At 40.4% G+C, this 144,179-nt stretch overlaps 9 protein-coding genes and 1 long non-coding RNA gene across 17 annotated transcripts; 5 read left to right on the forward strand and 5 right to left on the reverse strand.

The window, feature by feature from the left end:
* Positions 1-535: 535 nt before the first annotated feature.
* On the reverse strand, positions 536-15,971 carry LOC147855085 (putative aspartyl aminopeptidase). The gene is made up of 10 exons (XM_087330658.1): positions 15,689-15,971; positions 15,241-15,337; positions 10,925-11,060; positions 10,205-10,477; positions 7,516-7,645; positions 7,204-7,443; positions 6,825-6,957; positions 6,114-6,295; positions 813-925; positions 536-719 (listed from the first exon to the last, which is right to left on the reverse strand). The coding sequence occupies exons 1-10, from the start codon at positions 15,965-15,967 to the stop codon at positions 611-613; spliced, it is 1,692 nt and encodes a 563-aa protein (XP_087186784.1). The 5' UTR covers positions 15,968-15,971; the 3' UTR covers positions 536-610.
* Positions 15,972-18,273: 2,302 nt separating this feature from the next.
* Positions 18,274-26,377, reverse strand: LOC147855086 (uncharacterized). 2 transcript variants are annotated; one of them, XM_087329948.1, is made up of 16 exons: positions 26,300-26,377; positions 26,029-26,161; positions 25,840-25,883; positions 24,507-24,585; positions 24,337-24,417; positions 22,461-22,532; positions 21,573-21,635; positions 21,368-21,447; positions 21,053-21,101; positions 20,851-20,958; positions 20,486-20,541; positions 20,302-20,400; positions 19,800-19,922; positions 19,548-19,628; positions 19,152-19,172; positions 18,274-18,711 (listed from the first exon to the last, which is right to left on the reverse strand). In XM_087329948.1, the coding sequence occupies exons 1-16, from the start codon at positions 26,315-26,317 to the stop codon at positions 18,517-18,519; spliced, it is 1,302 nt and encodes a 433-aa protein (XP_087186074.1). In that variant the 5' UTR covers positions 26,318-26,377; the 3' UTR covers positions 18,274-18,516. The 2 variants fall into 2 exon arrangements, with proteins under 2 accessions (XP_087186074.1, XP_087186073.1); XM_087329947.1 differs by having other exon boundaries at positions 19,110-19,172.
* Positions 26,378-33,792: 7,415 nt separating this feature from the next.
* Positions 33,793-38,482, reverse strand: LOC147855087 (protein STICHEL-like). Of its 2 annotated transcripts, none has more exons than XM_087330383.1 (6): positions 36,467-38,482; positions 36,060-36,258; positions 35,389-35,970; positions 34,627-35,116; positions 34,320-34,392; positions 33,793-34,238 (listed from the first exon to the last, which is right to left on the reverse strand). In XM_087330383.1, the coding sequence occupies exons 1-6, from the start codon at positions 38,393-38,395 to the stop codon at positions 34,140-34,142; spliced, it is 3,372 nt and encodes a 1,123-aa protein (XP_087186509.1). In that variant the 5' UTR covers positions 38,396-38,482; the 3' UTR covers positions 33,793-34,139. The 2 variants fall into 2 exon arrangements, with proteins under 2 accessions (XP_087186509.1, XP_087186510.1); XM_087330384.1 differs by having other exon boundaries at positions 35,389-35,967; positions 36,467-38,481.
* A 9,071-nt stretch (positions 38,483-47,553) lies between these two features.
* On the forward strand, positions 47,554-49,445 carry LOC147855088 (uncharacterized). The gene is made up of 2 exons (XR_015530824.1): positions 47,554-47,909; positions 49,113-49,445. It is a non-coding gene; the product is annotated as an uncharacterized LOC147855088 (long non-coding RNA).
* Positions 49,446-57,858: 8,413 nt separating this feature from the next.
* Positions 57,859-60,794, forward strand: LOC147855089 (uncharacterized). 3 transcript variants are annotated; one of them, XM_087329955.1, is made up of 4 exons: positions 57,859-57,991; positions 59,018-59,085; positions 60,139-60,233; positions 60,346-60,794. In XM_087329955.1, the coding sequence occupies exons 2-4, from the start codon at positions 59,029-59,031 to the stop codon at positions 60,638-60,640; spliced, it is 447 nt and encodes a 148-aa protein (XP_087186081.1). In that variant the 5' UTR covers positions 57,859-57,991; positions 59,018-59,028; the 3' UTR covers positions 60,641-60,794. The 3 variants fall into 3 exon arrangements, with proteins under 3 accessions (XP_087186081.1, XP_087186079.1, XP_087186080.1); XM_087329953.1 differs by lacking the exon at positions 57,859-57,991 and adding an exon at positions 58,374-58,935 and having other exon boundaries at positions 59,023-59,085; XM_087329954.1 differs by lacking the exon at positions 57,859-57,991 and adding an exon at positions 58,375-58,935.
* Positions 60,795-62,160: 1,366 nt separating this feature from the next.
* LOC147855090 (bet1-like protein At4g14600) lies at positions 62,161-65,758 on the forward strand. Of its 3 annotated transcripts, XM_087329938.1 has the most exons (6): positions 62,177-62,247; positions 62,701-62,750; positions 64,426-64,476; positions 64,566-64,689; positions 65,225-65,281; positions 65,434-65,758. In XM_087329938.1, exons 3-6 carry the CDS (start codon positions 64,460-64,462, stop codon positions 65,590-65,592), a joined length of 357 nt encoding a protein of 118 aa, XP_087186064.1. In that variant the 5' UTR covers positions 62,177-62,247; positions 62,701-62,750; positions 64,426-64,459; the 3' UTR covers positions 65,593-65,758. The 3 variants fall into 3 exon arrangements, with proteins under 3 accessions (XP_087186066.1, XP_087186064.1, XP_087186065.1); XM_087329940.1 differs by lacking the exon at positions 62,701-62,750 and having other exon boundaries at positions 62,161-62,247; XM_087329939.1 differs by lacking the exons at positions 62,177-62,247; positions 62,701-62,750 and adding an exon at positions 63,269-63,373.
* Positions 65,759-68,130: 2,372 nt separating this feature from the next.
* On the reverse strand, positions 68,131-70,764 carry LOC147855091 (YbaK/aminoacyl-tRNA synthetase-associated domain-containing protein). Its single transcript, XM_087329980.1, has 5 exons — positions 70,407-70,764; positions 69,756-69,833; positions 69,590-69,674; positions 68,762-68,850; positions 68,131-68,479 (listed from the first exon to the last, which is right to left on the reverse strand). Exons 1-5 carry the CDS (start codon positions 70,716-70,718, stop codon positions 68,342-68,344), a joined length of 702 nt encoding a protein of 233 aa, XP_087186106.1. The 5' UTR covers positions 70,719-70,764; the 3' UTR covers positions 68,131-68,341.
* A 3,912-nt stretch (positions 70,765-74,676) lies between these two features.
* On the reverse strand, positions 74,677-75,797 carry LOC147855092 (uncharacterized). Its single transcript, XM_087330448.1, has one exon. The coding sequence runs from the start codon at positions 75,740-75,742 to the stop codon at positions 74,792-74,794; it is 951 nt and encodes a 316-aa protein (XP_087186574.1). The 5' UTR covers positions 75,743-75,797; the 3' UTR covers positions 74,677-74,791.
* Positions 75,798-78,040: 2,243 nt separating this feature from the next.
* Positions 78,041-81,381, forward strand: AAE3 (AMP-dependent synthetase and ligase family protein). 2 transcript variants are annotated; one of them, XR_015530802.1, is made up of 6 exons: positions 78,041-78,308; positions 78,912-79,971; positions 80,059-80,162; positions 80,340-80,552; positions 80,933-81,162; positions 81,231-81,381. XR_015530802.1 is itself a non-coding variant. In XM_087330261.1 (5 exons), the coding sequence occupies exons 1-4, from the start codon at positions 78,102-78,104 to the stop codon at positions 80,541-80,543; spliced, it is 1,575 nt and encodes a 524-aa protein (XP_087186387.1). In that variant the 5' UTR covers positions 78,041-78,101; the 3' UTR covers positions 80,544-80,552; positions 80,933-81,381. The 2 variants fall into 2 exon arrangements, 1 of the variants encoding a protein (XP_087186387.1); XM_087330261.1 differs by having other exon boundaries at positions 80,933-81,381.
* A 6,239-nt stretch (positions 81,382-87,620) lies between these two features.
* On the forward strand, positions 87,621-89,662 carry LOC147855094 (F-box protein At5g51370-like). The gene is made up of 2 exons (XM_087330662.1): positions 87,621-89,120; positions 89,220-89,662. The coding sequence occupies exons 1-2, from the start codon at positions 87,814-87,816 to the stop codon at positions 89,488-89,490; spliced, it is 1,578 nt and encodes a 525-aa protein (XP_087186788.1). The 5' UTR covers positions 87,621-87,813; the 3' UTR covers positions 89,491-89,662.
* The last annotated feature ends 54,517 nt before the right edge of the window (positions 89,663-144,179 follow it).

Below are 144,179 nucleotides of genomic sequence, written 5' to 3' on the forward strand. Positions count from 1 at the left end.
ATGTTTGCTATTTCTAGTTCTTACTTTGACCACAAAACCCTAATAATTCAGGATGAACAATTTACTCATGGTTCCACAATTTATGTTTGCTATTTCTAGTTCTTACTTTGACTACAAAACCCTAATAATTCAGGATGAACCATAGTGGATGGCATGAAAACACATAGAACTCTACATGTGAATGAAATCACTTGCACAAAGGCGTTTTAATGTTGGTAGTAAATAAAACATATACAACTTCTGTATGTGAATGCATAAATTAACAACATTAAAAACGCCTTTGTAAATAATTGTGAAAGTAGGGAATATTGTATAGAAAATCTCTTCCAATTACATCCATGACAAGGTGAAACTTCAATTAGTTACTGTGACCCAAAAGTAGCATTTCAGACTAATGTAGCGTTCATCAATAAAATCTCCACATATTTAATAAATATGGACAAGAATGTAATGATACATGATATTCTAGATCAAAAGAATTACTTCTTAGCAAATAAGCTCCATACATTTATGTATGGACACGATACTCTACCAAAAGAATTTGCATTCACAGGAGCAATCCAGTGTTTAATTTTGAGGGTTTCCTACATGATCAATCATATATCCAATGCTAGTGGTCAATTTTAACCTGTCTATCTATAGTAGAAAACAACTCGTAGAAGGCTTTGAAATGCTGGTAGCCAATATCCACATCTTCTGCTCCACAGATTTCCCTCACACTGCATGAACATAGTGATGCATCTCTTTCATTATGTGGAGTTATATTTAGTGCTTTATTCTTTTACTTCTAAAATAGTCCATGATTGCAAAACCTGTGCATAGAGAGTTGTGGAATGCCGCAATCCACTGTCCGAATACCAATTCCAGATGCAAGGATTGGCCCAATAGTTGATCCACATCCCATATCATTCCTCACTACAAAGCTCTGTACAGAATGGTACAAAAGAATGCTTAGGAAAACGTTACAGTGTGACAGTCCAATATAACTGTGATTCATTTTTAACATAGGAATAACATCATGAATCTCATTTAACAGGTGGAATCCTCACGCCCAGCTGTTATAGGCACTCCCTAGTAAAGGCTTGAAAGGAATCTAAAGAAATATGAGAAAGCACATCTGTTCTGTAATATACATTCGTTGGAGGGAGAAAATACAGAGATCTCTTATATTTACATGAGGAGAAGTCCCTCTTTATAAAGGCCAAGATCTGGCCGTTGGGCTAACTAGCTGTTGGAACTAACTAGCCGTTGGGCTAGCCGTTACAACTTTTAAACATTCTCAACACTCCCCCTCAAGATGGGTGAAAAATATCCACTAAGCCCATCTTGTCACACAATCTAGTAAGACTTACTGGCCCAAGTCCCTTTGTAAGACAATCTGCTACTTGATGTTCAGTAGAAACATGACTCAATTTTAATATTCCATTATCAAGCTTTTCTTTGATAAAGAACCTTTCGATTTCGATGTGTTTGGTCCTATCGTGCTGTACCGGATTGTTGGCAATGCTGATTGCTGACTTATTGTCACACCACAACATCATCTGATTTTCTTGATTCACCTTTAGTTCTACTAGGAGAGTTCGCAGCCATAACATCTCCGCAACTCCTATAGCAATAGCTCTATACTCTGCTTCAGCTGTTGACCTTGCTACTACTGACTGTTTCTTACTCTTCCAAGAGACTAGATTGCCTCCAACAAACATGCAGTATCCTGATGTGGATTTTCTGTCATCAGCACAACTGGCCCAATCAGAATCACAATAGCCCTCAATGTTAAAATGACCATGTTTTCTGAAGATTAATCCCTTCCCTGGGGCACCTTTGAGATATCTCAGAATATGGTACACTGCATCCATATGATCTTTCCTCGGATCATGCATGTAGCGACTTACCACACTTACTGCAAATGAGATATCTGGACGGGTGTGGGTCAAATAAATCAGCCGACCTACCAATCTTTGATACCTTTCACGATCAACTTTCTCTCCCGCAAGTTCAGTTAGCTTGATCTTTTGGTCGATTGGAGAAGCTACAGGCCTACAACCCAACATTCCAGTTTCTTTGAGAAGATCAAGTACATATTTTCGCTGAGATAGAACAACTCCTTCTGCTCCACGAGCTACCTCAATTCCAAGAAAGTAGCGTAGCAATCCTAGATCCTTCACCTCAAACTCTTTACCCAATTGCATCTTCAGTTGGGCAATTTCTCCTTCATCGTTACCTGTGATAATTATATCATCCACATACACAGCAAGCAATGTAGTATGGTCCTTGTGTTGTCGAAAGAACACTGTATGGTCTGCATTCGTCTGTTGGTATCCCATACCCACCATAGCCCTTCTTAACCTGTCAAACCAGGCTCGAGGAGATTGCTTTAGTCCATAAAGCGACTTCCTAAGTTTGCAAACCTTACCTACTGTTTGAATTGTACCGAAACCTGGGGGAACATCCATGTACACTTCCTCCATCAACTCTCCATGAAGGAATGCATTTTTTACATCTAATTGATGTAATTTCCAATCCTTATTCACTGCTAAGGAAATAAGTGTTCTAACAGTGCTCATCTTCGCCACAGGTGCAAAAGTCTCATCATAGTCAATGCCATATGTCTGACTATATCCTTTAGCCACCAATCGTGCCTTGTATCGATCTATTTTTCCCTCTGGGGTCTGTTTTATTGTAAACACCCATTTGCACCCAACCGCCTTCTTTCCCGGTGGTAGTGACACAATCTCCCAAGTTTTGTTCTTCTCAAGAGCTCCGAGTTCTTCTTGCATGGCTGCTTTCCATTTTGGATCTTCTTTAGCAACCTGCCAACACTTGGGTAAAGTGACAGAGTCTAATGATGCAATGAATGCTCTATGTGTAGCTGATATGTTAGAATAAGAGATAAACTGAGCAATATCATGAGGAAAACCATAACGATCAGGAGGGACCCCTGCATTACTGCGAGAGGTCCTCCTAATCTCGATAGGAGAAGGAGAGGAAATCATATCACCTGTGATTTCTAGGTTCGGGAGTTCTGTAGGTATTTCAGAAGTCGAGGCAGGTCGGGACATGGAACTTGATGGCACATGTGGTGTTGAAGACGTGTTCACATTTCCGTCTTTCTGCCTCCTCTTCCTTGTATACACCTTTAGCTCCCCCTCAACTTGAGTCCCAACACATATAGGCTCCTCGTCTTCGTTTCCTTCTTCTTCCGTACCTCCTACGCTCACTTCTTTCTCAGCTGATGTAGGGGTCAGCAAAGGAATTGATCCTATTTTTAGCAACCTCTCACAATTATCTCCTTCCCTCATATTTTCAGTCTGAATTAAGTCATCAAAGGGTGAAGTTACCCCTTGTTTATAATATGGCTCTGACTCTCTGAAATGCACATCCATGCTCACAAATAATCTCTTCTCTACTGGACTCCAGCAAACATAGCCTTTTTGTGTGGCAGAGTATCCCACAAATACACATTTTACAGCTTTAGGATCAAGTTTTCCTACTGATGGTCTACTGTCCTTTACAAAACACACACATCCAAACACCTTCAAAGGAAGGATTCCAGAGTTATTGCCTTGCAACAACTCACATGGAGACTTCCACTCCAATACTCTAGAGGGCATTCTATTGATCAATGTGGCAGCCGTCAAAACTGCCTGTCCCCACAACTGCTTTGGGACATTCATAGAAATCATCATGCTTCTCGTTACCTCTAGAAGATGTCTATTCTTCCTCTCTGCTACTCCATTTTGTTCTGGTGTATATGGGCATGTAGTTTGATGTTGTATTCCTTGATCTGAGAGGTATGCCCTAAATGTCATGTTAGCATACTCTGTTCCATTATCAGACCTCAACACTTTTACTACTGCACCATATTGAGTTTGAACTGCTCTATGAAAATCTTTAAAACAAGCAAATACTTCATTCTTTTTCCTCATCAAATATAACCAAGTCACACGAGAGAAGCAGTCAATGAAAGAGACAAAATATCGATATCCATTAATAGAACTTGTGGGACATGGTCCCCAAACATCGGAGTGTATTACATCAAATGCATGGGAACTCCTATGACCCGAACTAGCATATGAACTTTTAGTAAGCTTACCAAATTCACATGCATCACAAACAAGTTTTGTTTTATCCGCCTTTTCAAAAAGGTGTGGATACACCCGACTCAAAATGCCATAAGAGGCATGTCCCATGCGTTGGTGATGAAGTATTAACAAGTCCTCATAACTCATTCTAGATCCCCTTACATCTATTCCCTCTACCATAGATGCTAATGCTGAATCCAGCCCTTCACGATCCAAATACCATAGTCCACTATGCCATGTGCCAGTCCCAAGTCTCCAACCTGTCCCTTTCTCCTGGAATATCACCTTGGGAATATCAAAAGAAACAACACATTTTAGTTGGTGTATGATAGAACTTATAGATAATAAGTTTACTGGGAAAGAAGGAGCATGCAACACATTAGACAATGTCACAGAGTCGGTACATTTTACTGTACCTATACCCACTACAGGTTGTATAGTACCGTCAGCAATTTGAATGCTTTCTGGCATTGATAAGTGAGTATATGAGGAGAATTCACTAGCATTGCCCGTCACATGCCTAGATGCACCAGAATCAATTATCCATTCTGGTGTAGAGGCAAGAGTGTTTGTGTTGCTAGTACTTGTGGCCGAATAAGCATAGGTGGCAGTGTTACCTCTTGACATGAATGAAGTATCATCTGCGGCTCTTTGCTTCCTCCTAAGTATTTCTAAGAGAGCTTGATCCTCTTCGGTGAACACCACCTTAGTTCCTTCCTCTTCTTTTGCTACCATCAAGTTTGCTTGGTAACCTCCTCGTGCACCTCTTCGGCCCCCTCGACCACGACCTCTAGTTTGTCCACGTCCTCCATATTCTCTCTCCTTAGATGGTTTAGGGCAAGCATTCTTGAAATGACCAGCTTCACCACAATTGTAGCATTTTCGATTTTCACTTCCGCTTGTATTGGACACCATTAGTGCCGATCGTACCCCTGGAAGTCCGGTAGTGTCAGAGAGCAGCTTCATTCTACTCTCCTCTTGTATCATAGTCGCGATTGCCTCATCAAGTGTAGGAATTTCTGCCTTAGCTAGAAGAACTGCCCTTCTTTGATCAAATGACGGGTTGAGATGTTTCAAAAATTGCATAGTTCTTCTTTGAGCAGAAATTTCCTTGCTCTTACACTGAGGATCATTGCACACTGTCACAGGCGAGAAATGATCGTATTCTGCCCATAGACGCTCCAACTCTATGGCATATTCCTGGACCATCCTATCTCCCTGGCAAACAGCATCAATCTCCTGCTCGATTTGAAATACTCTCATGTTGTTTCCCCTCCCTGCATACGTCTTTTGCAATTTCTCCCATATCTCCTTTACACTTAAAATTCCATCAACTGTTGTGGCGATTGATGGAATCATGGAGTTTAGGAGCCACGTGTACAATGACATGTGGGTAGCTCTCCATGCTTTCCATTCATTGCTCGTTTTGATAGGAGGCTCTTTCTCTTCTCCCGTAAGGTAGCCGTCAAGGCTTCTTCCTGCCAAGGCACCTATAATCCGACGCGACCAGCTCAAGTATGTGGCTGGTCCATCGAGTTTGAACTCAACTGGGAGGAGTTCAAGTCGGGGTGGTGGTTGCATTCCTGTCACACCTCCAGATGCTACTATCTCAGCCTGTTTCATGTATTTCACCAATGTTTTCACCTCATCTTCATTCAATTTTGAGAACACATCATCCATCTTGTCAACTTGGCCTATCTCTGCTTTCCTCTCTTGAATGCTAGGACAGTGCTGTTCCAATCACTGTCATTTCAGCAGAAGGGTAGATCTAGGGTTCTGCAGAGGACAGATCTAGGGTTTTGCAGAGGGGCGGATCTATGCTCTGATACCATAAAGAAATATGAGAAAGCACATCTGTTCTGTAATATACATTCGTTGGAGGGAGAAAATACAGAGATCTCTTATATTTACATGAGGAGAAGTCCCTCTTTATAAAGGCCAAGATCTGGCCGTTGGGCTAACTAGCTGTTGGAACTAACTAGCCGTTGGGCTAGCCGTTACAACTTTTAAACATTCTCAACAGAATCTCACCTGGGTTGGAATCCCCTTGGCTTTGGCAACTTCTTTGAACAGGAAAGCTGTAACAGCATTTGTTGCATATCTCTGGCTCGCATTGTGTTTGATGACAAGCCCCTCGTGTAATTTTGGCTGATGATGATCCTCATGTCTTTCAGAATAATTAGGGTGCAATGCATGGGCCATATCAGCAGATACTGCAAACGATAAATAATCTCAGAGATGTCAATTTAAAACATAATACAATCTGGGTTAAGTCAAGGATTTGACTGCATGCACATTCCATTTGTAACCTTGATTGGTAACTAATTTTATAGACATGGTAAATCCTCATTTTTAATTAATCCATAATCTTGCCCATCTCCATAATTTCAACAATGAAACTATTCGAGGATATGTTCAGCAGTGCATTACCCATGTTCCTAGGCAAGAACCTACAATTGAGGTTATTAAAACCTGACACTGAAGCAATTAAACCTTATATACAAGTTAGAACCTCATTTTCATACTCTTACCCATATCATGTTATTTTGAGAGAAGCAATTTGAGGATATGTTTAATAGTGAATCTTCCATGCTGATTGACAGTTCTTAGGTGGTAATAAACCAGATAATGCTTTTCTCAATGCAGATACAGGCATAACTTTCTAAAATTTGGGCAATCTGACTTCAAAATAAAAGGGGTAGCTCACTGTTTGAAGTATTGACAGCTGTCATAATTGCTTACCAAGAAATGACCGTCTAATAGCTCTCTCCGTAAGACCTTCATGCTGGGAAGAAGCACCAAGTATCTTCGAAATTCTACTCATTGCTTCAAACAATGCTGGTGATCCAGCTCCTTGAGCAGAGTCTGATCCAACCTGCAAAATATATAACAGGCACATTTCAAACATGATTTACATCCACACAAATCTTTTCCTTTGGTGCTTTGCTCCATTGTAGCTCTGAAAACGCTCCAATTTTATTTCATAATTTCTTTTGTTCTGCAATGATATCTTTTTCATACATTTAACTGATCAACACATACCATTTTTAAGTGTGTTATTAATAACACTTAATCCTATTAACTGGTTCAGTTCGAATCAATGATAATTATTACACCTCACCTCTTCATTGTCGAATAATGCAACCATCCTTATTGCACTCTCATCCTCAAGACTAACAGCATCTTGGCTACTATCCAGCAATGCCCGAAGTGCACAATAAGATGAAGCAAGATTATCCAATCTTCCCGAGAAAATAAACTCATGATGAGCACCTCCAAGACAACTGGGTTGTGTATCACACACATCAAGCTCCAAATCTGCAATCTCTTCTACCTGACAGCCCAGCTCTTCAGCTAGTATCTACACATAAAAATTTAACACATTCAGCTCCAGATAGTGCTGCATAACAGGACTTTTCGAGAAAACTATTACCTCCAAAAGTATTGGATGATGTGGCTTTACAGGAGAGTCCTTATTAATAACCCCAGACTTTAATTGAGTAGCCAATATTGGAACTAAGTGGCTTTCAAGATTTGGTTTAAACCCATCTGTATTCACAGTTCTAGAGGCAACACAAAACATCTCTCTCTCTCTCTCTCTCTCTCTCTCTCTCTCTCTCTCTCTCTCTGATCTCGTTGCGCCGAGCATATGCAAATGGCTAATTAAATGCCTTCACCACATTTTACATGGCTAATTAAATGCTTTTACCATATTTTACAAGTCCTAAACAGTACTGCACAGGGCTGCATGCCTTTGCTTATCTTTTTTCCTAGGTTGCTAGAGTTTCTTGCAGAACTCACTCTCACACTTGGCAAATCCGATGCCTAATTACAATTGCCTTCAGTAAATCTACTAACAAACGGATTACTGGTTGAGATTGATTGGCAGGAAAAAGGATTTGGGACTTCCTCAAGACCTCCAATTAGGGATTATGGCACTATCCAAAGTAGGACCACAGACTCTAGGGGGACTTTCAGAGTTCTCTCATTCCACTATTAGGATCATAGAATGAACCATACGTATCATACGTGCATTTGCATTAGAGAATGATTCAATCAAACGTGTATGGTAAATCATCTCAAAGTTGGATTGGATTGACTATGGTCTATATTATATATTGATTCACTCTCAATCCCAATAAGTGGACTCTAATCCATTGTGAACCACCAACATAAGTATAATGTATGGTTGCAATATTTGCATTGTATCACATGCATACTTTTGGGATGTTTCTTAAGAATCAAGACATCTCTATCATCCTCACTTCAGAGATTGAATCAAAATATGTCATTATAAATTATAATCAAACGTTCAAAAACTCATAAAACGTATATTCAAGAATATGAAGAAAACATGACATAGGCAGTAGTATTATAACACTAACATAAAATTTTGCTATAAAAATGGTACTAATGAGAGAGAGAGAAAGATGTGAAAATTGGGAATCGAACCCAAGACATAGATAGCAATAGCATGACTCCTTACCACTAGGGTGAGCTGAATTGTAATGAAAAAAAAAGAAAAAAAAGAAAAAAAAAGGATCACGTATTTTTCCCATTTCAAACGTGTTCGTTTCCAAACGTTTGAATGCTTGCACGAACACGAATATTACGTTCTATGATTAGGATGGGATAGCTGTATTCAGTTGGCAAGTACTTGGATACCTATTCTATTATATGTTGAATAGATAGTGTGCTTATAACCCCTTAAGAAGGCTTATGGAGAGACATTTTAGATAGCCTACATTCTTCTTCCTTGTTATCCCTTCAATGTTGTTACCTGAGAGTTTCCTACCTCATAAGGCTCGAACAACTACATTTCTGGTTGGCTCACTAGCAAACTATCTCCCTGGATGAGGAAAGATAGTAAACCAATTTCCGATTCATCGAAGAGTCGGACTAGATTATTAAATATTTAATGCGCGAAGATGTGCTCACAATCTTATTTATTTGATACCCTTGTTACCTCTACAATTCTTTTATAGAGTGCAGATTTTGGGGTCTATCATTGCATAAGGCAGCAGCATAGGCTTGACTTACTAGGTAGTAGAGGGTATGCAGTAGTAGCACTAGAGAGGATATCTCACTAACTTCCAAAATCTTAGTAAATTGCTTGATACTCTTGATACCGTTATAATTCTTTATGTAGCTCAGATTTGGGGGCCTAGTTTGGAGGTTTCTCTAATTGGTGGAGATCAATGGAGAAACCTATTGTTCCATGATCTCCAAAATTATTTGAAGTAAATCACATGTACGCCATGAGACAATCAGGGATGAGATAACTGCACCACTGATGGCTGTAGAGGCTCTAGTCAATGTTGTTTTCTTCAGAGTACATGGAACTTCCTCAATATAGAAACGCCAGGTTGCCTTTGTAGACCTCTTGACCGTCGACGATTATGGGCAATGCTTCATGTTGGTATGGGCAAAGGGCATCGTCATTTGAATTCCATCCATGATTTCAGCATAGGAAGACAACCTCCCTTCAAGTGCTCCTTGGATTCATCATCTCCCACACTAACTCACTCAGAAATTAGCTGATTCAGATCTTATTTCTGCTAGAGACTTTAAGGACATGGATAAAGCCCATGGAGGAGTTTGGTAATACTATGGCATTTGCAATGTTTAGAAAGTGTGTTGTCAAAGAGTTGGGAAACACATTGTTCTGAAGCCACCATTACAGTGGCAATATTGTAGGAAGAAAGATGTTTTAGAATATTGGAGTTGCGTCTTCAACTGTAAAAGTTTTTGGACCAGCTCTAAGATCAATAGGTGACTCAGGTATCAGAAACAATCAGCCTATTCTGGACAAAAAGTACAGTGCGTGACATGGAGATTATTCTTGCTGACCCTGTATGTATTCTTGTCCACGTAAATATCGATCACACTGCCACCTTCTACATTAGTGCTTGAATTCCATCCTTCAAATCTAGATGATGACCTACCAAAAATGAACCACTGCCATGGGTTCAAGTCTTGAGAGTATTAAGCTGTACTCCATAAAAATTAAGGGACCACTAGTAATAAAAAAATTGGATGGAGCCATAAATTTACAAATACTAAACCAAGTGCTAGACCGGATCACAGATTTTTAAAATTGTTATTAAGGATGTTACAAATACCGGTCGAGATGAATAGCCAGTGTTGGAATACGAAGAATTGGCCGCTTTACTTTCACAAGTCTATGTACCACTGAGCCATTGTTTAATTTCAACAATACTCTGCCAGCTACAGAAAGATCTCTATCAAACCATGTGTGCCAAAGCCCGCCACCATATGTTTGCACGCCCACATTTAGAAACCCTGACTTTAGTGAAGCTGATACAGGTTTCAACTTAGGGCATGGACTATCTGTGTGTGCCGCAATCACATGGAAACCGTTTCCAGGTTGAAACCTACATGAATAACATTAAATACAATTGATATATGATCTTGGCACATGGTCTGAATTTTGAAGAACCATCGAAATTCCAAGAGCTACCAACAATGCAATCAAAAACACCACTTCAGGCAAGCCAGCACATAAAGAACACAAGATAACCTTATGCATATTATACCCTCACCATATGAGAACACCTATGACTGAAATTTCTATTCATAATGATGAGTTTAAACTTGAGCTCTGTATACGCTGCTCAGGAATCCAAATCTAAAAACACAAAAGTGGTGACTAAAAGATGGAAACCAATAAAAAATCCCCAAGCAGAAAGAAAGGAAAGACTATTCACCCATGAAACCCAAAAACATGCCATGTACATTCTCATCTATATAAAAGGAAAAGCTTATTGAACTGACTGTAATCTAGATAATTGGAAGACAAAGATAGAGAGTTCTTCGCACACTTTTCCCCAATGGCAAATGCTATGATAGTAGACATATTTCGTGTGAAAAAGTAGCGCCCCCCTGGCATAACTTTCCATTCATCCTCTTCTTTGAGCAATTGATACCCTGCTCCAAGCAGGAGCCGTTTAGCCTCAGCTGCAATAAAACATCCAATCATTTAGAATTATAACATATACTTCAACTATATAACATAGGGCCTTTAGTGAAAAACAGTAGGAACAGATTGCATGAGGACACGAGGGATCTTTCATTTATTCTCAAGAGTATACATATATGTTACAACAGGTGAGAGAAAATACAGAGATCACTTATCTTCCATAAGGAGGAGAAGGCTCCTCCTTATAAAGGCCAAGATATGGCCATTGGGCTAACTAGCTGTTGGGGCTGGGTAGCCGTTGGGCTACAATTTTAATCATTCTCAACACTCCCCCTCAAGATGGGCAAAAGATATCCACTAAGTCGATCTTGTCACACAGTCTAGAAAGACTTACTGGCCCAAGTCCCTTTGTGAGACAATCTGCTACTTGATCTTCAGTGTACACATGGCTCAATTTTAATATTCCACTATCAAGTTTCTCCTCATAAAGAATCTGCCGATTTCGATGTGCTTGGTCCTATCATGCTGCACCGGATTGTTGGCAATGCTGATTGCTGACTTATTGTCACACCACAGTCTCATCTGACTTTCTTGATTCATCCTTTGTTCTTTTAGGAGAGTTCTCAGTCACAACATCTCTGCAATTCCAACAGCAATAGCTCTATACTCTGCTTCTGTTGTTGACCTTGCCACTACCGAATGTTTCTTACTCTTCCAAGAGACCAGATTGCCCCCAACGAACATGCTACTCCTGATGTGGATTTCCTATCATCAGCACAACTAGCCCAATCGGAATCACAATAGTCCTCAATGTTGAAATGACCATGTTTTCTAAAGATCAATCCCTTCCCCGGTGCACCTTTGAGATATCTCAGAATCTGGTACACTGCATCCATATGATATTTCCTTGGGTCATGCATGTAGCGATTTACCACACTTACTGAAAATGAAATATCTGGACGAGTGTGAGTCAGATAATTTAGCCACCCTCCCAATCTCTGATACATTTCACGATCAACTTTCTCTCTTGCAAGTTCTGTTAATTTGATCTTTCGATCAATTGGATAAGATACAGAGGCCTACAACCTAACATTCCAGTTTCTGTGAGAATATCTAATACATACTTTCGCTGAGATAGAACTCCTTCTGCCCCACAAGCTACTTCAATTCCAAGAAAATATCGTAGCAAGCTTAGATCCTTCACCTCAAACTCTTTAACCAATTGCACCTTCAGTTGGGCAATCTCTCCTTCATCGTCACTTGTGATAACTATATCATCCACATACACATCAAGTAATGTAATATGCTCCTTGTGTTGTCAGAACACTATGTGGTCCACATTGATCTAATGGTATCCCATACCCACCATAGCCCTTCTTATTCTGTTGAACCAAGCTTGCGGAGACTGCTTCAATCCATAAAGCAACTTCCTTAGTTTGCAAACCTTGCCTACTATTTGAATTATACCAAAACCTAGAGGGATATCCATGTACACTTCCTCCATCAACTCTCCATGAAGGAATGCATTTTATACATCTAATAATGTAATTTCCAATCCTTATTAATTGCCAATGAAGTAAGTGTTCTAAAAGTGCTCATCTTCGCCACATGTGCAAAAGTTTCATCCTAATCAATGCATTATATCTGACTATATTCCTTAGCCACTAATCGTGCCTTGTAACAATCTATTTTGCCCTCTGGGTTTTTTTTACTATAAACACCCATTTGCACCCAACCGCCTTCTTTCCTGGTGTTAATGACACAATCTCCCAAGTTTTGTTCTTCTCAAGAGCTCCGAGTTCTTCTTGCATAGTGTGAAGTCAGTTTTTGTTTGCAAGGAAAGATTGTTGCAAATATGTTGGATGTTGAGATGTCTAACAATAAAGAGTGATATGAAAGGATCAAGTATTAATGGGGGGAGGAACTTGAAGGGATATAAAGTTAGAGGCGTTTTTCAAAAGTAGAAAAAGGCAAGGTATGGGTATGAGGATTTAGGTAGAGGAAAAAGCTCATAACGTCTTCATCCAAATTTCAAAAGGGAAGTTTTATAAAAAAGCTGATAATAAGGGCTTTCCAAAAAAAGTATTGCATGACAAATTTGGGATGAGAGAGGAAAAATAGTGACATAAAAAAAACGCCCCACATAAACTCAAGGATATTTAAAAAGAAAAGAAACGAAAAAAGAAAGAATAACGCAACCAAAAACCTATAAATAGGAGGGTATTCTTAGCAATTTCGGAGGGGAGGAGAAAGAATAGAAGGTCTACAAGAGGTGAGAAGAGTCTTGGTAGAAGGAGGGAAGAATGGAAGTCTATTTTGGTTTGAAGTCATAGAAAGAAAAAAAGTTCGATGTAGTTGAGTTTTTAGCTGGAGTCTAAGAAGCTTGTATTGTCCCCCAACGTTATAATATAACATTCCTTTCTCTTTCTTTTCTCCTCTCTATCTTTTCTCTATCTCTCTTCATCACATAGTTGCTTTCCACTTTGGATCTTTTTGGGTAAAGTGACAAAGTCTAATGATGCAATGGATACTCGTATGTGTAGGTGATATGCTAGAGTAAGAGATAAACTGAGTAATATCATGAGGAAAACCATAATGATTAGGAGGGACTCCTGCATTACTGCAATAGGTCCTCCCAACCGATACAGGAGAAGGAGAGGAAATCATATCACCTGTGTTTTTTGGGTTTGAGAGTTCTATGCATATTTCAAAAGTTGAGGCGAGTCGGGACATGGACTGCAAACGTGTTTGTATTCCTTTCCTTCTGCCTGTTGGAGGGTGGCAGCTCCAAACCTACACTCTCTTTCATCTTTATTATCTCTATACTACATTCTCTCTCTAGAATCTGCAACTCTTTAAATGCCTTCTCTCTCTAGAATCTGCAATGCTTTAAATGCCTTTTCTCTCTTCCACTTTTTCCAAGATATTCTCTTTCTATTCCTAGTTTATTGTACCTATTTGGTAGTACAAGAGTCTCTTAACTACCAAACAACCATTCACCCTTTGATGACTCAATTGAGATTGAAAATATGAGGGAAGAAGGAGATACCAAACAACCATTCACCCATGCAAAATCTATCGATGACTCATTGAATGGAGGTGGAAAATTTCCGCAATTAGCAACAAGCTTTCCTACACATGGACTATTGTCCTTTACAAAACACACATCCAAACAGCTTCAAAGGAAGGATCCCAGATTTATCTCCTTGCAACAGCTCATTTTAGATCCCCTTATAGATTTGGGGTATGCGGAAGCGTGTGTGAGAGTGGGTGTATGGGCAAGAGAAGGAATCCAAGAAAATAACCAGAAATAATAAAATACTCAGTAAGGGGATGACCGCTTATGCACTGATGAGAAAACTATATTAATCAACTAAAGATCATCAACTGAACACAATGGGCCAAGGGGATTTTATATACAAGTCCTCAAGGGACTGCCGCATTAAATGTGGTTTGTGGAGTCTAGTCATAGACATCCACTCAAGTACGATTCTGTCACAAGAATATCTAGTTTTTCATGTAACTAGATAGTTCACACGGATTACAATGCTCATGATTGTGCTTTTCTTCATAAGCGCGTGTTCACATGAGTTGAGCTTGATTCTCAACAATTAGCATAGTTGGAAAACATCAATTGCTGATATGAATGATAGAATGATTCTTGTTACCCTGGTTCTTCTTGAACAACCATATAGATTGCAAGAGATGCATTCGTCAAAGGGCAGATAGAGCTCATTCTTAATGAACTTCGTAAACATACTCTTGATTAAATCTTGATTGTGATTGATATTAATAATGAATCTGGTCTGCGTGTTCTATAGCCACAAGCTCATACAATTGCTTATTAGCCTTAGCCCACAGGGCATATTGTTTCTGTGATTCCTGTCTCTCTTTATTGCTGAGTAATTATTATACATATAAAAACTCTAGATTTCAGGTTCCATTGAAGTAGTTCCTCATATGTAACACAAATGCTCAAATTGATCTTACTGAGATGTTATGACTTTTAAAACCTATCCTTTGAACAACATACTAGATTGCCAATATTACAAGGATTTGAAACAGCAATTAGAGTTCAATGGGATGCATCATAATAAGTTATGTTAGTGTTTTCTATAGTCCGACATTGGAGCCAAGAGCAGTATCATACGTTTCCAAACTTTTATTTCAACTAGAACTCAAATTTCTTTATTTGAAAAGAAGAGTTATGAGAAGAACCTGTGGCATGAAAAGGAGTCCAAGACTCATTGAGAAAACGTAGTAGATCTCCCACAATAGTGGCAGACCCTTCTATCTCAATTTTCGAGGTTGATGCCTACAAACCATCCATTAAGCATCAAATACAAGCAAGAAAAGATGAAGAACCTCCACAAAAAACAAAACAAGGATTAATAAAGGCCAAGCCTCACAAAACAAATAAAGAGAGGACGAAAAAACTCCAGGATAGGAAGTTGGACCAAAAACAAGTAAGAAAATATAAAGGAAAAAACTTGAAAAACAAAAGTAAGGAAAGATGAAGGGACCCGAGTTTAGGTTGCACCAAAAGCAAAGCATGAAGTAAAAGATAAACGAAATCGCAAAACAAGGGGACAGAAAAAATGGACTAGAAAACAAATGGGAAAGAGAAACAGTCAATTATGAAGAAACTGAAGGATGGAATACTAACCTCTTCTTTTTCACTGCTATTCTCTAGTGTAGAAAATGATGCTCTAAGTCTTGGTACATAAGAAGAGGGGCGCCATGGAGGGGAGGAGGAGGAGGAGGAGGAGAAGAGGCATCCAGCGATGGTGGTTGAAGAGGAGAGATGGCAGAGCATACGAGATGGGTTCCTCTGTATACACCGCGAGAACCTCAGAGAGCGAAGAAGAAACCAGGAAGAAGAGGAGGAGGAGAGCCCACCTCTGAGGTACAGAAGAGAAGAAGAAGAAGAAGACTCCATAGCCATTTCTCTCTCTCTCTCTCTCTCTCTCTCTCTCTCTCTCTGCAGGAGAGATAGGAAAAGAGAGAGGAGCAGGGGAGGGGTATTTTCATAATTATTGATAACCCATCATTATAATTTATATGTAAAACAAAGAGTTCATAGAGTGAACCATTCATTCATTCACTAACTACTCAATTCATTCATTCATTCATTAGTTCATTCATTAGTTCGTTTGTTCCTTCATTCATTCGTGTGTTGGAGAATGATTCAATTGATAACTCGTGAAATGAAATGAAAAAAGGTTCAACAACTTACGATACATAAAACGGCGTAAAAACTCTTTTTAGAAAAACAATGGAAGAAAACGAGTATGTAAAACTATTGATCTTTAGATGATGAGAAAAACACATGCATGATTAGTGACCAATGTATGTGAGGAGAGATTTGATTGTGGTGTTCCAGACGGTTATGATTTTTTGCGGTGGGATTACTTGTGTTTCACATTGTGATGATGAGGATGATCGATGATGTCGATTTATTATCATTGGATGTGTACGGGTATGTGTTTGGAGCATTGATAGATTAATTGAGCAATGGGTGGGTCATAATTTATTATTTAGTTATCAAACCAAGTGGATAGCTATTGAATGTTACGATCGGGGATGGAAAGGAGAGTGATCGGTTGGATTCATCATGGAAGTGAATAGTCAATTAGTGAATCCATGAAGCAATTAGCACACAATTCAAGGACTAGATGGAGTGGTGAGGGTGGAAGGGATAAATTATTAGTCGTGGGACTCGGCACATCATTAGTGATTGATTAGAATTAAGGTTACGACAATTATGTCTTTCTGGGACACTATGGATTAAAATTGAGAGTTGCATAATAACATAACATATGTATTAGAACTTGGTGGCTATATATACATAATAAAATAAGCATAATATAAAATAAAAAATACACTTAAGAAAAATGGAAAAGGAAAATGAATTTTATCCATAAACATTTGAGTTTGTTTACATGCATTTACAAACGCATTTGGCATAGAACGAACATAAACTTTCCATTCTATGATTGTTTTCATACCATTCTCCTTTTCCATTGTGGTGAAACTTGATCCCTCTCTCTTAGTGTCTCTTGTCTCATTGTCATTGTGGAGAATGTGTTTGTTTTTGCTCGTTGGGCAGTATTTGTTTGTTACTCAATGGATATGTTTGTTTTTATTTAATGGGTCTTCTCTTGTTTGGCTCCTCATCCAGTAGATCTTTGTGGACAAGTTTAGGACTTACCTCATGTTGTTCTAGGGAGTCTTACATAACTAACCTATAACTAAAATATATAGGACCGAGACAAAATCTATTAATTGTTGGGACTAAGATGACACGCATAAAGTTGTTAGAGCTTATCGTTATGTAAGAAAAAGATGAGGAAATATAAGGTGGGAAAATGGAGAAAGAAGGGTGTCGATCCACTCGATCACCCCCAAGCGAAGGGATCGATACAGACTTGAGCCTCGATCGGTGTCCATACCACCGTCGTGGCTCAAAAGTTGCTCAAAAGTTTCCATCATTCTATGGATAATATTAGAACTATCTTCGCTTAACATTGAAATAAGAATTCTATGATGGTGAAAATGTGGTATATTATCAATAATATCACCATGGCTAATCAAATTGTCTCTATTTAAAGGATTTGTTCAACCATCCATCTAATCATAATGGTATTCATTTTCATTGAACCACGTCTCATTTTGTACTCATTCTCATAGGGAGTGAGAAAAAAAGAAACATATGTCTACTAGAGGCCAAAATCAACCTATGAGACAAATCACGATTACAAATATTGGTGAATTCATGTGATCCCTACTAAAACAAAAGTGAAACATTTAGATTTCATAAAGCTCAATGATCATTATTTGAATGCATGTGGTGGAATGAGTTTTGTGATGGTTTGCAAGCATGAAATGGATGGATAATATGTAGGAGAGTCATGGTGATTGGAGTACTATGAAATGACGTTATGATGAAGTTTAACAAGCGCATATTGGTGTGCAGATCAAATATGATGAGAAACGATCTCCATAATATATATATATATATATATAGAGAGAGAGAGAGAGAGAGAGAGAGAGAGAGAGAGAGAGAGGATTTGATTGATCATGATGCACTAAACAACTCTCGAATTACATTACCTTCTTTACTAGGGGTAAAATTAATATTTTTGAAGAAGTCGTTACGTTATTACTCTTAAGGTGAGGTATTTTTTATATTTCCTTCACAAGTTTGTATCAATGTCTTCATTTCTCATTGGACTTTATTTAATCAATGTATTCAAATTGAAAGCTTGTAGGAGCACTTAACATGCTCTATTATTTATGTTGTTTCCTAAATTATTACATCCATGATGTTTGATCCAAACGTTTAGTTGTTTCACTTGTACTAACAATATATGACCAAGGTTGGGCATTTCATTATGGTACTTTTGGCAAATCACAATTTATCTTTATATGAGGACTTAGGGTTTAGGGTTTAGGCTTCAGCACTCTCTTTAGAGGTATGGTAAATGATACAACTCAAATGCCACCTTCCTTTGTTATCAACATTGAGCGAAGATACGCCTTTTTTTCATCATACGAGCTGTAGGGAGGCTTGGCGACACCAGCATTGACAAAGAATAATTTGAGATATTCCTGGAAGTAGGCCTCGTTGGATATTTGAATAGGTGACTTGCAATATTTATGGCACCAATGAGCTGATCCCAACAAAAACTGCAAATGTAATCAATATATATATATATATTTCAGTGAGTCCTTGTGTTACCAATAAAGACGAGCCTTTAAATATAACCAATGAAAAAAGCTCAAAATTGTGTTTCAAGTTCATCTGCGGACCATCAATATGTAGACACAAGGAACTTGATTTCAGCGCATGCATATATGTATATGAATTATATTATAGGTTTGATAAAAGTTTTTCATTTGAAGGAGAAATAATTAAGCTTATCTGGATTTTTCGCCATCAAGCGGTGACATAATCAATTCCCATATAATATTCATTTCTTTCAATGCCATTTTTCATTAATCAATTTGGAAAAAATCCCTATTCTCGAACTCATTTCACAACAATGATGTTTCAAAAGAACGAGAAATAAGTTTCTTGATTAAACCTCCTGCAGCTCCTCAATACCAAAATCTAAATCATATGGTACCTCCATAAAATCAATTGCATCCTGCAATAAATGAACAAATAAAATATAATCATATGGTACAAGTGAAAATCTATAATAATAGGAAGATATCGGTATACAAATATATAATTATTATGATATGCAGGGTAGAACAGAACAAGTGTTATACTAAAGTATATTTCACAATAGTCAGTGGTCCACCCATCTAAATACATTTTACACAAAATAGTGTAGAATATTAGGTCAATGGCTCGAGGATACAAGAAAAGAAAAAGAGATGGAAATTTGTCAGCGCATGTGTTTTTCTGTTTTTACCATGGACATCATGCTTTGTAGCTATTGTTATTAAGAAGTGGCATTCTAAATCTGAGAGATGAAAAGAGTAGATGAATTGATAAAGAGTGGAAACAACCCTACATTATTGTAGCCGTATAATGCATGAATGACCAATAGAGCTATGACTTCCATGTTCCAGTGCTTCTCAAGGACAAGCCATTTCTGAAAATCAAACAAACAATTACCATAAAAACTGACTAACATACTTACATGTACGTGTATATATACATTTTTTATAACAAAATTAACTCTTACGGAAGGAGTAAAATTGTACAAAATCAAAATTGATGATGCCAAGGTATAAATTCCTACTCTTACAAAATATATATTTACCCTTAAAAAAGATAGTAAGCATCGGAAAGGAACTTTTAACGGTGATAATGGAGCATCTGTGTTCTTCAACTGACATGCTTTCAGACATGATTCCAGTGATCCTCTCGAGTTAGTTAGGACTTCCTATACAACAACAATAATGGAAAACGATTACATTATATCACCACTACCTTTCAATTGACTTAATGGGATAAGATGTTTCACACTTCTTATACAGGTGAAACATTGCTGGACATTTACCTTAAAATCAGGGAATACGTCTAAGTTTTACAAATATTACTAGTATACCCCTCTGTTGTCCAGCATCTACTACTATTGAGGGGTACTCTGGTAAAAACATCCAAAAAGTTGGGGGTATTTTTGGTGCTTTTGCTCTTTGAAATCATCATCCACAGAGATAAACCATGGTTCCAAATTTTTACTACAATGTTATCATATGACCATTAACAGAGAATACGTTAACCATGAAAACAAGACTTAGTTCTTGCAGATTCTCATATACCGTGCACTTAGTTCTTGGGATAGCTTGTAAATCTTGGAGATGTGCCATAATCTTCCTATTCAATGATGGAATCAGATGATCCTTGATCAGAATACCTGACTGAAAAAGAAACCCAAACATAAGATCCTATAGTGTTCCAAAGGCTGGGGACAACCTCTGCATAATGTTATACAGCATTAATAACCTTATAAAAGACATCATTGCTCCCTTTTGCGGTCTCTTGTAAAAGATTGGGCATACCTATATAGTAAAAGAAACACCAATTTTTTTCACAGAACCAAGGATGTTATAGATAGAAACAAATCACGAAATACCTTATTTTTGGATTGGCATAGAATCCAAATAAAATTTACTTTTTTGGCAGGAGAGCTTTGAAAAAGTGGGATATCCTGAGCTTACAAACTCTTCAGAGAATGCAAGACTTCAGGGTTGGGGAGGGGGGATGTAATTGAAGTGCATCCTTAAGTTTTCTACAACAAATGCAACTCCTTTTCATCTCCCTTAGCTCATGTAAGAAGATAGAATTGAATGTCAAGAATTCATCAGTACCTGAGGCGACTGAAATGATGGCTGGAAAGATGTCAAATATCGTCAACTGATATGAACCCTTCTCTTTAACCTTGAGCTGCTGCTCAAATACCCTTTCCAGGAAATCCTCTGAAAAAAAAACATAAATGGATTCATCGGTTTCCAACACACTGTCAATTATACTGACTTAATATCACAATTCTGTCATCAATATTGAACCAACCAGTGATTTCACTCCCAATAGCATCATGGAAAATTTGTAGAAACTGACCCTAAACCAAATACCAAATTCACTCAGAGTCAGAATTTAGTACTCAGCTCATTCTCCAAATACCATAGGGAACAAAAAGAACTTTTAAATTGTGTCATGCCAGTTATTGAATAAGGCAGTACATGTAAAAAGAATGCCTTGAATTTAAATAACCATGTATAGATGATTACTTCTACATTAGTTTTTTCTTCTATCACAAGAAAAGGAATTTTGAAATAGCAAACGAGATTCCCTGTCCACACAATTCGAAAATAAATATCAACTTACCAGATTAAGAACACCGAAGTCCTTGTCCTCTAGCTCATTTCCTTGACAACTATACCAAATGACTAATGCTTGTAGACTTCCTACATATCCTCCCAAAGGAAACAATCTCAGTTGGGAGAAAATAATTAAAAGTTATGGATCGATGATAAATAAATAGTTTACTAGATCCATGTACGAAGAAAGACCATAAACAGAGCATCGTCACCTGTGTATGGAGATAAGAAATCTTTTGCATTACTTGAGTAATTGATACCATGTGATGACCAATCTGAACAAGCACAAGTTTAAACTAATCAAGGTTAAGATGTTTTCCTATCTCCAGATGTAATTAACCAGATAAACAATTGTATACTCAACATTAAAGTTCCATTCTTGAATAATGAATCAAAGAAAATGCTACTAACATTGCATGATATTATAGCATCTGACTAGTTATACATCATGAAGATTTTCATGAATCTCACAATGTAATGATTTTAAAGTTGACCCCAGAAACTACTAGCTAATAAATGCATTCTTGATATGAATATGACCAATTTATTAGAATCAAACCATGTAGAGAGAGGAATAATGCCTCTCAATAAAGTAGCACATAATAGACTCCCGATCTCAAATATGTTGGATAGAGAAGGGCATCACCCACAGTTCTCAAATGTTTTAAAAATGCTGTCACATTAGATTTGTTACTGACAGACAAATTTCAGATAAAAAAATTCCAGAAACAATTGATTGGATGCCTTTGTGAATATTTTCTTTCTCCAACTATATCAATCAGAATGCTCAATAGGCATATAAATATCAAAAAGGAATAATGCCAGTTTGAAGCAGTTTTTACTTATCCCGAGAAGCAAGGAACTACATTATATTCTCATAGAAAACACTAAGACTCTCTTCCATCAACAAACAGACTTATTACTTTCATGGAATTTTTCCTTCCCATGTCTCCTGGTGGGACCTTATGGTATAATAAATTCACATTGTGAATGAAAATCAATCATTAATCATGGACAACATTTGCACCGAATACTGATCATACACTAATAATGTTATCCTTAAAATTTATATGTGCTTATTTGCAGATATAAAAAATTACCAATTAATTCCAAGATGGGAGTTGAAACATCACTTGTATCATTCACATTCCTAATAGTAGAGTTCAAATGACCTACAAAAAGGACACTTGTCACTTTGCTCACCCAAGAGAAGTTAATCAAATATATTTACAACATAAAGAAGCGATTTAAACTTCAACAAGCCTTGTTTATGCAAAAGTACAACAGTTTCTGAAGATAGAATAATAGGTCAATTTCTGCACTCATATGGAAAACTATGTCCTCATTCTATCACTATACCAATGGATCTAGTGATATAGCGTTGCAATATACTGGTAGGATATCTATCAAATTGCACAGAAGTAAAATGTAAACTAGAGTAATGCACAAGAACCTTTCCAATTAGATGTTCATTAAACCTTTTTGAGGCACATTACACAACGCGAACAGTAACCAACAGATCAGAAATGTATCTGAAAATTGTTGAGAATCAAGCTCAACTTGTGTGAACATGTGCTTATGAAGAAAAGGACGATGTGTGAAAAAGTGTGTGAGCACACTTTATTGTAATCCGTGTAGTTGTCGAGTGTTAGTGTGGTCAAAGAATATTAGATATTCTTATGACAAAATCATACTCAAGTGGATATCTTGGTTAGATTCCACCAACACATTTAATAGGGCAGTCCCTTGAGGACTTGTATATAAACTCCCCTTTGGCCATTTAGTTTAGTTGATGATCTTTAGTTAATTAATATAGCTCTCTTCAGTGCATAAGCTGTCATCCCCCTACTGTGTATTTTCTTATTATTTTCTGGTTATTCTCTCTGATTTCTTCTCTTGCTTATTCACCCACTCTCACACAAACACTCTACGCTTCTGAATACTCAACTCTACTAGAGTTAGATTCTTTACAAAAATCGATATTACTAAATAGCTGATGTTATTAGCATTGTTTTAATAGCACTCCTCATGAGATAATGTTTTTCAGCCCTTCATTTATAAGTTTTCTTTTGTTCTTCCTAATCTTTCAAGCTTCCTGCTTAACATAAAATGCAACCAACATATGAAGACGAGTAAGTGCCCATTGACCCTGTTGTACGCTTCTGAATATCTAGTGTCCATTGAATCCCTGATCTAAGCCACATCACGCAGATGGTGCATCATACACTATGGAGTTACATTAAGAGTGAAATGAATGATGGATGGCCTGCTTAACCTGCAAGACTGTAACATGAATCAAAAGATTCATCATTTGGGCATGTCTAAGTAGAAATAGGTCTACAAGAAGTTGTTTCAAGCCACTTCTCATGCATGCTTCTGCAGAGTTCTCCATGAAGAAAAAAGGCACTTCACACCATTCTAGAACATTGACCATCCAGCAAGTGCCAACACCATGTGGATGGTGGCCATACAATTTGTAGGGACAAATGTCTCATCAAACCTAATCTAATTTACATAGCATAACCTTTGGCCACAACATGCGCTTCCTTTTGCAACATATCATGATTCCTAATCAATTGTGCAATGTCATATGAAAGATGTGCTTATGAGAGGAGGTTAGTTTGCATAAAGAATCTTCTTCAAATCAGATTGTATCGCATAAGATGATGCACCTGAAACAGACACCTTACCACACCCAAACACCGCCTATGCGCCAAGAGAGTTGAGGGTGGCTAACAGAAAATGGAAGCCTGAGTGGAAGTTTGAAAAGTACGAGTTTTTCAATGTATTGTATGTTCTATTTGGTGGTTGGATATGCACATGTTTGTTTGTTAGTATATCTGTGGGCAATTGGAAACCAAAATCAGTACTGGGATCTTGTAATGTTAATCTGGCTATGTTCAGCATGTTTGAATCTTGCCTTATAAAAACAAGATGTTTTGTGACTATGGGTAAAAACATGTTGACCAGATTTACCATCTTGAAGATTTGATTCACAGGTCACAACCTCTCTTTGACTTTCCTCTGATTCATGATCAGTAAAAGCTTTTGGCCCACCTGAGACATTCAAAGGTTCATCTTCCGAGTGATTATATCACATGCGTTGTTTTAGTCAGAAAATGAATGATTAAAACGTTTTCAAGTACTTGAACACTGTACAATAACTTTAGAACCATCCTGCAGTTGATCTTTAATATTCGAGTTAATGTCTAAATTTGTTCCATCCTGAATTAGGTAGAAGGAGAGACGTTAATATATTTCATTGATTATTTATCTATTTTATTTATAGAAAGAATTCTTATATGTAAAAAACTCAAAGCACTATGTTATCAAACCAGATTATTCCCAAAAAACTAAAAAACTTGTGGGAGGGAGCTATGTTTTCAGCTCAGCTTCCAATAGTATAAACATCATAGTGAGGTGTGGCATAATTTCTTTCATGGTTGCCACATTAGCATGAAAAAAAAATCACAAAAACTGGAGAATAATTCACAATCACTTCAAAACATATCCACGCATTTGCAGATGTTTGACAAAGCTTGCATTCACAAAATTTACATAGTTACTGAGCACAGGTATGGAAATGACCTATCACTCTATGGAATTGCAAATAACATCAATACTTTTGCCCTCAAGAAATTCATTACTGATATCAATATTAAATCATAATGGAGTATATCTCTATTGAACTCATTCAAGATATACTGGTGGCATTTAAAATATATTTACGTTGTTAAACCCTCTCTCCATGCTTCATGAAGTTTTCCATTAATCCACAAGATGGATATTAATGAGGGTCAATGGTAAACTATTGATTCTAGTAACCATAGCACCAAGGGCAGTTGGTCAGTTCTTGCTTTGTGATGAATAGTTGCATGTTTCCTAATTCGGATTCAATATCCAGATCGAAGTCACATAAAGAAAGATAACAGTATGGGCATTATGATTATCAATCGACAACAATTTCCTTTGATGGACGAAAATTCTACGTAATAGAGGATATTGTGAGAATTATGTGACTAAGTCAAGCAGTTACATCAGTCCACAAATACTCATAATTCAAGGTACTATACTTTTAGGATATAACAAGTATCATAAGCGAGCAGCACATAAAAAAGTATGCATGCCCAAGAGAAAAGCAGAAATTGGGCGCAGAAAGAAATCACTACAATGACTAGTGATAAATGACATGAAAGTCCATGTTCCGTAGCCAATGTCATAAGAAGTGTGCCTCTTAATCCACATCTAGCAATGGATGTTATGAAATCTGGCCAAGGTTCAATATTATGAAAATGCACCTATTCCTTAATTAGCCATCAATAATACGAAAATGACCGTATAATGATCAACAATATGAAAATGCATATATTCCATGGTCAGTGAGTGATCTATGTCATGAGAATACATCTATTCCACGGCGATGATATGCAAATGCATGTTCATATAACAATGTTTGAGAGTACAGCTAGAAGGATTTACCAGGGTTTTCACAGCTTGAGGAACGAATTTAGATGCCACATCACCTACCATCAAACAAAAGGAGAAAGGGAGAAACACAAGTGTCAAAAGTTAGGAATGAAATAAAGAGATACTGTTTCTTTCGAATGAAATAGTAAATCCATTTTCTGAGCAAATATATATATAAACAAATAGGTCAATTAGTATTACCAGTATTGAGGGCCATACGAAGGCATGAAGCATAAGCAAGCCATCGAAGAGTGTGAGGGGCAGAGTCAGAGCAGGGCACATGTACATCCCAGCTTTTGAAATCAAAAGGGTCTATATTCTCCCTCAACTCAACCTGCACAAAGGCAAAGAAAACCATTATCATCATCATCATCTTCTTCTTCTTCTTCTTCTTCTTCTTCATCATCATCATCATCTTGATTTGTGCGTACTTAAACCCTAACAGAGCACAAAGAGAAGTAGTAGCAAATACCTGTATCATCATCCTCATGGTGATTGGGAAGGGGGGGGGAGCGGCCGGCGGTTAACTGTTTGCTCCAGAAGAGTGAGACTGTTGCTTTCTCTTTCTCATCACCACACACGGTTGGTTTCACACGAGTGAGAAGGAAGCCCATCACCATCACCATCACCATCGCCATGATCCGTGACCGTGACCATGACCATGACCATGACCATGACCCATGACCCATGACCATGACCATCATCGTTGCACCCCATCATCATATCATCATCGTGGCCATGAGGCGCTGGCCAATTCACGCTGCCAAAACCATGGGCTTGTAATTGTCCCATCCATCATATCATATCATATGTCTGTCTTGTCACCATCGTTCCCCTCGGGACACGGCAATGACCCTCGGAAATGCAATACCCTAAGGTAGGAGTTGTGTTGGACCCTTCAGAGGGACTCGTTGCCAGTTGATGGGCAAGTGGACGAGCCCTTTTTTCGTAGCATGCAAGGGCCACAACCTTGGTGATGTTGCTTGTGGGGTAAGCAGTAAGTATTTGGATTATGGCTAATGACTTAGCCATCTCTCATTTCATGCATTTTCCCTTCGATGGTGTTGTCATATAGTGTTATTGTTGTATAACTAGGGGTTAATCATTGTAATGACAATATATTACTAGTAGTTGCTACCTATCAATAATAAATAACTTATGGGTTGTGGCTAAGGACACGTATGAATCGAATCATATAGGAACTGAGCCATTGAGGCAATCGTATTATTGTGCACTGCCTTTGCCTCCACCCACTATGTGAAACATTCTATCATCAATGGATGTTACAAATGGGATGAAGGGTGTGACGAAATCCAATTCCCAATTTGAAATGGTTCATGGGGGTTGTGTATAAACTAAGGTATGTCTGGTGGATGACCCAACCATTCAGTAAGGTCATGTTACTTGTAGTAGTAATGAGTGTTGCATTGTATGGTTGGCCACCAAAGGCTAGCCTACCATATTATTTGAGCTTTGGTCGTTCCCGCATAGTGGTTGCTAACGACTCTACTACGAGCTTCGACGATGATGGTCAACTCCTCATGTGCCAAACTCCACTATGCCAAATGCCACATTCCTTTGTGGTATATACAATGTTGTCAAGGAGATCAAAATTCATGCTATGGATGGCGAGCCACTTGGCCCATCTTTAGTCATTCCCATTGACGATAGAGCATGGTCCAAGAAGAGCTCGACTCAATGAGCCATTCGTTGGGGTCACCATTGTCTCACATTGACATTTCTTCTCTGCTAATACACAAGATGTCATCATCGATAAAGTCGTCCACAACACATACATGTGCTTTGTCGGACTCTAACTATGACAAATTATCTACGATTGCATTATCGTGCTACTGTGCATTGAAACTATATGTGCATGTGTGGAACCAACTGGATTCTAGACTGGGAGATAGATGAGATGGACCAAATTCAAGGAGAATAATTTCACTAACAAGAGAAATAGATATTGAATGTTAGGACGAGGAACGTTGTCACGAAGATACATGCATGCATGTGAAACGTGAGCAAGACCATCAGAACCATCGGGGACTTGAACCAAAGAGGATGGGATTGGACGATTGGTGATGTCAAATTCCCTGGTGGTTCCCCTCATGCTTCACATGCATGTGAGTATCTTCGTGAAAACGCAACATAGGCTAGAGAGAGATTTGAACCCAATACCTTCTTCTTTTTTTTCCATAAAAAATATGCTCCATTGGTATTAAAATTAACAATGCCAAAGGCAATGTACAAATTGTACATAATAGTTTCCACTCCATAAGTATATATCGTAAAAAAAGGGACCAAATAATGATGGCATTTGTTATGGCCTCTAAAAACATCATGTTGCAGCCAACATTGGCTGAATGTGATTCCACATATACTAAAGCGCTTTAGTATACCCATATTCAACCTATAAACAAATTCCTGCGGTCCAAGTGAATACATATCTTGGTGGTAATCATGGCTAGTAGTCTAAAAACTCCATGTTTGCATTTGGTTCCGCATGTACTAAAGTTGTTCACCATCACCTGGTTGTCCAATAGTTGTTCCCGTTCCTTGGCCTTTAATTTTCCCTTGTGAATGTCCTTTTGTACCACTTAGGTAATACAAAACTGCTCTCTCCAATCAAGCCAATGAGGTAATCTGCTACTTCTTGGCCGTAGTCTTCTTCAAGCTGACTTTCCAAGCTCATAAATCTGTCCAAACTCTTGTATCTTTATCTGTCTTTTCCCATGCAAGATTGAACCTTCCTCGGCTGTTGCCGTTGAAAACACAACACCAAAACAGTCCCCACTCGTGATGATTGGCTTCGACCCTCCCCACCATCTTCACTCATCCTCACCACAAATATTTCTTCCTTTAGTCGACATCAGCCATCTCACCGATTAACCTGGTTCCAATGTCCACGCATATCCTGTATAATCAACAAAAACTTAGGTTAAAACATGTCCTCACCCACTCCTGCACATTGGCTTCGACCCTCCCCACCATCTTCACTCATCCTTAACACAATAATGCTTCATTCAGTCGACATCAGCCATCTCACCAAATACCACGGTGGCAATGTCCACGCATATCCTGTATTGATCAACACAAAATTAATGTAAACATTTCCTCACCCACTCGTTATAGTCGGCTTCACCCTCCCCACCATCTTCACTCATCCTTAACACAGAAATTCTTCATACAGTCGACATCAGCCATCTCACCAATTAACACGGTGGCAATGTCCACCTTTTGTGTATAGAAAAATTGGATAACCACAAATTTAAGCAATATTATTAAAAAAATGCATATTGTTAGTATTCAACCCTTTATATAATTACATTTCATACTAGAAAGCCTTGTTAGCTTTTCTTTCCCCCACCTTTCACCTTATAATGAGGTGCCCTTACATAGGGTTTCCCATGCACTTATGGCTAAGTAGTTGCCACAACTTAGAGCACATGATTTTGTTTGCATTGAAGTATTTATAATTAATTTATGCCTACTCAATTTAGTATATAGTTGTTGCCCTAATGGTATTAACATTGCTTCATAAATTGGAGGTACGTGTTATGAACTCATGCATGAAATGAGTCATGCTATATCTATTTTAGTCTTAAGCTTTAGTTAACAAGACTTCATGATGTAAATAGTATGCATGCATCCCATCATCTTGTGGGTCATAAACTCATGTATCTCAATCATTTTGGATGATATAGAGAAGAGCATAACCTATGAGCTCAATCTAGAGATTATATTGATATGTGATTAGTGATCTTGATTAATATCTAATCACTCTTTTATCTTGCTTAATAGTCTATTCTATAACAGTACGATTATTCTTATGCACACTCCTTTGTAGTTGGAACGTATCCCTAGTTTAGAGACAATTCACATCATGTCTACTTTCCATAAGAACAAAGTATTCAATTCCATGATGATGAAAAATTGTAAACTCAATTTCATGGAGCAATAGTGTTCAATGGGCAAGTTGGCAAACTAAAGAGGACTTACCCACTAGACACAAGATTACAAAGTAGTTTATGTGATAGGTGAATTTCCGGCATAGTAGATAGTGTTGGAACTTCGTGATGTTATGCAGTGAATGTTGTATGTATATCGAGGATATTGGCATTAAGGGGAACATAATAGAGGTAGTTATAGAGCTTTAAGGCTAATGGTTGCCCAATGTGAATGGGGAAAATCTCTTTGTAAAAGAATCATAAAGGTCTCGTTGTCGTGGCGTGGCTCACCCAAAAGCATAACGTGAAAGTGACGAAGGAATCATTGGGATTATGGATGGAAGAGACAAAAGAGTAGAGATAGAGTACAAAGATTAACGAGATACAACAAGATAAGATGTAGAATGATATTTGGGGGAATATAATAAATTTATAATTATTTGATGAAAAAGTTACAAATAGTTGCAGGTCTTGTGGAACCGTTGCACTTTGTCTCACAACGTGAGCAATCTTCTCTTTCTTGATAGTAAACCACAATCTATCTTTCGATGAGGATAGACTCCAACATCCGCCCTTTCGTTGTAAGTTGAGCACCACAACCGCCAAGCTAGTTCTTCTCTTGTCTTTAAAGATTGTATATAAATTTCACTCTCTCCTCTCTCTATTATGATATCTCTTACAATATAATTCTATTCGATTTGATTGATATCTCATGCAATATAGTTCTCTTCAATTTCGATTCCTTGAAATATCTGTGACTATACTCCTTTCTCCTTTTATAGGAAAGGAATGGTTCTACACGTGGGCCATGTGGCGCACATGTAGAAAGGCTCTTGCATGTGTTCTATATGGTGCACATGTATGTAGTATGTTACATGGTTTAGACTATACAATCTTAGTTCAAATGAAATAATACGTATGTACTTTTGTATATATTACAAGTATTGGCTAAATGTTAAGGTTTGAGTCTCATAAGGTGGAGGTTGTTGGTTTAAGTCCTTGCTTACCTATGTAATCAAATATTTTTCTCTTTATTTGCCTCTACATTATAATGTATAATATTATCATAGTGTTTTGTTCGTATGATCTTTATGTATAATACACTATCAAGATTCTTTTTATTTTAGTTATGTATTTATCTTATTGTAGACTTTTAATGTGAAAGCCTTTTCAGTTATTGTTGATCTCCCAAACTTTGAGCCAAACCCTAATCTCTCTATCTTGTATGTTTGTGGAGACCTTACTAATCGAATTATGTTTAGACTTATTACTTGTTTATATGTTTGATACTTAAGCCTACATACGGCATTGATAAACTCTTGGTGAGGTTGATCTATTTGAGAGAGGTGAAACATAGTTTGTGAGGTTAACAACTTGAGAGTGATTGACAACAACTCTAACCTAAATTTTCCATAGGATATATGGTGTTCCAAACTCTCCAACTAACAATATCGGCATGGAGACATAACTCTATCAATACAAAAGACATGTGAACATCGGAGCCAACAATGTTGTAGACGATCTAAAGTCTTATGATCCATTGTTAAGTAGTTTCACTCATGTAATACATTGAACAATACCATTTGGGCTCATATAATTGCATCAATATTTTGTTGATTCCCAAGTTAGAAGCATCAATGAAAATGTGATGTCATGTTCTAGTTTGGCAATTGGACAACTAACGATTGGAGCAACATAATCTTTAGGGCTTTGAAGGTCCAACCCTTAATGAGCAACCATGTAAATGGTGTTTGATTGGACAACGACATGGAACGGTTTCACAAAGTTTGTCAAGTAGTAGGGCACATGGTTCTGGCACCATACTTGATTGAGGAATTGGTTAACGCTTATTGCATTCTTTGGCATTGATGCATTAAGGCATTTACTTTTCTTAGATTGATGGTGATACCTTTTCTGCTAACAATGTGCATTAAGGAATTTTAGTGGAAAACCTTCTATGTTTTTTAATCCTAACCGAATTCAAAATCACCACAGCATGGCTAGAAAATAAAGAACCCCCATCTCCTCCAATATCATTAAAATAATCATCTACATACATACTATCTAGCCAAGATAGATTAACCCCTAATTGAGGCCTACCCGATCTAGAAAACTGTAATGAGCCACTAAGTTTATGAAATGAGGGGAGGTGCCAAGGATCTTGTATCCTCAACATGAAACATAATCTCTCCCACGACGTCAATTCATAGCCTGTAAGAACAACATTAGAACCACCCACTCTATCCCTTGCGACCTCGATCATATTAAAATCACCACCCATGCACCAATGATCAGCATGTGACACTTGTTGGACAATTTGTGTCTAGAAACCCTTACGAGCACCCCTACCATTTGGGGCATAAATGTTCAAAAACCCACAAACAACATCACTAATTTTAAGGAGGAGATAATGAACCCTTCCTTCCACCACTTGTTGGGAATGAAGAATAAATTGCATCCATTTATCACTAAGAATCATACATACACCACATTTATTTTCCGATGGTCCACATGCAGGAATCCAATAATACCTCCAATCGCCATGAAGCATATTGCCATAAGACTATATTTTACTTGCATCTAAATGGTGTTCTTGTAACATAATCAAATCACAACTTTGAACCTGAAATTTATGAAAGTTCCCTACGTATTCTAGCCTTGAATCTTCTTCATAGAGCACCTCCGAATCCTTGCACATTCCATGATAGCACCGAAAAATTATCCATATGTTAATAATAATTGTTTTTTAACGTTACTTTTATTCTCCCCCGAAGGTTTCTTCAGCTTGCATGCTTGTGTCGAAATTCTCAAGCCTTTATAGCAACCATCTTATTAGTGGATTTATTTACACTAGACTTATGTATGCTCAATCGAGTATGTTCTTCCTCATGATTTACACATGCACTACCACCAATGACAACCATGCTCGTAGATCTTGATCTCGTCATACAACCTTTAAATTCTGGATGCATCCTAACATTTGATTGCAAGTCTATCACCTTGGGCACCAACCAGTGAGACTCCTCTGTAGTCTCTAGGTTAGTGATCATGAGACTTTGCTTTGTTGCCTTACTGTTATCCTCACGCAACAGATCATCATGACATACAAGCGGGATTAATTGCAAATCCCTATCAATAACATCTTCGAAAAAATTTAGCAAAAGATGGACCACCACCCTCACCTTCCAGATGATTTTGTTCCATCTCCATGTTCAAAATAGAAAGCAATATAAACTTATTACCCGTAGGAAACCATTTCTTTTGCATAGAATCCACACTTGCAAAACTATGTTTACCTCTTCACACCTTTACCCAACTATCCTCTTGCATGGTTAGGCTCTTATGCTGACTAGCTTCATTTTTAACCTCACAATCTTTAGCTAAATGACCCACCGCGCCACATGAAAAGCATTGATTGGGAAGGCCCAAATATACAACCTTTTGAATCTGTTCATTGTTGTTCTTACTGAACACAAGAAGTTTAATGAAGGAAGGTAAAATCGAATCCATTGATCCCAAAACTCTAACAATCGGTAAACTCATTTGATGGGCATTAAATCTATTGAGCTCTTCCTCATCATCAAGAACCAAGACAATCATAGATGTAATGTTTTTTAAAGCAGGACGCCAATGTTTAGGTAAGGAAGGAAACACAACTGAAAAAGCAAACTTGCATGTTTTACCTAGAGATTATTTGTTTTCTCTCATGTATTGGATTATAACTTCATTTGGTTTATAACTTGCACACACAAAGGGTTTCATAACATGCTTATTCTAGCTTCTACTCAAAAAGATGTGTTAATCATATATGTGTGATTTACAGATGTTGGAATGATCGATTAGGTTTAGGGTTTAGGTTTTACATTAGCAAACGAACAAAGAGAGCTCTAGAGATAAGACTGTCCAAAGGAGATAAGGTCATGCATACAACCCCTACATTCTGGAATGGCATCTTTTTGCACCCAAATGTAGTAGTTGGTAAAACTCATGAGTTACCACTAGGGTATACTGATAGTACAAAAAAGGATGAAAAAACCAATAATCGGCCCAAAAATAAAATAACAAAAGAATACATGTACAAGCCCAATCTAAGAATGTCTTATTAGGCTGGTTACCCTAGGACACCATTGCTCTAACAATTCTTTGTTCACGATCGAACCATCAATTTTTGTCTTCACTTGCACCATTCTCCTCATAACCTTAATGTTACGATACATGATAATGATGCTTTTAAAATCTATGCAAGTTTGTGTGAGTTGGTTGCAAATGATCAGAATATTAGCATCATCATTGGCACTTCTTTTCCTGGTGGGTAGGTTTTGTTCAAAGCCTCGCACATGTTTCATAGTTCATGTTCCTCTTTTAGTTTTGTGTTCGTTTCAAATTTCTTTCTCCTTTTGAACAAGAAGGCACAAGCCCAAATAGAAACCTTCCTCTCCTCCTTGCCCTTACATGCTTACCCTGCAAATCATCAAATGATGTTAAACATGACACATTGTTTAACTTGATTTGATCCGATCTCCGCTCAATGCTTACAATTACCTTGTCGCCTCTTTGTATTGTAGTCCAACACATAATGTTGGATGCATCTCCATCTGAAGTGCCTTCTAAGCTTCTGAAATCAATAGGGGGGGATATGTTGATATGTTATTCTCAGAATAAAAAATATGCCGCTACATTTGTCGTTACAAGTGACAAACATACACATGTGATGTAACCATAACTTAATGGAGTTAATTAGGTCTAAACACAGACCTAACGTTCGAACTGGTACCTCTATATTGGGCTATGTTTGGCCTAAACATTCACTCCATTAAGGTATGGTTATGCATATGTTCACAATACTTACGAGCTATAATTGTCATGGTTAGCAACTCCATCTGCTAGCTTGCAAACACCACTTTCATCAGGTAGACCTACTCCCTTCTCACCAACAAGACTGTAACCATGGTGACGTAGATCGATTGTCATATTCCCATCTTGGGCATATTCACTTGAGCTTCTTAGTTTCTCTACTTCCTCTATCCCAAAACTTGGTCTACAAACTATGTGCTCAACACTTGGGCTACAAACCAGGTGTGAACCACCTATTGCTCTCTTGGTCTCCTCCAAGTGTTTGTTCTCTTGGACAGCATCATGCCTTTCCATATTCCTTGGTACAAATGTATCCCAATCTCTATACACAAGGCTGTTTTCAGATGGCCGCAAAGCTAAGCTAATCTCGACTTTTAATGGGCATCCCAGTACCTGGTGAAATGCATTCACAATGTTTGTTCTCACACTCTCTGCCATGTTTTTGTGTTCAGGCCGCTGAAATTCGAGTTGAGCTACTGCACCGGCTGCGTTGAAAAAACATACTTAACAATTTATGAAAAACATGTTCATGCTGCAATCAAATATGAAAAACATATTCATGCTACTCGTCAATTGTCATTGAAACATGAAAACTGAAACTTTAAAGACAAGTGCAATTTGCACCAACAGAGAGCCACTAGGCTAACCCCCCCTGCCCCAGAGTACAGTATTATTATGTATAGACAAGAGAAAGAATTGATACATATAAAGCATGCATGCAAGAAAGAATATAATAGAATCAACAAGTAGTTGATACCTTCAGTTATTGAAAGAGAGACTAGTCTGCCCTCCTTCTGCAGCAGCTGTTTGACCGCATTGGGATAACTACCCTTTACGATATCGCTCCATAGGTCCTTCATAGTGGATGGACTTGCAATACTAGATCTTCTTTGTGCAAATTTCCCAGAAACATGCTTAAGAACTAAGTTAAAAGATGGTGGAGACTGTTCACATGGGTATATCCTATTATCCACAAGGTGTCCTGCCACATTCATGTGGCTATTATCATGCTTTTCTCGCACATCGCTTTCTCTTTCATCTATAGAGAGTGAAAAGGAAGGTATATGCTTCTGAGAAGGACAAGCATTGAGCCTCTCTTCACCTCCCCATGATGTCTTTCTAGACCTAGCAGAATCACATTCAACTGTCTCTTTCTCTCTCGTATTGATGAGAGTTGCAGGGCTTTTGACAAATGACGAAGAAACTTTATTATGAGTGAACTGAAGAAAAGCAGCAGTTAGCCAAGTGGTTCGGTAATCACAAGATCGGAGCTGCTTTTCAGAGTCGGCGAGGATCTTTAGGGATTGTTTCAGTCTCTCTTCTTCCTCTTTTTTCACTGCTAAAAGATACAGTGACATTTTAGAAACTTTCAAATGTTTACATAATAAAAATATGTCCACAAAGTCGAAAACACACAAAATCTCTTACTTCTCCCAATCATGTACCCTGGAACTCTGCTCTTTCCAGCAAGTATATCAGTTATCATATCAGCTAGTTGACTTGTTAGAGCTAGAGGCTCCACCCCTGACTCTATAAGCTCTCTGATAGCTTTGATTGTGCTTGCTGTATCACCTGATAGAGCTAAATCAAGCAGCTTCGAAAGTTTTCCATCCGGGATAAGACCAACCTAAAAAACATAAAAAGAGGACATTGTTACGTCTCTCAAAACAATTCATTCTCTTCATAAATGAGGCTGAGCAGCTTTCTGGCACAAACGAGCATGTATATAGTGCAGAAGCTACTAAGCTTATCGATGTATCTATGTATGAATCCTTCAATTTACTGATCTCTGCTATATGAATTCTACTAGAAACTCACAAGTGGACAGAGCTTACCATCTCCTGAACTGTCGCTAACGTGACTTTAACACCAAGTAGGCTAAGCTGATCCAGCATGTTCTCTGCATCTCGAAATGAGCCATCTGATCTATTAGCTATGAATTGCATGGCTTCAAGTTCAATCTCGACTTTCTCTTGCACAGCGAGTGTTTGAAGCTTAAATACAATGTCTGCATCTTTGATTCGAGGGAACATCAACTTCTGACACTGAGAGACTGCAGAGCGTGGCAGAGGCTCTAAATCCTCGGTGATTAGGATGAAAACAACATAACTTGGTGGCTCCTCCATGCTTTTCAAGAGAGCATTCCACGCATCAGAAGCCAATGCATGGCATCCATCCACAATGAAAACCTTATATCGAGAGCTAGACGGGGGTAGTGTGATGTGCTTGAGGAGAAACTTCATGCTTCCTGCATCATTAATAGCCAATGCGTCAACCTCTTTGACATCGTAATTTTGGCCTTTGCTAAATGTCATGCATTGATTACACACCCCACAAGGTCTCAGCTCCTCTATCGACAAACAATTCATGGCACATGTAAAGATTTTGGCTGACGTTGTCTTCCCGGTCCCTCTGGGTCCATGAAATAAATATAAAGGAGCTATCGTGCCACGTAGGATCGCATTCCTTAATGACTCGGCAGCCATATTTTGGCCAATGAGATCCTTGAAAGTGTTTGGACGATACTTCTGGCTCAAACTCCTGTGGGTGGTACCAGCATTCTTCCTTTGCTTTCTCATTAGAAGAAGTTCATGGTTTTCCCTTTGTTTATTAGACACACCATAATTTCTTCTAATCCTGCCGACTGTTTCACACCGGTGATCGAAACGGCTCAATCTCTTCTTGTACCCTACTTCACCATCTATGTCTACTGAAGAAGAAGATGTAAACCCATCATGGAAATCATGATAGGGTTCTGGGTCTGTCATCAATGGGGCAGTTTCAGTACCAGAATCAAAAGATGAGAGCGACCTCACCGAGTTGCATTTATATCCCATCCTACTTCTTCTTACAACTCTCCTTCTTGGAACACGAAAACAACTCCCAGTAGACACCACGACAGGCCCCTCTCTGACATGATTGTTGTTAGATCGATGCCATGGCATACCACATCCAGATGATGTCTCAGTACCGTTCTCATCATTCTTGGCTCTTTCATTTGCACAATGACCTTTCACGATGCGATAGTCTTCTTCATAATCAAGCATCACAACATGATTCCTGTTTTGCGATCTTGCAGTAGATTTATGTTTGTTGTGAGACATCGAGGCAATAGAAGTGGGCCCTTGATGACTATCTTTGACAGACGAAGGGGGGCACTTGTCATCGAGGTAGGATTCCAAGTTGGTTAGTGGAAAGATGTGATCAGACGTGATTCTTTTGATGGCCTCTTTAGGTTGAACAAATACTCGAGGGTCTGTTTGTAGATCAATGGCTTGAAAGCTTCTCCTTCTGCCTCGGTTGAGCCCCAAATGAATGTTCTTCCTGGTTCTAGCCACATACAAAACCTCATTTTGTTTCAGCCTTTGAGATGCTTGAGATGCTTGAGATGCTTTCTTATCATCCATAGTAGTAGAAGGGTTTCCACTCATCCTTGAATTAGAAACACCTTTGAGCTTACATGAGATTGCAACTTCTGAATATCGAGTAGGCCGTACCTTTGCTTGCCTACTGATATCCCAAGCTTCTGCAGAAATCTCACCAAATACCTCTCCATCCTCTTTGTCTCTGTTGAAGGACCTCCTTCTAGAGCTTCCATGGAGAGGAATGGTGTGATCTTTTGGAATACTGATAGGTTCCTTTGCAATAGCATCAGAAATACAGCTTTTAGCCCTAGACCTCCTGAAGGAGGGTTGGACCGTAGGACTAGAAGTAGTAGTGACAGGTGAAGTACGTCTAGAAACCTTAGGTGTTTTTCCATGCATGAGGCTGATAACAACAGGAGCTAGATGAGGAAAGAAATCAAAGGAAGCAAATAAAACAGTGATGCTGATAAGTGGTAGGTATTCTGAGCAGAGAGAGAGAGTCAAGGCAGTAATTGAACATGGGTGTTGCTTTCTGGATCTATCCTCCTACTTTTAGTGGGCATTTATGGTTTTGTGCATATCTCAAAATGCAGCTATCCACAGCTAAATCCAGGAGGCATTGGTTGTGTGCAACAGAGGGAACAGTGCTTTTGCTTGCATACATAAATATTTCCTGTGATTCCTTTACTTTTCATAACCCCAGGAAATGAAAACCCCAAATCTGGTTTCTGTTATTGTCAAAGGACTATTTTTTTCTTACTACACTCAATGAAGAGATGATCACCAAGATCTGAATTCACTATTTCTTGCTACCCCATGAGATTTAACGGCCAAATCCACTGGCTATAAAATCACCGAAAACTGGTACAATTATCAATTGCTCTTTCTTACTACCCAAGGAGCTTGATTGCCCAAATTTAGAAAGTACTGTAATAACAAGATAACTTGCTTGGTAGCTAAATCCGGTGTTATTCTAACAACAGAGCTTTCTTGCTGGCCAATGAGATTTAAAACGTAAACCTCTGGTGCTATTCTTAATTGACAGTGTTTTCTTGCTGTACAATCAGATAAATACGCACATCTAAAGTTCTACAATCAGTAGTACTTTCTTGCTACTTGATTAATCAGATCCATATAATGAGATTTAATACCCCGAGTCCACTGCCATTATCAACAGTCCTTTCTAGTGCTATTATCCAGAATTTGATGACATATTCAGTGCTGCCAAATCTAGATTTAATCAAAACACAATTTTCTAAAGTTTCTTAGTAAACCCTATCTTGGTACTGCTAATTAAATCAATAGTACTACTACTCTCTGACTACTCACCTATATATATATATATATATATATATATATATAGTGCTTGGGTGATTCTAGTAAAAAGTATATACTTTTTTACGCATCAAAGGGACGGTAGATAAATACAAGAGGTTCAATAAGCATTTAAAAAAAGTTCTCTGGCTCTGCCTCTCCCTCTCTCTCTCTAAGCATTCAGAAAAAAAGTGTTCTCTCTCTATACATTCTTGTCTTTCTCTCTCTCTCTCTATCTCTCTCTCTATCTCTATCTATCTATCTATCTACCTATCTATCTATCTATCTCTATCTCTGTTCTCTCTAATTTCTCAAAAGAATATGAATGTGATGATGGGTACTCACTGCTTATATGATGATGATGATGATGATGATGATGACGACGACCATTAGGCTTCCTTTGTAATGAGGTAGTAGTAGACACAGTCATTGCTTTTGCAGGCCTTCTCTGAGGAGGAGGAGGAGGAGGAGGTAAGAGAGAGCGCCATGTGATAGATGGCTCGGCTCTCTCTGTCAGAGGAAAAGCAGCTCTTGGGATGGATGGATGGATGGATGTGTGTATGTCCCATATCAATGCCCCATATCATGTATGTATGTATGTATGTATGTATGTATGTATGTATGTATGTATGTATGTATGTATGTATGTATGTATGTATGTATGTATGTGTGTATGTGTGTGTGTATGTCTATGTATGTATGTATGTATGTGTGTGTGTGTGTGTGTGTATCTATCTATCTATCTATCTATGGATGGATGGATGAATTCATCTTCAGGATCATCCATCCAACCTCCCATTAGGGAATGGCTTTTCCAAAGCCCCACAATCGAAGTTAAAATCTATTTGTGGCTCTCGCAATGTATGTATGTATGTATGTATGTATGTATGTATGTATGTATGTATGTATGTATGTATGTATGTATGTATGTATGTATGTATGTATGTATGTATGTATGTGTGTGTGTGTGTGTGTGTGTGTGTGTGTGTGTGTGTGTGTATGTTTGTATGTATGGATGGATGGATTCATCTTCAAGATCATCCATCCAATCTTCCATTGAGGAACGGCTTTCCCAAATCCCCACAAATCGAAGTTAAAATCTATTTGTGGCTCTCACAATGTTCGATTGAGCCATCAAAGCCTGTCTGGTCTCGATTGACGACTTAAAAGAGTCGCCACAAATCACCCCATGTTCGAACGACTCCTTTTGGGTTATGTCACAAACTTGAGCGGTTCCTAGTCGCGCTCGGTCTAATATCTCTCGATCTGAGTTTTCTCAATCGCATTAAGCATTTGATCATGCAATCAATTGTCCATGTCCAAAATGGGGTTGGGTCATGGTCTATCTCTCATAGTTCTATTAAGCCTATACTTTAGTTACCTGACTGGCACCTTGATTATGTCCATGGTGTGATCCCAAGAACAAGTAGGGTCATATGTCTCAATGAATCGTCAAACTTGATGGCCATTAAACTACACAATCTTCCCACTTGATATAAGCCCTTGGGGCATTGTTTGATTGTCGAGGTCAAGGATCTTTACAATGAGACAATTCCCAAGAGTTTGCCAATCTATCTAATCACACTATAATATGTATGTACCTATGCATGCTTGCAAATATAATCACAATAATGTAACTTTCGTAACATGCCTTTTCCCACCATCGTGACAAATTCAAGGACAGAGATAGGAGATGATGAAAAGTGCCACATGGTTAAGCATTTCACATAGTTTTGAGGACCTTGTTAAAATGTATGACGCTTTACATCACAATGTTTGACGCTTTACATCCTATCTTGAAGTATACATTAACATTTGAAATTATGATTAGTCTCTAATTAATCATACAATATCCTTATACACATAGATGAACAAATTAGCACAAGTTCGCAAAGAACTTTGTTTTCCATACCCTTGCTCAAAACCATGTATTGTATTACCTTTATAGATGGGGGATGCATATATGACACCATGCGCAAGTGTGTGTGTGTGTGTGTGTGCGTGTGTGACGCACGCACACACATATACCTTCATAATAGGTTATATGGTTATCAACACAAAGCATGGGTTAAAGCCTTCCACAAATCTTCATTGCTTCCTATATTACATATCCAAAAGAACATGCCACATTGATGTATTGACTAACGGCCTCACAATCTCCAAATAGTCGGCCTGACTATCTCCATGTGAAAATGGTTTAAGATATTATAGAACTAGTTTACTTAGATAAATCCTTAGAGGATAAGGTGAATTTAGACCGCAATTATGAAAACCATGAAATTGAATTTCCTTTTTAGTGTGCTTACATATTGTGGTACTCCATGGGGATCATAAACCCATTTATCATGCTCCCATTGTACCGAATATCCTCTCTCTCTCTCTCTCTCTCTCTCTCTCTCTCTCTCTCTCTCTCTCTCTCTCTCTCTCTCTCTCCCATTGTTTCCTAAACATACCTAGGAAGTTTCAACCACAAACATCGGGGCACTAGACCCCAAGTTTAGTTAGAGGGATGGTCATCTCTTTTCCAATAATTGCCTAATTCTAAGGTAGGTTACTCACGTATAAGGCTAGTCTCATGGGTCATATTGACTACACACAAATGTCAACACATCATCATCATCACCTCTCTCTCTCTCTAGTCATTATGAGAGCATAAAACTCTCATTCATGTAACCGCTATCTATAGATTGACATATTAATTCATGGGAAGGTATGGAGTGACATAAAAAGTAGTATTATACTCTTCAAAATATCACTTATGGCTCAATTAGAGACAAACAAAGTGATGGAACCACATAGAACACAATTATTCATTCCAAAGTAAATGCTTTTTATGTAGTATGCAACTTCAATTTTGTGTCTTGCATTAACCTCACATTAGGTCAATATATTATGATAAGTCAAGGAATTTATATCTCATTAATTATGTACATAGATAAAAAATCACGTAATTCATCTTATATGAGTTAAGTGCCCATGTCTTCTAATCCAACGACATCAAACTTTTTAATGAAATGGAAGATAGGCTCTCGAGAAGTACTAATGCAAATACTCTAGATAGTAATTCTAGTTCTAGAAAACGATGATATAGTTTTTATCGTGTAAATTTTGTACTTTCCGAACTTGATCGAGTGTAATGAACCAGTCATCAAAGTTATTGCAAACTCATGCAAGTGGGAAATGATATCACCATGCCTTTCACCTTTTTAACAAGCAATGGTCTTAGTAACAAATGTACCTAGTGACGAAGAGTACTAAAAGTAAATGCCATAACTATCCATGTTTGTGTGTTCGAAGTATATGACTTTGAAAATAGACAGTAATGAAAGGCATGACATGCCCATCGCCATTCCTTGACCTTTTATGACAACCTCTAACACCACATGGCACAAGTGACATATAGCTCGTCTCAACGTCAAGATGCAATTGTTAAGTTACCGAAAGTTAAGAATGATGATATTGAGGACACAACTATCCATTAAATGCGACAAATCTAACTAGAACTTTATAAAAAATGCAATTGTGGGTGTTATTTGTTTTATAGTAGAGCAAATCGTCTCTGATATTCAATACAAAACGTTGTTTTGGTGTTTGTGGATCTAATGAACTTGACTGGCATTTTAAAAATAATGAATTAGGGTTGTGTTGTGCCCATCTATCCTCAACAAGGAATAGCGATTATATAAAAGCTTATGTTTTAGGGATTTTTGTGAGCTTGATTATTCCTATTCAAAGGTAAACCATAGGGGCATTTTGATGAATAACCCTCGTTTTAATTGTGGTATACCTTTGGTGATCAAATAGAAACTCATATAAATGTCTAGGTTATCAATTGTATCATGTTCAACAATCAACTTAACTTGGCATGGGATCCACAAACCTTTAGAGTGCTCAAAGACAAAAATAAAGATTTTGTGGAAGAAGTTTTGAGCTTGTTAACATAGCTAGCCTTAAGAAGTGGCCAAGTACTTGTGCGCATGAGAATGCCAATATTATTGTGAGCATTGTAAATGTTCCAACACTTCAAGTCATGACTACCTTACTCACACAATTTGTGCACTTTCAAACTGCAACAACGCTAAAAGTTCACTTGCTTTTGTGCCTTCTTCTTTAGCCAAGTTGTATGCTAATTAGCTATTTACTACTTGACTTGGTCACTTACGTTGTCTCATAAAATTTCAAGAGTGGTTCACAACAATAGATGTAAGCCTTATTGCATTCGATGGTTAAATAGTTCCACAAATTAGGATGCAATTTTTTCGATCCAATATGTAAACACTCTTCTCAAGGTTGTACATATATAATGTAAACAAATGTTTATGAGATACCTATCTATGTGCTCGAGTGATTGAGTTACATATATCAATAGTCATCCACAAAAGCTATACAATTGCTTAAGTGAGCTGGATGGTTTTTTCTTTAGCATTCCATAGATATAACTTCCTCAATAATTCCAACTATTATTTATCCCAGTAGTTAGCATTCACCACCTATGTACTAGGAGAAGCTTTATGTTATTTAAGCAAGAGTAATGTATACACTATTTGACAAAAGGTGTGCAAGGAACAATTAAAAAAAGACCATTGCTTTGAAAAACACACCGACATCGCAAATGGTTTTGAAAAAAGGATCATGTGCTCATCTACCAACAAATGTTGCCTCACACCTCCCAAACAAGCTACTATATAGGCACTACTACACGAGAGCCAACTAAATCTAAGTAGTAGGTTGATGTGCATATAGTCTTAGAAAAAGGCAAATACAAGGGTATCGTGCCTACTTGATGCATTAGGAAAAAATAAAAAAAAGCTCAAGTTTGCACAAAGGCACTACCTAGTTATGGTTTCATAAACATAATTGAGTGCATAAACCAACCAAACCAATGGAGACTATTAAGGAAGGTTAGGTTTGTGCAATCACAAAGCCGAATCAAGAGGAGAAAGCGTATCTTAATAAGTCTCAACGCTCTTCCATACTCCAAAGGCAAGTTTCTATCTTGCATATTCATGAGCATCCCATACACAAAAGAATAGTGCTTCAAGAAGCCTTATAATGAGCCTCAACGTGACATTCTCCCCTATGAAAACAAGGCTAAACATGGTGGCCAAAGAACACCTAGTAGCCCTCCACGCTAAATAAGTGTCAAATCCTTCGTTAAAGGCTGGCTCACTTACACCATCACCACAACAAGATACATACATTGATCCCCTGATATTAGATACTACAATGGTGTCAGGAAGCTATGCACGTGCAAATGAAGTTGAATGGGAACACTAGGGACTTGAACCAAGGAAGATGGTTCGTCGCTAAAGAGTCATGGGAGTTGATTGGTATGAAGGCACCACTTCAAGTTGGGATCATTGAGCCAATGCTCGGGTTCACATGGAATTGCACCACATGGGTATAGAGTGATTTTGTATAAGTGTATAAATGTGAGGATAAAAATTGATGTAGGCATGACTAGGTAATTTAATTACGTGTGAACGAATTTTGTGCATATTTGTATGAGTGTATTCGATGAAGATATGACAGTTTATGAGAGAGTGTGTATGTTTAAATTGTATGTAAATATAAGTGCAAGTGCAATACGTTTAGTTCTTAACTTCTTTCTATGATCGTGTTAAGCATATATGTGTACCTTTATGCAAATTCGTATACATATGTATATGTAAGGATTAATTGTGTGAACGCATCTTTATGTATTACGTATGTGATTGTATGCATGTTTATGTGCATGCATACATATACATGTGTGTAGAAGTATGTGTATGTTAATGGATAGGAGATTGTATGAGTTTGTATTACCTAATATGTACATGTGTATCTATATATTAATGTGTCAAAGTATGTGAATGTACATGTGTGAGTGTGTAAGTGGGTATAGGTATGTACAAAAGTCCGTGAATGTATTATGTGTATACATATTTATGCAAAAGTGTGTGGATGTATATGAATGTGTATGTGTGTTTTAAATACATGTAAAGATTGGTATAAGCATATATATAATATTCTTCTTATGTATGAAGGCCATTGGGCGTGAATTGGTGAGTCACCCCTTTTGTGTGTTGGTGTGTGTCACTCTTGTGCATTCAACTCAATGTGCACTTTTTGTACAATTAGCATTGTGCACTGTGTTGAGTTAGCCACACATGCCCATGAGTTTGGTTCCTTCATCATTGTGTTGTGTCATCTTCTGAGCGGCAATTGTTGGGTTGCATGTTTGTGCACTCTTTTCCCTACTCACACACTAGGCTTGTGGGTTCATCACCTTCATGTTCTCTTCATGAGATCGTGTGCTTCCTTTCTATGCAATACTATACTCCCCTGAATCCTTGTGTGTTGTAGCACAAAAGCCTTTGTATGTTGCAAAGACCAATAGCCCTTGGCCTTTGGTAACAACTTCACCCAAAGATCCTTAGAAACACAACCAGTGCCCGGTTGGCTGGATGCCTGATACATTGGGACGTTGTGTCACATGTTCAACTCCAACTGTCCATTGATTTTCTTTTACTTGTAATTTAAGAATAAGATTTCCAATCTGAAAAATTTGTTGCAATCATCTTCTAGGTGCAAGTAGGTAGCTCTTGCAAATTGAGCTATATTTATTTGTTGGTTTTAATCATCCTCATTTCCTTTTGACTTTCTTCAGACTCTCTAGTGACCCCAGACCTTGTTTTATGAGAAACTAGGATTTTAAGTACTTTCCTCCTGTTGCTTGTCCATCAATGGTTTAGGTGAATAGCTACACATTCGCTTATGATATTGTTACCTCTAAATACTTTCATTTGGGTGATTTCTTCTCATGGCCACCCAAGGTATATTTTCTTAGTTCCTCCACCGTCATGATGATGGCGTAGGTGTGAAAACATTTTCTTGTACATCCATTGATTTTCTTTTTGAGTACCCTTGCACACCCCTTGTGGTTTAGGTAGTTAAAGTTTTCCCTTTTTCTCATAAACTAATTTGTGCCTATCATATTCTTAGATTTCTTTCCTTTTTCCTACATCCATCTTCCTCACCCTTGTACCTAATTATGTCTCTATCCATCACTACCAGCACTAAGAAATTCCACTGTGAACATGAGAACCTCACCCTTTTCATGATTTTTTCACATGACATTTACACAAGAGCTTCTGCCTATCAACATGAACCCGAAGACCTTGCAATCACGAATGCTCATAAAGATATCGCATGACAAGGTTTTCACACGAAGGAATTTCCATAAGAGTCCACTTGACCACACGACACGATTTGTCCACATGAGCACAACAAATGAAGTGGTCATGCAAACCTGTCCCACACACTCAATACTCGATAGGATTCTATGAGCCTCATCCTTGAGGAGATGGCTTGATACGTGACTACTTTTCTTTAATGCCATCATTCGTGGATTCACATTCAAAATATTCACCCTACCACATTACATGAAACAACCACAAAGACTTGTTGCGCGAGAAATTAAATGACTAAATCATGCGAGCTCATTTGGTGAAGGAATTTCGTGTCAAAAGTACACAAAGAAATTGGAACAATCTGGTAATTGTGGGCGGTGAGTGGGATATGTAAGTATTCACTTCATTCAAAGTCATCTTCCATTCACAAAGTCAATGGTCGGCTTTAACACACATACAAGATGCATGGTTGAGCTTGTAACCTCAACACAATGGACACTTTTTGTCCCATGTCCATTATCTCTAAGTGATGGAAGAAAAAATAATTGGAGACTACCATAGGTATGGTGATGAATTCAAGATGTGATCTCAGACAAAATGGTGGGCATTTTTTTGTCCAGTGCCCATCATTCGGAGTGAGAACAGAACAACACAAGTGAGGAGACAATGTCACGATGCAAGGTCTAGAGAAATGGTGAACACTTTTGGACCAGGGTGGGCCAATCCTTCAAACTAATGTAACGGGAGCAATTTGGGTGAGAGATATGTATGTATAATGTATGTATGTATGTATGTATGTATTATGATGACATGTATGTATATGAGATATGTATATGCATGTAAGATATGCATCTATGCTATGTATTTGTGACATGTACGTATATATGTAAGATATGCATCTATGATATGTATTTGTGACATGTATGTATGTGTGATATGTATGTATATATGTAAGATATGCATCTATGCTATGTATGTATGACATGTATGTATGTATGTGTGTGTGTGTGTGTGTGTGTGTGTGTGTGTTTCAACACCATCATTCCTGATTCAATGGAGAGAGGAAGGTGGTCTTCATTGAGAAGCCATGGATTTGGGTTCCTCGGATGAAGCATCAACAGATTAAAGGCTTTTCTCCCTCGTCAGATTTTTCCTTTATTTTTTTGGTCCCCTGCTCTTTATTTTTGTTTCTTAATGTATGCTAGAGGCAGGCATCATCCTTTGCATGGGAGAGAGAGAAAATGTGGTTACAAAGATGGCTTAGATTTCTGGTTATCCATACTTAACGATGGAAAGAAGAAGAAGAAAATTTGGGTTTTCTAATGATCAATGAAGATATTTCTGTGCTTCTGATGTTATTCTACAAACGGGCAATGATTCTTAGGATGGTTTTTACACGCATGAAGAATGTGGCCTACCATATACAGGTGATTAGCGCTGGTGATTCTTAAGTTGGTTTAACAAACATGAATAATCTAATGACTAAGTTAGTGAGGAAGTTGCAAATAGAAATATAGACTCTTATCCATGAATTTAGGGTGGATATTTGGATACCTGGGTAATAGTTTGATGAATTCAATAATTCAAATCCAATTCCAAGACTTGGAACTGCAGTTTTCCTTTTGACCTTCTATATGTTTTGTGTGCTTCTGTTTATTTCACATTTGTGTCCTCTTACATCCTTTCTTTTCCTAATATTTTGTCAACTGTCTAGTTTATGCTTGTGAATCTGTATATCTATAGCCTCTTTAATCTCCAAGCATGATATCACAATTTAGTTAAATTACATTTTATTGCTTCAACTGCATTATTACATGTTGAAAAACATTTTTTCAAATGCATTATTAAATGTTATTGTTTTAAATACATTCTCTTTTCACATGTCTCTCTCTAACCATGATATGCCTTCCTCATAGAGGCCTTTAATCTTGAATGCAAAGACAATGTCTTTTTCTTTAAGAAGTCTGAAGCTTTGATGGAATATATTCTATTTGGTTTTGCAATAGGATGCTAAGAGTAGAAACAGCACTAACTCTTTTGAAAGGTAACCTGAAGAGCATTGGAATGGATACTGCAGCGAGCACCAAAGCTTTGGATGACCCTTGGATATCTTCGAAGGAAGTAGCCAAGGATGAGGAATTAATTATCACAAGTTCAGCAAGGTTTTTACCATATATGTTACAACTTCCTTCTGAACATATGAGGCATGGGATATAGATGTAGGGCATATGCATGTGCATTCATTCATCCGCCTGTCAGCTGTTTATGGTTTTCTCGGGCAGTACTTTCTTGAATCTTTATAGTGTTATAGCATATGCTTAAAATTAACTGGTTTTCTTCAAGTATTTGCGTTCATTCTCTCAGTAGATTTTCATTGTTTACCTGACAGTATTTTAATATTTGCCCTTAACACTGGTTTTCAAGTTTGTACACTCATGCACTCACTTTAGGTTCTCTCGAGGATGTTTTAGCTTACTCTTAGAAACACTTGTTTTTCAAGATGTTCATGTATGTATGTATGTATGTATGTATGTGTGCGTGTATGTATGTATATATGTGAGTTAGTTCATTGAGTGGAATTTTATCATCATCCTGGCTTTGTTTTTTTGAAACTTTCATGACTTTGACAGTGATTTAGCATCGTCAAACTCAATAAAAGTGGTTGAGGATGCGATCTCTGAGCTATCCTCTCCTAGAAGAAATAAAGCAACAACTTTCATCTGTTGTAAGTTTGTAGAAATTGCTTATAGAGGTTAAATACAAGTTTTTGTATGATTTCACGGTTTTAGGAGCAAATGCAAAGCTGCAAAGCAAGGATATCAACGTGTTAGAATATAATATAAATATCTATGGGAGATGTTACATATATTAAATTATTACATACGTTACAACTGATTTTGTAACTTACACATTTAAATATGTTTGTAATTTCTATATAAAGTGTTCTCACTAGCTTAATGAAACATAGAGTTTTTTTTACAACATTCTCCCTCCATCTCTGTGTATCTCTCTTTCTCCCTCTCTCCTTCTCGAGTGTTATTGCTTCTTTTCCCCTTACATGGTATGAGAGCTTCTCTAAGGGACAACAAGCAAAACACAATACAACACATTTGCTTGGATTGATCCGGACAATCCAAACAACATGTACTCCAAGGAAGAAATGGAAAACCTGCCTTCATCAACATCCAACAATATTTCAAGAAAGTATTCAGTAGAGAAACTCACAAATTACAACTACCGGATGTGGAAGACAAGGATGGAGCTTATCCTAAAAAGAGCAAACTTTAAAGAGCTAGTGGATGGTTCCATGAGCATTCCAAATACAAAAAATATATTGAAACAATGGAAAAGTAGAGATTTAGATGATAGAATGAAGATCATAATGCGCCTTAGTGATGAACAAGTTGATCATGTTCGTGATTTGGAGATTGCACAACAAATGTGGGAGTATCTACGAAAACTCCACCAACCCTCTGATGGAACAACAAAAATATTCTCATACAGGACTCTAACGAACCTGGAAATGTAAGAGGGAGAACAACTTGATGCATTCATTAGCAAATGGGAGAAACAATTAGATGCAACAGTCATAGTAGGCAACAACATAGACAAGACCTCAAAATGTGAGATTTTGATGGGAGCATTACCTTCATCTTGGATGACATTTGTTAGCATCTACAGTGAAGACAAAGACCTCAATCTACAAAACTTGATAGCAAAGCTGAAGCAAGACGAACTGCGAAGGAAAAGTCATTCAAAATTAGTAAGTATACCTAATGTTTATTATGTTCCAGGAATAATAAAGAACTTACTTTACGTAAGCTGATAGTGCACCTATCCATAAGTCATTCAAAATCAGTAAGTATACCTAATGTTTATTATGTTCTAGGAATAATAAAGAACTTACTTTCCGTAAGTGAAGCCACAACAAACAGAACTATTATTGAATTTCATTGCAATTGTGCAATAATTTACCACAAACTACCAACTGGTGAAACAATGAAGATCACATGCCCAAAATCAGGGCGGTTATACCTACTACAGATGGTAGACAAAACACCTATCCGGGCCCTTAGTGCAACAGGATACATCCAAGCTGATTCAACATTACTTTGGCATCATCGACTTGGGCATCTCAACCCAAAGTCAATGAAGACAAGACAAATCGACAAGTTGCTTGAAGGAATCCCCACGAGGCCCTTCAAGTATATTTCTGTGTGTGAAGGATATATATATGGCAAACAATGTCGCCAAAAATTCGCAACTAACAACAACAAAAAGACAAAAAGACCATTACAAGTCAAATCTGTGTGGACCGATGCAAACAACATCTTTAGATGGTAATAAATATGTAATCTCTTTCATTGATTGATGATTTCACTAGATTCACTATATTATATTTTCTTAAAGAAAAGTCAGGGGCCTTCAAAGCTTTCATTTCCTACAAGGCAGAGGTGGAGAATCATGGTCAACATAAAATCTCCACAATTCAGAGTGACAATGGTGGTGAATATTTTTCCAAAGACTAGATAAAGTTTTGTGAAGAGCATGGGATCAGGCATGAGCATACAGTTCCCTACAACCCACAACAAAATGGAATCGCTGAATAGAAGAATAGGACTCTACTTGATGCAAGTAGATGTATGTTACAAGTTGTGGGTCTACATAACCAATTCTGGGAAGAAGCTATTGCTACAACATGCTACCTACAAAACATATCACTACATAAAGTATTGGGACGAAACACCCCATATGCAATATGGTATGGCCACAAACCACACTTACGACATCTACGTGTGGATGAAGGAAGTTGGACCCTCATACAAGGAAATGCATCTTCACGGGCTATGGGGAAACATCAGGCGTAAAAGCATATAGATTATTTGACCTACATACAAGGAAATTTCTCTTCAACCGATCTGTCAATTTTGATGAAGCAACGTGCAAACCATGAGGTACAACATCTAAATGAGAATTCTAAAAATGAACTAACATTTCCTAGTCATTCTCAAATTGTAAACTATGGTGGCCCAATCACACGAGATCGATCTAAGCGTCTACAACAAAACCAATTTCAAGCAAAAGGAAATCTACACAATATGCAAATTAAGTCTTTTGCAAACAGAAACTGGAATAACAAAGAAATGACAAATCACCCAAACTCAAGCGACCACAACATAGCTAAATCGGAAAGTTATTATGGCAGCCATAACTTATCTAGACAAAAAAATCAGTTTGGTTATGGCATACCTCGAAGAGAAGACTAAAGAGATGACAAGATACTTGAATTGGAAAGTGATGGAGCTGAAATCTTTAGTAATTGCAGTATACCTGCCACAAATGTTGATAATTTCAGACCTGAGTCGAATGGCAGCAACATAATCAGATCTGAGACAAAAAGGGACAGCATAATCAGATCTGAAAATCAAATTATTCAACCACAAAACATAATCAGATTTGAGATAAATAACGACACAATAATCGTATCTGAAAATTAGGGTATTCATCGAAGAAGTGGAAGAGGACATCATGGTGACCATAGTAGAAGAGAAAGCCATGGCAGCCATGAAGAAATCGCAATGATTAATCAAGAAGAAGGGATTTTACCTTCCTCACCAAAGCCTCACCAACGAGCCCTAATACCTACAAATAAACCAAACAGAGGATTCACACATAGAAAGGACTCAAATGATGAAGAGTCTACACTAGAAGAAGACACCAATGTCAACACTACACACTTGAAGTTAGTGAGATACTTTCCTCGAGTATCATTTCATCCTTTTCTTCAAGTGGTGAAGAATTTGAGTATTCTTCATCATCGAGAGCTACCAAAGTGCCTCAAGAGGGTCGGTGTTGTCCATAATTTCCTTGAGGCTTCTATATTTTTGTTTCGGTTCAATGTTGACGTTGGTGTCTTCTTCTAGTGTAGACTCTTCATCATTTGAGTCCTTTCTATGTGTCAGTCCTTTGTTTATTTTATGTGCAGGGATTAGGGCTCGTTGATGAGGATTTGGTGGGGAAGACATAATCCCTTCTTCTTGATTAATCATTGCGATTTCTTCATGGCTGCAATGGCTTTCTCTTCTATTATGGTCGCCATGATGTCCTCTTCCGCTTCTTTGACAAATACCCTGATTTTCAGATACAATGCTGTCATAATTTTTGTCAGATTTGATTATGTTTTGTGGATGAATACCTTGATTTTCAGATCTGATTATGTTGTCATTGTGTGTCTCAGATCTGATTATGTTGCCACCATTCGACTTAGATCTGAAATTATCATCATTTGTAGCAGGTATATTGTGATTACTAGAAATTTCCGCTCCATCACTTTCCGATTTAGGCATGTTGTCGTCTCTTTGGTCTTCTCTTCGAGGTATTTCGTAGAACACTTGATTTTTTTTTTTCTGAATTTGTCGTGGCCGCCATAATCATTTTCCCGATTTAACTATGTTGTGGCAGCTCGAGTTTATCGAATTTGGGTGATTTATCATTTCTTCGTTATTCCAATCTCCTTGCATTAAAATGTTTTTGTTTGGCATATTGTATTGATTTCCTTTTCCATGAGATTGATTTTGTTGTAAGCGCTTAGATCAATCTTGTGTGATAGGGCCACTATATTTTACAATATGAGAATCACTAGAAAATGTTAGTTCATTTTGAGAATTCTCACTTAGATGTTGTACCTCATGGTTTGCATATTGCTTCATTAGCGCTGCTTCATCAAAAGTGACAGATCGGCCGACGAGAAATTTCCTTGTATGTAGGTCAAATAATTTGTATGCTTTTACGCCTGATGCTTCTCCATAGCCCGTGAAGATGCATTTCCTTGCTCGAGGATCCAACTTCCTTCGTTTCTCTTGAGTAATATGGCTATATGCAATGCAACCAAACACGCGTAGATGTCCTAAGTGTGGTTTGTGGCCATACCATATTGCATATGGGGTGTTCAGTGCCAATACTTTATATGGTGATCGGTTTTGTAGGTAGCATGCTGTAGCAACAGCTTCTTCCCAGAATTGGTTATGTAGACCCGCAACTTGTAACATACATCTACTTGCATCAAGTAGAGTCATGTTCTTCCGTTCAACGATTCCATTTTGTTGTGGGTTGTAGGGAACTGTATGCTCATGCCTGATCCCATGCTCTTCACAAAACTTTATCTAGTCTTTGGAAAAATATTCACCACCATTGTCACTCTGAATTGTGGAGATTTTATGTTGACCATGATTCTCCACCTCTGCCTTGTAGGAAATGAAAGCTTTGAAGGCCCCTGACTTTTCTTTAAGAAAATATAATATAGTGAATCTAGTGAAATCATCAATCAATGAAAGAGATTAAATATTTATTACCATCTAAGGATGTCGTTTGCATCGGTCCACACAGATTTGACTTGTAATGGTCTTTTTGTCTTTTTGTTGTTGTTAGTTGCGAATTTTTGGCGACATTGTTTGCCATATATATATCCTTCACACACAGAAATATATTTGAAGGGTCTAGTGGGGATACCTTCAAGCAACTTGTGGATTTGTCCTGTTTTCATTGACTTTGGGTTGAGATGTCCAAGTCGATGATGCCAAAGTAATGTTGAATCAGCATGAATTAGAATTAGAATTAGAATTTTTATCGTCCATAAAGAGGCCAATTTTGACCTATAGGACCAGAGTATACATGTTGAATGTGTCCTTTGCAGGGAGGGCCCGGATAGGTGTTTTGTCTACCATTTGTAGTGGGTATACTGCCTTGATTTTGGGCATGTGATCTTCATTGTTTCACCGGTTGGCTTGTGGATTTGTCCTGTCTTCATTGACTTTGGGTTGAGATGCCCAAGTCGATGATGCCAAAGTAATGTTGAATCAGCATGAATGTGTCCTGTTGCAGTGAGGGCCCAAATAGGTGTTTTGTCTACCATTTGTAGTAGGTATACCGCCTTGATTTTGGGCATGTGATCTTCATTGTTTCATCGGTTGGTAGTTTGTGGTAAATTATTGCACAATTGCAATGAAATTCAATAATAATTCCGTTTGCAGTGGCTTCACTTACGGAAAGTAAGTTCTTTATTATCCTTGGAACATAATAAACATTAGACATACTTACTGATTTTGAATGACTTATGGACAGGTGTACTTCTCCTTTGCCAATGGTGACTTTCATTCCATTGTCACCAAATCTCACTTCAAGCAGTTGTCAGAGAAGTCAGTAGTTGTGTAGGAGACTCTAGTTGTGTGGATATGGTAATGGCACCTGATCCACTAGGTTTAGTTTTAGGCTAAAAATTTTCGGACTTTTGCTTTGAAAAGTTTCTTGGTTGATTCCTCATTGATGCTGCCATGGCCATGTGGTTGACTTTATTTTGAGTATTTGTCCTTTTCCTTTGCAGTTTGTCTTGCTTCAGCTTTGCTATCGGGTTTTGTAGATTGAGGTCTTTGTCTTCACTGTGGATGCTAACAAATGTCATCCAAGATGATGGTAATGCTCCCATCAAAATCTCACATTTTGAGGTCTCATCTATGTTGTTGCCTGTTGTGACTGCCGCATCTAGTTGTTTCTTCCATTTGCTGATGAATGCATCATCTTGTTCTACCTCTTTCATTTCAAGGTTCATCAAAGTCCTATATGAGAATATTTTTGTTGTTCCATAAGAGGGTTGGTGGAGTTCTCGTAGATACTCCCACATTTGTTGTGCAGTCTCCAAATCGCGAACATGATCAACTTGTTCATCACGGAGGTGCATTATGATCTCCATTCTAGCATCCAAATCTCTACTCTTCCATTGTTTCAATCCATTTTCTGTATTTGGAATGCTAATGGAACCATCCACTAGCTCTTTAAGGTTTGCTCTTTTTAGGATAAGCTCCATCCTTGTCTTCCACATCCGGTAGTTGTTATTTGTGAGTTTCTCTACTGAATACTTTCTTGAAATATTGTTGGATGTTGAGGACATGAGATTCTGATTTTGTGCTTCGTTGGATGTAAATGAAGACAGGTTTTCCATTTCTTCCTCGGAGTACATGTTGTTTGGATTGTCCGGATCAATCCAAGCAAATGTGTTATATTGCGTTTTGCTTGCTGTCCCTTAGAGAAGCTCTCATACCATGGCTTTACATTTTGTGCTTAGCATTAGTACATCACTTCCACAATCTCTCAAACTTTAAGTGATTCATTTTAAACTTGGATATAATAACTTAAACCAACGTAAACAAACATTGTGATTGAAAAGTCAACTATCTTTTCTTTGTCTTGATTGTCTTGTGGCTTCGAGGCCTTTTGGTGATGGAATTACTAATTCTTCTTTTGAACCACAAAGCGATAAATCATGGGTGGTCATGTTAGACATATGAGCGCAATGTGGGCTTGTTCGTTGAAACATTATTTGTAATACTTGATAATGTGTTGTGTTTGGAGTTCTATGGATATTGTTAGTTTATCATTATTAGATATGACAGTTTTCAAATGAGAAGTTAGATGTCTCAATTTGTATAAATTGAGTGTTTGATTTGTTTATTGAATGAGTTGATAGAAGAGTTAAAGAGTTCTCATTCACACACATGTTATAAGATTAGATTATGAATTACACTAACAAAGATTGTCATAAATTTTCCACACGTGTTTGTACTTTCTACTTTGGGTTCTAGTCAACTAGAAAAACTTGATGATAAGACTAACACATAAATAAAGTAACATTAGTAGGGGGGTGATGGTTAACTATCCCCAAATGTACATGATTGACAAGCTTTACTATTGATATGTGTCTCTCTTTATCTTTAGGTATCATTTAGATGCCTTGTTATATCTTTGTGGAGCTTCACATCATTGGCATAAAAGAATAGATCATGCAAGAAAATTGCTAATAGAGTATATGCACAATCATGTGTTGGAATAGTGACATATGTAGAGAAATGGATACATATTTTCTAGACAATGAAGCTTACCAACGTTATTCGAACTATGCCACCTCAAAGGATTACACGAGACATTTGAAGCATCGAAGCAAATGGCAACGGCAAAACATATAGAAGGATCATGGTGCTCACATGGGATGAAGTGGTCGAACAAGAATGGCTTCAACATTGAGAAGATTTACACCCCTTGGTATTGTAAACCTCACCAAAATGATGAATGCAACAATGTATTACAACAAGATCTATGGAAGTCTGTACACTAGAGGACCTAGATCACATTGAGGGAGCATCTTTGAAAGATGGTCCCTTATAGGAACCATTTCATGAACTTCTCTAACATAAATATTCATAGAAATGCCAAGGTGCTTGGATGTTTACATGCTACATACCTAGTGATATTTTATATGCCATACATATGTTTTCCCTAATTTACTAGATTCAAAATAGTATGGAATGTAGGGGGTTGAATGCATGACCTTTTGGTCTCTACCAAACAACCTTATAGAGTAAGCTGCAACCATTTGTGTCACTCGCTCTCTCAATGCTCTCTCTTCTGTCATATTTGAGTAAACTTGGACCTATCCCTACATACATTTTTCTCTCAATAAAAATATGGAATTTGAATTGCAACCTTAATCAAATAAAACTCTTGAATATCGAGCTACACTCATCAATGTCTACACATAGAAAAAGTTCCGGGGCTTTATGTCTAGTCTTAGAGCTCAAATGTTTGAGGTTTGAGGTTTGAGGTTTGAGGACTCGATAAAAAGAGTCTGTCTTTTTCTAGCTCTATATATGTCTTCCCTCTTCTCTCAAAGAGAAATGTGAGATATACGAGGACATGGATCATATAGTGTCCATGATCATAAAAACTCCATGCCTCCTTGTCATTGACTCTATCTATATGTTTATCTACATTTCCCCCCTCGAAGAGTGAAATGTTGGAGGAGCCGATAATGCAATCTCTTTGTAAATGTCTATCCATATGTGTGTGTGTGTGTGTGTGTGTGAGAGAGAGAGAGAGAGAGAGAGAGAGAGAGTAGTGTAAATTGTGAAATCCATGATAACACCACCTACAAGGCTAACCTCATCTATGTATGCCAGATACACACATCGAGAGTTTGTGCTTCAGAGCACGATGAATGTCATTTCTTAGGAAGTGAGGCAACCAGTCAAGAAAACTTGTGTTGCGTTCAGGTCCCATTGACCTATCGATGGATGCTAAAAAAACTTGTTTCTCAGTTCTCGCTCTGTCCCTTCCCCAAAGAGGAATATCTGAGAACCCAATAAGGAAATCGTGTGTGTGTGTCCCTTAAGAAAGAGAGAGCCCATAAATAAAATTGTTGTGTGTTGTCCTAAACCCTAAACCCTAAACCCTAGACTTGTATGGAGGGGTAGTCCGGGGAATTTGTGAAAACTGATGGGCGATTCTTTGTTTGTTACGCAGTGTGACCCCCCTCCTCATGTGCAGGTTATTAGGGTTCCGTGATGGCATGGATTGAGTCTCTGCAGATCGGAAGATCTCCTGTTCTGTAACCTCCTGAATCCTTTTGACGGTTTCGTGTATAAAAGACAAAGACAAGTAGAGAATCAGCTGAGCAATTCTGGTAAGCAAGTTTCTCCGTTCCCGACTGACATAAAGAATTATCTGATTTCCGATATCTCAAGATTTTGTGCCAGCGTTAAAAATCAACCGCTGGATTGGTTTCTGTGTTTCCAAGATTTTCATACAGCACTGAAAAGGACACTTGAGCTTGGTGTGTCTGAGGATTTTGATACAGCATAAAATATAAAAACTACTAACTTTACTCCAGCATAGTAAATATCACCTGATTTGTGTCCCGAAGATTTTGATCCACCATTAAAAAACTGCTTTTTTTCTGTATGTTGAAGGATTTGGATCCAGCATAAAAGTTAATTGATTCAGAATGAAAAAAGAACTCTCTGATCAACCAATTTCCTCAGCATATTTTTATATTTAAATTCCATGCCTTATGTCCATTGCTAAGCACAAGTGATGCTTGTCTGTTAAGAAACGCATGATTATGGTGACCTAAATTTTGTCGACAAACTGCCCATCATAAGGCTTGAACTCGCTAAATTTAGCGAGTTTTAGTTGTCTCTAAAACTAGAAAGTTTTAGTGATTGCCACTGTTGCTCTAAAGACATTGCATTATCCTTAAACCTACTTGTAAGTAACACATGATTAGGGTTCTAAGACAATGGTAGAGGACTAGTGTCCAATTCACGATTGATATGCAACTGATGACGATGCTAATAGCAAAACCAGAGACACAAAAGTTCAAAATACAATCATCAAAAAAATGATTTCCAAACATGACCTTTATATGGCCCCAAAACTTCTAACATGCATACATTTTTATAGGTGTTCAATTGCATAGATTTACAACTAGATCTTGATGGGCGTTAAGAGATAGAAGAATAATTGTAGTTTTTGAACAGATTTTTGGCAGCTAATCAATTTTTAGGGCTTCATCTAAGTAGAGCTCACAGAATATAGATTGTCTAAGAAATGCTTCTCCTAGAGATGGTGTGTTTGAAGCAATTCAATTACAGAATCAAACCTTTTTCTTTTGATTTCTTTTTAGTGAAATGGACATGTCCATTTTCAGGTTAGTTCGGTATGTCCAATGCGAAAGCTCCAATGGAAGTGGAAGTGTCTGATAAAGCATTTAAACTGGTATGTTCCTACATTACTTACCATGCAAATTAGTTGGAACCCAACTCTCGAAAGAGTTTTTAAGAAGAGATTTAAAGGATGGGCTAGTCCTCGATTTTCAATGCATAATCAAAAGGCTCTCGTTTGAAGCCTCCAATGAATGCATATCATATGGTGGTAAACACCTATGTTTGTTCTAGAAAATCATCTGTGTTTCTGTGATGTGGCTTTTGGGCCCATGAATGCTGAACAAATCCTCCTTGGAAACTGCATTTGTCTGTAAAAAGCATGCTAGGAAGCCATAAGAACACTTCAAAGTGGAACTCTGTATGTTGAGAAAAATGAACAAGCCAGCAGTCATGATGAGAAGGAAAGAAAAGCACAGTTTGGAAGGGTTTTAAAGCCTTTCAGTGAGCATTCTTGAACTTTAATCTAATCACCATGAAAGAAAATTATAGGCGAGAGACGTTTTTTCTGTGTTTGGTTAGCATGAATTCTGGTAACTCATCATCATACCTTAGGCTATCATTTTGCCATGCACCCTCAAAGGCTCTACCTGGAGCCCCCAAAAACTCTCCCTTTTTTTGATGTTGCATGATATCATAATAGCTATAAAATAAAATTTTCTAGCCTTGTCCTCTCTTGAATCAAGATGTCCTTTGATTGAACAATGGAGAGAATATGAGTATCATTAATAAGTTAAGGTTTGAAAGTGAACACATTAATGTATATGGAGACGATCTATAGGTGTTTAAAGAAGGCCTAGTAGATAAGGAAGGGCATAAGGTTAATGTAGGAAAAGAACCATATTAATTCATGGGAATTGGCCCAGGAGTTGTATAAAAGAATCCTTATTATAAGCATGAAAATGGAACCAAAAAAGGTGAAATGGGTTTTGTCCGCTAAATTGAATTGGATAAAATTTAATAGGCAAGCGAAAGAAGGGCAGAAGAAAAGAAATCCCAGTTGTGAATTCATTTGTAGTATATTTTAGGCAACTTGTGTTATTTTCATGCCGTCCTATGGGCATTGGATACAAGTAAATTCTCTCTTAATGTTGATGGTTCTTCTAAGGCAAAAGAGTGGGTGAAGAGCATGAACAATGGATGTGATGGTGGTAATGAAGAAGTGGAAGGCCATGAACCAATATTAGATATACGACCAAGCAGGTAAAAATATATTGTTCAATGCCTACATTCCTGTAGTATATATATGTTATGGTGCTTTGTTGTACCCTAAACCCTAAACCCTAAATATGGACGGCTTTGTTTACTCTTTCAGGTTAGGTTTGGGAGCAAAGTTTGTTCCACATTCAAATATTAATGCTACTGTAACTCCTATTGAAAAGAAGCTTAGAGCAAAGCTTCAAATTTCAAAGACAAGCAAGGATGTTATTCCATGCAAAGCTCGTAAGGGCATTGATAAAAGTGGTGAAGCAAATGTTGAGCAGGATGTCTCCGAGGAAGAGGAAGATAGCAAATCCTCACTTTTTAGCAAGAAAGATACTTCGAAATCATCAAAGGCTTGTCTCGTACAAGAATTCCGGAAAGGAGGAAAGAAAAGGAAAAGAAGATGATATATAATTATTGAAATGTTAAACTTTCTTATGAAAATGTAGCCCTGTCTATATCTTGATGTGTAAGTAAAAAAAAAATTAATCTTTCCATTCCCCCGAATTAAGTGATCAGTATTTGACAAGTACCAATTGAAGCAAAGATTTCACAAAACAAGATGCTTGCGTTCATGAAAGAAACAAGGCTGGTTTATTTAAATAAAATTGGTCGATGGTCGTATTTGGTTACATCATGATTGATTGGTTCTGGCTAGTTAGATTGCATTGCATTATAATCAGGGTATGCCGTTCAATAAAGTCTTTTCTGCATATTGAAGCTAGGATTAAAAGATCTATAGCCACACTATTCCCATATAAGGATTTTAAGAGGGGAATTTGCTGTGTTCGATCGTTATTTCTGCATAAGAAAGATGAATACATGGGTTTTATTATTGTCCTCAGAGAGTTGAAGGTCAAATACGACATTAGTAACCGAAATTGGAAGTGAGTAGTGGCATTTGATGTCAAAAAATTTCACAAGATAGAATAATGCATAACATTTTCATGAACTATATGTGGAGGTGAGTAGTGACTCTCAACATTAACAATCAACAACAGTTTGTTTGGGTTCGAGTGTGTCAAAACTCAAATCGTTTATAACTGAACTATTTAAAAAATTTGAAACTTAAACCGAACCAAACCCACTAATCCACTTAAATCAGAATTGTTTAAACAAAACAGTTGCAAAAAATCCAACCTATGAAACCTTTCAAACTGGGGTTTCATGCTATGCTTTTAGTTTCGAAGATGGCTCAAAATTCAAAATTTCAAAAATTTAAAGATTTTTGTAAAATGTAAGAATTAGGCTTAAAAATGGAAAGGTTGCTCAAAAAATTATTTACGAAAATAAACAAGTGGCAACTCTAAACCATAAAACTGTTTAAACCACGGTTTCAAACCGTTCAAATTGAACTGAACAGAATTGAATCGAACCGAGTCGAGCCGTTTAAACTGTTAAAACCATTAAGCCACAGTTTTGTGGTTTGATTCAGTTCAAACTGAACCATTGCCGATGTGCTACTCAACATTGAATTTCATAAATGAATGGTTGCGATTTGAAGTTCTCGCATCGCATCGTTTAAAGATGTGTGGAGATGGTATTCCATTAGGAATGTTCGAAAACCCGACTCAATTTGGATCAAAGGATTTTAGATTCATGAAATTCTTGAAGGAAAAAAGAAAGGTATATGCATAGTCCGAGCCTTCCTCGCATCTATCCGCACCATCTCACATTGAAGAGGAATGTGAACAAAAAAAGTCAAGTCACAAAAAGGAAGAGAAATGGCGGAGGGTATATTTCCGAATTTGGAGAAACCTGAAGCAGCCCCGGCCCCCAAATGATGTGGAAGAGAGAAAGAAGAAGAGAGAGGGGTAGTTCCCGAATTAGGAAAAACCCAACTGCAGACAAAGTGAAGGGAGGAAGAAGGAGCCTTCTCATTTCTTTCTTCCTGCACGAGAAGAGCACGCACGCAGGCGACACAGGTTCACACAGAAAGAGAAAGGACAATAGAGACGGAAATCTGGTTGCTCAGAGGGAAGTAGAGCTGTCTTCCGCCGGTCCATCGCTGCAAGTAAGCGATTCTCCTGATCATCCATCTGCCATTGAGGGCTAGGGTTAGAGAATTGGGGGAGGTGGAGTGTGATGGGTTAGCTTTTGGTTATGGAATTAGGGTTAGGGTACTTGATGTGACTGAATGTTTTCCATCTGTTTGGAGTTAGGGTTAGGTTTAGAAGTAGGGTACTTGATGTGACTGGCTGATTATCAGCTGTTTAAGGAAGGTTATGGCGCTTGATGTGACTGATTGTTTTGTATTATCACTGTCTGCTCTAGCCATGCCTTAATGCATCTAAATCTTCTATCTAACCATCCAGATTACTTAAAATCCCACGGACTTTTTTATAGCTTGATCTTGATTTTTAAGTATAACCGTGGTTCTTGCCATTGTGTTACTAAGACCTGTAAAAGTTCAAGGTTTGATTTTAGGTACCCAAATGTTGACATCTGTTTTTGTTTTGGTTTTCAGCTTTTCTGATAACCTAACTTCCACACCTATGCTTCAATTCAAACATCGGGGTAAAAATATGATTAGTTAATTGGGTCGTATGAGTATGCCATACATAACTGATTAGTTTAGAGGCATTGTATACCTTTGGCGTTACACATATATATATATATATATATAGAGAGAGAGAGAGAGAGAGAGAGAGAGAGAGAGAGAGTGGATATTCCATATGTAAGTGGTTAATTTGAAGATTTTGTGTAATTTTGCCTTATACAACTGGCTAATTTTAAAAGGTTTGTATAATTGTTCCATATATAGCTGATTAATTTAGAGGATTTCTGCTTATACCTCATTATTACTGCAAGGTTGCATGACTTTGTATCACACAAAGGCTTAATTTAGAAGCATCATATGATTTTTCCATGCATAAATGTCAATTTACAGGGACTATGATTTCGCTTTATTTATAAGTCAGTGATTAATTTAGAGGAGTTGAATGATATTGCCATATGCACTTGATTAGTTTAGAGTTGTATGATTTTTCCCCATATATAGTGGATTAATTCAAGTGGTTGAATGATTTTTCCATCTGAGCTCCTCTCAGTTTAACATAAAGTATGGGCGTGCCATGTTCATAGAGCTAGGAATTTTAATGATAGGTTTCAAGCAGAATTGACGTTGCTGGATTTTAATGGTATCAATCTATTTTTTGGTCCTTAAAAGCCAAGAAGATGCTACCTCTTGTTTTCGTGGTATTTTCATCCTAAGTGGTCAGATCTCCACATATGATGAAGTGAATTGAAAACTATATTAGTTAGGATTTCACTTCTATGAGATTACATCAAATATGAGAGAAAATAAACCAGAAGAGAGTATTCAGCTTAAGAGGTTAAAGGAACTTGAATTTTGGAAATGATATGCAAGGGTGGGTTCACAGGAACAAAGGCCTATATAAGATTTCATAGGAATTAGCTGACTGACATTTAGTTTTTTTGGTGGGGCCATTAGTAAGATGTGTTAATGTACTTTGGGAAAACAAATGTTATTTTTTATATGATGATGAGATTATTTGGATTTAATCAATGGTTATTTTCCTAATGTCACACCAAACGAATGTGATGGCGAGACGATTTGGATCTAATTCATGGTTATTTTCTCTCATACTTGATTGGGTTCATTGTTTGCAAATAAAAAGTGTTAGTAAATATTTGCTCATTTCATTCATGATATATCAATATACATATTTTAAACCTTCATTATGGCAAAGTTTGGCCCATTCCTCTGACGAAAGATAGGCTGGTTCTATTTATGAGCATATATATAGTCTTGGGAACTCATGATGTGGATCAATAGACATCTTTGACAGAGGACCATCATTGACTTAGAATCAAATCCCACTAACATTTAGTAGATTAATGTTGACATTTTGATGATGTTCTCATTCTTGTTTTTCATATTTTAATAAATTTAGCAAGTTTATTCTTTGGAAAGATAATAGTCTTCAACAAACCTTGGATTTTACTGAGTATCAGATACTATAAGAACATCCAGCCAAAAAAATTCTATCCTTTTTTTAGGTGCTTAGCGAGACTTCCATTTGTGATCCATTTCTAACTGTCATACCTAATTTTGTATTATAACTTAAGTGAGACTAGAATTTAACTATATATAGTATTTTTCTTTCGCAATGTAATTAAATCTCAGTGAAGATGGTTTTTAGTAACAAAATTCTGTAATTTGTTTCAGAAACTTGACTATTCAGGATCATCAAGATATCGTCATGGCAATTAACTACAGGTCTTTGTGAGCTATTTTGGTGTAACATTATTTGGCTTAAATGTGTTAAATTTTAAAATCTCTGATACAACTAGCATTTATATATATAGGCAAGGTCTAAATAATCGTATACCAGCACCAAATGATCAGCTGCAAGTTAGAGTGGATGTCTTGCAGGGTGATGTTGATGAAGAAATTGGAGAACTTCACAGTAGAGTTAGAAAGCTGAAAGGGGTGAGTATAAAGAGAGTTTTATTGCTTGTTAAAAAAATAAAACGTTTGTGAAAGGTCTGCATCATTAATAAAAGCACATTTAACTTGCCAGTTGGAGATATATTATGAATGGGGCAAATCCAATGGAAATATTTAAATTAATTGGATTTTCTCATAATTTAGAATCATGTTTCACACTGGGAACGGATGAATGAGAATTTTTCAGAATGATAATCAATTTGCGAAAAAGTTTTCATATTGTTTGGGAAAGTGTTATCCCCGTTCCCTAAAATAGCTGTCAAAATTCCTCTAGAAAATATCTACAGGAAGAAATCTAAATTCCTTTCTTTATTTCCTCAAATGATACCTGACTTTTCATTATTTACCTAAACACAATTGGGTCAGTGACTATGTTTATTTCTTAAATAGCCGGATTTGAATTATGTGTTAAGGGAAGAAGAGTCGGATAGAAAGTATATGAATGTTCCACTAGGCTCCTAAAGAATTGTGGTATTTTCTTCTAATGTTCTATTTCACTGTATCTATTGTTTGGCAGGTTGCTTTAGCCATAGAGACAGAAGGAAAATTCCAGAATGAATTGCTTACTCAGTTGGTAAACAAAATATAGCCTTTATTGCTTAATAGAATGCAACATAAAAAGGTTCTTTATATAATAGACCATGGAGTGGTTTGTTTTTATAGAATAGATCATGAAAAATACATAAAATAGTTTACTTCATTGATCTTTTGTATGTGATGTTGTAGGAATCTACGATGATGAAGGCTCAGGCAGAGCTGAAGAATACAATGAAAAGGTTGAAAAAAAGTGTAATCCAGCAAGGATCGAACCATGTCATACACGTGATATTGTTTGCCCTTCTTTGTTTTTTTCTCGTCTACCTGTGGTCGAAAGTTTCCAAATAGGAAATGTTTTTTGAGTTTTGTTCAGATGGTATAGAAACAAGGCCGATGTGTGTACCCACTCTTGTACAGATATATTCTTGTAAAGGGGTGATCATGTGAATGAGCTGCCAGCCCTTTCCTTTCACGTGATAATATGTGTTAAATTCTGTAACCATGGAATGCAAAATATACGAATTGATTCTACCTTTTGAGTGATAACTTATAACATGCGCTAATTCTGAGACCATAAAACATACAAGGTATGCTTATTAGCTTACAAGTAATGTCATCAACCAACTATCTTCCATCTCTGGAGGTCCAAAATGCAAATTATTGAGCTGAAGATGGATGGAGTGCAATTGCACTTACATATATGTTGCAATGCATAACTAACTATAAAACCAATTTTTCTATAAACCCAAATGTCTCATTGACACCAAATCAGACATGTCTAGGCACTGAAAGACACATGAACTCATAACTTGAGTTTAAATCAAGAAGCAAAATTGAAAAGATGCTTGCATCATGATATGCAAGTGGTATCTTCCAAGTAGCACTCATGATAATGAAATAAACTATGATGTGGCCAATAATGCGCAAATATTTGGCTGAGAGACAACAATTATGTCTAGACATCTTGCTTTGAGGGATGAAATCCAACCTCAACTATGTAGATACAATGAATAAGCGCATTATGACACTTAATCCCTATTTGATATCTTCCAAGTAGCACTCATGATAATGAAATAAACTATGATGTGGCCAATAATGCGCAAATATTTGGCTGAGAGACAACAATTATGTCTAGACATCTTGCTTTGAGGGATGGAATCCAAGCCCAACCATGTAGATGCAATGAATAAGTGCATTACCACACTAAATACCTATTTGATATCAATATTAATATTATTTGTTATTTGTAGTGATTTAGCTCTAGTGCTCATAATTGTTTGACACATGGGTCAATTTGACAAGGGGCGTCGGAGAAGTCAACTTGTGTAGCTTAATTGAGCCCATCTATTGAATACATTTTTGATATTCCTAGAACCTTGGATGTTCAATGGAGAAATATAATGTGTTTTGAGTTCCTATAAAACTAGAGAATTATTTTCCGACGATGTGAGCAAAGAAGGAAGTTTGTGTTGGTATCTTTTTATGCCAAATTTTGGCAATGTTGCAATTAATAGTTTTTCTTTTGCATTTGTTCGGTAGTTAGATTCATAGTCAATCACACATATAAATAATACTCATTGTAGGTTTCACAAATAAACATGATTATTAATTCCTTTTAACCATACATAACAAAATACCTAATTCCATTATGCCTATCGAGTAGGATGTGGATTGCTAACACTTTAACCACATGAACATCACAATATTTAAGAATAAATATAGCAAGCATTTAGGCTCATGATTTCTATCACTTCTTTGGAGCCAGGATCAGAATAAGAATTAAAAACAAACCCATGATTGAATAATGTGTGTGCTCCTCTTACAGAGCAACCATTGACACTTGTTCGATCTTTTGACAAGACCAATCCATGCACATGGCCTTGCCATTTTGACATTACAATGTGAAACCATGGATCAAATCCAATATGCCCCTCAAACCCAAATCCAATAGAGAACTTCTGTCCTAAATGTAGTGTACTATTAAGGAAGGAATGATGTGTCAAAAGAAGTTTGCACTAAAATTATATGCCTCTAATGTTTAATGAGAGAAAACATCTCATTAATGACCTATGCACTTTACCACACGTGGGATTCACAACTTACCCTAGACGTTCAAGAGTTCTACTAATGACCACTTGACAATTTCGTGCATATATTGCACTAAGAATTGCGTAAGGATAGGGCAAGGTTGAAAATATGGCAGCAGCAAGACTGAATGTGGATCAAAGTCAAACATTGTAAAAGAGTCCTAAATGTAGTGTAAGGAAGGAATGATGTGTCAAAAGAAATTTGCACTAAAATTATATGCCTCTAATGTTTAATGAGAGAAAACATCTCATTAATGACCTATGCACTTTACCACGCGTGGGATTCACAACTTACCCTAGACGTTCAAGAGTTCTACTAATGACCACTTGACAATTTCGTGCATATATTGCACTAAGAATTGCGTAAGGATAGGGCAAGGTTGAAAATATGGCAGCAGCAAGACTGAATGTGGATCAAAGTCAAACATTGTAAAAGAGTATAATATTAGTACTCACAAACTTATTTCTCTCCAAGCATGCAAAGAGAAGGAGAGAAATCTAGAAAATATATACTGCTTCAAGAGAACTTCTATTATATTCTATGAGATGTATGATACAGCTACTGCTAAATTATGGTGATGATACTTAATTACTGATACCTTCTCAACACACGATTAAACTAGGAATGCCCTTCTGGAATTTGGATTTAGAATAGCACACCATAATATTCAATGACTTACAAATGTGCTATCAATAAAATATTGTTCATTTAGTGATTATCTCTACCTAGTCTTGAATTGAATGTGGTTGGCTAATGCATTTCAAGCTTTTAAACACACAGTAAAAGTCAAGCACACGATGAGATCAATCTTTTCCAGCATTAAATTATGATTATTCTTGTAAAATGGGAGTGCTCACCAACAATCTTTTGGAGAACATATTTGAGCATGCTCTACTCAACATTTTGCCATTACAATTTTAAGCCAAATGAGGTCAGTTGGTGCTCCAACACAAAAGATAATATATGCTCCAATACAAAAAATGGTAGGGTATCCAATAGAATTCAGCCCTCAAGAGCAGTCCGTAATAAAGGGCTTGAAAGAGTCGATGAACTGCTGGGTATTAATCCCTAGCTTTAAGTCAACTTCTCCACCTCCAAGCCAAAAGAATTGGGGTTCAAGCTTCACGATGGCATTGGACAAGATGATCTACACATATAACAATGATTCTATTGGCTAAATTGCAACAACAGAAATTTCATCAGCTAAAAAGAAAAAGAAAAACTCGTAATGTTATATACGGAGAGAAACACTGAAATATACCACGAGTTTTGATATTTACAAGAATGAGCCTAAGTTTTTCAAAAACTTACAAAAATAGCCATTGTTAATAGTAAATTTGATACTAACAAGAGCAGTATTCTTGGCATTTTTTCCATACATGACCTCTACAAGAACACCAGAAAACAAGGAAATGTACTTCAATCTTACAGGTAATTGGGTTTTCATTCCAACAGGGGTCACAGCATTATGAGAGAAGCCAGTTAATCGGTAAGCTTCATCCTCGGGAGCAAGCCGCACTGTAGCAACAGACAATTGTTTAGATTTCAAAACAAATGTTGTCATCAGAACAAACTTGCAAAAGCTTTACATATCAATAAATCATCCCCACACACAGACTTTTGAGAGCAAAATGTTGTTTTTTTTCCGAAGGAGAAACCACATTGAAAGATTCTCTTCTCACATATAACTGGGATGATGCTTAGTTGAAAAGCTCAGTTTAAGGAAGAAAAAGTTAAATAAATGTCCACTAAAACAACTAAAAATGCACATAGTATGTAACATACTCGAATGCATTGGCAAACTTTCTTTTTCATACGAATGCGTATGTTATCAAAACATTCTTATGTTTTTTTCACTTTTTACCTTAACTTTCTTACCTTAAAATTTTAATTTAATGAATACAAAAGCATGGTATTTACCTTACTTCGAGGGTGTTTACCAAAGCCGAATGATTGAAACATTCTCGAATGCGAATGCACGTATGGTTCATACTATGGAACACACAGTTGACCGTATCATAGAAAACTCATCCAGCATTTTTTGTGTTCCTTTTTGGTATTTTTCTCTTTTTTTTACATTTGATACAGTGGAAAGTTATTTTGTTGTGCAAATACTAGTTCTGCAAATTTCATCTATGATCAACTTAAGGGAGATTTTGTCAAGAGACTCTTGATAAATAACTATAAAAGAAGATCCTAAAAAAGTTGTTCTATTACTAAAAACTCATGAAGAGTAGAATCACTAAAGATCACTTACAATTGAATCTCTTCTTAGGAATTCTGCCATTGTTCAATGAATATACAAACTGTTTTACTTTTTCTGCATTCAAGCGTGCGGTATACTGCGAAATAACAAGCCACATTGAGCTAACAATCTAGGGCATTAGCAAAGAGAAATTATGAAGATTTGAAAGTATGACAACCTGTACGATCACCATGTAAAACTTTGAATTATGATAGTCGCTGCAGTCCTTTACGCTCTCATGTGCTTGTGTGTTTACCTGAAATAATCATTTTAAGATACGCACCTAGATTTTTCTTTCCACTTTCTTCAATTATGGAACTTAGACAAGAAATAAACAATCTGTCACTATTGGGATCTTCTTCCCCTTGATCATTGTCTTTGGGAGAGTGATCTCGATATGATGGTCAATTATCATTAGCGACTCTTACCTTATTACCAATGCTAACATTTGAGGGGGAAATAGGCCTTTTTCAGCATTTTGCAAGGTGTTACCTGTATGTGAACTTGGTTTACTTCCCCTTAACAATCCTTTTACATTTATAATGTCTCCAAGGAGATCATATCACATACATCATCTATGCCCTACACTTTGGGTGTCTCTAATCTGACTTTTTGCATGCTTCCTTTGTCGATTTTCACCTCAATTTCACTTTATTCCCACGAGTAATACAATGCTTTGCTAAAAACAAATGGTATATATGCGATTATATACAAGTATACATATGCATACACACACACATATATATGTATATATATATATATATGTTATGCATGTATAAAAAGTAGAAATGGGTATTATATGTATGAGGGGGTTCTGAGATGCCCTTACCATGACTATGCTCTTGCAGAGATGATCAATGGAGGCTGCCCCTAACAAGTCTCGCCGCTCTTCAAAACTTCTGTCGTAGTAATCCGAAGGAACCCTCTTGAACTCAAAGGAATAAACCCCAACAGATTCAAGAATCCTGCCCAATCTGTGCTCTGTGGAAGAATCTTCCGCTTCTCCATCTCTGGCGAGAGGTTGGGCATCACGCGGCGGAGCCTCCTGCGGGCGGCTTCCTTCACCCTGAAGAGAATCTTCCAGGCATTGGATACGCTCCAAGATCCGAATCTGCAAAGATTCGAGGTGAGCAGCCGCCATTTGTGGGCGATTGTGATGGTGAGCAGACAGACTCCTTCCAAAAGTGTGGCCCTGTAGAAGACTTCAGAATAAAAGCCATGGCTATGTATGTATGTATGTATGTATGTATGTATGTCATAATGTATGTATGTATGTATGTATGTCATAATGCATGCATGTATGTATGTATGTCATAATGTATGTATGTATGTATGTATGTATGTCATAATGTATGTATGTATGTATGTATGTCATAATGTATGTATGTATGTATGTATGTATGTCATAATGTATGTATGTATGTATGTATGTATGTCATAATGTATGTATGTATGTATGTATGTATGTCATAATGTATGTATGTATGTATGTATGTATGTATGTCATAATGTATGTATGTATGTATGTATGTATGTCATAATGTTTGTATGTATGTATGTATGTATGGTCACGAGGCCGGGGACCGTTTTAGGGGTGGAATGAACCTTATGAACATATATGCTTATTCTCATATACACAAACCACGCACATTTACATAACATATTGTGAAATGCTCTCAAGAATAGCCTCCTTTTCATTATGTCTCAAGTTACATTTTATAGACTCTCTCTTAGCGTGGAGGGTGTTCTCCCGCTCCAATTAGCTCTACTAATTATGGGGTTTGGTGGGGGCCTAGTTTGGGTGTGGTGCATGAGGCTTGGTAGGGGCCTAATTTGGGTGTGGTCTATGTGTGGTGCATGGGGCTTGGTAGGGGCCTAATCTAGGTGTGGTCCATGTGACCACCACAATTCCCCTTTGTAAAAAAAAAAGTTACTGTGCAGTCGAAGCGCGACGAGGCGTGGACGACGGTTCCAAACGGGGGGATGACACGGGCGTGGGCGTAGGCATGAGTGTGGGCGGGGGCGGTGGTAGTTGATGGAAGGGCTTCATGCGAGACTGGTGAGCAAAGGTAGAGCGGTTGTTGGAGGCGCGGCGGAGCAGGTATGTAGTGTCGCGTATTTGCTTTTGAACTTTGAAGGGACCGATCCATCGGTGCATGAGCGATTCGCTGAGACCGCGACGACGGATGGGGAAGTAGACGAGGACTTTGTCACCGACGTGGTATTGATGGTCGACACGGCCTATATCGTGTTGTCGTTTTTGGCGTAGTTGTGCCTGGTGCAGGTTGCTCGTGATGGCTTTGCGGAGGAGGGGCTGGAGTTGTTGTAGGTGGGACCACCAAGACACTGCGTCAGCGTGGAGTCGTGTGGTTGGTTGCGGGACTGCCACTTCTGGGGGTAAGCGCGGGTCCCTTCCGTAAAGGGCCCGAAATGGGCTAATGCGGGTAGAGGCTTGCACAGTTGTGTTGTAGGCATGCGTAACGAAGGGCAAGATTCGGTCCCAGGTTGAGTGCAGCGGATCGATGTAGGCTGAGATTTGTTGTTTTAAGGTTCGATTGAGGCGCTCCGTCAACCCATTCGTTTGCGGATGGTAGGGTGACGTGAATAACTGTTGGATTCCTATTTGTGTTGAAACGAGGCGTAGGAGCTCACCGTTGAACTGGGGTCCTCGATCGGACAAGATTTGGAGTAGGCAACCGTGGGGGAAGATGATTTTCTCCAATAGTTTGGAGGCGATGGTCATAGCCTTTGCATCTGGGATAGCGGCTGTCTCAGCCCAACGCGTCAAGTACTCGGTGATGACGAGGATGAATTTGTTCCCTCCTTGTGACTCGGGAAAGGGGCCCATAATGTCCCATCCGACGATTTCAAATGGAGCTTGAACTTGTATCGGATGTAAGAGGCCTTGAGCCACTTGAGGTGATTTGATGGCCTGACATAAGTTGCATGCTTTGATGTAGGAGGCGACCTCGTGGCGTAGCCCAGGCCAATAGAATTTGCGACGAATTTTGTCGAGCACCTTATGAAAACCCAAGTGGCCGGACAACGGGTGATCGTGGAAGAAACGAAGGTAAGACTGGCGTAGTTGCTCAGGCACGTAGACTCGGGGTTCTTTGCCTACTTGACAAAAAAGTAGGACATTATCCTGGATCATGAATTGCTTGGTGAGGGATGATGTCGGTTCAGCTCGTAGGCGGTGGCAGATATCTTGGATTTGTTTGTCGTGTTGTTGCATGTTGGCCATTTGGGACGAGGATATGGGGAAATTGATTGTGTTGGAGGTGATCTGGTTCGCCTGAAAGGATATGCGGGATAATCCATCGGCGACGATGTTTTGTGGACCATGGCGATAGCGCAGAGTGAATGTGTAATCCTGTAGCGCCAAAACCCAACGAAGTAAGCGGCCGGGTGGATGAGCCTTCTTTATGAGGGAGAGCAATGGCTGATGGTCGGTTTCGACTGATGTATTTGATCTGTGAAGGTATGGGTGGAAACGATGGAATGCCCAGACGATGGCGAGGAACTCTTTTTCAGTTGTCGAGTAATTTTGTTCGGCTTTGGTAAGTGACCGACTGATGTAGGCAATCGAGCGGAGTTGGTCGTTGTCGTCGGATTGGAGCAGGACCGCACCAAGGCCGACATTGGAGGCATCCGTCTACAGATGGAAAGGCTTCGTGAAATCAGGGTGGGCCAGGAGGTCAGAGGCTTGGAGTGTTCTCTTGAGCTGCAGGAAGCTGGATTCGCAGGCTTCGGTCCACAGGAAGGGTGCGTCTTTTTGTAGGAGCGCGCGTAGTGGGGCTGACAGGTCGGCTAGCCGTGGGATGAAACGAAGAGAGAACGTGAGGAGGCCGAGGAAGCGTTGAAGCTGCTTGACTGTGGTGGGGCGTGGGAATTTTTGGACTGCTTCTGTCTTCTCCGGGTCCATTTGTATTCCGTCGGAGGAGATGACGTACCCAAGGAAGCGGAGGCACGTACTACCCCATCGGCACTTCTTCCATTGCAGCTGCAATCGATAGCGTTGAACACAAGTTAGGACCTCCCGAAGGACTTGAAGGTGTTCTGCCCAAGTGCTTGTATGTACCAGAATATCGTCTAGATAGACAATGACGACACGGCGGGTGATGAGATCATCAAAGATGGCATTAGCCATTCGCTGGAATGTGCTCCCCGCATCAGATAGGCCAAAGGGCATCCGTGTGAACTGAAAAATGCCTTTCCTAGTGCGGAATGCAGTTTTGTGGGCATCGTGAGGATTCATCGGGATCTGCCAATATCCCGAGGCTAGATCGAGGGAGGTGAAGTACTTTGATTTGCCAAGCTGGTCGAGGAGGTCATCGATACGAGGGAGAGGGTATCAGTCATGGGTGGTGACATGGTTCAGTTGTCAGAAGTCGACACAAAAGCGGTAAGAACCATCCCCTTTCTTTACCATGTGTGGCTCCGAGATCCACTCGCTCTTGGAAGGTGTGATAATCCCTTGTTGGAGCATAGTTTTGACGGCGTTGTCGATGCGCTCGTGGTCGAGAGGCGAGCGACGTCAGGGAGCTGCGTTGATGGGGCGGGCGTTGCCTGTAGGAATCGTGTGGTGAATCGGAAAACGGACCGAGGGAGGTTTTACAGGTGGTGTAGACAACGAGGGAAAGGTGGCGAGGAGCCGTCTGATGTCGTTGATGCGCTCCGCCGGTGATATCAGGTACTGTGTGTTGCTGATGTGGGTGGTATCCCGCGGAGTAGTGAAGAGCGCGATCGGAATGTGATTTGGGAGGATGAGCTGTTGTGCGGAGAAATCGAGACAGGCTCGACTATGGAGGAACCAATCACATCCCAAGGTGATTGGGAACAACTGGCGCGGGAGGACGTAGAAACAATGGTGGATCTGGGCGGAACTAATGGTGAGCATGCACCTGACTTGCGTATGTGAGTGGTACACCCGTTGTTGGTCGCCGAAGAGGATTTTAATGGGCGGTGCGTGGCTCGTGGGAAGTTGTAATTGGGTGACTAAATCTGCGCTGATGGAAGAGATGTTGTTGCCGGAGTTGAGGAGAACTTCTTGGGTCGTGTGCTGGAGGCGGGCGATTGTGGTACAAACGGGCGAAGTTGATGAAGTGGAGGCGTGGACGTGCGGGGGCGGCTCGATCGTGGGAGAAACGGGAGAAGTTGAGGACGTGGAGACGTGGACGTGCGGGGGCGGCTCTCCCTGCGGCACCCCGCGCATTAGTTTTCCGGGAGCTCAGAGAGGGAGGCAACGTCAGCCAATTGGACGTTCTGCTTCTGTTGGTGATTCTGCCACTTTCGGCAGTGACGCCGAATGTGGCCATAGTTGTTGCAGTAGAAACATTTGGGGCGTCCCTGGCTGTCTCGTTCGGGCAATGCACGCTTGGCACGTAATTGCGCGTTCTGGATGTCGATGTCCATGGGAGTGACGACTGGTATAGTGTTTGTATGATCATGACTGAGATTACCTGGTGTGTGCATGTCGTGCGCGTCTGCAGCTTCGATGCGTTGGGCAGTGAGGATGGCTTCGTGTAGTGTCGTCGGGCCTTGATCGCGTACACGGCGGCGGAGGTCATGTCGTATACGCGGCCAGAAAAAAAACAACTTCATGTCCTCCGACATGTTGGCGTCAGCCCGGCGTAGGATCTGCACAAAACGAACCGCGAACTGGGTGATGGGTTCGCGTGGTTGTTGGGTAATTGACTCAAGTTGTTGTAGGGCCGTCTGGCGGGAGTCTTGATGAGCAAAATTCCGAATCATGGCTGCCCGTAACAGATCCCAGTCGTTGCGTGTCTCTTCGGGTTGTTGTACAAGCCATGTTGCCGCGATATTCTCGAGGAGTGTCTTCATCTCCATTGCCTTCCGAGGGTGTGGCCACTGGTGGTAACTGGCCACCATTTCGAAATGATCCAGCCAAGAGAGGACGTCTTCCGATGGTAGGCCGGAGAACGGTTTTGGGCGAACTCGAGAGTCCGGGAGATTTTGTTGTGGCTCGGATCGTGCTGAAAGAAAGGACAACATGGCTTGGTTAGTATGGTTAACTTGTAAAATGATGTTGGACAGAGCTTGAACCAGTTGGTCGATTGGCGATGTGGGCTGGTGTCCTTGATTGTGTTGTAGGAATTCCGGATTCATCGAGTTTGCGTTGCCGTCGTTGTTGTCGTGTTGCATCGTGGCGGGCGTTGTTGGGGTCGTGAGTTGGGGTGGCTTGGCCCGTCTTCTCCACCAAGATGTGAAATGCTCTCAAGAATAGCCTCCTTTTCATTATGTCTCAAGTTACATTTTATAGACTCTCTCTTAGCGTGGAGGGTGTTCTCCCGCTCCAATTAGCTCTACTAATTATGGGGCTTGGTGGGGGCCTAGTTTGGGTGTGGTGCATGAGGCTTGGTAGGGGCCTAATTTGGGTGTGGTCTATGTGTGGTGCATGGGGCTTGGTAGGGGCCTAATCTAGGTGTGGTCCATGTGACCACCACAATATTAACAAGCAAATAGACACCAAAAACATGCATATACAAGTTAAATCCTATATTTAGTCCTTGGACATATTTAAGGTGGGCATTAATCTCAATATCGGCATGTAACCTAAAGTCATCAACACAATGACTCGAAATAACCCATCCTCTATGGTTCAAGTCCCTGGTGATTATGCTCACGTTTCATACACGCACGTGTATCTTGGAGATAATGTGTCATTTATATGCCCATTAAAGATAATAATTATAGACAAGGCATTACATAGTAACACGTATGAAAGCATCGGGGGCAAGACAAATCCACGAGATCTATAGCCAAACAAACAAACAAACAAACATCCAAGGCTATTTTTGATCTACCTATAATCAACTGACGAGGATGTCATGGCCATTTGGTAGATCATGTGTTTGTCATAATTGATCATTAAAATGATCCTTCATAGGTTTGATTTTGAGATTCTACACATTGATAGCTTAGAAATCACTTTCCACAACTCATAGTTGATAAACACTAAGGGGATTCTATAATGTTATGTTCATTGTAAAACATATTTATACTTAGTCTTTGAGATTATGCAAGACATTGTCTAATTGCAATGCTTTTGTGATGAACTTGGAGATGTCTTTACAAATTTAGATTATTATATCACGAACATGAATATGACCATCAACACATCTAGAAGAAAATTAGGAACCATTTTTTTGTTGAATCAAGACTTTTTATTTTTGTCAATAAAAAATTGAACTTTCAAATGAGGTGTCTCGAAACAATAGGTTGTTGTTTAGAGAGAAAACGGTAACAAAGAAAATGGAGGCCAACAAGTTTCTTTCAAGTGGAAACACGAAGATAAATAATAATAAAACGATGGAATCACACCTTATAAAATGCAAGAGAAACGAAGAGGACGGAGGTCCACTTCTCAACCTTCTTTCAAGTGGAAGCATGAACTTCGATAATAAAAAAAAGGTTAAAGTGGAGAAAAAGTAGCCAAGTTGTTGTGATCATAAGCAAAACCCATAGGATTGAAAGGGGCACGAGGTTGATCGATCCATCATTTTTGTGTGGAGGGTCAACCACCTGCCTAGACACAATTGGTAGGGCCTTTGAATGAATAAGTCAACGAGAGGTGTTTTTTGCAAGGCCAAAGATTGATGTGATCCATTAAGTGTGTAGGTGCCCAACATAATTGTACCAAATGATGGATAGATAATATGGGATACTTCACACACACAACTCAAGGCTAGTTCTCCTTGTTGAGAGTTTGTCTCGAGCTTCTCGCATCTTTAACGAACTAGCTTTTAGGTTTGTGGAACCAAGACATTTCTTTGATCCATCACACAAATGCAAACAGGGCGAGAAGCTGATAATGAATGAATGATCTCAATCCTGGAATGGATTATAATACAAAGGACAAACTCTAGAATACCGTCGATGGTTTCTTTTATCTCCACAAATGCCATGTCCCCCCCTACTCAGCCCTAAAAACTAGGTGTGAATCCATGACACGTTTTTCTTTTATCTCAACAAATGCCCCCCCCCCCCCCCCCCCCCCCCAAAACAAAACAACTGGCTCTTGAATGAGAGAAACTGGGCATGTGAATCGAAGCTAATCGTTTCTTTTATTTCTCGGAATGCCCCTAGTGAATGCCAGAATGAGAGAAACATGGGGACAATCGAACCTAGTAGCTTTTCTCTTTATTGCCCTTGGCGAAACCCTAGAATGAGAGGAGAGACAATGCAAGATGGGCGAAAAATGGGGGTTTTCCTTATATTATTGGGAATGCCCCTTTCGGTCAGTCAATCATTCGGAACGGAGAGAAACAGAATCCGGGGATGAATCGGAGGAGATTGTAATCTGCTTTTCGGGGCCGGGGATCGATCGCGACGAGTGTCGGCTTTCGGTATATTCCCCCTTGTCATTGTCAATCCTTCTCTCTCTCTATCTCTCTCTCTCTCTCTCTTTCTCTCCATATAAGAAAGAATCCACCCAAATACATTGAATCTTGTCACAAACACACCAACACTCACACACACACAATTCATTCTGGTTGTGGTAATGGCTGAAGAGATCATCTCTCTGACAGAGCTCCTTGCTCGCTCAGCCCAAACCCATGGTGATAACCCATCTCTCATCTCATCAGGAGGACCCAAGCTCACTCATGCCGGGCTTCAGGCCGCTGTCGATGCTGCCGCGGCTCAGCTCATCCGCGCGGGCGTGAAACCTGGGGATGTCGTGGCTCTCACCTTCCCCAATTCCATCCAGGTAAAATGTCTCCATAGATCCTCAGATAATTGTCATCTACTCATAGATCTATATACCTTCTTTTGTATATGGTTTTTTCATGTTCTGAACATGATGTACCGATGTTGGTTGCCTTAATTCATGATGGAATTTCCGATAATACGATTTACTCAGGATTTTTTCATGAGAATTTTTCAATACGCTTAGATGTTAGGGACACATGACCCATATACTTAAAATATTTGCATAGATCAGAGGGGGAGATGGTTTTTCAGTATATGAATTTCATGACATAAATCTCAGTTCATAAATAAGGGGTACATGTGACCAATGTGCTAAAGCAGTCTTTCGGTATATATATATATATATATTCGTTTTTGTCCGGCTATTAAAGACGAAGAAGAAGAAGAAGAAGAAGATGGAGTGTGGGGATGGTGCATGATGATGACGGTGGTGCATAATGCATACTGATGATGATCCATGATGCATGGTGCATCATACACAAACAATGATTTTGCATATGTTGGTGATGATGGTGCATGATGATGACAATGTTTGTGCACATTGATTGCATCATGAATGATTTTATCATGCATGGTGATGCCGCTTCATGGCTTATTGCAGTTTATTGTGGCATTCCTAGCCGCCATACGAGCTCGTGCGGTAGCTGCACCATTAAATGCCGCATACACAGAGGAGGAATTTCTCTTCTATTTGGAAGATTCGAGTGCAGTGCTGGTAATTGTGCCGGCGAATGAAGGCAATCAAGCAGCCGAAGGTGCAGCCCAAAAGCTCAATCTCCCCATCATAGAAGCAAAATGGAAAGACTCCGATGATGGTGTGGATCTCTCATCAAAGTTCAAGGCGGAGTTCTCTTCGGAACCATGTGACATATCACAGGTCTTGAATCACATAGAAGATGAAGCTTTATTCCTTCACACATCAGGAACCACTAGCCGTCCCAAAGGGGTACCGTTGACCCAGATAAACTTATCAGCATCTGTACAACACATAGTAGAGGCATATGAACTGGGGCCATCAGATAAGACTGTGATAATACTACCCCTCTTTCATGTTCATGGATTAATGGCCGCCTTACTCTCATCCTTAGTGGCTGGAGGAACAGTGGTTCTACCCAGTGCTGGACGTTTCTCGGCCACTAAATTTTGGGACGACATGAAAACATATGGTTCGACTTGGTACACGGCAGTGCCTACTGTTCATCAGATCTTGCTAGAAAGACATAAGGCCAAACCAGAGCCTAACTATCCGAGCCTCCGATTCATCCGCAGTTGCAGTGCTTCTCTGGCACCAGCTGTGCTCGAACAATTGGAGGAAGCTTTCAGCGCTCCTGTGCTAGAGGCCTATGCAATGACAGAAGCTAGTCATCAAATGACATCTAATCCTTTGCCAAAATATGGTCCTCGCAAACCAGGATCGGTTGGCAAACCGACAGGAATTGAATTGGGGATCTTAGATGATAATGGCACATTGTTGCCCCCTACACAAGTAGGAGAGGTCTGCATCCGAGGTTTGAATGTTACGAAGGGTTATAAGAACAATCCCGATGCAAACAAGGCGGCTTTCTTGTTTGGGTGGTTTCACACTGGAGACCGGGGATATTTGGACGAAGAAGGGTACTTATGCTTAACGGGCCGTATCAAAGAGTTGATCAATCGTGGAGGTTTGTATGTGAAATATTTTGTATATAGTTCTCCATGTTTATGAAGGAGAATTTATTTATTTTATTCATGGTTTTTGTTGGGTTCAGGTGAAAAGATCTCTCCTTTAGAAATTGATGCTGTCCTCTTAGCTCATCCTGCTGTATCTCAAGCTGTTGCATTTTCTGCACCAGATGCAAAATATGGAGAAGAGGTGATTCTCCGATATTTTGTGGGTTGAGAAATCTTCTGTATTTTCTAGGGTCAGGCTTTAAGATTCTTCGATATATTTTAGGGTTCCTGGTTTAAGATACTTCGGCATTTCTAGGGTTTAGACTTTAAGATTAATAATTACACATTTTGAGAGGAAAAGTGTGGTTGACCATGGAAGGTGAATGCGGCCATCGTGCTGCATGAGGGAGCTTCCGCAACTGAGGATGATATCAAAGAATTCTGTAAGAAGAATCTGGCTGCATTCAAAATCCCGAAGAAGATATTTTTCTCAAAGGATGTCCCAAGGACGCCGACGGGAAAGATTCAGCGACGGATTGTTGCCGAGCATTTCCTATCTGGTTCAAAGGCATCGGAAAAATAGTTCTCCAAGGTATATATACATATTATGATGGGTGTTTTGGTGTCCTCAATAACAAGAGAAGACAATAGTATAGCATCCATTCAGTAGGGTATTTAGAGGTCATGAAAAATTAACTGATTGGTAGTTTTGGTTTAAGAAGCCCAACATTAGAAACCAATAGTTTTTGGGTTGTTAGCTAGCAAAGTCATGTTGTACGACCACATCTCAATGGGTGCCTGGTACATACAGTGTCTATCTGGCCTACAGTTTGCTTGTTTGAACCAACCATGTGAACATGCCCCTTGGTTGGAGGGAGCTTATGGAAGGGTAGTAGTATTGGTGCCATAGCTATGTGCACCCCTATGATAGATTGTTTTTTCAAATTGGCTTATTTAATAAAGTGTATGCAGGCTGAGATCGAGATCATTGGGAGGTGATGTATAAGAAACTGGGGAATAATACAGACAACAGAAAGCCATCTTGGATGTCTGGTGGTTAATAATTATTTGCACACTTGTAGCTTTTTCAAAAACAATTTTTTACTTCCTAGTAAGGATTTTGTCCGACTTTTCCACTATATCCAGTATTGTTGACAAAAAAAAAGCAGTGAATGTTTGGAAAACAGGGTAACTCCTAATGGGTATTAGTTTTGATCCAGCAATGGTTTTAATGGTGTCCATCTTGGATTGTCTATATAACCCAAAATAGTTGATCCTTTCCCTCCAGCAATGGTTTTAACGGTGTCCGTCTTGGATTGTTTATATAACCCAAAATAATTGATCCTCTTCATATTGGATCCTGCTTGATGTACCAAGATCATTGCATATTTGTGTATTAAATCAATTGATATTTTATTGAACAGCAGTGTCATTGCTTTTGTTCAATTGGGTGACCTCATGACGTGAAATGCTAATTCCCTTCATGTGGGTTTTGTTTTTGCCAAGTGATCTTTCTGGGCCAAATTTTCAATTTGTTATCGCTATTCACTTTAGGACTTAGAAATTGCCATCGAAAGCCCAAGGCTGTAGAATCGATGATTATGTATCAGGAGTACTTTTATCATACAAGTCTTCAGCTTTTGGTAAGATGTGAATTATATTGACATAAATTTCAGGATATTGGTTCTAATCATAATTGTGACAGGAGTTTTTTTTTTTGTTAACCTCTCAAATCAAAGTTTGTTCTTTACTTTTGTTGAACCTATTGGGCTTGGGTACTGTGTTTTACTTGCTTCAATGTGGTGCGAATTGAATTGAGCGCTAGCAGATCATGTTTTACAAGGAAAAGGAATAGTTTTGGTCACTTATTAATTTGTTTTGTCAATCATAACATATCGTAATCAATGATTGAGGTTCTAAGTGCACAAATGACTAATCAGTGTTCTTAGACAACCAAATGAAAGGGAGTGTTTTAGATATTTGCATTCATGTGATCGACATGTATTGTTTGTGTGTGAACTTGGATTTACCGGTTCATCTATAGCTTTATAATCATTAACTTCGAATAAACTCCATAAGGTTTAAATGATGTTGCATACATGGATTTATGGAATGATTCTTATTTCCATCAAAATTAGGTGGGATGATTTGTCATGTAGAAAAATCTTTTGTTTGTTTGTGTGTCTCTATCGAAAGTTCCAAGCAAACCATTTATGGTTTGATTCCAAAAGGTGTTATGGAAATTGTCTCCGAAGTGTGCCAACCTTCGATTCTCCAATCAAGTATTGGTAAAAAAGTTGATAAATAGACACATCAATGTATTTGACCACTTTGCACTTTAAACATTTCAATGCTATGTGTGCGTGTTTGTGTGTATATATATATTTGTTGTTGCATGCTAGTTATTTTGTCTATTGGTTGGGCCCTGCCTTTATTTTGCTAAAAAAATTTATTTTGATTCTTTCTCATGAAAAGCTTGCAAAGGAGGTCTCTTGCATGCAACACCATTTAGAACTATTTGGAAGAAGATATCGTCTTAAAAGATTACGATCGATATTTCTCAAAGGTTTTGACGATTGAGTGTATGAATCAAGTCTTAGTTTGATTGCTGCTCTCATTATGTTCAAAGGGAAAATGTGAAAAATAGAAACTTCCAATAAAGTTATGAGAAGTTAATAATATTATATTTTATATGGGTAGTATTTTTTTTTCCTTATATCATTATTTGATAACAAGACATGCCATTGAATACGGGAATTTGGAAACATTGTACATCATTTCTTAAAGAAAAGTGGGATAAAAATTCTCTCATATTCATCAAACCTAAAAAGCAATGAGAATGTTTAAAAAGGAAATGAAATTGTGTAATGGAGGATTTATTGGACAAGAAACACTTGGATATGTGAATAATTGGAAACTCTAACCATGTCCTGATGGTACAACATTAGAAATAATCTCCATCGACTTAGCTACCAAATGGAAAAGAACAAAGATCAACTATTTGAGATATTTTGAGATGAACCAAGGTTGTCCCTACCCTTTTGGTTGTCTAGAAAGTCATACAAATCACCCTCTTTGACACAACCTGTTTGGGACAACCAATCCGATCTTTGTTGTGCCTCTTATACATATCATCAATTGATATTTATGCTATAGTCTAAAAAGTAACATGTAAATATAGTGATCTTTCACACTTCTACCTAATCAATCCTAATCCTTATGATAGTGACATATTATTTTACCCTAAACCCCATATAGGAGTTTTTGGTCTCTCAGGGATGTTGTTATCGGCCTCTTTGGGTCAATCTCATGAGTTTTAGCTAGTTCATGTCAACCTTCTATCAGTGGCTCTTCTTATCCATATGCACATAAAAGACAATGACTACATGATTCCCTTGTTAGTCTACCTAGAGGACCTCCCTTTCCACGACATGACAAGGGGGGTTATCGGGGCTTCATGAGGGAAGTCCTTCTCAACTATCATGCTCATATTTCTTACTTATGCCACACAATGTGTAAACTACGCTTCACCAATAGACTTAACCTTCAGATCCCTCTGCCTTGGGAGGTTAGGGTCCAATTACAAAATATCAATGCATAATGCAATTTTAACCTAACAACATAGGTAGATTAAAGATGTTAATTGTATACACAGACAATCAAACAACATACCACTTAGCTTTCACTCATCACTTAATTAAAGAGATTTAGGTACACAAAAACAAAATCAAATGCTACTCAATAATGATAGAAAAAATATGCTACAAGAGAAATCACATTAAGATTACATTTTCTTTGTTCCATTGAGCAATATTTATATATGGTTGGTAAGTCACCATTCCATCATTCATTATAATGTTCCAAACTTTGTTTAATAGAACAACAATTACTTTCAACCCCAAAAAGGGTACTCTCCTTATTTAAGGAATACAACTTATTTTCTATTTTACATTTATTCTATAGTTTATTATACACACCATGGTCTTCCTATCATGCAAGACACTTGTCGGTGACCCACATGGCATGCTCATGGGAAAAGGAGTTCAACAATCAAACCTATGTTAGGTGGGGGTGATGGGTTCAAGCGGGTGGGGAGGGCTCGTTAATCACGAAAATGATCTCATCAATGGCTAGTTGTCTATCATTAGGAAAGATGTCAACAAGTTTGATGGTTTGGGGCAAAGCTAATGAGCATGTTAATAATATGAGGGCAACAATTGATATTTTTCTGCACACATGCGAAAGGAGAGTGGAATTTGTGGGTGGTGTTATCTTGTTCTCACCATAACACAACAAAAAAAACCTCCACTTGTCATGTCCATCACCAAGTCCAACTAAGATTGCATGATATCCTTTTTTATTTACATGATTGTCTCCATCTCTAGGAAGTACATTTCCATGCCTTGTTTGCTAGCCCCTTCTTGTCAAAGCACTTCCACTGGTACCTATAACTATTGTACCTTCTATTTTCGAGAATTATGAGCTATTGGGGATCTAGTAGTCGTCTTTTTTTGGGAAATATGTTGCAAACCAATTGTTTTCTACAAGACAAGACACCGCAACCACATTTATAACAATCCATGCACTTTTTGCCGCCCTTGCTTCTCCGTGGCCATTCCATGATTTATGTTTTGTAGTAGTTATCATGAGCATATATACAAACTACCATAATCATGATAAAGATTTGAACCCATGAGTTCTTGGAAAAATACACATAACCTTAACATATTTAACTTTTCATAGATAATCTATACATAGTATACATGTAATATTTGCCATATCGCGTAGGCTAATATTGCAATACCATAGCATTGGAGGTGAGATGTTCGGAGGATGTGCAACATGTTCTATCTCCAAATGCATGCCATAGTATCACCTTCTCATAGATGCGAGAAATTGTAAGCATATATTTATAGGAGAGAGAAAGAGAGATTTATTATCATCTTGGAGAGGCTAATAATATGACGTATGGCACCAATATGTCACATGGTTAACGTATCCATATTGTTGTTATTCAATATTTAACGTCATTTAGTGTTTACGTATAACATACATTCCCATCAACCACATTTTAATTCTTCTATTTATCTTATTATGCATGGGTTTCATGCATTTAGTGTCATGCGAATAGAAAAAGAAAAGATGTCGCAAGAATGATAAAATAGTTGAATAAAATAACCTCATGACAACCAAAGTGTCTTTTATTTATGGAGGATATGAAATATGAAGAGAATACTTCACATGATCGAGCATGGAGGATATGTAGAATGGTGGAAGGTTGTGTGTGGATAGATCTAAATAGATCATGGAGACATCATGTGCACTCTTCTCAAACTTTGTTCATGAGCATATGACTAAAGAAATTTTGAAAAGTGACGAAACTGCAAAAAACTATTTCCAATATAAATATTTGTGTGATGCTTTCTTTTTTAGTAGTTTATAACGAAATTGTATTAACTTAGACTACTTTTATATAACATGCTCATTCCATTTCTTTGTCTATTCTCGATGTAGATACTTTGTGTGATGCTTTATGTCTAAGTAGTTGTGAAGTAAATAACATTAATGATATCAAAAAATGATCCATGATTTTGTTGCAGTTTTACGTGTCTGGTTAAGTTTAAGAGAGAATGTGGAACTCTAGAAAAATCATGTGATTAGAAAAACAAATACATGCATAAAAAGCATGTGTTGCAAAAAGTAATTTGTGAAACCAAAGAGTTTACCTTAGATTGACGGAATTGGTAGTTTGCAATAGATGGGCAAATGTGTGCATGCATTGATTGGATTCTCATATACTATAAAGGATGCTATATGCAATGTTGTGTAGGGAAAGTTAAATGAGGGTTTGATAGTATTGTGGACTAAGAGATGGCAGCGGACCATGATGTGGTCAAATAGGAAAAAGTCTATGTCATGGGAAGAGTTCTCTTTTCTCATAGACAAGGTCTAGTGGAGGTTGGACACATCTCAAAAATGTTGATTGTGCCTCACCAATGAATGGAATATATTGAGGGTTTGAACCTTGACCCCGCCAAGATAAGATGATGGAATAACATTATAATACAAACACCGACACATCCAGACAAACTAAAAGCACACGTATACTTCCAATTAATACGAAACTAAAAAGGGATGCAGATTCTTTGTATCCATTTTGGGGCAAAGGCAATGAGGGACCTAGTTTGTTAACCAGATGAAACCAAGTTCTCTTAATGAAAAAGTTGCTACACTCTCTTTTGGTAAATGTAGTATATATGTTAAAAATTGTATGATGGTATAAAATGGCTTCGCCATCATCACATTACAATTGTGAGAATCTTTATGGAAAGATAAAACCTCATAGTAGCAAAGGTGCTGGTAGAGCTCAGGCTAAACCAAATTTCCTATTAGTCCATGTAGACCATCAAGCAAGAATCCATTTCTAGTAACCGGATACATATGGTAATCAAACACTACTTTCTATGATGGGGAGGGTAAAGCTCTAGCTCCTTTTGCAAAGACCACAGAAGGGAATTGCATATTAAACCCGAACCCATGCTTGAGTTAGGCAGAGTTATTTCTGCGAGATGTACACTCTCTAAAAATGCCAACCCTTTGCGAAATACTTTGAGGATGCTCCAAAGATCTATGTCAAATTTTCGTTTCTCTCCGCCATTCCAGTTGCGCGAATATCTCCCCCCATACTAATCCCCAAACATGTGATGCAACAACCCTGAATGCCGTTAGCAATTGGGCATGCAAGCAGGGGAGAATATGTGGTCGAACATAGTAACCCTTGTACAAGAAATGGGGCGTTCGATCTGGAACGGGGTTGTCAGACGGACAAATGTGTGCATGCCAGGCCCCTTGGAGACAAATGTCCTTTTTGGGGGCCAGGAAGATGAGGTCTTGGTGGGTCCCGATTGGCCTGATAAATTGCCGTGTTACTACTCTCTGCGTCCCGGACAACAACACCTTGGGAGTACACACAAACTCCTTTCACATTCCTAAGATCCTAACATTAACAAGTGAGAAGGCTCTTGTGTGTGAGCCCTGAGTGTTTCCAAAGGGAGAAGAAAGGCAAAGGCAAAGGCAACTCAAGATGTGTGTCTGTGGTGACACTACCTAAAATGCAAACAAATCTTGAAATGTGACAGATGGATGGGTTTTCACCTAATTCCTCTCTCTGTTGATGTTGATGGTGATGGTGATGGTGATGGTGATGGTGATGACACCTGAATTAGGTTAAAAAGCAGGGCTCATCCAATGGCTGAAGAGGAGGAGGAGGAGGAGCAGCAATTGGGTCACTCACTCTCCTTGATACACATGCCATTTCCTGCATTTCTTCCTTTGAATGGCTGAGAAATTCTCTGCTTCTGTTCTTCTGGACCCATGGAAGTCTATATGACTCCTGCTTTCCTTCCTTCCTTTTGTTTGACCTCTTCTTGGTCTATACTTTGAAGGTATTTTAGGGTTCCTTTCCTCTTTTTGACCTCTTCTTGGTCTATTATTTGTTTGAATGTATTTTGAGGGTTGGGGTGATTGAGTGCTCTATTCCCTCTAATATGCATTAGGTTTCTTCTGTTCATACTCAATTGACTCTTTTCTCTGTTGGGTTTCTTCTGTTTAGGAAGATTATGAAGTGCTCTCTGTTGTGGAGGAAGCTGAAGCTTTAAGGGAAGCTCTATTCCCTTCACCCTGCTTTGTTTGTTTTGGAAGATTTAAAAGTAGCTCTGTTCAAATATACCACCTTGTGTTGTATTGAGATTTCTGAGGCTTTAAAGGAAGAGGCCATATGGAAGGGCACATTTCTATGCATTGATCAGGAGAGAAGTCTGAAATAATCTCAGGTCTCGCCCCCACCCATTGGAATGGGTGTGCGCGGGAAAGGCCTTGGCAACAAGATCGACCCAACTAAAGGCTCTATGTCGCCTTCCTTTTTAAGCATCACCAATGATAGAACCATAGCACTAAGTGATGAAATCATGCTTCGGATCCTTGGTTTCATTGTTGGCGACGAAGAAGAAGACCCAAGCCCTTGCTTCTTGGTATGTAAAAGATGGTCTCGCCTCCGAGGTTTGCTCAAAACAAGCATTAGGGTTAAAGAGTGGAGCTTCTTAGAGAGTGGCCACATGGTACGTAGATTCCCGAACCTCACTGACGTGGATTTGTCGGGAGCATGGCTCTTATCTTCACCCCTGACCGCCAAGAAACAATCAAACAAGATTATATTCACACACCATTTCATCACGGTTCATCTTGAACCAAATGCATATGATCCCATCTCTATTGAGAAATTCATCGAAGGACAACAAATACTGCCACAATCTCTTGATAAGGGTTTGAGGGTATTGGCTGATGGGTGTCCATGCCTTCAACGGCTTTGTTTGATTGATGTTCGGAGATCCAGTTACAACTCATTGTCTATCAATGCCAATGAGGCATTACTCGTGAGTCATGAAAAGACTTTGCCTTTGATTGAGCAGAGAAGCAATGACCTCAGCCTCGATAAGGATGTAAAGAAGTCACCATTGCTGAGCAATGGTGCTGGTGAGGATACAAAACCAATTAACAATAGTTTCAATGAGGACTCATTCTCTAAAGGAGGGCTCGCCTATCTAGCCATGAAATGTCCCACTCTTCAAGAGTTGGTGTTGAACCAATGCACTGACGAGTCCTTGTATGCCATATCATCGTGCCAAAACTTGCAGATACTGCGGCTTGTCGGCTCGGTTTGCGGATTCTACCATTGCACTTTCACGGACATCGGGTTAACAATCCTAGCCAAGGGATGCCGTCGCCTTGTGAAGCTCGAATTGAGTGGTTGCGAAGCGAGTTATGATGGTATCGCTGCCATTGGTCAATGTTGCTTCATGTTGGAAGAGCTAACCCTATCCAACCAAGGATTCTATGAAGGATGGATGGCTGCTCTATCCTATTGTAGTTGCTTAAAGACATTGCGGTTAGAAGGTTGTAAGCAACTCGATCCCGTCCCAGGGCCTGCCGAGCATCTGTATTCATGTCCGGCTCTTCAAAGGCTCGAACTCGTTAGATGTAACCTCAGGGATACAGCTGGTTTTGCTGCCTTGATGGCCATCGCGGTCACGGTAAGAGAGCTCCTTTTCCAAGATTGCTGGGGCCTCGATGATGACACCTTCAGATTAGCCGACATGTGCAGGTACTGACCTACCTATGGTTGGCAATGCCCCTCTTGCACAGGGGTATTCGGGTAAATTTCTGAAAACTTGACATGGTTGCCATTTTTCTGTCTTGGTAGGCGAGTGCGGTTTCTGTCGCTCGAGGGCTGTGCTCTTTTGACAACAGCTGGTATCGAGGCGGTCGTGGTGACATGGAAGGACCTTAACACACTTCAAGTCTCGAGTTGTGGTAGTGTGAAAGATTCGGAGATCAGCCCTGCCCTAGCCACCGTGTTCTCAATACTTAAAGTGTTGAAATGGAGGCCAGATACAAAGTCTCTTCTTACCGAGAGCTTAGCGGGCACCGGTGTGGGTCAAATCGGTGGGAAGTTCTTCAAAAGGGGCCAATAATGGGTTGTAATTCTTCAGGGTGTGTGTGCATTGGTTAGATTCAATATTTTAGTATCTCCTATTTGCTTATTCATTTATTTTTGACATTTGTACTTAAAACTGTAGCAAATGTAAAGTCATTTTTCGCATAACCGAAACTAACGAAAACTTTGTTCCCTCTTTGAAAGCAAAATATAGTTCATTTGAATGGTAACGTGTCTCAGTGAGGTTTCTTCAACGCTGTAAAGCAAACACCCGAATAAACACTTATTGAGGGCTATGGTTTCTTTTATGTTTTACCAAGTATAGCAAAACAATGTTGTAGTTGTCAAATATTCCTGAAGATTAGGTATTTTGAATCAGATTCGATTCACCCTTGAGGAATGAAATTTCTTCGTTATTTGCGTTGATCCTCTTGACAAAGATTGAGAACACTAGAAGGGGTTTGGCAATGAGAAGTCATATATCAGCCTTTTAGACTGAATTGGGTTTGGGTTCTTGCCCATGTTACCCTCTTGGCTTATTGAATAGCCCTATGCATTTGGAGTGTTGTCTAATTATTAGGTCATTTGTGATGAAACTGTTTGACGTTTATAGCATCTGGTTTGAAAATAATTAAGGCTCTAAATCTCTATCTCTTTACAGTGAGCACTTCATAATAAATGCACATCTCTTATTCATTTCAACTAATCAAAGACTTGGGCAATGGTCATTTGTGATAAATTTATAGAAGGCTAATGCTTTCAAAATTTGAAGTTTATCTCAGTTATTCATAAGAATATTATATTGCGTCTCTTTCAATTTTTTGTTTTCTTGTCTTTGTATGGTAATCCCCTAACAAAATAAACCTCAAAGATGGTAGGTGATGTTGCTAGATCAACACACATCTAATTTGATCTTGGGCATAACATGTGTTGGTGCTCAAAATGTCGCCCGAGTGACTATCACATCACAACTTGACAAATCGCCTCTAAGTTCTCATTACAGGTGAGAAGTAAATCCTTTATTTCGTTGCTTAGTCCATGATGGGATTCATCCTTTTTCTGATGTGTGTGTTGACATTCTTACATATAAGAAGATTTGAAAAATGTTGGTTGTGGGAGATTCGAATGTTGGAGTTGGAACTTATCAAAATGTCGCCCGAGTAAGTGATTATCACATCACACAACTTCACAAATAGCCTCAAAGTTCTCATTACAGGTGAGAATTAAATCCTTTATTTCGTTGCATGGTCCATGATTTCTTCCTTTTTTTGATGTGTGTTGACATTCTTACATATAAGAAGATTTGAATTTTTTTGGTTGTGGGAGATTTGAATGTTGGAGTTGGAACATTCCAAAATGTCGCCCGAGTAAGTGATTATCACATCACACAACTTGACAAATCGCGTCTAAGTTCTCATTAAAGATGAGAAGTAAATTCTTTATTTCGTTGCTTAGTCCATGATGGGATTCATCCTTATTCTGATGTGTGTTGACATTCTTACATATAAGAAGATTTGAAATTTTTTGGTTGTGGGAAATTTGAATGTTGGAGTTGGAACTTACCAAAATGTCGCCCAAGTAAGTGATTATTACATCACACAACTTGACAAATCGCGTCTAAGTTCTCATTAAAGATGAGAAGTAAATCCTTTATTTTGTTGCTTAGTCCATGATGGGATTCATCCTTTTTCTGATGTGTGTGGTGACTTTCTTACATGTATGAAGATTTGAAAAATGTTGGTTGTGGGAGACTTGAATGTTGGAGTTGGAACTTACCAAAATGTCGCCCAAGTAAGTGATTATCACATCACACAACTTGACAAATCGTGTCTAAGTTCTCATTAAAGATGAGAAGTAAATCCTTTATTTTGTTGCTTAGTCCATGATGGGATTCATCCTTTTTCTGATGTGTGTGGTGACTTTCTTACATGTATGAAGATTTGAAAAATGTTGGTTGTGGGAGACTTGAATGTTGGAGTTGGAACTTCTCAAAATGTCAAAATTGATGAGAATGTAATGGTGTCACATTTGCCACATGATTGAGAAGGTTGTATAATGTCAAATTATGGTAGGCTTCTCATAAACATGCTTAGTTGTACAAACTTCAAGATTCTCAAATGTGCTATATGATAAATGTTTTGACATGTCTCCTAGCTTTGGGAGGAGGTTGTAGTTGACTATGTATTGGTGAAAGATTGTTGATGCATCCATGTTGAATACGTTTAGAAGTGGTGCATTGTAACTAGACTTAGACTACAAACCCTTACACTTGCATATCACAACTGAAAGCCCTAACATTTTGTCAATATTAAAGAATGATGAGAAGAAAGAAGATATAATATTATCAAATGGAAAGAAAGGAAGAGAATATGAACACGTTTAAACTCTAACCAAACTAGCAATAGAGACAACTCAAGGGAAAAGTAGAATATAATGGGTGAATTCATTGAAGAGGTGGAACAATACATCCACAAAATGCATGTGTGATGGGATAATATCCATGACATTGAGAATGAAAACACCATATAATACATATGTGTATTCAAGATGTTAATAGAGGTGCAAAAAACTATCTAATGGCAAAGCAAGGGAAGCAACTTTAAATGAGAAGCATGCTCATGAAATGGACAATACCACAAACTTTCCAAATGGATATGTAGACTTGACTTCCTCCTCTTCCACCACTTGCCTAGATTTTGGTTCTATTGAGGATTTATTTTGGCTTTGACCTACCCCTTTAAGCTCTTGTAAGCCTTCCTTATGTAGTCTTCCAAATAAAGTACCATCGTACTTTTTCGCGTTGAGCTCCCTTAGGTCGTGGGTTGACCCTTCTCGACCTCCTTCGACCATCAATAGTGGGTTCCATTGTTGTCGATGAGATTCTTGTCTCCCTTCTACTATGTTGTTGGTATACTCTTCCCACTTTGGCCCAATCTTTAGTGAGTCCATTTGCACCGTCGTCGTCGTCTAGGTGGAGTCCGATGGACTTCACGAACATTAGGACCTTTTCCATCCCCCACTAGTCTTTGATCTCGTTTTGACAATTGAGCAAAACGACATTCAAAATTAGGAATGTGTGCATTGCACTTTGGTGTGTCTTCGATGATGTCACCCATTGGTCAAACACGCCCTTGCCTTGTCCTTTCGACTCTTCGTAGTCATACTTCTCGAGTAATGCTTTCTTGATGAATCCCCATGAGTCATGAGATTCTTGAAGCTTTTTGACCTCCTCATACATACGCATCGTCACCACCCAACAAAAACATTTGAGCCACTCTATGTCGTTCACATCTCTCTAATTCATTTCATCATTGTAGACTTTTGAAAAGTGTGTGTGTGTGAGAGAGAGAGGGAGATATAGTCGACAAGAATAGATAGCAAAACAATAAAACTGTATTCACAAGAAAATAATGACCAAAAGTTACAAAGAGAGAGGAGAAGGTGCTTATATACTGACCTTCCCTCTACACTCTCTTACTACCTCTTGGGAAAGAGGTGGGGACTTAACTACTCTACCTACTAACTATGTGTCATAGAAGTTAAGTTCCATGACACATTAGTTATGATACAAGGTGGTGGGATGTTCACACACTAGGCTATTACTAAGGTGTGTCCCTTCACTAGGGAAGTTGAGTTTGATTCTCAACACGCCCCTTCAAACACAACTTCAGGTCACTGGATAGTCGGTTTGATCTTGATTGTTGTCCGGGTTCGTGTCTGGCTTTGAGAGCTGGCTCACTTTGCTTGCTTTGTTCATTTGGCTCCGTCTGATTCCATATCGGGCGGTTCACTCCCCCTCAAGCTCGGCTGGGTGGCAGTCTAGTGTCCTAGGTTCGTCGTGAACTCCCGCAGCTTGTCGGCTCCCATGGTCTTCGTGAAGATGTCGACTGTCTGAAGGTTAATGCTAATATGTTGAAGGTTGAAATCTCCCGCCATGGCACGTTCTCGGATGAAATGATAATGCACCTCGGTGTGATTAGTCTGAGCTTGGAAAACTGGGTTCAGATCCAGGTCAATATTGCTCATGTTGTTGCAGTATAGGAGGATTGGATCTTTGATGGAGGCGTCTAGATCCTTCAAAATCCTCTTGTCGGCCTCTGTACTCAACAATATGACTATCAACTACTTTTTACTGCTCCAGGATATGGCTCTGTTGTAGAGGGAGAGACAAATCCAGAGGTTGATCATTTGTTGGCTTTGTAGCCAGCCCAGGTGACATCGGTGTACCCTTTGAGTTGGATTACCATTGCCGACTTGTATAGGATGCCATAATCCATAGTACCACTTACATACCTTAGCACTCGCTTGGCAAAATCTAGATGAATGTCGTGAGGTATTTGCATGAATTGGCTAAGGAGGTTGAATGGATAATTGAGGTCAGGTTGTGTAATGGTAAGGTAGATGAGGCTTCCAACATGTTCCAATATCGTGTCAGCTTGCATTCGGTGGTGCCAAAGTCAGCATCAAGCTTTAGGTTCCGATAGAGAAGAGTTGCCACAGAATTGCACTCAGTCATCTTGAACTTATACAATAAGTTGAGGATGTAGTGCCGTGGGGAGATCATAATGCCTTTCGAGGTTCAAATTACTTCTATAATAACCAAGGAAGTAATGGAGCTCCTTTATATCTTTCATTTCGAATCGGTCGGAGAGAAGCTTCTTGATGTTATTAATATCGGTAATGTGCTCTCCTCCAATGAGCAAGTCATCTACATATATTATGAGGAATAATTTTCCTCTAGAATCGCCCTAGATGAATAGGGAATTGTTAGACTTGGACATTTTGAAGCTGATTTGATGAATATATCGAGTTAGTTATCTTCGAGTGACATGCTCTCGGTGCTATCTTGAGGCCATATAGAGGCTTTTGAGTCGGCAAACAACAATAGGATGCGTACTTGTCTTAAAGCCAGGCGGTTGTACCATGTACACCTCATCTAATTCACCTTGAAGAACTTAGGCATTCTTTACGTCCATTTAATGAAGGTGCCATCCTTTGGTTGTTGCAAATGCGATTATGGTCTGAATTGTCATCATCTTTGCCACCACAGAAAAGATCTCTTTGTAATCGACTCCATGTTTCTGCGCGTAGACTTTTGCAAGAATTCTGGCCTTATATCAATTGACAGTGCCATCAACATTGTGCTTGACCTTGTATATGCACCGACAACCAATTGCTTTCCTGTGGGGTGAAGAGGGAACAAGATCCCAAGTGTTATTCTTATCGAGGGCTTGCATTTCTTCGTTCATCACTTCGACCCATTGTGGCTCTTGAGCGGCTTTGGCAAGGCTTTCCAGTTCCCGAACTGTCACCACCTTCATCATAAAGGCATAGTGGTATGCCATATCATTGTTGTAGCCAAATTGGCTGACTACGTTCTTTTCTCGGATGGAGCGACATAGTTTTTCATTTGCCGTTTTGAGAGCTTTCTTTGCTCCGGTTGTCCTCATGATAGGCACATAAACTCTAGCATGCTCATTGTTGAGTGAGTGCTCCGATTCATTTCCGTTGGGATGATCGTCTTCATATTCTGACATTTTGGCCTTCCCATTGTCCGATTTTGGACTTGGTTGTGACATGCTTTGATCACTTGGAAGCTTTTGAGGTCCACTCAACATGGTTGAGATTGGACTTTCTTGTGATGTAGGCCTCAACTGATCATCATCCTCTGAGTTGATGTTAAAGTAGACCAAAGTTGGTTCGGGTGGAGTGTTAGGAATTCGGTCCCTCCGGATGGGATCTGGATGAGAACCGGAGGAGTTGGATCGAATGATTCGGATGAAGGAATCGGATCTGGAAACCGGATCAAGTGAATCTGAATGGATTCGGTGCAAACCGGATTGAAGGACATGTGTAAATATGTTTCATGGTTAGCCTATTGAGGTTATATTTGTAAATAGCCCAAAAGTCATATAAGTATAAATATGACTTAGGGCAATCACTTTATGTGAATATGGTGTAGTAATGGTTGTATCATCGTCGTACATAGAGTGTGAGAAAGCGAGAGAGAGAGATACAGAATTAGTTTCAGTTGTAACCGCCGGTTGGCGAAGACATAGAGCTCGAGGTCGTTGCCTCTGAGTCTCACATTGTATTCCTCCCCTCATAGTGATAGTTGGAGTCTGTGGGCTCCCGTGCTTTTTCCCATTTAGGGTTTTCCACGTTAACATTCTGTGTCATCTTATTTTCAGTTTGCTCTCTTCCATTCACTGTTTTAAGACTCGGTTGTGGCCGAGTGTCATTTCCATGTCAATCTGGTATCAGAGCGAACAAGAAAATGGAAGAGTCATTCAGAAGCATGTTCAAGCTCATTGGCTCCAACTACCCAGTGTGGAAGTCGAAGATGAGGGACATGCTCGTGGTCAAAGATCTTTGGCTGCCGGTACAGTTCGGGGACAAGAAACTGGATAAGATCGATTCTGTGACATGGGAGGTGATGCACATGAAGACGACGTCATACATATGTTACTGATTAGGAACACTGTCTACACTCAGTCCTTCGAGGTACACTTCAAGGTGATTGTGTTTACAAGGAAGGAGTTCGTGTTGGGTGTGAGTTGTAACAGGGTACTAAGCAAACGTATCGTCTGGGTGTGAAGGGGAGACCGCACTTTCACTACGCTTACAACTCATAGTTACGAATCAAAATGCAGCGCCAAGATAGTAGACTACTTACACAAACAGACAAGGAGATCAGAGAAGATAGGATTCTATTTCAAAAGCTTCACTCCCAAAAATTACACACACCCCTTTACAGAGGATTTCTACCCTTTATATACACAGGGCTTTTAGTTGGTCATGCTCCTCCTGTGAACTGTTACATACATTTCCTAACGCTTCTAATATATTTTTTATTTTATATTTTACGCGCCATGTTCGACGGTTACAATACCGGCGGACAACACTTGGCATGCCTGTGGGACAGAGCCATGGCTCGTCAGACCCATCCTTCTATTTATCATTCAAAATGTCTAGGATATTTGGCTCCATCCGTAAGCCTTGATCTAGAGACAACATGACATCCGTAAGCACTTCGTTATTTTGCTTGACCGGTTTATGTAACTCCGCATTTCCTTCTTCGCCGTGCTCAGTAGGTGTGCGAGTCCCCGTGTTGTCATATTCTCTTTGTGTGATCAGGACTGGCTCAGTTGGTTCGCAATTCGGCTCATTCCTCATTGGTTCGAGAGTTGGTTCTTCCGTTTGTGTACGGGGTCCTTCCTTATCCGTAACTTCCATAGCGTTGATAGGTGTCGTGGTCACCTCCGGTGGTTCATTCGAATTAAGATGAGGTTCATCTTGTTCGGCGGAATCGCTGTCCGGTATCGCAATTGGCTCCACCCCCTGCTGTATGTTGCTGATCTCCATTATTCGGTGAAAAATATCTTCCTGACTTTCCCCGAAATCTTCCAATAGCTGCGTGAGTTCCTTAGAGTGCTGGTCTGCTAGCGTGCGATAATCCTGTGCGAGGTCCTCTCGTACTGCCGCGATGCTTTCCTCATTGAGCTTGTAGAAGCCTCGACCTTCTTTTCGTCGGTTCTCCCAGTCCGCCCGGTAGGTATGCAATTCCGCTACTTGCGTTGCCCACACCGTCCAACCTTTGTCCAACGCCGTTTTTCATTGCGCCGTGAACCGCTCGTGATTTGTTTGGAGAAGCATGCGTACATTGTCGACTATCGTTTGGGAGCGGTTTTGGGCTTCATCCAGAGCTTTCTTGAGGTTTTTGATTTTACGCTTGTTGGCCGTAACCACTTCCTCATAACGGCTCTTCACCTTCGCCCATATCTGGGATTCCTTCAGGTGAAGTTCTTCTAGCCAGCCCATTTCATTATTCAGGCGGACTTCTACTTGATGCGTCAGTTCCCGTTCCCGTATGAGCTGTTCGTCGTACCATGCTTTCTTCTTTTCCAATAACTCCCGGAGTCTTGTGACCATTGCTTCCGTCTTTTGGGCTTCCTCCCGCAGCTTCTTGTTTTCCTCTTTAGTGCTGTTGTGTGCTGCTGCCTCTGCCTCAAACTTGTCCTCTAGTGCTTTCACCGCCCTTTGTCCTTTTGCTCGAATATCCGTTTCTCTGTCTGATGATTGGCGGAGTTCCACGCGGAGGTGGTCAATCTCGGACTCCACTAGCTGTGTAGCTCTTTTTGCTTTTGCGGCGATGGCGGTCTGTGCTTCGACCTTTTCCCGCAAGGACTTTGACGCATCATCATTGGACGTTGGTCCGGGGTTTTGCTGCGCTGTAGCTGTGCCACGTTCTAACTCAGTGATCCGCTCTTCAGCCTTTTGTAGTTGGGCTTGGGTCCACTTGACTGTTTTCTAGACATTTTTATTTTTGATCGCCATGTCCTTGGCGCCCATACTGACTTAAGCCAATTCCCTATGCGTTTCGACAAGGGCCGTATTCAATGGGGGGTAATTCAATGCCCATGAAGTCCTTTTAATAGTCGTGCCCATTGTCTCTATTATTATTATTATTATTATTATTATTATTTTTAACGGTTAAGTACAATATTACTGTTACATTATTTTACAAGAGGGCCCCAGTTATTAATTAGTGTATGGGCCCCTCTGCCGTGTCAGTGACGGCGTGAAACGGGTTTGCAGGTGTAGGTCCTAGATAAGGTTTTAATTGGAACCCATTCACTTTCTGTCGAAGTAACTCCCCGACGAGAGTTCCTAATTGAAAAGTGCCGTTCTCCGCTCCAACTATCCAGTACGGCCCCGTCCATCGGAACCGTAATTTTCCTGGCATTTGACCCATGCGTGTTTGAAAGACTAATACGGCCTTTCCCACTGCAAAGTCCTCTCTCGTGCGCCCCGATGCCGGTCCACGAATGCCTTATGCCGTACCTACTCTTGCTCAAGTATGGCCATACTGTGGATACGCGCCTCGCCCAGTTTGAGAAGTTGGTGTAGCCGTATTTGCTCGGACTTGACTTCTAATAGCCAGTCTCGTACTTGAATCTGTGGATTGGGTACCTAAAATTCGATGGGCATTACGGCCTCCAGCCCAAATGCTAGTTGGAAAGGCGTGGATTGTGTTGAGCAAGCAAGCTCGACCGGATCCGGATTGGTTGAATAAGCCTGAGCCAGATCGACATCCGGAAGGATGAGCCGGATCGGTATCCGGATGGTATCCGGAAACAACCGGCCGTATCGGGGAGCTGGATTCGAGCGGGAACCGGAAGCCTAGTAGTAGCCTAGACTACTAGGTAATCATTGTCTTGTAGTTAGTGTCAGTCGCACGTGTGAGCTTTGAAGTACTTTTTAGTACTTTTGTCAGTCCTTTATGGACTTGTATAAATAGTGCTGTTTAAGCACGTTGTATGTACAGAGTTTTAGAGTTATTTTTGAATATAGTCTATGTTCTGCTCTCTCTGTCTCTCCCGCATATACTCTCTGTCTTTTAAGCTTTTCCATTAAACCTTCATCTCATTTTCTGTTGCTATCTGGCTGAGCCGGTTTTGTCTGACGCTTCCGCACATTAACATTCATAGACTGTATGTTGGTTTTGTAGCTCGTCCGATACGCCCACAAGGCACTGTGTAGTTTGGTATCCCAGTCTGTTCTATTCTCATTCACAATCTTTTTCAATATGGTCTGTAAGGTTTTGTTCGTGGATTCTGCTAGCCCATTTGTCTGCGGGTAATACGGTTTGCTCTTCTTATGAACCACGACGTAATGGTGTGTCAGCTCCTGGATGACTGAATTCAGAAAGTGGCTCCCTTGGTCACTAATGAGTTTGGTGGGGCAGCCAAAACGACACCAGTTGTATTCGTAAAGAAATTTTGCCGTGGATGCTGTCGTATCGTCTCGTAATACTTTTGCTTCTACCCACTTGGTGCAGTAATCCGTGGCCACCAAAATATATCTGTTGCCGATCCGTGCTGTAGCCGGCGTAAAGGGACCAACAAAATCAAGACCCCATTTCTGGAATGGATCCAACGGGAGAATTGGTTGATGTGGCATCCTTGCGACCTCCGTGGGTTGTCCCAATCGTTGACATAAATCGCACTGTCGACAGTATAGATAAGCATCTTTTTGCGTAGTTGGCCACCATAAGCCTGCTTGCCATATTTTTTTGGCCATAACATTGCCCGCATAGTGTCCCCCTGCCGTTTCGCAGTGGGCTTCGCGCAAAACAACCTCCTCATCCTGGCGTATCCCGCGTCGTCAGTTTCCATTGTTGCCCTTGTGATAAAGGACTCCATCAACCAGGCAAAAGTTACGACTAAGGACAACCAATTACTTCTTTTCGTCCGTCCTTAGTTGTGGCGGTGGCAATCCCGTGGTCAGAAAGTACGTCATCTCCATCAGCCAGTGATCCAGAAAATTTTTCTCCTCCCGTGACGCTAACGTCGCGACCCGTAGAATGTCAGCTTGGGGAAAGTCATCGTCATTCTCCCTCCAGCATATTTATGTCTTCTGCATATAATGGCGTTATCCCCTTCAATTGTGCTACCATTTCTTGAGTGGGTACACGAACTTTGCTGCGTCCCCATTTGAAACTGATACAATTATGCTGCTAGTTTTGTTTGACGTTCGCCGAACGTAGCCATGGTCTGCCGAGCAATATTGGGTACGCTCCCGGAGCGTCTAGTGCAAGCACTACTGCAGAGATGTCGAAACGATGGCCGCCAACGATAATGCCTAACTTTCAGATAAACCCTAAGGGCCTGACAGAACGGGTGTCTGCCATGCGCAGCTAGAAAGGGCAAGCTTCCCAATCTGAAATTCCCAATCGTGCGCACGTCTTTGTACGAATGACATTGACGCCGGATCCTCCATCGACTATACATCCCGAGATTTCCTGTCCTTGTAGTACCAACTGAATGGCTGGATTATGGTGATCCACTACCGATGGACCAACACTAGTCTCCGCAAAATTTGCTGAGACATCTAATCCGGGTGTGCCCTTGATGCGATTCTCCACGACCTGCCAGAATCGTGGAACTAGTCGGAGGAGCTTCTCCATGGTCATTGTTATTTCACAGTCTGCTAGTGCTTGCCATATGGGATTTGGTGATAATGTGTCCTCCTCCATCGACAAACTGTTGTTTGCATTATGGTGATCCACTACTGATGGACCAACACTAGTCTCCGCAAAATTTGCTGAGACATCTAATCCGGGTGTGCCCTTGATGTGATTCTCCATGACCTGCCGGAATCATGGAACCAGTCGGAGGAGCTTCTCCATGGTCATTGTTATTTCACAGTCTGCCAGTGCTTGCCATATGGGATCCAGTGATAATGTGTTCTCCTCCATCGGCAAATTGTTGTTTGCGGACTCCTGCCTCATACGCTCTGTATTTGCCGCATTTGATTTTTCTACCCACGCTTGGGCTGCTTTGCGTATCTCATCTTGCATAGCCCAATCCGCGTTCTTTGCTTGTTGCCGTGTTGTGACCTATTGGACTTCCGCCGTGATCGTATTTACAGCGGGTTCCTTGCCTTTGCGATGTGGGCACTATGTTGCATAATGTCCGGGTTGCTGGCATACGAAACAATGGACACTGGTCTCACCTCTCTCTCCTCCTGGCGGTGTTGCCGCGACTGCCTCCGCGGGTATGGCTTGCTCCTCCTGATTTTGCTGAAGTCTCCTGTTATGCCGCTGTGGTTGTCGGTGTTCCCGGTGTGGCTCTTGACGCCGCTCATCTTCCGAACTCTTGTCATAGCGACGTTGGTCCCTATATTGTCTATATTGTGCATTTGGTCACGGTCCATTGAATCCTCCGTGATTAATGGACGAACATTGATTGCCATAACGACGCCCTCCTTTATTATATCGGTAGGTATTCCGATAGTCTTCGTCCTCCTGTTCTTCCTCATTGGAATAGAGATTGTTGTTACGGCGATTACGGTATTTTCGCTCTTCGCGTTTATTCCGTTCCGCATATCTGAACCGTTCCTCTTGTCGCCCTTGATCATTCTTGCGAGGTTGCCGCTGCGGTTCTATGCGTCACACAACGGGTGTAGGTCTGTTAAGCATGTTGTATTCGCATTGCTCCACCGTGTGTGCCCTTGAGTGACATATCGGACAATGAATTCTCATATTGCACTCTATTGCGGAATGCCCTGAATTTATATAGATTGTGCACTGTATAGCCTAGCGGAATCGATGTTCCTCGTCCTAAGGCAACGCTTGTCGTAACGATGACATGGACATGCCCTCATCTTCTTCCTCTAATTCGAGCTATAATGCTCGCTCAATAACCATATCCGTTGTTTCCCCTTTCACACTATGCGTGTTAAGAGTCCTCAGGATAGGTCGTCGTAAAGCTGCCAAAAACGTCTCTTTAGCCTCTTTGTCTGTCGGGGCTCGTGTAAGTTGCCGCTATAGGATCTGGAAACGTAGGCTGAAATCCGCTACAGATTCTGTTGGCAATTGCTTAATGGTGTAGAATTGCCCGACGATCTCACATTGCGGTACACTCTGATGAAGAAACCGCAAAAATGTTGATTGTAGTTGATCAAAGGTTGTCATTGCTGCCAGGTCCATCTGAGAATGCCAGCACGCCGCTCTACCATCCAGAGTTAGCTTGAACTCTGTGATCTTCAATTCGTGCGCTTTTGCTGCTAAAAACCGTTGCGCCATATTATTAGCATTCTAAACATTCAAGAATAACCGGATGTGGCTTGTAGCGTCTGTTTCTCCGTTAAAGCGTGGGTAGGAGAAAGCCATTCCGGACACTATGGTGGCTATCGGCAGGGGAATACCACAGTTTTCGTGTGGTGACAGGGCTTCTTGCTTGACGTCACGGTGTTCGGTGAGTGTGGGGTTGATCGTGAACTCCTGAAAGGAAATGTCGTGGTCGCTGAGATGAGGTTTTCATTTAGCGCGCTGTTCTGTCTGGCGAGTGATAGACCTCGTCAGTGGTCGATCTTGTTGGGTTGGTTCTCTGGGTCGTCTATGGCTAGACATCCATTCCTTGCTACTCGTCTGCGAGGAATCACAGATCACCAAGCGTGCCAAAAGTGTTACCGATTAGGAACACTATCTACGCTCAGTCCTTCGAGGTAGACTTCAAGGTGATTGTGTTTACAAGGAACAGGTTCGTGTTGGGCGTGAGTTGTAACATGGTACTAAGTAAACGTATCGTCTGGGTGTGAAGGGGAGAACACACTTTCACTACACTTACAACTCACAGTTACGAATCAAAATGCAGCGCCAAGATAGTAGACTACTTACATAGACAGACATGACGGTTAGAGAAGATAGGATTCTATTTCAAAAGCTTCACTCCCAAAAATTACACACACCCCCTTACAGAGGATTTCTGCCCTTTATATACACAAGGCTTTTAGTCGGTCACGCTCCTCGCGTGAACCGTTACATACATTTCCTAATGCTTCTAATATATTTTATATTTTATATTTTACGCACCATGTCCGGAGGTTACAATTCCGGCGGACAACAACATACGGAGCTTCATCGACATGAGCATGTACAACAACTTCAATGAAGAAAGTAAGGCTCATGAGCTTTGGGAATAAATCACCACCTTGCTGGAGAGTAAAAACGTCGTAAATTAGGTTTCGGTATTTCGGAAGTTAGTGAGACTCCGGTACCAGGATGGATCCAGCATGGCAGAGCAAATGAATGCATTTCAAGGGTTCATAAATCAAACAACTTCGCTTGAAGTACCTCTGGCCGACGAGGTACTTGCATTGCTCCTGCTTGGTTCCCTCCCGGATAGTTGGGAGACTCTAGTTGTCACTTTGGGCAACGCCGGACTACAAGGAAAGCAACTATCCCTAGCAACAATGAAGTCGAGCTTGCTAGATGAAGAAGATCTCCAAAAGGACCGGGAATTCGGAACCGACCCGAAGGCCTTGGTTGTGGAAGATGACCATAATCGAGGGAGAAACCGGTACTGGAGTCCCCAGAACCGGGAAAAGTCGGGGACAAGGTCGAAGTCAAGGGGGAGGCCTACTTGCTTCTATTGTGGGAAGCAAGGGCACTTCCAGAAAAACTATTGGCATTTCCGGAAAGAGAAAGGAACCGACAGTGCTGATTCGAAGAGGGGTTCGGACCGGAAAAACTCGGATCGGAAGGGAACATCGGCAATTGAGACAAGTGAAGAAGAACTACTACTCATCACTGAGGAGAATGAGTTAAACCTTGTCAACGATGAGACAACGTGGGTTGTCGATTTCGGAGCGTCGTTCCACTTGACACCAGACCGGAGATGCTTCTCATCCTACACAACCGGAGATCACAGTTGTGTCCAGATGGGGAATGAAGGGACCTGCCGAATCATTGGCATAGGAGATGTGTTGTTGAAGACATAAACCAGATGCAAGTTGTTGTTGAAGGATGTCCGACACGTTCCGGAGGTTCGGTTGAACCTGATATCAGCCGGTCGGCTAGATGATGAAGGCTACACGGGTAGCATCCGGAATGGAGTCATGAAGTTCAGAAAGGGAAGCTTGATTGTGGCTCGAGCCCAGAAGATCAACACACTGTACCTGATGCAGGCCCGAATATTGCAGGAAGAAGTGAACGTAGCATCTAACATTGCTAGTGAGCTATGGCACAAGAGACTCTACCACATGAGCTAGAAGGGGATGAGAAGACTTGTCGAAGATAACCTCATCCTGGAGGTGAAAGACGTGCATCTTGATAAGTGCACCGATTGCTTGGCCGGCAAGCAAAATCGAACCTCCTTCCGGCCAAGACCACCAATGAGACGGAATGCACTACTGGAACTGGTGCATACCGATGTGTGTCAAGTCGACACAAAGTCACATGTCGGATCGTAGTACTTCGTGACGTTCATAGACGACCACAACCGGAAGCTGTGGGACTCACTGTTAAAGACGAAGGATCAGGTGCTGTCTGTCTTCAAGGAGCTCCACGCGAGAGTTGAAAGAGAAACCGGTCGGAAGCTAAAGGTGGTTCGATCAGATAACGAGGAAGAATACTGGGGATAGTTTGAGGAGTACTATGGGTCGAAGGGAATCTGGCTCAAATTCACTGTGCCGAATATGCCGGAATTGAATGGGCTGGCCGAACGGATGAACTGGACCATAATGGAGAGAATTCGAAGCATGCTAGCACATGCAAAGTTACCCAAGACGTTTTGGGTTGAGGCGCTAATGACGACAAAGTATGTGATTAATAGGTCATCGTCGGCACCCTTGGAAGGAGACACACCATAGAGAGTATGGACCGGTAAAGTCGTGTCTTACCGGCATCTGAAGGTGTTCGGGTGTCTCGCATATTTGCATGTTGCAAAGGACAAGAGAGCAAAGTTGGATCTGAAATCCCGGCCCTGCATATTCCTTGGATACAACGATGATGAGTTTGGTTATCGAGTGTGGGACTTGGTCGACAAGAAGGTGTTCGGGAGTTGGGATATAGTCTTCATGGAAGACATGACCATTGCCGACTGGGAGTTGGAGAAGAAGGTGAAGAACTCCGGATCATCCAATGAAAACCGGTTTGAGGACACAAGAACCTACCCGGTTGAAAACCGAAAGTTAGCTGGTAACGGACTGACACTTGATGAACCAGCCGGATTCGGATAAGAAACTGAACCGACCGAAGAAGAAGAAGAAGAAGAAGGAGACACTGGAACGAGACAAGACCCCAAATCAGATTCGGATGAAGAACAAACAAAGGAACTGGTAGTTGAAGACCAAAGGCAGAGATACCCTCTTAGGGAGAGAAGAGCCCCCCAGTGATTTCCGGATGCAGAGCATGTATTGTTGACCGATGATGGCGATCTGGAAAGCTTCGAAGAAGCAAAGAAAGACACCCACAACCACAAGTGGTTAAGTGCCATGCAAGACGAGATGAATTCCCTGCATGAGAACCACACATATGAATTGACAGACTTGCCGAAAGGAAAGAGAGCACTCCAGAATAAGTGGGTGTACAAGGTGAAACTGGGAGATGCCAGAAATCCACCGAGGTACAAGGCCCAGATCGTTGTGAAGGGTTTCCAACAGAAGAAAGGTGTGGATTTCGATGAGATCTTTGCCCCGGTAGTAAAGATGACATCCATCCGGACGGTATTGAGCATAACGGCAAGCATGGAGCTTGAGGTAGAGCAACTGGACGTCAAGACGACATTCCTACATGGCGACCTCGAAGAAGAGATCTACATACATCAACCGGAAGGATTTGAGAGAAAAGGGAAGGAGCACCTGGTATGCCAGCTAAAGAAGAGCTTATAGGGATTGAGGCAAGCCCCCCGGCAATGGTACTGGAAGTTCGACTCCTTCATGATGGATCAAGGGTACCACAAGACGCAAGCCGATCATTGCGTGTTTGTGAAGAAATTTGACGGAGTAGATTTCCTGATATTGCTCCTGTACGTGGATGACATGTTGATTGTCAGACGAGACCAAGTCAAGATACGAATGCTGAAGAAGGCCCTAAACCAGACCTTCTCAATGAAACCAGTCAGATCCACACTTCTGGTAAACTGCAAGCAAACTGGAAAATAAAGCCCAAAGACGAAGGCAGAGAAGACGGATATGATGAAGGTACCATATGCCTCTGCTGTCGGAAGTTTAATGTATGCAATGGTGTGCACCCGACCGGATATCAGATATGCAGTCGGAGTGGTGAGTTGGTTCATGAGCAATCCGGGAAGAGAGCATTGGAACGCGGTCACGTGGATACTTCGGTATCTGAAAGGCACTTCGAGTATGTGCCTCCGATTTGGCTCCGGTAAACCCCAACTTGACGGATTCATGGATTCGGATATGTTGGCTGATGCGAATACCAGCTGGTCTACATCCGGATATGTCATGACTTATGCAGGGGGAGCTGTATCATGGCAGTCGAGGCTGTAGAAGTCCGTTGCACTGTCGACAATGGAAGCGGAGTACATGGCAACTGTGGAAGACACAGTTCTACCCCTTTGTTCGAGTGAGTACCCCATGATGTTAGGAATAGTACTATCATGGCAGTCGAGGCTGCAGAAGTCCGTTGCACTGTCGACAACGGAAGCGGAGTACATGGCAACTGTGGAAGACACAGTTCTACCCCTTTGTTCGAGTGAGTACCCCATGATGTTAGGAATAGTACTATGACAGAGAAGAAATTAGTACTAAGAGAGGAATATTAGTACTAAGAGGAATAGAGGGTGTAGAACACTCAAGAGAAGGAGAGAGAGAGAGAGAGAGAGAGAGAGAGAGAGAGAGAGAGAGAATGATGATGACAACGATATATTCTGTGAGTAGAATATACAAGGAAGGCTAGGAGGCCTAAGATTGGCGTTGAACTGATTTGGTTCGAAATAATGCGTTGTGCCTCCTTTTATAGTGTTCTCATGAGTAGTCTTGAAGCTTCTAGAATGTTCCAGAGAAATCTGGAATATACATTAATTTTGTATAGTAAAACTTAAATAAAAATAATATCTTACGTATTACAATAGATAGTGTAATGGTTAAGAGCTCGACCCATGTAACATAAGATAATGGGTTCGAGTCTTGCCATATCATGACACTATCGCCCCTTTAAAACGATAACGAGTGTTACGAGTCGTTTTGGATTGAGGACCCGGTTTATCTGGATATTGACGATGGAAGTTTTCAAGAAGAGGACGAGCATTGATCACATTCTCTATTGGTTCCCAAGTATGCTCACTGGGATTATATCCCACCCAATCGACTAAATAGTAGAGCTTGTTACGAACAATCTTGGAATCGAGGATGGTGGCAACCTTGTACTTAGGTCCATCTTCAGTTCGATCGGGGGTGGAGGTTGTGGAATATGTCCTGGGATGGTGCTGTCTTAATAGTGTTTGAGGAGAGAATTATGAAACACCGGATGTATGCGACGTTGCGGTGGTAGATCGAGACGAAAAGCGACATCATTAATCTTTTCGATAATACGGAAAGGACATAGTCGCTGATAATCCAACTTCTCGCATGGGCGAGTAGTCTTGATGTGTTGTCGTAGTAGCCATACTCGATCTCCAATGTTAAAACTGAATGGAAGTTGATGACGATTTGCGTAAACCTTGTGTGTTTGTTGAGCTTGCTGTAGATGATTAGATAAATTGGCTTGTATCTTGCCTAACCGCTCCAAACGATCCTCTGCGCAAGGATTTGTTGGTAAGTCTGGGGTTTCAAATACACACCACCGGGGGTGACAACCCGTATAAGCATAAAATGGCGTAGCTTTAGTCGATGAGTGGACAAAGCTATTATAGGCAAATTCGGCGAAGTGGAGAATATCCGCCTAGTCATCTTGATGATAGCTTAGAAAGCATCGAAGATACTACTCCAATGTTTGATTTGTTCGTTCTGCTTGGCCGTCTGTTTGCGGGTGGTAGTTGGAGGAGAGGTTACAAGTGACCTTGAGCATTTTCAAAAGGTGCTTCTAGAATTTCGAGACGAACTGGGGTCCACGATTGCTGATGATATTATCAGGAAGGTCATGATGCCGACATACTTCACGCATGACAATTTCGGCAGTTTCTTCACTAGAGATTTCCTTGGTACATGGCAGGAAATGAGCCATCTTCGTATATCGATCTACTACTGTTAAAATCACATTGAATCTCGTAGAGACTGGAAGATTTGTGATGAAATCTAGAGCAATGGATTGCCACGACTTGCTTGGAATTGGTAATGGTTCTAATAAATCATATGGATGATGTCTTGGCATTTTTGCTCTACAACATGTATCACCAGTCCGAACAAAATCTTCGAAAAATTGTCGCGTACCGAGCCACCAGAATGATCGTTGTACTAAATCTAATGTCTTAGTACTACCAAAATGCCCAGCCGTAAATGTTTCATGACAGTTTTGGACTACTCAAAGGTGGCAAGAACCATTAGGAACATACAAGAGTTTCTTAAAGAATAGTAATCCATCATGACATTCGAATTGTGGATAGTCCGTACCTGGTTGTTGCAACTGTGAACAAGATGCTCGAGAGGGATCAATTTGTGTTAGAATGGCTTGGGCGAAAGCATTTGTCTTCAAGTCCTCATGTATGGTATCAATAACGTGGGAATCCAAGGGCATGCCAAAGACATGTGTTGCTTGTAGTCGTGCCGATCCCAAGATTACTTGCTTTTGGTTATCGAAAGCTGGCTCGCCGGGACGCGGTGCTAGATACGAACATCGTGATAACTCATCTGCCTTCACTTGGTGCTTCCCCGGACGATATGTGATTTTGAAGTTGAAACCATAGATTGACATATTTGCATTCGTGGGGGTTACCATACAAATACATACGAATACGCATAAGAATACATGAAAAAATATTCGTTAAAAAAAAGAGTTCCTACTTTTTAGTTTCTAATATATATATCATATAACAAAGAGACTTTCACATTAAATATGGGATATTTAACTTGACATTAAAAAGGAGGCTTACACTAAATAATATTTTTATATAATAAATGGAAAACTTAAAACTTAAAAGTATTTGTTTTATTTTTAATAAATATAAAAAAATAAAAAATAAAAACTAAAAGGTTCATTAATTTCCCACTTTACTCTCCTACAAAAATTGATATTTTTATCTGTTATTAGAAGGGAACCTCATACTAGTAATATTTTTATAATATATATAAAACTCAAATGTATTTGTTTTATTTTTTAATAAAAAGAAAAATAAATAAATAAATGTAAATAAATTAACTAAATAAAAGGTTCCCATAAATTTCATATTTTTATTTCACATTAAAAAGGGGAACTCACACTAATAATATTTTTATAATATTGATCAAACTTAGATGTATATGTTTTAATTTTGAATAAAACAAACAAACAATAAAATATATGTAAAATAAATAGAATAAATAAAAGGTTCCCACAAAATTTTATATTTTTATCTCACATTAAAAAGGGGACCTCACACTAATAATATTCTTAAAACATAATAGATGAAAAACTTTAAACTATTTGTTTTATTTTTAATAAAAAAATAGCAAATAAAAAAAAGGTTCATTAATTCTCCACTTTTTACTCTCTTGACATTAAAAAGGGGACCTTAGATTAATAATATTTTTATATATGAATTATAATATATAAAATTATTTTTTTAAATAATAAATAAATAAACGAATGGTTCTATAGATTAACACTTGAGAGAAGGAGAGAGAGAGAGAGAGAGAGAGAGAGAGAGAGAGAGAGAGAGAGAGAGAGAGAGAGAGAGAGAGAAAGAAAGATATATTAACGTCTTCTAAGGCCAAATTTGGCCCATGAGACAAATAGGTTACAACAAAAATGAGTGTTTATCCAATCATCAAAACTAAAAATAAAAGAAAATAGCTTAAGCTAAGAAAGTTCTAGTAGTGTACAAAACTTTGCACTAAGCCTAATCTCATTTCCACCCAAGTCTCTCAAAAAGAAGTGGGAGGTCAAAAGTTTTTGGTGTAGGTGTGACCCATGGTCCCGATGCATAGAGTGCCCTAGCCATGGCTTCTAGGCGGTGTAGTTCACGTTCCCTTATTTTCTTTTTTGCTTCTACATCTCGTCGAGTTGCTTTGAAACCCGACATCCGAGGGCGTTTGGTTCTTCTTTGATTTTCTACTTTATCAAGGAGAAGTCCGAGTGGTGCAGGTGTGTCGACATTCATTGTCTCCCCCTGTTCCTGAAAAACTTCATTTGTTATATGTTGGTAAACATTAGCAACATTATTATCAACGTTTTGTAATTTATTCTCTCTGTGTTGTTTCAATTCTAAGATGTATCTACCTAATTTCTTTATATCTAGTGTATCTAATAGTTTAGGGAGGGTGGGAGAGGAACCAAGTATGTCTTGGTATTTTTCCATTATCTCGGCATAGGGGGGGCATTTGCATGTAAAATGGTACTCATCATCTATCTCTATGTGGCATAACCTACATATCCTTTCCTCCCTAGGGACTCCATTAGTACGTCCATTCTCAATCTCAAGTTGGTGAGATGATATTCTAAGTTGACCAATGGCAACCCTTAGTGCATGTGGTAAGAATACATCTAGATATTTTGGGCGCGTGATAAAACCTAACTCAGAGAAGTGCATAAAGTGTTCCTTATAGTACGACATTTTAGATGGGAGTGGCTCTAGTGGGGTGATCCATTTATACCAAGTATAAATTTGCCATATTTCTTGGCGTATTACTTTATTACGGTCCTCATGAGAGATTAAAGTGTTATCAGTCGTGTGGTCGTACTTAAGGGGGGGGAGGTTAGTAATGTCTAGACCGTTGGCAAGAAGCCAACTCACCATCATGCCATACCATGAGCTAGTATAGCCGGACTCATACAGTGCTCGAGAAGCCTTAAAGGCTTGGTGGGATATTCTATCAAGTGGTTGGTTATGTATCCTGTGTATAAAGACTACCAGTTGAAAAAGTGCTTCTACTAACATAGGGGGTAGAGTGAATTCAGCCCTAATAATGTCATGTGGGACCGACGATTTGCTTCGGAGTTGGCGTGATAACATCATCACCAATGGTCTCTCTAATTGCGGCCACATGAAAGATGGTAGTCCTGGGGCCCAAACCGCTGATGCATACATGAGAGAGGGAGTCACTAATGAGTCAAAGAGCCACCCTTTAGTTCGTGGCTCTTGGAAGTATGCTTGGTGGCATTGTCTCTCGAGGAGTGAGAGGGAGGCATGTCCTCTTGTAAGTCTATCCTTCGCTGCTTGTGTCATTGAAAATTTACCTGAGCGGGCACTGAAAGTGACTCCGAGATAGACATATGATCCAACCACCTCAACTGGGCTATGGGAGATAGTTAGGTGACACTTAGCTCTAACTTGGGCTGACGTGTGGAAGATAAGGACTTTAGTTTTCCCTAGATTCACTACCAATCCTCGTTGTGTGCAAAAGTCATCTAAGACATTAAGGTGTCTTTGTAGGTCATGTTCGGATTCAGAGAGCAAAACTATGTCGTCTGCATAGAGCAAGATACGCACCTGCGTATCCCCAAGGACTACTCCATTGCCTCCCTTACGAGCAATAAAATCTGTGATCTCATCAATGTAGATCCCAAAAAGAGTCGGAGATAAGGGGCAACCTTGTTTTACACCAATACTGCTAGTGAAACTATCAGATATGCGGCCTGGGCATCGAACACACCCGGACACTTGTTCATATAGTGCGTAGATGCCCCAAACCATGTCATCTGGTATCCTCAAGCTCTTAAGCCTATCAAACAACCGCTCTCTAGGGACCGTGTCAAAGGCTTTGCGGAAGTCCACAAAACAACAATATAGTTTCTTCTTGCGAGCCTTAGTCTGGTCAATTAAGCATCTAAGTGTGAAGATATGGTCAATAGTGGAGAAGGCTCGTCTAAAGCCAGCCTGTTCAGGTGCACGAAGATTTAAGGTCTCCATATACTCGCTAAGCTCTGCCTCCATTACTGCACCATATAATTTAGCAAGGGTATGACCTATCATAATGGTCCTATAAGCATTTGGGTCCATGGGGTCCCCCCCTTTATGTATGGGGGCCACTGTGTTCATGGTCCATTGTGATGGAAAACCCTCTGCGAGGGCACGATTGAAGATTAGAGTTAGCAAGGGAGCTAGGCACTCTCTCGCGTATATGATGTGTTCTGCTCGCAATCCTGTGTGGTCCATGGACTTCCTATGTTGTAATTTCTTTATGACCTTCGTGACCCTAGAGGTCGTGAAGAGTGTCCCCACAGTAGGTCGGGGTGTAGAAGGCATTGGAATGGGTGGTTGGTTTGGGTTGTGGTAAAGTCTCTCTGTATAAGTGTGCCAAGTTTCGGGATCTTCGATGGGTGTTTGTGGTCTTGGTTCCCGTAATCTCTTCCATGCAGTGGCACAATCGCTACTCATGAGCATGTGGTAGAGTTCCCAATATTGGGATGCCTCCCATGCTTGTCTCTTACGACGTGTCATCTTGCGCATTTCTTTACGAGCTTGTACTGAGGTAATACTACCACTGAGTTGCGATATTGTAAGTTGTCGATGTAAGCACCTACAATCCTCATCATACCATCTATTTTGTGGCATAGATCCTACTTTACCTTGATTGGAGTGTTTCGTGTATGGGAAACTGCTAACTGCTGCAGAATGAAGGATGTGTGTGAGTTTCGTACTAAGGCTCTCTAAAGGTAGGGAGGGATCAAGGGAGGAGAGATGGGCTTGAACATGTCGACCATATATGTCAGAGAGCTCATGTGTGAAATGTATTGTGATGTCACTGCGTGGTTGACTAGAGTTGGTGACGTTAAAGATATCGCATTTTATCTCGAAGTATAAGAAACTATGGTCCGCGCCAATAGGACATGGGGCCACTCGGAAGGAGTTAATCATGTGGGTAGTTTCAGGGCGTCCTATTAGATAAACGACTGTGCTTTCCCCTCCTCCATGTGGGAAACATGTGAGCTCTTCCGAACTTGGCCACTTGGCTAAACCATTATATATGACCATCTGGTGCCGACCACCGAGTTTGAGCAAATGATGGCCAAAGCTCGTGGCGTCTGCACCTTGATCCTTTGATCTACGTGTGGTGTCTATGTCTGAAGGATCGACATTTACCATTTCTAGGTTTCTATTCATTTGAAATATTGTGCATTGTCGGGATTGGGTTCTCGCATTAAAGTCTCCTACAAGGAATACTTCGCCTTGGGAAGAATATCGGATTATGTCATCCGATAGAGGTTCATATGGGGAAGGCCCATGTGGCACTCCGTCATCAACTAATCTCGCCTCGCCAGCCAGATTATAACGAGAGCCTTTCGGGGGGAAGTAACAAATGGCGAAAATTACTGCCTTGTCCTTGCTTGTGGAGACTTTCACCCACATAAAACGAGCTTCTGGGTCTGTGCTCAGTATTTCTATCCTATTATGTAGCTCCCTCCGAAACAATATTGCGACACCTCCAGATCCCCTGGTAGTGCATCAAAGTGAGGTTTGTCTAAAAGCCGACTCCCAACGGAATCCTTCGACTCGTGGGAGTCCCCTATTTGGGCTTTGGTGTGTTTCTACTAGGCAAACTATATCTGATTCCTTTAATATCCCCTCTAGGTGGCCGGGGTGTGTCCAGAGTGCGCTGTTACAATTCCATAAGGTCATCCTAATTGTGTTTTCTGTCACATGGGCCACACGCCGTGAATTAGTAGTGCGATCATTTATGATCACTCGCCCATCTCGATAAAAGGCGCGATGCCTGTCTTTGCGAGCTTGCATAACCTTTGGCATACAACTCTTGCGATGCTCAATTTGCATCTTGGTGAGGTCTTCATCGAGATAGATAGGGTCCCCACCCAATCCTCGAAGAATTGGTCTCTTCTTAAAGAAAGTGATTCTAGAGTCTAAGTCTTTAAATTGAAGAACTAAGGCTCTCTTCCTAGTTGTGTCGCGTCCGGCCCTCCAAGCTTTGGTGATAAGTAGGGTCGTTGTGTACCCTAACATTTTCCCGAGTGTTTGTGCATCCTCGTCCGGGGATGCACCTTCCTTGAGCCCAGTGACACGCACATTTACGCGTCGAGCTTGACGCATTTTCTCCTCTTCGAGGGTGGTATTAACAATATTTTCATCCTTTATTTCTTTTTTAATGTTTCTTTTAACCACATCTACCCAACCTGTTTTTGCTAACTCTATGTTATTTTTAACCTCCTCTTTAACTTTTTTGATCTCATCCTTGATGTCATTAAGTTGTTGTTTGAGGTTTGTGTTTTCCTCTTTAAGTTTTTCTATTTCGGCCTTGAGGGTGTCTTTTTCCTCTCTATCGTTTTTCTTGTGGGTTTCGGCGTCTTTCACCCATTTTTTCATATCCGTCTCTATTTTTGTTAAACGGTTAAACATATCCAAAAAGTCCTCCTTACTTATAGCCTCGTCTTGTGTATCCTTGTGTTCCTTTCGTTTCGACATTGTAGTGTCAATAAGAAAAGAAAAAAAAAGGATAAAATAAATGGGTTCGAGACTTAGCCGAGTTTGTGTTATGTCGTAGTCACATCGGCATTTTGCACACGACGAGCACACTAAAAGAACAAGGATGCGCCACCAAGAGAAGAAACGCAACACTCGGCAACCTCAAGAAACAAGGAGGAGAAGAGCACGACAACGACAATGGCGACTACAACGGATGATGACGAACTACAGCAGGTCGTCCAGCACGCCGACGACAGCAGACGGCGACGGACGTCAGAGGCGGCAGCGCGGCAACAGACGACAACAACACGATGGGGGGGGAGTGCATCTCGGTAGCAAGCGATGACAGACGTCGCAGACGGCAGCGACGATAGCGTGGCGCACGACCGTTGCAGAGAGAGAGAGAGAGAGAGAGAGAGAGAGAGAGAGGAGAAGAAGAAGCACCGGGTGGGAGGAGACAAGATTATAAACAAGAGAGAGAGAGAGATAAAGAGAGAGAGGGAGAGAAAATGATGATGACAACGATATATTATGTGAGAAGAATATACAAGGAAGGCTAGGAGGCTTAAGACTGGTGTTGAACTGATTTGGTTCGAAATAATGCCTTGTGCCTCCTTTTAAAGTGTTCTTAGGAGTAGTCCTGAAGCTTCTAGAATGTTCCAGAGAAATCTAGAATATACATTAATTTTGAATAGTAAAACTTAAATAAAAATAATATTCTACGTATTACAATAGATAGTGTAATGGTCAAGAGCTCGACCCATGTAACATAAGGTTATGGGTTTGAGTCTTGCCATATCATGACACATGAGTATACATTTCTTTGATTTCGGATCCAACTTCTTCCATTTCTCATCGGGAATGTGCACATATGCGATAGTGCCGAATATATGTATCTGATGAGATAGTTCCAACACTCTTGCATAATATTTCTTGCGAGGGGTTATGTTGTGCACTTCGGATGTTCTGCACAGGTTAATGAGATAGACAACAATATTTGCTCCTTCTGCCTAATATGATTTTGGTAGATTCTTTTCATCCATCATGGCCCGTGCTACTTCGAGGATGTGCCAATTTTTCCTTTCGGCTACACCTTTTTGTTGTTGTGTATATCGACAAGTGAATTCCCTCTAAATGTCTTCTTGCCAAAGATAGGTTGTGAAATTGTTGGAAACGTATTCTTTTCCTCCATCTAATTGAAGACATCTTACATGCTGATTGGTTGCCTTTTCGGCTCCGCTTTTGAATTTTTGGAAGTGTGCGAACATTTCACTCTTTTGCCGCATGGGGTAGATCTAGGTCTGCCTGGAGTAGTCATCAATGAATGTGACATAGTATCGGCATCCATCAAAGGTTGCCATTTGGGCTGGTCTGCACACATCTAAATGTATTACATCCAGAAGTCCTTTACTTACGTTTCTCTCTTTCGGTAACGGTTGCTGATGTTGTTTGTCGAATTGACAGGCTGCACATATGCCTTCAATCTCTGTATCTTTGAAAGTCGAGAGTATGATGAAAACTCCTTTCAACTGCATGCCTTTGAGTTTCTGGAGATTGATATGGCCGATTCTTTTGTGCCATAGTTCTATGTTGGAGTCAACTTTATGACTCTTTGCGAACATAGCCGATTTCATCTTGTTCGACTTGAGGATTGTAAAGAATCGATGGTGATTCTGTGCAGTGGAATAGGTTAGAGATGTGTGTTGTGTGTGTGTGTGTGTGTGTTTGAGAAGAGGAGAGGAGAGAGACACAAGATAGATAGAATGGAAAATAGAATACTCAAAAAGATGTATATTATGAAGGAGATTAAACGACACATTACAAAGTAGGAGGAGGGTGCTTTATATAGTCATCCTATCTCTTCATTAACTACTGAAGCTCATCGGTCATGGGAAATGTGGAAACTCATTAGTTATGTGTCATAGAATATGATTCTGTGAAACATAATTAATGTGTAGAGAGTAGTGGTGACTTTTGACCTAAAGATTCTCAAGGGTGTGTTCATAGACTCGTCTAGGTTGAGCTTGATTCTCAACACGCCCCCCTCAAGCTAAACTTGGATCGGTTCCTTTCGGTTGATGTGCACGTTGGTTGTATCCAATTCGGACGGTATTCGGTTCTCTCTTATACCCCCCCTCAAGTTTGGCAAGTCAGGGATTTTCAATCCAAGTTCTGAGATGAATTGTTGAAGCTTGTCGGCTCTTAGGGCTTTGGTGAAGATGTCGACTGTTTGAAGATTCGTATTGATATGTTAAAGGTTGACATCTCCATCTTAAATGTGCTCTTGGATGAAGTGATAGTGCACCTCGATATGCTTCGTGTGTGCGTGGAACATCGGGTTCCGAGCCAGATAAATATTGCTCATGTTATCGCAGTAAAGGGGAGTCAGATCCTTGATGGGAATGCCTAGATCCGTCAAAATCATCTTGAGCCATGCTGCTTCACATGAAGCCACAACCGCACCCCTGTATTTAGCCTTTGTGTTCGAAAGAGTGACGGTTGGCTACTTCTTGCTACTCTAGGATATTGCTCTGCTGCTGAGGGAGAAAACAAATCCGGAGGTCGATTGTCGGTCAGCTCTATAGCTGGCCCAATCAGCGTCTGTGTACCCCTCGAGTCGAATTGGTGTGGCCGATTTGTAGAGAATACCAGAATCCATTGTGCCGCTCACATATCGTAATACTCGCTTAACACAATCCAAATGAATGTCACGTGGTTTTTGCATGAATTGGCTAAGGAGACCATCTGGGTAGCTGAGGTCGGGTCAAGTGATCATGAGATAGATGAGGATCTCGATCGGTTGTTGGTATTGAGTCGGCTCATACTCTTCTGTGCCAGAGTCGATAGTCAGTTTCAGGTTTCGATCGAGAGGGGTTGCCACAGACTTACACTCAGTCATCCGGAACTTGTATAACAAGTTAAGGATGTAGTGTCGTTGAGAGATCATAATGCTGACTAGAGTCTGAATTACCTCGATGCCAAGGAAGTAATGGAGCTCTTTCATGTTTGTCATCTCGAATTTGTCGGAGAGGAGGGACTTGACCTTGTTGATATCGACTAGATTTTCACCTCCAATGACCAGATCATCCACGTATAGGATGATGACAATTAGACTTCCAGAATCACTTTTTATGTAGAGGGAGTTGTCAGATTTCGACATTCTAAAGTTGATTTGATGAAGATACTGTGTTATCTTCGAGTGCCAAGCACATGGTGCTTGCTTAAGGCCTTAGAGAGGCTTCTTAAATCGGCAGACTTTTGTCGGATGGATGTTGGATTCGAAGCCGGGTGGTTGTACCATGTACACCTCTTCTAATTCGCCTTGAAGAAAGGCGTTCTTGACATCCATTTTATGGAGGTGCCACCCTTTCGACGTTGCAAGTGCAATCACGGTCTGCACAATCGTCATCTTTGCCACCGGGGCAAAGGTCTCTTCATAGTCGAATCCATGTGTTTGTGCATATTCTTTCGCTACGAGTCGGGCTTTGTAGGGGTTGATAGAGTCGTCGGCATTATACTTCACTTTGTAAATCCATTTGCAGTTGAACACCTTTTTGTGTGGTGAGTGGGGAACTAGATCCCATGTCTCGTTCTTGCATAGTGCCCGCATCTCCTCATTCATTGCTTTGACCCATCGTGGATCATGGGCTGCCTTGGAAAAATTTTCCGGGTCACGAACTGTCGCCACCTTCATCATAAAGGCATAGTGATATGCCATATAGTCATTGTAGCCGAATTGGCTAACCGGATTCTTCTCTCGGGTGGAGCGATGGAGTTTCTCATTTGCTGATGTGAGTGCTTTGTTAACTCTGGGTGACATCATAAGAGGCATATGAAAGTCATTAAGCCCATTGTCGAGTAAATGAGCTGATTCATTGCCGTTGAATTGATTGTCTTCATATTCTGGCATTTTGGCCTTGCCTTTGTCCATCTTCGGACTTGGCCGAGATGTGCTTTGTTCGCTTGGAGGTTAGAATTGTGGTCCACTCAATTTAGTTGAGATCGAACTCTCCTCGGTTATTGACCTTAGTTGATCATCATCTTCTGTGTTGTCGAGGTCGTTCGTAGATGGTTCAGGAGTAGTCGAATCGGGTTCATACCATGATGCCGATTCATCAAAGACGACATCCCGACTTATACGAACCTTCCGAGTAGAGGGGTTGAAGCACTTGTACCTCGTTTGCTCGAGTGAGTATCCTACGAGGATACATTTCTTTGACTCGGGATCTAGCTTTTGCTGCTTCTCGTTGGGGATGTGCATGTATGCAAGTGAGATGAATATCCTTACATGGTATAGATATGGCTTCTTCCCATAGTACTTCTTGTGAGGATTAAGTTCATGGACTTTGGATGTTGTGCACCAGTTCATGAGGCAGACGACAGTATGTGCTGCTTTGGCCCAATATGACTTTGGCATGTGCTTCTCATTTAGCATGACTCGTGCTACTTCAAGGATGTGCCGATTTCTACGTTCGGCCACTCCGTTCTCTTGTGGTGTATGTCGACAAGAAAATTCTCGCCTGATTCCTTCTTGTTGAAGGTATACCGTGAATGCATTAGAGAAGTATTCCTTTCCTCCGTCTGACCGAAGACATCTTACATGGTGGCTAGTTGTCTTTTTGACTTCGCTTTTGAATTTTTGGAAGTGTGTAAACACTTCTCTCTTTTGCTTCATGGGAAAGATCCATGTATGCCTAGAGAAGTCGTTGATGAAGGTAACATAGTACTGACATCCTCCGAATGTGGCCGTCTATGCCGGTCCCCACACATCTGCGTGGATCACATCTAGGAGGCCTTTGCTCACATTTCGCTCCTTTGGAAATGGGTGCCGATGTTGCTCGCCGAATTGGCAAGCTCCACATACTCCTTCAATATCTTTCTCTTTGAACGTCGGAAATCCAATTATGACTCCTTTCGATTGCATGCCCGTGAGTTTGTTGAGATTGATATGGCCCATTCTTTTGTGCCATAACTTTATGTCGGTGTCAACTTTGAGGCCTTTTGCAAACATGGCCAATTTTATCTCGTTTGATTCGAGGATAAACATTGGGTCTTCCCTTCGACCAGGAGCGATGAGTTGACCTTCCTTCTCAATGAAGCAACCACCTTGGTTGAATCGAATTTGCATGCCTTGCTCAACAATTTGGCCGACCGAGACCAAATTCTTCGTTAGGGTCAGTACATTCAAGACATTTTTTATGCAAGCTTGCTCTCTTCTTACCCAAATGGGATATTTCTGACATGTCGAATGGGGTGAGTGGTATCATCTCTGGTCTTGACATAGCCGGGTTGATTTGGCTCTCGAAGGTCTCGGAACCATTCTTGATGAGACGTCATATGGTTCGAGGCACTGGAGTCGACTAACCATACGTTTTCCGGATTGGAGGCACTAGTTGAAGTAGAAGCCGACATATAATTTTCTCTTTGTCTCATCTTCATAGTTAGAGTTGGTGGCATAATTGGTGAGTTGTCGGCTTGTGGAAGCCGTCTCACACTTCTTCTACATGGTGGCTGATTTTGCCATAATATTTGCACTCGATTGAGTTTTGGCGGCTTGGACCGGCATGGAAGCTCCCCATTTTTCCAAACATTCCTCGATTGTTTCCGCTTTCGTGCCAAATTTGGGAGTTGTTTGAATCATAGGTTGGAGCTCATCCGGCTCGTCCTTGGCCGAATCGGCCTCTTCCTCCGTTCAAATGTGTGTAGAGCATGTGGCCTTCCAAGGCACTGCTCCTTGTTCGAACATAGTTTTCTTCAACCAACAACATGGATTGAAGATCGACGAAAGAGGGGGGATTCTACCTTACTAGGATGACGGTTCTCATTGTGCTGAACTGTGGTGCGAGGCCTCCTAGGCATATTTGCACAATCTCGTCATCCTCCACATTGACGATTATTGAGCCGAGTGAACCACAAAGCTCCTTGATCTTCAAGGTGTAGCTTGTGATAGGCATATGCCTTTGTTGGATATTATTCAACTCTTGGCGGAGTTGAAGCTTTCTTGCGGTTATGTTGGTCGTGAAAATCTTCCTAAGATTCTCCCACGCTTCCTTCAGCATCTTGGCTTCATGAATGTAGCTGAGCATGTGGCCAAGTGAAACGAATAGCGTGCAGAAGCTTTGACAAACCGGCTCAACTGGATAGCAACAGAAATAGAACCAAGGTTTAATGGAATTGTAAACACACACACACACACACACACAGAATACGAGAGAGACAAGGAGAGCAGAACAACATGAACTCTAATTAAAAAATACTCAAAGACTCTCTGTGTATATACAATGTACTTAGTGAGCACTTTTATACAAGTCCATAAATTACTGACAAAAGAACTAACACATACTTCAATGCTCGTACAGAGGATCAAGCACTAACTCCAAGAAATATGCCTATGTACTAGGCTAGGACTGTTGGCCTCTAACGACATACCGGTTACAATCTGATCCCGCTCTTGGTTCCGTATATCGATCCGGCTCTAGCTTATTCAGCCGATCCGGATTTGGTTGAGCTTGTTCGCTCAACACTCCCCCTCAATCTCAACTTGAGGTCGGATCATGGTGTCAGTGTCTGCCGGTCCTTTCCTCCGGTTCCTCTTGGCGTCTTCCTGCCTTGCTCGCGCTCCTTGTCCCGACCGGTCCCGCTTCCCATGACCCGTCCGGTTCCACGTTCCTAGACCTTCTCGATTGACTTGTCTGCTCAATAGGCCCATCTCAGCTCCTTTTGCTACAATGACTTTGGCGCTTGTCAATCCTTCGGCTCCTCCGTGTTGGTGTTGACTTACTCTGTCTTCTTGCCCGCTAGGCCTCGAGTTGATTCGACTCCTCTAGATTGAACGCCTCTTCTGAATCAGGTGCCTCTGATTCATTCCAGCTCTTCTCCAAATTGGCTATCTCCAATTCATTCTCAATCTTCAGGCCCTTCACCACATTAGACCATGTCCGGGTCTTGGCCCTCTTCTTCCGGTCGGCTCTGCCCTTCTTGAATCTACCGCTCTACCCTTCTTGAATCTACCGCTGTCGCCACTTGTTCCGACTCTTTTGGAAGTGATGACTTCTACAGTCGACTCAGCTCCCTTTTTCTTCTTGTCTCCTCTTGTTTTGGTTGTTTCCTTCGTCTGGCTGATTGTCCAACAAAGTCGAAGACTAATACGTGGCAAATACAACGACGACGAAATGTGCGATAATGGTGAAGATGATGTGGGAGAAATCAAATTTATGAGGAATAGCAAATCAAATCGGTAATGTGGATGAAATGGCGACCACAATCTATTGGAAATGGCCATGATAACGAAAAAAAGAAATAGTCATAGCGACAACCGGAATGACGAAGAGATCGACAACAACAACGATGGCCGGACCGAAGATGATTGGGACGACAACTAGACAGCTGGAAAGACAAGGCCGTTTGTGCCGAACAACAATGGAGATGACCGGGGACGACGGCCGGGATGAACGAAGACAATCGGACAAGGTCGACAACGACAAATATGCGAAGAGACAAAGATCCCTGAAGAATGACTTGATAGTCGGAAATGGCTGAACGGATGGACGAAGGACCGGAAAGATAGGGTTAGAGACGGACAGCTGGACCGACTGACATACAACAGCCAAGAACAACCGGCGGCCGGAGACCAGCCAAAAAGAGGACAAAGACAGTTGGAAAAACACGACAGACCGAAAAGACACCGCTAGACAAGCCAAACGGTCGGAACGGTGACAAATTCGGGACGATGATCGGATGGCGGTGGCCACATACCAATGATTAGAGTGGTGGCCGACCAACAACGGCAAGAGTGGTGGTCGGACAGAGACAATGACCGGATGGAGTGCCGGGCATATAGTGGTAGTGGCTGGATAGCGGCTGGATTGATTTTCGGAATGCACAAAGACACATATAGTGGCAGTGGCTGGATAGTGGCTGGATAACGGCCGGAAAAAGACGACCGGACGGGTCGTACGACGGAGATAGCCGGACCGATGACCGGACAACCGCGGAAGAGTAACCAGATAGGCGGCCGAACGGGCCAGACAAACACAGAGATGGGAGACGAAAACAGCTGGACATACGAGCGAACAACAGCCGACCGCCGAAGGGAACGACCGGCCGGATGAAGCGGTGATAGCCGGACAAAGGGCAGTGGTCGCCAAAAATCAGCGGCCGAAGCGGCCGAACAATGACCAGGGAAAGCAACGGCCAGAAAATGGTCTCAATGCACAGTGGCGACCGGATAGCAACGACATCCTGAAACCCTAAATAGACAGCTGGAGTTGTCGAAACGATGGGCTGGATGGCATCAGAGCCGGATACAGAGATTGAGTGATAGGAGGCTGACGGGATATGTCAAAATGGAAAAGAAAGAGAAAAACAAGCAAAAGAAAAAGAGGAAGAGAAAGAGAGGAAACAGAGAAGGGAAGAAGAAAAACTAGAAGAAAAGACAAAATGAGAGGGAAAAAGTAAAAAAGGGGTATGTAACAAATATTGAAACCTTGAGGGTACTGAATGAAATTTTAAAACCTCGAGGGTATATAATAGAATTTTAAAAATCAAAGGGCACCTACGGAATTTCCAAAACTCATGAACCTAAAAGAAATGGACATGATCGACCACGACAACTCACACAAAATTAAAGGAAGAATGCACATACACACAACGTGCTTTTGGACCCAAGTTCGTGAACCGACAAAACGGGGATGTTCGTGTCGATGAAGTCGCTGACCGAATGAGATGTTCGAGTCAAGCACTCCGATCGAGGGAGTCGATCGTTGAGACGACCGATGGAAATTTCGGTCGAAGAAAGATTATGATCGAGGCATGTGGGATCGACGTGCAAGGCACTCTCCCATGGGTGTGCCATATTGTGTTACCAACTTACCGTACGAGATGTACGGGTGATTGATAAGTGTGAGTGTGGTTGATACAAAGAGGTGTGAGTGAGTGATTAGGTGTGAATGCCAAGGGGGCTTGCACCGTTGTGTATCTACCCTTTTGTACCTATTTAACCCCTTATGGGGAATGAATGAATACAATGATCATTTCTCTCTCAATCTCTCTTATCATCTCTTTCTCTCTCTCTATCCCCCTTAACGTTGAACCCCCTTGGGAGGGGGGTGGAGCCATTCTAGAAACCACCCCCCACCCCACAATGCTTCTCAATGATCTTCGCCCATCAATCCCGGAATCTTAAATCATCTCCATCATCATCAATATTCATTACCATCATCTTCAACCCTATGTCTATTTTCATCATTAATCACCATCACTATCATAATCATCATTATCATTAACCCTAACCCTAAAACCTATAACAGTTTCCTCCTTTCTCCCCCTCAAGTGTGGCATGTTGAGATGTTGAATACCAAGTATTTTCGAAAAGTGCTACAACTTGTCCGTTTTGAGTGCCTTGGTGAAGATGTCGGCAACTTGCCAATCCATCTGAACATACCGAAGTTCGCCTTCATCACTGAGGACATGCTCACGCACGAAGTTGTAATGCACCTCAATATGCTTGGTGCGAGCATGAAACACAGGATTCTTGCCTAGCTGCATACTGCTCATGTTGTCGCAATAGATCTGGATAAGAGTCAGCACTTCGATCCAGAGGTCTTGCTATAGCCGCTGAAGCCATATGGCTTCACAGGTGGTGATGGTAGCACCCTAATAATCAGCCTCAATGCTTGATAGAGCCACAATCGGCTGCTTTTTGCTGCTCCACACAACAACCGCGCTACCTAGAGAGAACATGTAACCGGAAATGGATCGACGATCCAATGCATCACCGGCCCAATTAGCGTTTCCCCAGTTCTTAGTGCCGCTAACATATTTGAGTATTCGGTGTGGCATTGAAGGTGTTGCACGGTCGGCTTCTGCATAAACTGACTTATCATCTTGACCGGATAGCTGATGTCGGCTCCATTGAGAGTAAGATAGAGGAGGCTTCCGACAAGTTGTCGGAACTACCTCTCATTGCAAGCCGGTCTGGAGTCGGGACGAAGCTTTAGGTTCCGGTCTAGGGGTGTGGACACCGATCGACAATCGGTCATGTTGAACTTATACAACATATTCAACACATAGTGTCACTGTGAGAGCAATATGCCATCGAGGGTATGGATCACTTCGATCCTGAGGAAGTAATGAAGGTCCCCCAGGTCCTTCATTTTGAATGCATCCAACAATTGGGACTTCACTTAGCCGATTTCAGTGAGTCCGGGTCCGATGATGACTGGATCATCCACATATAGCAAGATACATACCAGACCTTGCGGACTTGTTTGGATGAACAACGAAGAGCTTGATTTCGAGGCCGCAAACCCCATCTTACACAATTGGTGCGTTACCTTCAAATTTCAAGCACTGGGGGCTTGCTTTAGGTCGTAAAGCGACTTCTTGAGTCGGCACATTGCCAACTTGTTCATCTTCGACTAAAACCTGGGGGGTTGGATCATGTAGACCTGTTCTTCAAGGTTGCCTTGAAGAAACTTATTCTTCACATCCATTTGATGAAGATGCCACCCCCTTGCCGAAACAATTGCCAACACCACATGAACCGTAGTCATCTTCGCTATCGGAGCGAAGGTCTCATTGTAGTTGATTCTGTGGGTTTGTGCACATCCTTTGACCACTAACCGGGCCTTGTACCGATTGACCAAACCGTCATCATTATACTTTACCTTGAATACCCACTTGCAACCGATTAGTTTGTAATGTCGGGGAGGGTCAACCAGGTTCCATATGTCGTTGGCATCGAGTGCTCGCATTTCTTTCTCCATTGCGGCACGCCAGTTCACGTCTTTTTCCGTTTCTGCGTAGCACTCTGGCTCATACACTTCCGCCACTTTCGTCATGTACGTATAGTGATGCGTCATGTACTCATTATACCCATACTCTTTAACGGGGTTCTTCTAGGGGGTTGATCGGCGTAACTTCTCGTTAGCCGATTTAAGGTTCCTGTTGGCCGACTCAAACTTCGTCCCATATGTCGTTGGCATCGAGTGCCCACATTTCTTTCTTCACGTCTTTTTCCGTTTCTGCGTAGCACTCTGGCTCATACACTTCCGCCACTTTCTTCATGTACGTATAGTGATGCGTCATGTACTCATTATACCCATACTCTTTAACGGGGTTTTCTAGGGGGTTGATCGGCGTAACTTCTCGTTAGCCGATTTAAGGTTCCTGTTGGCCGACTCAAACTTCGTCTCCGAAGGTCCGTCTTCGTTCTATCCGGAATCAGAGTTGCTCTGATCCGACTTGTCTCTACCGATGTCGTATTCCGACATCTTCTTCCCTTTTTCTTTGCGCGTGAACCATCTCCTCGGTTCCTTACGAGGGGAAAGTACGACTGAGTCTCTGTTACTCGCCGACTCATCATCCTGTTGGTCTTTCCGACTCAGCTCTTCATGCGGCCCACTCAACCAGAATGAGATAGGTCGTGTCATGACCATCACGTACATCAAGGAGTTGATTGTCGGTGCATACGATATCGACTTCATATCTTCCCTCTCCGAACCGGGTGAAGTGCAGTCTCGTTGAGACAGCCGAAGGCTAATGGGGAGTGGGGTCGAAGCAGATTTGGCTGAGGAGCATGTTGAAGCGCTCCAACACACGTTTGATGTAGTGGGCTTGAGACAAAAACAATTGTTTCTGATTCTGGAGCCGACTAATCTTCATTCCGAGAATGTGTTGAGCAGGACCCAGGTCCTTCATTCCAAACTTCAACGATAGTTGCCGAACAAGTTCAGCAAGCTCTCTGGCATGCCAGCTGGAGAGTAGCATGTCATCCACTTAAATGATGAGGAAGATGGGTGAAGAGGCAATGGTCCTCATCACTCTTGGAGAAGACGACCAATTGGATGAAGTCATCAAACTTCTTGTACCATTTCCAGGGTGCCTACTTCAAGCCGTATAGACTCTTCTTGAGTCGGCAGACTAGATGTTCCTGGCCGATATCGCAAAGCCGTTCGACTGCTCCATATAAATTTCCTCCTCTATGTCAACATGGAGGACAACCGTTTTGAAATCTAGGTGAATCGACTCCAAATTCTCAGGTGCCACGACTCTGAGCATGAAGTGAAGGGTGGTCATTTTTACCACTGGCGAAAAGTTTTCGTTGAAATTGACGCCATATTCTTGTCGGAAACCCTTTGCTACTAGTCTAACCCTGAATTTTGGTTTGGCTGAATCATACGTCTTCATGATTCTATAGACCCACTTACACGAAAGAGCACGTCGATTTTTCAGAATCGGCTAATGCCGATGCTTCTTTGTATGATGTGGGTTCACCGACGTTCGTAAAGAAAATTCCAAAAGAATACCTCTCCGGGGGTTGCGACAGTCTTTCGGATCTTCGAGGTAAGACTAGGCTAGTCGCACAGTGTGTGAGAGTCGGATGGTTCAAAGCCGAATCATTCACTTGTGCCAAGTCAATTAGTGCTAGAGAATTCGGCTACCTTGAAGCCGACGTCGTGTTATGGGCTAGGCCGTCATGAAGGGCCAACAGTTCGGAAAATGTTACCCTTCAGACTTCAATGGGACTTTCGGTTTTCTGATGTATAATTGACTCGTTGAACATTATATCCGAACTTCGGACGATTTGTCTGTGCTCGGGTTCTTAGAGTTGGTATCCGATCTCGTCGTCTGGTCCATAACCAAGGAAACTGCATTTCCTAGACCTTAGTTCAAGTTTTCAGCGATAGTCTTTTGGCATGAGGGTGTATGCCTTGCATCCGAAAATCCTTAGCTTATCATAATTCGGCTTATTGCTAGTCCATGATTCCTGAGGTATTCGAATTTCTAGAGGCCTACTCGCCGACATATTGATTATGCATACTATCGTAAGTAGGGCCTTTTCCTAGAAGCCATCCGACAGTCCGGAGTGTTGGAGCATGGATACTATCTATTCCTAAATTGTTCAATTCATTCGCTTGGTAATTCCGTTCTGCTCCAGACTTTGTGGTGACATATATTCATGTTGAATGCCATGTTGTTGGAAGAATCCCTCTAACTTATACTCTCCTCCATTATCAAACCATAAGCATTTCAGCTTCCGACTGGATTGGTTTTCCACCATGGCAAGCCATTCCTAGAAGATCGAGATTAGTTGATCTTTAGTTCTAGTCGGGTATGCCCACACTTTCTTGGTCGAGTCGCCAATAAAGCTGAAAAAGTAGGAAGCGCCACCAAAGGACTGATCTGGCATCGGGCCACAAACGTTCGAATGGACGAAATCAAGTGGATTCGATTCTCTTGGTGATGCCATCTGGTGTGAGATAGCAATCTGTTTGCCATATTGGTAGTGCTCACAGAACTGGTGGTATGAGAAGGAGAGTTTGGGGATATATCTGGCTCTGGATAAATGCAATATGCAGGCCTTGCGGAGGTGTCTGAGTCGCTTGTGCCATAACGATGACACTGGGATGTCGACCAAAAACAAGTCTCCCTCTCTGAGTGTGATGTATAGTGGATACAATGAATGTACTTTTGGACCTCGAGCAAGAAGGACGTTCCCTCCGTGGCGTGTCCACCCTCCTAATGAGAAGACTAAATGAATGTCGTCTTCATCTAATTGTATGACTGAGATCACTAGAGTTGGGAGCTCAGGTACGTGTCGAACATTCTATAGTTCGTGTCAGACATTGGGTTGAGCTCTATAGTGCCGATTCCAATTATCGCACAGTGTCGCAAGTTTCCGACTCGAAATGCCGGGCTGAATATTGCCGAAATTGTTATCTATGAGGGGTCACATGATAGGACGCACCTAAGTCTAGGAGCCATGTGCTCAACTCTTCAGTTGTAAGTAGAACTTTTGATTCAACTGAGTGTTCGATGAATAGAATGTTCAAGTCATTCATCGATACTTTGGCGGAAGAGCCGACGTAGTTGACCTCCTCATGTCGACCACCCTTGTGATAAACTCTTTGATCCTTTTCATTTCTAGCTTTGAGGGCGCGACAGTCGACCTTGATATGTCCAGGTTTCTTGCAATAATTGCAAGTTCAATTGTCTCAGAACTTGCTGTGGCTTCGCTGATTTGTCGGCGGTCGAGAAGAACTTCTTCCTCGGTTGTTCGGTCGGTCAGCCAAACTTTGTACTACATAGGCGTTATTGGCTGAATCGTTTGCAAATGAGTTCCTCTGAGCTACTTTAGTTAGGATTGCACTAGTGACTTTGGAGTATTTTATTGTTGCGATCGACACATTGCACACAATTGTGATGAAAGTTTCCCAAGAAGGGGGGAGAGTGCTCATGAGCAACATTGCACTCAATTTGTCTTCGATTGTCATCCCCTGGGCTGGAATCTGGGAGCTTGGACTTTTGTACTCATTCAAGTGTGCCTAGACTGAGTCAGATTATTTCATCTGGAGATTGTAGAGGCGCTGAATCAAATATATCTTTGTGGTGGTGACCTTCTTCGCATAGTGTCTGAAAGTGTCTTCCATAGTTGAAAGGCAATCTAACATGATTGCATCATGATGTACATTGACTCCAACAAGTGCATCCGAATTATGGGGCAGACAATTCTATCCAGTTTCTGCCACTCATTCAGATTGTATCCTTCTGGAGATCTACAGTCTGGCCCTTGACAATTAGATAGTGCTACATCTACTCCTTCCAGAAGTTGAAGTTCGATCCATCGAACTTCCTTAAACTCATCTCTAATGAGCTGGATGTTGATGCCATCTGTGTCGGCTTGTTGGACTCTGTCTGGAGTCGACTACGAACGGTGGTGGGATACAACCCACAAGCTCACCTAAGATCATTCTAATCGGATTTGGACACGAGCAGTTTGAGAGGAATATCGCTTGGCCACAACCGAGACTCAAGCACTTAATAGAAGATTAAAATAGAAGTGGAGGTTTGTGCACTTACACCAAAGAGACAACACATGATGTTTACGTGGAAAACCCTAATCGGGAAAAACCACGGGAGCCCACAGACTCCAACTATCATTATGAGGGGACGAATACAATGTGAGACTCAGAGGCAACGACCTTGAGCTCTATGTCTTCGCCAACCGGCGGTTACAAACTGAAACTAGTTTTGTATCTCTCTCTCTCTCTCTCTCTCTCAAGCTCTGTGTACAACGATGATACAACAACTCTATCTAATGTGATTGCCCTAAGTCATATTTATACTTATATGACTTTTGGGCTATTTAAAAAATAGCCTCAGTGGGCTTATCCTAACATATTTATAAATATGTCCTTGGATCCGGTTCGTACCGAATCCATCCGGATTCATTGGTTCCGGTTTCCGGATCTTATTCGGAACCCTTCTTCATCTGGCTTGTCTGATCCGGCTCCTTCGGTTCTCATCCAGATCCCATCTGGAGGGACCAAATTCCCAACAAATTCCCCCTTCACTCCGGCATGGGATTTCTCGTTAATCCGATCCGTCTTCGGCACGCGTCCAACTTGTCGGTTGGAAGCACCTTGGTTAGCATATCCAATCCGTTCTCCTTCGTGTGGATCTTCGTCAGCACGAAATCTTGATCTTCTACTCTCTCCCGGATTTAGTGATACCTCCGCTGGATGTGCTTCTTCTAGGAATGGTATGCCGCGTTCTTTGCAAGGTGGATGGCATTTTGACTGTTGTAGTAGAGTCGGAATTCCTCTTGTCGGACCCCTAGCTCTCCGATGAAGTCCTTCATCCAGATTACTTCCTTGCCGGCTTCCACAACTGCCATATACTCCGCTTCCATTGTTGACAGTGCAACGGACTTTTGCAGCCTCGACTGCCACGATACGGCTCCCCTTCCATATGTCATGACGTATCCGGATGTGGACCGGTTGGTATCCGCATCAGCCGACATATCCGAATCCGTAAAACTTACCACTTGGGGTTTACCTAAGCCGAATCGGAGGCACATACTCGAGGTACCTTTCAAGTACCGGAGTATCCACTTGACCGCATTCCAGTGCTCTCTTCCCGGATTGCTCATGAACCGGTTGACAACTCTGACAGCATACGCAAATATCCGGCCGGATGCACACCATTGCATACATTAGGCTTCTGATGGTAGAGGCATATGGTATCTTCGTCATATCTGACTTCTCTGTCTTTGTCTTCGGGCTTTGTTTTTCGGAAAACTTGCAGTTTGCCAGAAGTGTAGATCTGATAGGTTTTGCCTCCGACATGTTCAACCATTGAGGCACCTTTGTCACGTACTTCTCCTGTGACAACCACAACAACTTCTTCGACCGGTCCCGAATGTTGTGCATCCCCAAAATCTATCTTGCTGGACCCAAGTCTTTCATTGAGAAGGTCCGGTTCAGGGCCTTCTTCAGCATTCATATCTTGACTTGGTCTCGTCCGACGATCAACATGTCGTCCACGTATAGGAGCAATATCAGGAAATCTCCTCCGTCAAATTTCTTCACAAACACACAGTGATCGGCTTGCGTCTCGTGGTACCATTGCCGAACTTCCGATACCATTGCCGGGGAGCTTGCTTCAAACCGTATAAGCTCTTCTTCAACCGGCACACCAGGTGGTCCTTCCCTTTCTTCTCAAATCCTTTCGGTTGCTGCATGTAGATCTCCTCCTCGAGGTCCCCATGGTGAAACGCGATCTTGACGTCTAGTTGCTCTACCTCGAGGTCCACATTTGTTGCTATGCTCAGCACCGTCCGGATGTAGGTCATCTTGACTACTAGGGCAAAGATCTCGTCGAAATCCACTCCTTTCTTCTGCTGGAACCCCTTGACCATGATCCGGGCCTTGTACCTTGGTGGATTTCCGGTCTCTCCCGGTTTCAGCTTGTACACCAACTTGTTTTGGATTGCACTCTTTCCTTTCGGCAACTCTGTCAGTTTGTATGTGTGGTTCTCATGCAGGGAATCCATCTCGTCTTGCATGGCACTTAACCACGTGCAGTTGTGGGTGTCATTCCTTGCTTCTTTGAAGCTTTCCGACTGCCCCTCGTCGGTCAACAACACAAGCTCTACATCCGGATATCCTAGGGGCTTTTCTCTCCCTTATTGGATATCTCCGACCTTGGTTTTTGGCAACCGGTTCTTCCATCTTATCCTCATCCTCATCCGTTTCGGGGTCTTGTTTGCAAGTGTCATCCAGCTTCCGACCGGATGGGTACTCAGCTCCTTCAGGGGATCTTTGCTTGTTGACCCAGAATTCATTATCTTCTTCTTCGACTCCTAGTCGGCAATGGTCTTATCCTCCATTAAGATAATGTCCCGACTCCGGAAGAACTTCTTGTAGACTAGGTCCCACACTCGGTAGCCAAACTCGTCGTCACCATATCCGAGGAATATGCATGCCTGGGACTTCGGATCCAAGTTTTCTCTCTTGTCCTTTGCAACATGCACATATGCAAGACACCCGAACACCTTCAGATACTGGTAAGACACATCTTTACCGGTCCATACTCTCTGTGGTGTGTCTCCTTCCAAGGGTACTGAGGGTGATCTGTTAATCATGTATGTTGCTGTCATCAGCGCCTTAGCCCAAAACATCTTGGGTAACTTTGCATGTGCTTGCATGCTTCAAACTCTCTCCATTATGGTTCGGTTCATCCGTTCGGCAAGCCCGTTAAATTTTTGGCGTCTTCGGAACGGTGAATTCAAGTCGGAGTCCCTTTGACCGATAGTAATCCTCGAACTAGCCCCAGTATTCTCCTCCGTTATCTGCTCGAACCGCCTTCAGCTTCCAACCGGTTTCTCTTTCCACTCTTGCGTGGAGTTTCTTGAAGACGGATAGCACCTAATCGTTTGTCTTCAATAGTGAAACCCACAACTTCCGGCTGTGGTCATCTATGAACATCATGAAGTACTGTGATCCAGCGTGTGACTTCATGTCCACTTGACACAAATCGGTATGCACCAGCTTTAGTGGTGCATTCCGTCTCATCGGTGGTCTTGACTGGAAGGAGGTTCGGTTTTGCTTGCCGATCAAGCAATCAATGCACTTCTCAAGTTGCACGTCCTTCACCAGAATGAGATTGTCTTCGACAAGTCTCTTTATCCCTTTCTGACTCATGTGACACAACCTCTTGTGCCAAAGCTCACCGGCAGTGTCGGATGCTACATTCACTTCTTCCCGGCATATTCGGGAATGTATCAAATACAACGTGTTGATCTTCCGGGCTCGAGCCACGATCAGGCTTCCTTTGTTGAATTTCATGACTCCGTTTCGGATGTGACTAGTGTAACCTTCATCATCTAGCCGATCGGCTAATATCAGGTTCAACCGAACCTTCGGAACGTGTTGGACATCCTTCAGCAAGAACTTGCACCTGGTTGATGTTATCAACCACACATCTCCTATGCCGACAATTCGGCATGCACCTTCATTCCCCATCCGAACACAACCGTGATCACCGGCTGTGTAGGATGAGAAGCATCTCCGGTCAGGTGTCAAATGAAACGACGCTCCGGAATCGACAACCCATGTTGTCTCCTCGCCAACAACATTTAAGTCAATCTCTTCAGTAATGAGCATCAATTCTTCTTCACTTGTCGTGATCGCCGACGTTCCTCTTCTCTCCAAAATCTTCTTCGGTTCCGGTCTATCGGCTCCCCCTTTGGATTTCCGGAAGTGTCGGCAATTCTTCTGGAAATGCCCCAGCTTTCCACAATAAAAGCAACTGGGCCTTCCCCTTGTCTTTGACCTCATCCCCGATTTTTCCCGGTTTTGGGGACTCCGATACCGGTCTCTTCCCCGGTAATGGTCACCTTCTGTGACCAAGGCCTTTGGATCAGTTCCAAACTCCTAGTCCTTCCAGCGAGCTTTTTCATCTAACAAGCTTGATTTTACCCTTGCTAGGGACAACTGCTTTCCTTCGGGCCCGACGTTTGCCAAAGTGACAACTAGCGTCTCCCAATTGTCCAGGAGGGAGCTGAGCAGGAGCAATGCAAGAACCTCGTCGGTTAGAGGTACTTCGAGCGAAGTTGTTTGGTTTATGAGCCCCTGAAATGCATTCATGTGCTCCACCATGCTGGATCCGTCTTGGTACTGGAGTCTCACTAACTTCTCGAATACCGAAACCCGATTTACGACGTTTTTACTCTCCAGCATGGTGCTGATTTTCTCCCAGAGAACATGAGCCTTACTTTCTTCATTGAAGTTGTTGTAGAGGCTCATGTCGATGAAGCACAAAATGTATGCCGCCTCTTCATGTGCATCAACTCCCATGTCGTGCCATGGGATCTTGTCTGGTTTATTGTCCCCGAACTGTACCGGCAGCCAGAGATCTTTGACCATGAGCATGTCCCTCATCTTCGACTTCCACACTAGGTAGTTGGAGACGATGAGCTTGAACATGCTTCTGAATGACACTTCCATTTTCAACCTGACTTTGATACTGAAAAGAGAGATGAAGATAGAAAAGAGAGAGAAGGAAGATATAGAAACCCAAATCTACAAAGATATATTAATAAGGAGTGATGATCATAGAAACAAGAGAAAGAAGATACATAAACTCAAGCCTACAAGGATGAATTGATCACTAGAAAAACGCGCTACATGAATAGGCAAGAAAAACCCCACAAGAAAAAAGCTCCTCCTCACCACCTCACTCTTCTTGCTTTATATGAAGTTCTCCTCTAGTAGATAAGTTTCGCTTGCTTTCTTTTCCACGCTTTTTTTAGAGCTTTTCCATCTCCTATTCTTAGCTATGACACAATGATCTTCTAATCGTCATATCTCCCTCATCCATGCTCCAAATTTAGAGTTTTAAAAAGCTACGGATAGCTCTCGTCATAAGCTTTCTAACCCATATTTACACATTATATTTGGCTTCCAAACGAATGAGTTATGAGCGTTCGTTGTAGACTGCATTTTGGTGCCCGCTTTTTTCTTCTTTTACTTTTCTCCACATGACTTGCTTTTTGTTTGACTTATCCTCAAGACCTTAGCTCGTGATCTTGCCCTCCAAATGTGAATCCTCCATACCTTATATTCTTTTAGTGTCCAATGGCTTGAATTCTAAAAACAGTTTCACATTTAGCCCTCCCCCTTGCTTCTTGGTGAACCATTTATGGTGAACCCTAAGCTACTAATAAAACTAAAGGTTCTCCTTCGCCTTATTCATGGCTATAGACAAAGAAGGAGAAAATAAATAGAAAAGAAACAAACTATGTGAGTAAAACCCCCGCTAGTCGATAGGAAAAACCTCACACTTCTAAACACACACACATACACATTGACAATTGCCATCACCATCTTTCTCCTTGTCAACACAAAGAAAGAGGTTACAACAATTAGTATATCTTCATCAACTTTCCAAACAGAAGTAGGTCTATGTGATACATAACTCTTGATAGAAGTAAGCATGTTAACATATGAATAAATCTTTCGAGCGAGCGAACCTTTTGTACAAATACCTTCAAAACTTCGAGACTTGTCAGAATTGTCATATTTTGAATTATGTCAATCTTTGCTTCATCAACATGACTTTCTTCTTGGCACACCACATTCTCCACATTACCTTGTTTTTTATGTATGACCATTTCATCTAGAATCTCATCTCGAAAAGGAAGCAAAAATAAATCTCGTTTGGTTGAATCATTCAAGGATTGGAAGTTGACGTCTTTCTCCTTTGGAACAACCACAATAAGTGAGACAAACTTCAAATTCTCCAACTTGATGTGGTGCTTGATGCCTTCTACTCTTATCTGTGAATACTCATTTATGAATAACTTTGTAAACTTAAAAAAGAGAGAAATAAACCTTAGATCCTCTTCTCCTTGGACATCGTTTGAAATCATCTTCTTTTTCCCCTTTAGGGTGATAATACTTTTCTCTTCAATGACTTCTTCTTCCTCCTTAGACACCATGTGGAATGATTTGTTTTCCCTATCCCACGAATATTCATCAATTGTTATGCTTTCCTCTTCTTGCTTGCCAATGTCGATAGATGATTCCTTCTCCTTTATACATTTGATTAGTTGTGGTGGATCCTTTGATGGTGATAAGTTAATGATACTCCAATCATGCATTACAAGTAAATCTCTTGGCTCTTGGTCAAATTGTTGTTGAAGAGTTGATGCCCACATAACTTTGTTGCTACTCAATGCAAATCCAAAACATAAATCATGCACGAACACCTTCATACACTGCAACTTGGCACTTACCAATGCTTCCTTACACGCATTGATCTCCAAAAGCCAATCTCCAACTATCACTTCTAGGTTACCTTCTTCATCTTGCAACTTCGTTGTGGGTACTTCACCATCAACAACTTCTTTTGTCATATCTTCCATTTCATCTTGCACATATTCATCATCAACCACCATATCACTTGTTGTATCAATAATGTCCTCAACATGATGTACATTGGCATCACCATCCATAACATCGCTTCTCATAACTATCTCCTTAGATTCGTCTTTCACATCATCATTCTTTATATCATGGTTGTCCTCATGAACTAGATGGGGGGACTCCACATTCATCACCTCTTCTTCATTGTCTCTGGAATCACCTTCATAGATATCATTATAACTCCAAAAATTAGAATAATGATATGAGGGAACCTGTTGAATCGGACATTGCAAGTAGGCTGGTTGTTGGCTCATGACCGATCCACAATTATTATAGCTTGGATTTATGGTATATGACGCCGATAATCCATATGCTTCACCGAATAACAACTTCTTCAATTGTTGATCATAACTTTGACATACTCAAAGCAAATCATGGAAAGACCTTGGGTACTTCATATGCACTTCATATTGAAAATATGGATCTAGCCCTGCTTTGAATCTTTCCATCTTGAAGTATACATCTTCAACGCCTCCAACAAGTCCAATCCAAGTGGACCATATATCCAAAAACGTCTTCTCATACTCGAGGTAGCACATTGGTGAAACCATACGCAATTGGAAAAGTTCTCTTCGTAGATCTGTTGCATCGCGAACTCCATATCGTGCCATTAGTTTGATGATGAATCAGTAGATCCAACCATCAATTAGTGGACAACCGTTCCTCCCGTTATACGGAAAGGATCGGCCCTCCCTGGAGCGCCAAAAAATGAAAAGAGAGATGAAGATAGAAAAGAGAGAGAAGGAAGATATAGAAACCCAAATCTACAAAGATATATTAATAAGGAGTGATGATCATAGAAACAAGAGAAAGAAGATACATAAACTCAAGCCTACAAGGATGAATTGATCACTAGAAAAACGCGCTACATGAATAGGCAAGAAAAACCCCACAAGAAAAAAGCTCCTCCTCACCACCTCACTCTTCTTGCTTTATATGAAGTTCTCCTCTAGTAGATAAGTTTCGCTTGCTTTCTTTTCCACGCTTTTTTTAGAGCTTTTCCATCTCCTATTCTTAGCTATGACACAATGATCTTCTAATCGTCATATCTCCCTCATCCATGCTCCAAATTTAGAGTTTTAAAAAGCTACGGATAGCTCTCGTCATAAGCTTTCTAACCCATATTTACACATTATATTTGGCTTCCAAACGAATGAGTTATGAGCGTTCGTTGTAGACTGCATTTTGGTGCCCGCTTTTTTCTTCTTTTACTTTTCTCCACATGACTTGCTTTTTGTTTGACTTATCCTCAAGACCTTAGCTCGTGATCTTGCCCTCCAAATGTGAATCCTCCATACCTTATATTCTTTTAGTGTCCAATGGCTTGAATTCTAAAAACAGTTTCACATTTAGCCCTCCCCCTTGCTTCTTGGTGAACCATTTATGGTGAACCCTAAGCTACTAATAAAACTAAAGGTTCTCCTTCGCCTTATTCATGGCTATAGACAAAGAAGGAGAAAATAAATAGAAAAGAAACAAACTATGTGAGTAAAACCCCCGCTAGTCGATAGGAAAAACCTCACACTTCTAAACACACACACATACACATTGACAATTGCCATCACCATCTTTCTCCTTGTCAACACAAAGAAAGAGGTTACAACAATTAGTATATCTTCATCAACTTTCCAAACAGAAGTAGGTCTATGTGATACATAACTCTTGATAGAAGTAAGCATGTTAACATATGAATAAATCTTTCGAGCGAGCGAACCTTTTGTACAAATACCTTCAAAACTTCGAGACTTGTCAGAATTGTCATATTTTGAATTATGTCAATCTTTGCTTCATCAACATGACTTTCTTCTTGGCACACCACATTCTCCACATTACCTTGTTTTTTATGTATGACCATTTCATCTAGAATCTCATCTCGAAAAGGAAGCAAAAATAAATCTCGTTTGGTTGAATCATTCAAGGATTGGAAGTTGATGTCTTTCTCCTTTGGAACAACCACAATAAGTGAGACAAACTTCAAATTCTCCAACTTGATGTGGTGCTTGATGCCTTCTACTCTTATCTGTGAATACTCATTTATGAATAACTTTGTAAACTTAAAAAAGAGAGAAATAAACCTTAGATCCTCTTCTCCTTGGACATCGTTTGAAATCATCTTCTTTTTCCCCTTTAGGGTGATAATACTTTTCTCTTCAATGACTTCTTCTTCCTCCTTAGACACCATGTGGAATGATTTGTTTTCCCTATCCCACGAATATTCATCAATTGTTATGCTTTCCTCTTCTTGCTTGCCAATGTCGATAGATGATTCCTTCTCCTTTATACATTTGATTAGTTGTGGTGGATCCTTTGATGGTGATAAGTTAATGATACTCCAATCATGCATTACAAGTAAATCTCTTGGCTCTTGGTCAAATTGTTGTTGAAGAGTTGATGCCCACATAACTTTGTTGCTACTCAATGCAAATCCAAAACATAAATCATGCACGAACACCTTCATACACTGCAACTTGGCACTTACCAATGCTTCCTTACACGCATTGATCTCCAAAAGCCAATCTCCAACTATCACTTCTAGGTTACCTTCTTCATCTTGCAACTTCGTTGTGGGTACTTCACCATCAACAACTTCTTTTGTCATATCTTCCATTTCATCTTGCACATATTCATCATCAACCACCATATCACTTGTTGTATCAATAATGTCCTCAACATGATGTACATTGGCATCACCATCCATAACATCGCTTCTCATAACTATCTCCTTAGATTCGTCTTTCACATCATCATTCTTTATATCATGGTTGTCCTCATGAACTAGATGGGGGGACTCCACATTCATCACCTCTTCTTCATTGTCTCTGGAATCACCTTCATAGATATCATTATAACTCCAAAAATTAGAATAATGATATGAGGGAACCTGTTGAATCGGACATTGCAAGTAGGCTGGTTGTTGGCTCATGACCGATCCACAATTATTATAGCTTGGATTTATGGTATATGACGCCGATAATCCATATGCTTCACCGAATAACAACTTCTTCAATTGTTGATCATAACTTTGACATACTCAAAGCAAATCATGGAAAGACCTTGGGTACTTCATATGCACTTCATATTGAAAATATGGATCTAGCCCTGCTTTGAATCTTTCCATCTTGAAGTATACATCTTCAACGCCTCCAACAAGTCCAATCCAAGTGGACCATATATCCAAAAACGTCTTCTCATACTCGAGGTAGCACATTGGTGAAACCATACGCAATTGGAAAAGTTCTCTTCGTAGATCTGTTGCATCGCGAACTCCATATCGTGCCATTAGTTTGATGATGAATCGGTAGATCCAACCATCAATTAGTGGACAACCGTTCCTCCCGTTATACGGAAAGGATCGGCCCTCCCTGGAGCGCCAAAAAATGAAAAGAGAGATGAAGATAGAAAAGAGAGAGAAGGAAGATATAGAAACCCAAATCTACAAAGATATATTAATAAGGAGTGATGATCATAGAAACAAGAGAAAGAAGATACATAAACTCAAGCCTACAAGGATGAATTGATCACTAGAAAAACGCGCTACATGAATAGGCAAGAAAAACCCCACAAGAAAAAAGCTCCTCCTCACCACCTCACTCTTCTTGCTTTATATGAAGTTCTCCTCTAGTAGATAAGTTTCGCTTGCTTTCTTTTCCACGCTTTTTTTAGAGCTTTTCCATCTCCTATTCTTAGCTATGACACAATGATCTTCTAATCGTCATATCTCCCTCATCCATGCTCCAAATTTAGAGTTTTAAAAAGCTACGGATAGCTCTCGTCATAAGCTTTCTAACCCATATTTACACATTATATTTGGCTTCCAAACAAATGAGTTATGAGCGTTCGTTGTAGACTGCATTTTGGTGCCCGCTTTTTTCTTCTTTTACTTTTCTCCACGTGACTTGCTTTTTGTTTGACTTATCCTCAAGACCTTAGCTCGTGATCTTGCCCTCCAAATGTGAATCCTCCATACCTTATATTCTTTTAGTGTCCAATGGCTTGAATTCTAAAAACAGTTTCACAGATACCAGTTTGAGAGGAATAGCGCTCGGCCACAACTGAGACTCAAGCACTTAATGGAAGATTAAAACAGAAGTGGAGGTTCGTGCACTTACACCAAAGAGACAACATAGGATGTTTATGTGGAAAACCCTAATAGGGAAAAACCACGGGAGCCCATGGACTCTAACTATCACTATGAGGGGAGGAATACAATGTGAGACACAAAGGCAACGACCTTGAGCTCTATGTCTTCTGTTGAGAGACAAGCTCAACATCGGCCGGATCTGCTGGGACCGATCGGTTAGGCCGAACCGGTGCGTAAAACGGATACGCAAACCGGTGCGTAACGAGAGGCCGTTAGAGAGATATTCCTCGTATGGAATAGTTTTGGGAGTAAGTGTCGAGGCTCATTGATGAGCAGTCAAGTACTGTCAGTACTTGTGTTAGCCCGATTGTCAGGGCTTGTATAAAGGTGCTCACTGAGCACATCCTATGTATAGATTGAGTATTATTTTGAATATAGTTCTGTTTTTTACTCTCTCTTTCTCTGTGTCTCTCCCGTGCGTACTATGCAAACCTAAGCTTTCCATTAAACTTGTGTTTTCTGTTTTTCGGTTTCCTATATTGCTTTCGCACGCCATTCTTTTCATGGTATCAGAGTGCGAGGGTTGAGAACCTCTGCAATCGACTTTGCTTGAAGGAAAAACCAATGAAGAAGAACAAGAAAACCGATGGACAGAGGAATGGCTAGCTCGCTTCCGACGGAGAAGCTTGACAGAACCAACTACGCATCTTGGTCCTACAAGATGCACCAGTACCTGCTGGGGCACGGTTAATGGAGCTATGTTGAAGGAGGGAATGACAGGGCACCCGAATCGACACACAAAGACTTCCCGGTGTGGGAATAATCGGCGAGCAGAGTGTTGTACTGTTTCGCGTCTTGTGTGGGTGAACAACTATTAAGCTACGTTCGGGATGCAAAAACGCCGAAGGGTGCATGGGAAAATCTGAAGAAGATCTTCACCGCGAGCACCACAGCCAGGAAGCGTCAGCTTCGACAGGAGTTGAGCAACCTATGACAACGCGATTTGTCGGAGGCTGACTATACCTCGAAGATCAAGGACATATGCGACTCCTTAGCTTCCATCGATGTGAACATCGAGGAAAGCGAGATGGTCCAGGTCTATCTCAGGGGTTTGGCGTCGAAGTTCGGGGCGTTCCGAATTGTTGTGTGTGTTGAGAAGCAAGCTCAACATGGTATGTGATGCTTATGAGAAATAAGCTATAGTAGCTATTTAGCTACTAGTGAACAAAAAGGTAAAACAGCTATTTAGCTAGTGACAGCTAATTAGCTAGTGAACAGCTATTTAGCGACTGACAGCTAATTAGCTACTGGCAGCTAATTAGCTGCATGTGTAATAACTTATGACTTAGGTAAAAGTAAGTGAGAGTGAATAGAAAGTAAGCAGTAAGAAAAAACAGAGAATAGTGAGTAGAGAACTCTGAGAGAGTGAGAGACCAGAAGACTGACGAGAGCAAGTTGAGCTCTACATGTAATAGAAGAAAACCATTTTGCTACTACAGAGGTAAGTCCCCCTTCCTTTCTCTGTCTGTTTAGAGCACGCTAACGATCCAGCACACTACGATCCGCCGCGCATACATAAGAAGAGCCCGAGTGCCTTCTTCACGTTTCCTTAACATGGTATCAGAGCAGAGTAGCTCGTAAGGAAGAGTATAGCAGTGCCTTAATCTGAGAAAGTTATTTCTCTGGTTGCTGATAAGAAATCAGAAAGTTACTTGTTGAAGTAACTAAAGCAAAACCCTGGTTTTTTGGAAGAAAAAAAAATGGCTGCAGAGAATGTAGGCCAAATGGTCACAGAGAAATTAGATAAAAACAATTTCCCGGCGTGGAAATTCAGAATGACAAACTTTCTGATGGGGAAAGGATACTGGGATTACATTGAAGGAGACCTAGAAGAGGCTCCAGAGATCCCAGAAGAGAATGCAACAGCTGCACATATTAAGGCATTTAAAGATTGGAATCAAGGGGCAAGGAAAGTAATGCATTGGCTATCACTCAGCATCTCAGATTCAATGCTTGGGCATATACAAGATGCTATGCTCCCAAAAGAAGCTTGGGACAACTTGGTAAAACTGTTTGCTGTGAACACAAAGGCTAGAAAGCTCCAGTTAAAGACTGAGCTAAATACCTTGGAGAAAGGTAAGATGTCAATAAATGAATATGCCCTAAAAATCAAGAGTATATGTGAATCACTTGCTTCTATCAATGTGAAGATAGAAGATGATGACAAAGTGGAAATATGCTTAAGAGGCTTAGGACCTCAATACAAGAGTTTTAAAACTTCTATGCTCACAAGGGATAGTATCCCAAGTTTTTCAGATCTGGTCTCAATGCTTGTGGTAGAGGAAAGGAATCAGATGGATGATGCAAATAAAGGAAACTCAGAGAACGAGGGGCAAGCCCTCTATAATAATGCCGGAAGAGGCCGAGGAAGAGGCCATGGAAGATTTGGCTCAGGAAGAACCAATAATAATGGCTTTCAAGGAAGAGGACAACAAGCTCATAGAGGAGGAAACAACAACAGAGGCAGGGGGAGCAACCGAGGTAGAGGTAAGCAAACTTATGTAAATGATGATGGCTGCTGGTATTGTGGTAAACCAGGCCATACACAGGCTGAATGTTACAAGAAACAAAATGATGAGAAAAGAGGAAAAGGACAACAGAGTAACTATGCCTCTACTAGTGAAGATTGTGAAAAGGAAGGTGGTTTTGTAGTGCAACATGAGATAGCAGCAGTGGCTGAAAGCTCACAGAAATGTAATGAAGAGTTTACGTGGTATGTAGACTCGGGGGCATCTAACCATATGACTGGACATGCAAATTGGTTTGAGAGTTTAAGAGAACCAGAGGTTCCTGGTTATGTACAAACAGGTGATGACACAACTCACCAAATAAAACATGTTGGAGATATTCCATTGTGGGAAGAAAAAGGAAAGACTAAGTGTATGTTGAATGTGATGCATGTTCCAAATCTTGCTAAGAATCTGATTTCTGTTGGACAGATAGTAGAGCAAGGTATGCAAGTGAAGTTTAAGCAAAGTGGATGCTATATAGAAAAGAATGGAAAGCTCATTGCAAAAGGGAAGAGACAAGGAAGAATGTTTATCTTGGATGTAGAAATGCCCAAACAGATTTCAGCCATGTTTGCAAATGGAACGAGTGTAATCTCAGATGTGGAAATGTGGCATAAAAGGATTGGCCATATAAGTATGCAAACATTAAAGAATATGTTGAGAAAAGATGCAGTGGCTGGACTGCCAAACTTGAAAAAGTGTGAAATGGGAAAAGTATGTGAAGCATGTCAATATGGTAAGCAAAACAGGTTGCCATTCCCTCATGAGAGACATGTAAGCAAAAATCTATTGGATTTGGTACATACAGATGTATGGGGACCAACAAAGAATGCATCTATTGGTGGATGCAGATTTTATGTTACATTTATTGATGATTGTTCACGGAAGACATGGGTGTACTTCATGAAGGAGAAAAGTGAAGTATTTGACTGCTTTCGTAAGTTTAAATGCATGGTAGAAAAGCAGGCTGGTACAAGGATAAAATGTTTGAGATCTGATGGAGGAGGAGAGTATTTCTCCAATGAATTTTCTGATTTTTTGTGTAATCAGGGAATAAGAAGACAGTTCACATGCCGATATACTCCACAGCAAAATGGAGTTGCTGAGAGGAAAAACAGAACTTTGGTGAACATAGCAAGGGCAATGATGACTTAGAAGAACATGCCATTATACTATTGGGCAGAAGCTGTAAATACAGCAAATTACATTTTAAATAGATGTATTACATCAGGAGTACATGAGGCAACTCCTGAAGAGTGTTTTTATGGCAGGAAGCCTAGCTTACAACACTTGAAAGTGTTTGGATGCCTTGCATATGTACATGTGCCTGCAGAAGTAAGAAGTAAGTTGGATCCAAAAGCAGAAAAATGTATCTTTGTTGGATATTCAGAAGAACAAAAAGGGTACAGATGTTATAACCCTGTGACTAAAAAGATTGTGACAAGTCGAGATGTGATATTTGATGAGTTGGCTAGTTGGTACAGCCCAAAACAGAATCTAGAGACTGATGAAGACTGTCAAAATGAAGACAAAGACAGATCAGAAAATGTAGAAGACTGTCACAGAGATGGAGACAAGGTTGGACAGCAAAGTCCAACATCAACAGAATGTTCTGGACCATCAAAAAGCTCAGATGGTAAATCTGATTCAAATTCATGGAGTGGAAAAACTGGACAGAAAAAATCTGATGACAAAAAAGGAAAACAGAAAATGCCAGAGTATGAAATCCCGGATGACCTATCAAAAAACATGGAAGATGAAGATTCAGATATGTCTTTGGATGACTTCCTTGGAATACAGGAAATGAAAATCCCTGGTATGGAAAAGGAAATAAAGAATGCAAATCAGAAACTGAGAAGATCAGATAGAGAGAAAAAGACTGTGGAAAGATTTGGGTATGATACATATATGGCTATGCACTATGCATATATGTCTAAGGTGGTACAGATCCCTGACCCAAACAGCTTTGAAGAAGCAAAATCTGAGAAGAAATGGATGGA

This window comes from Azolla caroliniana, unplaced genomic scaffold (genome assembly GCF_043228905.1).
Source record: "Azolla caroliniana isolate FFs.n. ecotype wild unplaced genomic scaffold, voAzoCaro1.0.p SCAF_14, whole genome shotgun sequence".
Lineage (NCBI taxonomy): Eukaryota > Viridiplantae > Streptophyta > Polypodiopsida > Salviniales > Salviniaceae > Azolla > Azolla caroliniana.

Coding starts and splice junctions, on each gene's coding strand:
- LOC147855086 (XM_087329947.1), bottom strand. Junction 21,636..22,460: donor TCCCATCTTGGAATTAATTG/GTAATTTTTTAT, acceptor GTGCTTGTTCAG/ATTGGTCATCACATGGTATC. Junction 20,959..21,052: donor TATTGGGAGTGAAATCACTG/GTTGGTTCAATA, acceptor TTTTTTTTTCAG/AGGATTTCCTGGAAAGGGTA.
- LOC147855094 (XM_087330662.1), top strand. CDS start 87,814: ATGGGTGTGCGCGGGAAAGGCCTTGGCAACAAGATCGACCCAACTAAA. Junction 89,121..89,219: donor AGATTAGCCGACATGTGCAG/GTACTGACCTAC, acceptor CTGTCTTGGTAG/GCGAGTGCGGTTTCTGTCGC.
- LOC147855091 (XM_087329980.1), bottom strand. CDS start 70,718: ATGGCGGCTGCTCACCTCGAATCTTTGCAGATTCGGATCTTGGAGCGT. Junction 69,834..70,406: donor TCTGCAAGAGCATAGTCATG/GTAAGGGCATCT, acceptor TGATTATTTCAG/GTAAACACACAAGCACATGA. Junction 68,851..69,589: donor TCCTAAGAAGAGATTCAATT/GTAAGTGATCTT, acceptor CTGTTGCTACAG/TGCGGCTTGCTCCCGAGGAT.
- LOC147855087 (XM_087330383.1), bottom strand. CDS start 38,395: ATGCATGGAAAAACACCTAAGGTTTCTAGACGTACTTCACCTGTCACT. Junction 36,259..36,466: donor TAGCGACAGTTCAGGAGATG/GTAAGCTCTGTC, acceptor TATGTTTTTTAG/GTTGGTCTTATCCCGGATGG. Junction 34,393..34,626: donor AACCATGACAATTATAGCTC/GTAAGTATTGTG, acceptor TATTGATTTCAG/AAGCTTAGAAGGCACTTCAG.
- LOC147855089 (XM_087329953.1), top strand. Junction 59,086..60,138: donor CTGATAAAGCATTTAAACTG/GTATGTTCCTAC, acceptor GGTTCTTCTAAG/GCAAAAGAGTGGGTGAAGAG. Junction 60,234..60,345: donor TTAGATATACGACCAAGCAG/GTAAAAATATAT, acceptor TTACTCTTTCAG/GTTAGGTTTGGGAGCAAAGT.
- AAE3 (XM_087330261.1), top strand. CDS start 78,102: ATGGCTGAAGAGATCATCTCTCTGACAGAGCTCCTTGCTCGCTCAGCC. Junction 79,972..80,058: donor AGAGTTGATCAATCGTGGAG/GTTTGTATGTGA, acceptor TGTTGGGTTCAG/GTGAAAAGATCTCTCCTTTA. Junction 80,163..80,339: donor ATGCAAAATATGGAGAAGAG/GTGATTCTCCGA, acceptor TGACCATGGAAG/GTGAATGCGGCCATCGTGCT.
- LOC147855092 (XM_087330448.1), bottom strand. CDS start 75,742: ATGCAACACGACAACAACGACGGCAACGCAAACTCGATGAATCCGGAA.
- LOC147855090 (XM_087329940.1), top strand. Junction 64,690..65,224: donor GAGTTAGAAAGCTGAAAGGG/GTGAGTATAAAG, acceptor ATTGTTTGGCAG/GTTGCTTTAGCCATAGAGAC. Junction 65,282..65,433: donor ATGAATTGCTTACTCAGTTG/GTAAACAAAATA, acceptor GTGATGTTGTAG/GAATCTACGATGATGAAGGC.
- LOC147855085 (XM_087330658.1), bottom strand. CDS start 15,967: ATGGCTATGGAGTCTTCTTCTTCTTCTTCTCTTCTGTACCTCAGAGGT. Junction 15,338..15,688: donor ATAGCAGTGAAAAAGAAGAG/GTTAGTATTCCA, acceptor GATGGTTTGTAG/GCATCAACCTCGAAAATTGA. Junction 926..6,113: donor CCAAGGGGATTCCAACCCAG/GTGAGATTCTGT, acceptor CATTCTGTACAG/AGCTTTGTAGTGAGGAATGA.